General features: G+C 47.4%; 1 long non-coding RNA gene across 1 annotated transcript; it reads right to left on the bottom strand.

Moving 5' to 3' along the window:
* Positions 1 to 44,694: 44,694 nt before the first annotated feature.
* LOC120992471 lies at positions 44,695 to 126,833 on the bottom strand. Its single transcript, XR_005776981.1, has 3 exons — positions 126,756 to 126,833; positions 66,050 to 66,166; positions 44,695 to 44,718 (listed from the first exon to the last, which is right to left on the bottom strand). It is a non-coding gene; the product is annotated as an uncharacterized LOC120992471 (long non-coding RNA).
* Between the last annotated feature and the right edge of the window lie 17,346 nt (positions 126,834 to 144,179).

Here is a 144,179-nt window from a genome sequence, read left to right as displayed (position 1 = left end):
ATTTTATATAGAATATGGTCCCTAAGTGTTCTGTTTAGAAACAAAGAAAGTGCATGATAACACTAGGGATACAAAGATAGATTTGTGCATGACGGCACCTTAGATGCAAAAGAGGTATGTGCGCGGCGGCACCTTGAAAAACCAGTGGTCCTACCGTACAGGCCAGGATCCTCCGGTCACCGTAGATGTTCAGTGATGGGTGGTGGTCCGATCCTTCTCAAGAAGCGCAGCGGTGTCCCCAGAGGCCGTGATGGCGGATAAAAAGTAGAATTCCATACCTCTTACATCCTAAGACACAAACTAAAATGTACTCCCCATTGGATATAGCAGAGGGTTTTCAGATATATTACCACGACTTATATAACTTAAAGGATTCAATACCAACTCCCCCAAACTTGACCGATATGATATGTAATTACCTCCGCCCTCTAAACTTACCTACTCTAACAAATGCACAACTCCAAACCCTTAATGCCCAAATAACAACTGAAGAAGTTGAGAAATTAATAGCTTCATTACCCCGGGACAAGGCACCTGGCCCAGACGGACTTGCTAGTCATTACTATAAACGGTTTTCACATATTTTAAGCCTCTTCTTACGGGACTTTTGTCAGTCCGCCTTGTCCTCTGGAGTCTTTCCTAAAGAAAACTTACAAGCCATTTTTATCACTCTACCTAAACGGGGTAAGCCATCTGATAGACCCCAAAATTTTAGGCCCATATCTTTATTGAACCAGGATATCAAAATATACGCCAAACTTCTAGCTCTTCTGTTAGCTACAATACTCCCATCTATAATCCATACAGACCAGACTGGTTTTGTCCCAACCCGCCAGTCTTATTTTAATACCAGAAGAATGTTGGGCATTTTTCATCAGGCTAAACAACAGAAAAGCCCCTTGTTGGTCCTGGCTCTGGACGCCGAGAAGGCGTTCAATAGGATAAGATGGTTGTTGGCCTTCTCGGTGCTCTCTGTTATGGGATTTAGTGGTCCTATCATGCTCGCAATAGAGGCTCTATAAAGCAACCCCACAGCTAGTGTATATGTCAATGGGGCCCTGTCGGGGACGTTTGATCTGACGAACGGCACCAGACAGGGTTGTCCATTGTCCCCATTAATTTTTATTATAGCCATGAAACCACTGGCTCAAGCTATAAGGCTGGATCCCCTCATCTCTGGAGTTAGAATTGGAGGGCAGATACATGTAATCTCACTATACGCAGATGACGTTCTACTCTCATTAACAAATCTGGAAACATCCCTGGCAGCGGTCATGAACCAAATAGAATCGTACGGAAACATCTCATATTACCATCTTAATTCCTCCAAGACACAAGCATTGCCAATCCACATCCCGGGGGCCCTAACACTGTCCTTTCGGGAAAAATGGGACTTTGATTAGTGTACTGATAGCATCAAATACCTGGGTACTAACATGACCCCCTCATTGTCAAAATTATATGGCCTTAACTATATGAATCCCTGTTAATAGCGATTGGTAGAGATCTGGACAACTTCCACAAACATGAAACATCATGGTTAGGCAGAATTTGAGCTTTTAAAATGTTTATTCTCCCTCGTTTCCTCTATCTGTACCGCACAGTTCCGATCTTGTTACCAAATAGGTTTTTCAGTAAGGTGCAGCATATATTGTCCAAATATATCTGGCAAAAAAGAAACCGAGGGTGGCTAGAAACATTATTCAAAAAAACTCGAGGAATGGGAGGTCTTGCAGTATTGGACATGAAATTATATTATATAGCCTCTTTAGTATCCATGCTCAGAAATTGGAAGCAAGAAAAAATGGGGATCCCCTGGGTACAGGTAGAACAGGCACAAGCAGCGCCTTTTAATTTGCCAGACCTATTACATCTGCCTTTCTGGGACATCCCAGTCCCAAATAACCTAAATCCAACAATACTGGCTTCCATTACAGCATGGAAACCATTTCATAGCACAGAAAATGGGGGGAGTCCGCCAACACAGGTCTCATTGCCATTTTCTTTTACTCCCGCAGACAGATTTATCTGGGTGGCACTCAGAGACTAAGTGCACAGTGGAATCGTTGTATGAGAGTGGGATGCTGAACAATTGAAGCTACCTAAGTCAGAATTTTTTAAATACCTACTAATCCAGCATCTGCTACAAACATTACCCTCTGCAAAATTAAGTTGTAACCAAATGGGTATGATCTACCTTTCTGGTAACTCTAAAGGGATAAAAACACTACATGAAGCACTGCTCCAACCAACCCAATTTAAGAAATCGCATCCCATGCGTAAATGGGAAAGATCACTGAATATTTCTATAACTGACAGTGATTGGCAGAGAACAATCAAGATGATCCACTCTCATCTACAATGTTCCACTCACATGGAGTCGGCTCTAAAAACAATTTTGCACTGGTATTATACACCTGAAACGTTACAATGTATGTACAAGGGAGTGTCTGGCGAATGTTGGAGGGGTTGTGGCGGTAGGGGAACACTTCTTCACTAGTGTTGAGCGCGAATATTCGAATATCAAATTTTTTTAGCGAATATCGGCACTTCGATAATTTGCGAATATTTCAAATATAGTGCTATAAATTCGAAATTTCGAATATTCTTTTTTTTTTTTTTATTGTTATATTTTTTTTCTTTCCCACTTCCCAAAAGTAGTTCTTACCTGTCCTTAGGATTCCTAGCTTCCTGGCTGCTCCAGTCAGTGCCCGTTGCCGCTTCTGACGACTTCCGTGCTCATGGAGCGCCCCCATCACCATGGGAACGTCTCCATACTAGAATGTACTGTCGAATTTGAGAATTACGTTGAAATCGCAATTTGATTAATTCAAGTTATAATAATCGAATTTCGATTTCAACTTAGCACTGCTATATTCCATATTCGTTAATTCTAGCCTAATATGGAATATAGCAGTGCTAAGTTGAAATCGAAATTCGATTATTATAACTTGAATTAATTGCATTGCAATTTCAACTTGGACCTGGTTTACTATGGTTGGCTTGGTAGAATTTTACCACATGACAGGAGGCTTCCTATTTTGCATATAACTCTCTTTACTAACTCCACATAGCAGTAAAGAAAAGAGAAAAAACGATGACCAATCAAAATGCAATAGGAGGTATATAATGCACAGCGGTGAAACTCCTCCCCCTCTTTCTTTACTGCTCCATCAAGCAGACAGGTCAGAGTTTCAGCTCTTCCATTTATTACTTGTTTATCGCATAGTATTGACTTTTTTATGTTTCTAGAGGGGTTTTTCGTTACTAGAAGGGTTTGTTCCCTGTGTGGTATTATTTTGGTGCGGCAGGTTTTATTCCCTATCCCGGCTTACCGCGCGTCGGTGATTTTTTTCCCGGCCGGTCCGCCGTCTATACCATCGGCGGATCGCTCACCCCTCTCCCCCCTGGGGTAACGCTCACCCCATTTACCAAGCAGGGGCAACCCCCAGAGGCCCTACCTTATCACTCGTTCTCCCGGCGCTCGCGGGGTTTTTTCCGCCCGACGTCTGCGGCGGCCATCTTGGCTCTCGTATCGCGAGATCTGAGGCCGCCATCTTAGGTACCGCTGTGCTCCGCTCGTTCGGTGCTCGGCTACAACTAGTACCCGGTTACATCTACAGCTTGTCAGGCTCCTACCCAAGTGTGGTCAAGGCGGGGGTCGCCAGGTCAGTTACCGGAGTCTGTACTCCAGCACTATAGGGCTCACTACCCTGTGCTTCGGGGTGAGGCCCTGATTTCCTGCTGCTGCCGTGGTGTGCTTCATACATCCACTATTACCTGGGTGTAGCCCAGAGAGCAAAACCCAATTATACCCTGCTGGGGTTATAGGTACTGCGGGTACCAGCTCCATACAGACTGACCCCTAGCCCACCCTGCCCTGTGCCGTGTGTATTATTATTGAACGCCATAGCTACCATGGATCAGAGCGCGGCAAGTTTTCAGGCCATGATAAATGAGGCCGTGGCGGCCTCAATGGAAAAGGCTCTCTCCAGGGTTATGACGGCCTCTGACGATCAGCGGAAGAACCCCACGGTAGCCCAAGCCCAGGACTACGACAGGCTTGTGCCGAAGTCCGACCACCTTAATGCCACTGGAAAGGCGATAAGGGGACCAGCAACTCAGACAGGGGCAAGGCCCCCAAACATAGCAAACCTGCTCCCTCCGCCCCCTCTCCAAGACACCATTACTCCTCGGACGAGGCGGATAAGCTTTCACCCTCCATGAATAGTGTGGATTTGTGGCAAGCCGCGGACTCCGACTCTCCTGAAGACATTTGGGGATCGGATGACGGTTCACAAACTGGATTTCGACAGGGCACCTTTCCCGACAACATACATCTTCCGGACGACCCAGTACCAACTCTGGACGAGGAGGAAGCCATCTTGGACCCCTCGGGCCAACGTCTTTTCGACCCAAGAAACATTCGCCACCCGCGTTCAGGGGACTGGACACCTCCTGATCACTTAGCGAAGTTCATGCATCTGTGGCTGCGCAAGCCCATGGACAAGACGGTGCGCAACCGTTTACGTTCCGAGTGTCCTCGTCCTTCGCTACCCGATCAGGTGGCACAGACACCGGAATTCGATCAGGTCATGACCACCTTTATGTCTAGAGGAGGTCACGATCCCCGTAAAGGGGTGGAGAAGGCATTCCATGGCGCACAAGACAAATTGCTGGACTCCATCGGCCCACTCTCCCGCATCTTATACTTGGCAGATGACGCCCTCACGCGAGCTGACCAGTTCAATACCAATATGGTTCGTGAATGGGCGCACGATATTCGAGAATGGGCACAACGATGCTTCTGTTTTGTGGGCAACGCCAACGTATCCCTCTCCGCTGAGAGGAGGAAAGCAGCATTACTCCGTTTGGACGGAAAGTTGGTGGAATTGGGCACCAAGGAACTAGGGCCACTGGCACAGGGCAAGCTCTTCGGTGACGCCTTTTTGAAGGAACTCAACAGGCATGTGAATGTTTTCACGTCACTCAACAAAGCACAGACCTCTATGAAACGGGTCTTCAGGGGCAACCCCCAGACGGGTGTTTTTGGCAGGGCTGGCCGCTACAGGGGCCGTGCAGCCAGCCGCTTCTGGCCTTCAGGCCCCCGGTCACAGAGACCTCAACCGTTTTACCCAGAAGTGGGCTACAGGCAGCCTTTCTCCTTCACCAGAGGAGCCGACAGAGGTCGTGGATCGAGTTCCCGCGGCAGAGCACGTTTCAACCCCACAGGTAAGTCTTTTGTCTCAGGTACCCCTTGCCAATCTTACTGCAGGTCGTATTACTCTTTATTTTCAGAACTGGGCGGCTATCTCGACAGACGCTTGGATCCTTCAAACGGTGCACGGCTACGTCATAGACTTGGTGGGCCTCCCGGAACAGACGGTCCCGCCACGTCCTTTGAACTGCTCCACGGAAGACGGCCAGCTCATCGAGTACGAGTTGCAGGAGCTCCGCTCGAAGGGAGCAATAGAACCCGCTCACGACAAGGGGGGGTTTTCAGCAATATCTTCATGGTAAAGAAGAAGACCGGGGATTTCAGGCCAGTCATAAATTTAAGGAGGCTCAACGCCTTCGTTCTGTACAGGCACTTCAAAATGGAAGGCATTCACCTCCTGAGGGACCTTCTCCAAGACGGAGATTGGTTCACAAGACTGGACCTCAAGGACGCGTATCTGTCAGTGCCTGTCCACATGGCCTGCCGACGTTTCCTCAGGTTCCTGTGGCAGGACCTTCCCTGGCAGTTCACTTGCCTTCCATTCGGCCTCAGTTCAGCCCCGTGGTGTTTCACCAAGTTGCTGAAGCCAGTGGTCGCTCATCTACGCGCACAAGGAATTCGGTGCATTATTTACCTGGATGACCTGCTTCTGTTTTGCTCCGACAAATCCTGACTGGCTCAACAAACACGCTTTACCGTAGATTTCCTGACATCTCTAGGTTTCGTGGTGAACTTCCTGAAGTCGGAGTTATACCCAAGTCAGACGGTGCAATTTTTGGGCTTCGTGATAGACTCCAGGTCCAGCACGTTAAGTTTGCCAGCGTCAAAGATCACGGCCATCAAAAAGGAGCTGCGCAGAGTCATTCATTACCACTCCATCCCACTTCGTATTCTGGCTCGGATTGTAGGACTACTATCCGCTTCCATCCAGGCCATATTCCCAGGACCGCTCCACTACAGGGCGATGCAACGTCTGAAGACCTCCTTTCTCTACCAGAATCCTTCCTACGATCAAACGATCCCGATAACGGAAGAGGTCAGGGAGGAATTCAGAAGGTGGCTCGACAGCATGGAGGCATGGAACGGCCGGGTCATCTTTGGGAACTCGCCCGACATCGTTCTGGAATCGGATGCCAGCCTTTGGGGCTGGGGCGCGACGGGCGAAGGCAAGTCGACAGGAGGCGCCTGGACCTCTCAAGAGACCTTTCTCCACATCAATTGCCTGGAACTCCTCGAGGGGTCATTTGTAATCCGCGGTATGGCAAAGGGCAGATCGAACTGTTGTATTCTTCTCCGGATGGACAACATCTCGGCGGTTCGTTATATCAACCGCCTGGGCGGAGCCCGGTCTCGACTCCTATCCAAAATAACGAAGGAGATCTTCGATTTCTGCCTTCCCCGCAATATCTCGCTCAAAGCGGAATACCTCCCGGGGGAAACGAATCTGACAGCAGACTGGTTTTCACGTCATTGGCGGGACAACAGCGACTGGAGACTGGATCCTCGGATCTTCCAAAGGCTCTCAACCGGGAGGGGCCCCTTCCGACTGGATCTGTTTGCTTCCCGCAACAACAGACAGACACACGACTATTTCAGCTGGCTTCCGGACCCGGAGAGCATGGCAGTGGATGCGTTTCTCCAGCAATGGCCAACCGAAGGGGCGTACGCTTTTCCCCCATTCTCCATGATAGCGAGGACAATTCAGTACCTGAGGAATCAACGTGTTTCTCTTCTACTCATCACTCCCCTTTGGCGGAGTCAACCATGGTTCCCGGACCTCTTGCCGCTGTCCTACACCGATCCACTGCTCCTGCCATCGTATCCGATGCTCCTCATGGATCCGAAAGGGAATCCCCATCCCCTGGTGCTCGAGGACCGTCTCATCCTGGTGGCTTGGACTCTTTCAGGGGAGCCTGGCAGACCAGCGACTTATCGCAGACGGCTAGAGACCTCATATGGGACTCCTGGGCACCCGGAACCAGAAGATGTTACCTATCAGCTTGGGATTCCTGGTCCTCTTGGTGCGGTGAACGGGACTTCGATCCATTTACTGCACCTGTGACTGCCATCCTTAATTTTCTTTCGCACCTTTTCTCTATGGGTCGCTCCTATCGTTCACTCAATGTAGTTCGTTCCGCGATTTCAGCGGCGCACGTCCCCGCCTCGGGGATCCCGGTTGGAAGGGACCCGCTGGTATGCCGTCTACTAAGGGGTATACGATTACAGAGGCCCCCGGGACCTAAATACTCTCACCTGTGGGACGTAGAGTTGGTCCTGCAGTTCCTAAGGGATTGGCCGACAAATGATAAATTGTCCCTCAGACAATTATCGGCCAAATTAACTCTATTGCTTTGCCTTGTTTCTTTCAGACGGGTTTCTGATGTACGAGCTTTTGACATTGACGCTTTTTCGGTTTCTCCTGAAGGAGTTACCTTTAGAGTGTCTCGACGTACCAAATCAGACTCTTCGTCAGTGTTTTATCCTTTCTTTGCCTCTGAACCACAATTATGTGTCGTTTCTACTCTACACCGGTACGTGGAGTTCACGTCCGCCCTTCGGGTCTCTGCATCGGGACAGCTGCTTGTGTCCTATGTTAGACCTCACGTTCCCGTCTCGACTACCACGCTCGCCAGGTGGATACGATGGATCCTATCTCTGGCGGGAGTGGACCCCTCTTTTGGGGCACATTCGGTACGCGGGGCAGCTGCCTCGTCGGCCTTATTAGCGGGCGCTTCTCTTTCGGACATCCTTCGCTCGGCGAACTGGTCAAGAAAATCTACTTTCCGGACATTCTACTTTCGCCCGAGCTCGGGTGCGGCTATGTGTCTTCTAAATCAGTGTTAAAAAATGCTAAATAGGAAGCCTCCTGTCATGTGGTAAAATTGAAGATTATGCTAGCGTTAGTGTACTTAGAATCTTAATTTTAATAATGACAGGAGGCGAGTATTTTCCCACCCTTTTTTCCCGCCCTCAGGTCAGGGGTCTCACGTAAGTACACTTATAGCTTGGTTTACTCACCATTCTTGTTTCGTTCCTCTTCAGTTTGGAAGTTTGTTCTATTTTATGTGCAATATTCATTACACTGATAAGATGTTTGCGGTAATTATATGTCGGGTCATTGCTCCATCGAGGTTCAAATCGGTTCCTAACCCATTTCATGTTCTCTTTTCAGTGTAAATCCGCAATGTTAGCAGTCTCGTCTTAGGATGGACGCATTTGGGTCGACCTTCAGCTTCTGAGGATCTTCGTTCAAGCAAGTTGCCCTTTGGTGCTGGTTTCAGGTTTTCGGGATCAGCCTTCTTTCCGCGAGGTTCCTCTTGTTGGGATTCTTCCGGTGATACGTGTTATACACTGTTGGACTTTATAGTTTAAGTTACCTGATGTCGCTTACGAAAGAGGGGGAGGAGTTTCACCGCTGTGCATTATATACCTCCTATTGAATTTTGATTGGTCATCGTTTTTTCTCTTTTCTTTACTGCTATGTGGAGTTAGTAAAGAGAGTTATATGCAAAATACTCGCCTCCTGTCATTATTAAAATTAAGATTATAAGTACACTAACGCTAGCATAATCTTCAATTAGCGAATATGACGAATGTATTCGTCATATTCCTCAAAACAAAGATAACGAAGTATTCTCCATCTTCGTTTTAGCTCCATATTCGTCAACTTCGCTAATTCTAGCAATCAAATAGGATAGTTGACTATAGAGACAGCTGTGTTTAATTCGCTATGCGATTATATTACTTTGCTTTTTTTATTTTTTATAAATAGAATCATTATAATAATCAAGTATTTAACTATTCAATTTTTAAAAAAAAAAGCAGTAATATAATCGCATAGCGAATTAAACTTAGATGTCTCTATAGTCAACTTTCGTATTTGATTGCTAGAATTAGCGAAGTTGACGAATAGATAGCTAAAACTAAGATGGAGAATACTTAGTTATCTTGGTTTTGAGGAATATGACGAATACATTTGCCATATTCGCTAATTCTATCAAGCTAACCATAGTAAACAAGGTTGAAATCGCAATTTGATTATTATAACTTAAATTAATCGATGTCACGGGGTTCCGAAGGTGCACTCGGTCCCCCATTACCCGCAGACCTGTTGCTTAGCTTTGGGAATGAGGATCTGTGTTTGACCTCATTCCCAGGGCGACTTTACTAGCTGGGTGGCTCCCTGCTCCTAGTCTGCCTTGAGCGCCGAGCTGATCACTCGGTGCTCGACTGGTTGGTCTGTCGGTCATGTGACGCTGGCCACGTCACATGACCCTCACTCCCCACTATAAATACAGGCAGCCTGCTGGCCACAGGTTGCCTGTTAATTTCTAGGTTCCTGGCTATTTGTTGGACTACTGAATACTTACCTGATCTTGTTCCCTGACGATCCTTTGCCTGCTCCTCCTGTACTGTGCTTCCGTCCTGGTATTGTGACCTCGTCTCCCACCTGACAACTCTCTTTGGACTCCTCGTGTACTTCTCTGCTCTCCTGGTATTTGACCCCGGCTTCTCCTGACCATTCTTTGCTTAATCCTTTGTACTGCGTAGCACTCTTGGTTCTGACCCGGTCCGTTCATGTTCCGTATTTTGTCTTGTCTGTCTTCCCTGCACATATCCTAAGCTAGGGACTGCCGTCCAGTTGTCCCCTGTCATCAGGACTCGTGAGGCAAGTAGGCAGGGCCAGGAGTGAGGGTGGAGCGCAGAGGTCACTATCCTTCCCCCTGTGTGTGTGTGGACGTGACCGTTACAGATTAACAGGTCCAATAACCACTGTATCATGTATCCTCTTATTACCCTGACTAACCATGTCTCTAGCTTGACACAGGTGGTGCAGGAGCTAGGAGAGAAACTCAGTTCTTTTGAGTTTGGACAAGGTTCGTCCACTCCTCAGCCCTCCAGTCCACATTTTGAACCCCAGATCAAGCTCCCAGAACCCTTTTCTGGAGACCGGAAGAGGTTTCTCTCCTTTAAGGCTACTTTCACACTGCCGTTTAGAGCGGGTCCGTCTGATGTTTCCTCAGACGGATCCGTCTGATGTTTCCTCAGACGGATCCGCTCCTATAATGCAGACGTTTGTATCCGTTCAGAACGGATCCGTCTGCATTATAACTGTGAAAAATTTCTAAGTGTCAAAGTAGCCTGAACTGATCCGTCCAGACTTTACATTGAAAGTTAATGTGGGACGGATCAGTTTGAAGATTGAGCCATATAGTGTCATCTTCGAACGGATCCGTCCCCATTGACTTACATTGTAAGTCTGGACGGATCCGCTTGCCTCCGCACGGCCAGGCGGACACCCGAACGCTGCAAGCAGCGTTCAGGTGTCCGCTTGCTGAGCGGAGGCTGAACGCCGCCAGACTGATGCATTCTGAGCGGATCCGCGTCCACTCAGAATGCATTAGGGCTGGACGGATGCGTTCGGGGCCGCTTGTGAGCCCCTTCAAACGGAGCTCACGAGCGGACACCAGAACGCAGGTGTGAAAGTAGCCTAAGGAGACTTGCAAACTCTACTTACGTTTACGCCCCGTGTCCTCCGGTCCCGAGAGCCAACGCGTGGGGATTATCATTTCTCTACTACAGGGTGATCCCCAGGACTGGGCATTCTCGTTACCTCCTGGGGCCAGTTGTCTGACTTCAGTGGAGATTTTTTTTTTTTTCAAGCACTGGGTACCCTCTATGACGAACCAGACAGGACCCTGATAGCCGAGACGGCTCTTAGGGCACTGGTTCAGGGCCATCTCCCTGCGGAGCAGTATTGCACCCAATTCAGACGGTGGTGTGTCCCCTCAGGATGGAATGAACCAGCCCTGAAGAGTCAGTTTAGGTCTGGTCTGTCTGATAATTTAAAAGATCTATTAGTCAGTTATCAAATTCCAGAGACCTTAGAGGAGATGATGACCCTAGTTGTCCGACTTGACCGATGAGTTAGAGAGAGACGACAAGAACGACAGTTCTGTTCTCAGATGGTGATCCAGCCAGAGGCCTTTTCCAGGGACAACACTGAGGTCTCCACCGAGGAACCCATGCAGGTTGGCATGACCCGGGGTAATCTTCGACGCAGATGCAGAGAGTGCTTCTACTGTGGAGATCCTGGCCATTGGATCAACAAGTGCCCTAAGAGGGTCCTCTCTGACAAGTCTCCTAAGGCAAGACAACCTAAAGACCAGGTACACCCTGATTTTTCTAAATATAAGCTTTTGGTACCCATAACAATTTCTCTGGGGGTTAATAAGTGGCCGGGTAAGGCCTTTATTGATTCCGGTTCAGCGGCCAGCTTTATTGACTTTGAATTTGCTAGTAAATTGGGTATTCCAATGTTTGCTTTACCTACACCTATCCATGTCATGGCTATTGATGCTACTCCCCTGATGGGTGGTACTGTGAGGTCATGTACCTCTGAAATTTCTCTGACCGTGGGTGTGTGCCACTCTGAGAAATGTTCTCTTTTAGTCCTGGAGAACCTACCGGTTGAGGTGGTACTAGGGTTGCCTTGGCTCCGTTTACATAACCCCACAATTGATTGGTCCAAAGGAGAGTTGGTGAAATGGGGACCTAAGTGTGACTCATGCCTGTCCGTGATCCAGGCTGGGGTTTCAGTAAGGTCTAATACATTACCCTCAGTTATTAAAGAATTTTCTGATGTATTCTCATCCTCTACTCCAGAGGTTCTACCCCCCCATAGACCTTATGATTGCGCCATAGAGCTAATAGAGGGTGCCGAATTTCCTAAAGGGCGAATTTATAATCTTTCAGGGCCCGAACGCAAGGCTATGGAAGATTGTATTAAGGAGAGCCTTGCTAAAGGGCATATTAGACCTTCAGTCTCTCCTATGGGAGCAGGGTTTTTCTTTGTTAAAAAGAAGGATGGTGGTCTTAGGCCTTGTATTGATTACCGGAGATTAAATAAGATCACTGTCCAAAATAGATAATCTCCCATTGATTCCGGATTGATTTAACCAGGTTCTGGGGGCAACCTGGTTTTCCAAGATTGACCTGAAAGGGGCATACAATCTAATCCGAATCAAGGAGGGAGACGAATGGAAGACAGCGTTCAATACTCCGATAGGACACTTTGAATATCAGGTGATGCCTTTTGGACTCGGCAATGCCCCAGCTGTGTTCCAAAACTTAATGAACGATATTCTCAGGGAGTTCTTAGGTAAATTTATTATAGTCTATCTTGACGACATTTTGATATTCTCTCCTGATTTTAAATCTCATGTGTCTCATGTCAAACAAGTATTAGAGGTGTTGAGGGAGAACCAGCTATCCGCTAAGCAAGAGAAATGTGTCTTTGGTGTACAGGAGATACTGTTTCTAGGGCATGTTTTGACTCCTCACGTCTTTAAGATGGATCCTGGTAAGGTTTTAGCAATTAAGGAATGGGTAAGGCCTTCATCCTTAAAGGCTTTACAACGGTTTTTGGGTTTCTCTAATTACTATCGTAAATTTATCATTCATTTTTCTGTAATTGCTAAGCCATTGACCGACCTTACTAAGAAAGGGGCGGATTTGGAGAATTGGTCTACCAAGGCCATCTCTTCATTTGAAACCTTAAAAAAGGCATTTAGTAGTGCTCCCATTCTGATCCAGACTGATCAGGAGAGACCCTTTATTGTGGAGGTGGATGCGTCCGAGGACGGCACAGGAGCAGCCCTTTCACAAGGTCCTGCTAGCCTTACTAACCTGAGACCGTGTGCCTTCTTCTCCAGGAAATTCTCTCCCACGGAGAGAAACTACGACATAGGGAATAGGGAGCTGCTGGCTATTAAATGGGCATTTGAGGAGTGGAGGCATTTTTTGGAGGGGGCAAGGCATCGAGTAACTGTTGTCACTGATCATAAAAACCTTATGTTCCTCGAGTCGGCTAAGAGGTTGAATCCCCGACAAGCCCGATGGGCTCTGTTTTTTGCCCGTTTTGATTTCTCCATTACGTTTAGGCCGGGAAGTAAAAATGTGAAGGCAGACGCATTATCTCGGAGCTTCCATGCTTTTCAACCCACTGAGACGCCGCCTGAATCCATCCTACCAGCAAACATCTTCTTAGTGGCTCTAACCCAGGATATCTCGGCTCGCATTAAGGCTGAACAACATCTGGCACCGGCATCCACCCCAACAGATAAGTTGTTTGTTCCCGTACAATTTGTTTCCAGCTGTTGGGGGAGTGTCACGATTCTGCCTTTTGTGGACATCCGGGTTTTGAGGGCACTAAGGATCTGATTTCTAGATCTTATTGGTGGCCCACTCTGACCAGGGATGTCAAGTCCTACGTGACAGCCTGTGAGGTTTGTGCCAGGTCTAAGACACCTAGGACTCGCCCTGCTGGTAACCTACGACCCCTACCCATTCCCAGTAGACCCTGGTCCCATATCTCGATGGACTTTATAACTGACCTACCGCTGGCGGAGGGTAAGACTGTAGTTTGGGTAGTAGTCGATAGGTTTAGCAAGATGGTTCATTTCATTCCCCTGTCTAAACTTCCGAATGCTAAAACCCTGGCGTCTATTTTTGTGAGAGAGATTGTTTGTTTACATGGCATCCCGGAAAATATTGTTTCTGACAGGGGTGTGCAGTTTGTGTCCAAATTCTGGAGGGCCTTCTGTCAAAGATATAAAATTTCATTGTCTTTTTCTTCCGCCTACCATCCTGAGAGTAATGGGCAGACTGAACGCCTTAATCAGTCTGTGGAACAATTATTGAGGTTGTATGTTGCTGATGACCAGCAATTATGGGTCAAATTCCTTCCGTTGGCTGAATTTGCTTTGAATAACCGTGTCAATTCTTCTGCTGGGGTCTCCCCTTTCTTTTGTAACCATGGTTTTCATCCCCGTTTTCATTCTGGGTCGTCCGTCTCCTCCTCTAACCCTGAAGCATATAAACTCTCCTCCGAACTGTGCACAGTTTGGGCCCGGGTTCAATCGAACCTAGAAAAGGCTCAAAATTCTCAAAAACTCAAGGCCGATAGGAGACGTTCAAGGGGGGTGAACTTTCAAGTTGGGGATAAAGTATGGTTGTCCTCCAAGAATCTATCTCTCAAGGTAGCTTCTAGAAAGTTTGCTCCTCGTTTTATTGGACCATATAAGATCACGGAAGTGATTAACCCAGTATCTTTAAGGTTGGAGCTGCCCGAGTCATTCCACATTCATAATGTGTTCCATAAATCTCTACTTAAAAAGTATTTTGAACCGGTAGTACCATCGAAAGCCTCTCCTCCGCCGGTTCTTGTTAATGATGATGTCGTGTATGTGGTGTCTAAGATAGTGGATGTCAGGAAGGTGCGTAATTCCTTGCAGTACCTGATTCACTGGAAGGGGTATGGTCTTTAAGAGAGATCTTGGGTACCTGCCAGGGAGGTTCATGCTCCTAGACTTGTTCGTAAATTTCATTTGGAACACCCTGAAAAGCCATCGCCTGAAGTCTTGGGTCCGGTGGCCCCTAATAAAAGGGGGGGTACTGTCACGGGTTCCGAAGGTGCACTCGGTCCCCCATTACCCGCAGACCTGTTGCTTAGCTTTGGGAATGAGGATCTGTGTTTGACCTCATTCCCAGGGCGACTTTACTAGCTGGGTGGCTCCCTGCTCCTAGTCTGCCTTGAGCGCCAAGCTGATCAATCGGTGCTCGACTGGTTGGTCTGTCGGTCATGTGACGCTGGCCACGTCACATGACCCTCACTCCCCACTATAAATACAGGCAGCCTGCTGGCCACAGGTTGCCTGTTAATTTCTAGGTTCCTGGCTATTTGTTGGACTACTGAATACTTACATGATCCTGTTCCCTGACGATCCTTTGCCTGCTCCTCCTGTACTGCGCTTCCGTCCTAGTATTGTGACCTCGTCTCCCACCTGACAACTCTCTTTGGACTCCTCGTGTACTTCTCTGCTCTCCTGGTATTTGACCCCGGCTTCTCCTGACCATTCTTTGCTTAATCCTTTGTACTGCGTAGCTCTCTTGGTTCTGACCCGGTCCGTTCATGTTCCGTATTTTGTCTTGTCTGTCTTCCCTGCACATATCCTAAGCTAGGAACTGCCGTCCAGTTGTCCCCTGTCATCAGGACTCGTGAGGCAAGTAGGCAGGGCCAGGGGTGAGGGTGGAGCGCAGTGGTCACTATCCTTCCCCCTGTGTGTTTGTGGACATGACCGTTACAATCGAATTGCGATTTCAACTTAGCACTGCTATATTCCATATTAGGCTAGAATTAACGAATATGGAATATAGCAGTGCTAAGTTGAAATCGAAATTTGATTATTATAACTTGAATTAATCGCATTGCTATTTCAACTTGGACCTGGTTTACTATGGTTTGCTTGGTAGAATTAGCGAATATGACGAATGTATTCGTCATATTCCTCAAAACGAAGATAACAAAGTATTCTCCATCTTCGTTTTAGCTACCTATTCGCCAACTTCGCTAATTCTAGCAATCAAATAGGAAGGTTGACTATAGAGACAGCTGTTTTTAATTCGCTATGCGATTATATTACTTTGCTTTTTTTTATTTATGAATAGAATCATTATAATAATCAAGTATTTAACTATTCAATTTTTTTTTTAAAAAAGCCAAATAATATAATAGCATAGCGAATTAAACTTAGCTGACTCTATAGTCAACTTTCCTATTTGATTGCTAGAATAAGCAAAGTTGACGAATAGGTAGCTAAAACGAAGATGTAGAATACTTTTGATACGTTATCTTCGTTTTGAGGAATATGACGAATACATTTGTCATATTCGCTAATTCTAGATATCAAACCAATAGGAAAGTCGCCTTAAGTTAAAATCGCAATACGCGATTATTTAAATCGCATAATAATCGCGATAACTAGAATAATGACGAATATTCGATTTCAACGAATATGAAATGAATATTCTATCGAATATTCGCGAATTTCGTCGAAATCGAATATGGCACCTGCCGCTCATCACTATTCTTCACATCCTTTGGCAATGCCCATTGATAACAAGTTATTGGAAAGCATGTGGAGAACTGTTGGGCCTATTACTCCCACAGAAGTTTGGGTGGACACCGCAACTTGCCCTACTTTTAGTTGGAGTGGTTGATTTCCCTGTAGAAAGTAGGAAACTGGTATGCATTCTTTGTGTTTTGGCAAAATTGATGCTATTGCGGAGATGGAAATCTCAGGAAGTGCCGCAAATAAGGGACCTAGTGTCCTCTATTAACACCACCTTTGCTTATGAAAAAATCATAGCCTTAGGTAATGGTTCCTACTAGAGTTGAGCGAACACCTGGATGTTCGGGTTCGAGAAGTTCGGCCGAACTTCCCGGAAATGTTCGGGTTCGGGATCCGAACCCGACCCGAACTTCGTCCCGAACCCGAACCCCATTGAAGTCAATGGGGACCCGAACTTTTCGGCACTAAAAATGCTGTAAAACAGCCCAGGAAAGAGCTAGAGGGCTGCAAAAGGCAGCAACATGTAGGTAAATCCCCTGCAAACAAATGTGGATAGGGAAATGAATAAAGAAAATAATAATAAAATAAAAAAATTAACCAATATCAATTGGACAGAGGTCCAAAAGCAGAGAATCTGGCTTCACGTCAGCAGAGAATGAGTCTCTTCATTCCATAGCAGAGAATCTGGCTTCATGTCAGCAGAGAATCAGTCTTCATGTGTTGGCAGAGAATCAGGCTTCACGTCACCCACCACTGGAACAGGCCACTGTCACATATTTAGGCCCCGGCACCCAGACAGAGGAGAGAGGTCCCGTAACAGAGAATCTGGCTTCATGTCAGCACAGAATCAGTCTTCATGTCATAGCAGAGAATCAGGCTTCAGGTCACCCACCACTGGAACAGGCCACTGTCACACATTTAGGCCCCGGCACCCAGACAGAGGAGAGAGGTCCCGTAACAGAGAATCTGGCTTCATATCAGCACAGAATCAGTCTTCATGTCATAGCAGAGAATCAGGCTTCACGTCACCCACCACTGGAACAGGCCACTGTCAAACATTTAGGCCCAGGCACCCAGGCAGAGGAGAGAGGTCACGTAACAGAGAATCTGGCTTCATGTCAGCAGAGAATCAGTCTTCATGTCATAGCAGAGAATCAGGCTTCACGTCACCCACCACTGGAACAGGCCACTGTCAAACATTTAGGCCCCGGCACCCAGACAGAGGAGAGAGGTCCCGTAACAGAGAATCTGGCTTCATGTCAGCACAGAATCAGTCTTCATGTCATAGCAGAGAATCAGGCTTCACGTCACCCACCACTGGAACAGGCCACTGTCAAACATTTAGGCCCAGGCACCCAGGCAAAGGAGAGAGGTCACGTAACAGAGAATCTGGCTTCATGTCAGCAGAGAATCAGTCTTCATGTCATAGCAGAGAATCAGGCTTCACGTCACCCACCACTGGAACAGGCCACTATCACATATTTAGGCCCCGGCACCCAGACAGAGGAGAGAGGTCCCGTAACAGAGAATCTGGCTTCATGCCAGCACAGAATCAGTCTTCATGTCATAGCAGAGAATCAGGCTTCACGTCACCCACCGCTGGAACAGGCCACTGTCACATATTTAGGCCCAGGCACCCAGGCAGATGAGAGAGGTCCCGTAACAGAGAATCTGGCTTCATGTCAGCACAGAATCAGTCTTCATATTATAGCAGAGAATCAGGCTTCACGTCAACCACCACTGGAACAGGCCACTGTCACATATTTAGGCCCAGGCAGAGGAGAGAGGTCGCGTAACAGAGAATCTGGCTTCATGTCAGCAGAGAATCAGTCTTCATGTCATAGCAGAGAATCAGGCTTCACGTCACCCACCACTGGAAAAGGCCACTGTCACATATTTAGGCCCCGGCACCCAGACAGAGGAGAGAGGTCCCGTAACAGAGAATCTGGCTTCATGTCAGCACAGAATCAGTCTTCATGTCATAGCAGAGAATCAGGCTTCACGTCAACCACCACTGGAACAGGCCACTGTCACATATTTAGGCCCAGGCACCCAGGCAGAGGAGAGAGGTCCCGTAACAGAGAATCTGGCTTCATGTCAGCACAGAATCAGTCTTCATATTATAGCAGAGAATCAGGCTTCACGTCACCCACCACTGGAACAGGCCACTGTCACATATTTAGGCCCAGGCACCCAGGCAGAGAAGAGAGGTCCCGTAACAGAGAATCTGGCTTCATGTCAGCAGAGAATCAGTCTTCATGTCATAGCAGAGAATCAGGCTTCACGTCACCCACCACTGGAACAGGCCACTGTCACACATTTAGGCCCCGGCACCCAGACAGAGGAGAGAGGTCCCGTAACAGAGAATCTGGCTTCATGTCAGCACAGAATCAGTCTTCATGTCATAGCAAAGAATCAGGCTTCACGTCACCCACCACTGGAACAGGCCACTGTCACATATTTAGGCCCAGGCACCCAGGCAGAGGAGAGAGGTCCCATAACAGAGAATCTGGCTTCATGTCAGCACAGAATCAGTCTTCATGTCATAGCAGAGAATCAGGCTTCACGTCACCCACCACTGGAACAGGCCACTGTCACATATTTAGGCCCAGGCACCCAGGCAGAGGAGAGAGGTCCCGTAACAGAGAATCTGGCTTCATGTCATCAGAGAATCAGTCTTCATGTCATAGCAGAGAATCAGGCTTCACGTCACCCACCACTGGAACAGGCCACTGTCACATATTTAGGCCCAGGCACCCAGGCAGAGGAGAGAGGTCCCGTAACAGAGAATCTGGCTTCATGTCATCAGAGAATCAGTCTTCATGTCATAGCAGAGAATCAGGCTTCACGTCACCCACCACTGGAACAGGCCACTGTCACATATTTAGGCCTCGGCACACAGACAGAGGAGAGAGGTCCCGTAACAGAGAATCTGGCTTCATGTCAGCAGTGAATCAGTCTTCATGTCATAGCAGAGAATCAGGCTTCACGTCACCCACCACTGGAACAGGCCACTGTCACACATTTACAGGGAGTGCAGAATTATTAGGCAAATGAGTATTTTGACCACATCATCCTCTTTATGCATGTTGTCTTACTCCAAGCTGTATAGGCTCGAAAGCCTACTACCAATTAAGCAAATTAGGTGATGTGCATCTCTGTAATGAGAAGGGGTGTGGTCTAATGACATCAACACCCTATATCAGGTGTGCATAATTATTAGGCAACTTCCTTTCCTTTGGCAAAATGGGTCAAAAGAAGGACTTGACAGGCTCCGAAAAGTCAAAAATAGTGAGATATCTTGCAGAGGGTTGCAGCACTCTTAAAATTGCATAGCTTTTGAAGCGTGATCATCGAACAATCAAGCGTTTCATTCAAAATAGTCAACAGGGTCGCAAGAAGCGTGTGGAAAAACCAAGGCACAAAATAACTGCCCATGAACTGAGAAAAGTCAAGCGTGCAGCTGCCAAGATGCCACTTGCCACCAGTTTGGCCATATTTCAGAGCTGCAACATCACTGGAGTGCCCAAAAGCACAAGGTGTGCAATACTCAGACATGGCCAAGGTAAGAAAGGCTGAAAGACGACCACTACTGAACAAGACACACAAGCTGAAACGTCAAGACTGGGCCAAGAAATATCTCAAGACTGATTTTTCTAAGGTTTTATGGACTGATGTAATGAGAGTGAGTCTTGATGGGCCAGATGGATGGGCCTGTGACTGGATTGGTAAAGGGCAGAGAGCTCCAGTCTGACTCAGACGCCAGCAAGGTGGAGGTGGAGTACTGGTTTGGGCTGGTATCATCAAAGATGAGCTTGTGGGGCCTTTTCGGGTTGAGGATGGAGTCATGCTCAACTCCCAGTCCTACTGCCAGTTTCTGGAAGACACCTTCTTCAATCAGTGGTACAGGAAGAAGTCTGCATCCTTCAAGAAAAACATGATTTTCATGCAGGACAATGCTCCATCACACGCGTCCAAGTACTCCACAGCGTGGCTGGCAAGAAAGGGTATAAAAGAAGAAAATCGAATGACATGGCCTCCTTGTTCACCTGATCTGAACCCCATTGAGAACCTGTGGTCCATCATCATCAAATGTGAGATTTACAAGGAGGGAAAACAGTACACCTCTCTGAACAGTGTCTGGGAGGCTGTGGTTGCTGCTGCACGCAATGTTGATGGTGAACAGATCAAAACACTGACAGAATCCATGGATGGCAGGCTTTTGAGTGTCCTTGCAAAGAAAGGTGGCTATATTGGTCACTGATTTGTTTTTGTTTTGTTTTTGAATGTCAGAAATGTATATTTGTGAATGTTGAGATGTTATATTGGTTTCACTGGTAAAAATAAATAATTGAAATGGGTATATATTTGTTTTTTGGTAAGTTGCCTAATAATTATGCACAGTAATAGTCACCTGCACACACAGATATCCCCCTAAAATAGCTAAAACTAAAAAACAAACTAAAAACTACTTCCAAAAATATTCAGCTTTGATATTAATGAGTTTTTTGGGTTCATTGAGAACATGGTTGTTGTTCAATAATAAAATTAATCCTCAAAAATACAACAGGCCTAATAATTCTGCACTCCCTGTAGGCCCCGGCACCCAGGCAGAGGAGAGAGGTCCCGTAACAGAGAATCTGGCTTCATGTCAGCACAGAATCAGTTTTCATGTCATAGCAGAGAATCAGGCTTCACGTCACCCACCACTGGAACAGGCCACTGTCACACATTTAGGCCCAGGCACCCAGACAGAGGAGAGAGGTCCCGTAACAGAGAATCTGGCTTCATGTCAGCACAGAATCTGTCTTCATGTTATAGCAGAGAATCAGGCTTCACGTCACCCACCACTGGAACAGGCCACTGTCACATATTTAGGCCCAGGCACACAGGCAGAGGAGAGAGGTCCCGTAACAGAGAATCTGGCTTCATGTCAGCACAGAATCAGTCTTCATGTTATAGCAGAGAATCGGGCTTCACGTCACCCACCACTGGAACAGGCCACTGTCACATATTTAGGCCCCGGAACCCAGACAGAGGAGAGGTTCATTCAACTTTGGGTTGCCCCGCAATATAATGGTAAAATGAAAATAAAAATAGGATTGAATGAGGAAGTGCCCTGGAGTACAATTGTAGTGTACGGGAGTTGTAATACCCGTCACTACCAAAGTGTCACTTGGTGTGCTGTCGTCCCTCCTAATTATGGGGAGTTGTTGTATGTCAGTTTTATAAAATGTAATGTAATGTGTGTATTTCCCTGTCATTGAAACTTGCATGTACAGGCCTGCTAGGGGTGTCATTCCTACTTCTGGTCCATAGAGGGAGCTAGGGAGCCCTAGTTTATATAAGGCCAGTCAGGGAAGTGCAAGGCAGACGGAGTCTAGTGTCTGTAATCTACAGTTGGAGATTAGACAATGTCTGAGACAAGTCCAGGCCTGAAGCCTGCTGTTCAGGAGAAGATTCCCTCCTGAATTCCCACATGCAGAAGCAGGAATACCTTAGCCTGAGGAACCATTCAGAAGCTGGGAGAGACTGAGGCAAATATCAGAGGAGCCAGAGGTATTGAGAGAAACAGAGGAGGTACTTATTCAAGCCATAATCAAGGAGATAAAGCCAGACTTAGGTTAATGGGCCTTGGTGAAGAATTGCTACATTCCAGGATCAGACAGAGTTAGAGTGCAAGCTCCTTTGCTGCAAGTCCTGTGTTCAACACTCTGTAATTACCCTGCTGTACTGAATTGCCTGCATCGACCGAATTACCTAATCGACTGTATGCTGAGGAACTGCGTTTCCAATATTGTCTCTGCCTGCAAACTACTAAAGTTCAAGTTCTGTTTTAACACCACGTTTCCTCAAATTATTTCTGCATCCGCAAACGGCGTGCCACCGTTTACTTGGCACTGGCGTCACGAACTATTACTAACCCTATACCTGCCCTTGCAGAGAGTCAGCTGTACCAGGTTAGTGTATATTGCACTACTACACCCAGAAACACCTACTGCACAACTTGAGTACACTGCACCTCTCTTTTGGCGTCACGAACAGGATTCGCACGCTTTCTAGTGCAAGAAGCGTGAACTTTGTGCCTTATACCGTTGCCCTGTGACCAAAGTGACAATTTTCCTGTTTATTAAAGTGAACTTTGTGGACTGAAAATCGTACCCAAAGTGTACCAAAAACCTCTAAAAAGCGCTGTGCAGTGTTGCGCTACCCAGAGGAAGAAAATCGCCGCATTGGAGTGTGGTTTTGTGGACTTTAAACATTCCTGCTTGCTGTCAGTGAATAGACAGCGTTTGTACCTAAAGATGGCCGCTGAGCTTGCTGAATTTACTGCTGCGTCACCTTCATCCCGAAAAGGCGGGAAAAGTTGGCGCCTTTCTGAGGAAAAAGCGGGAAGAAGGTCAAGGGCAGGCGCCACGGCTTATCTGGACATTTGCATGTCTGCCAGCATGGACACCGCCTTCCCTATACTGGAATACCTGGGGGGCGGCTCCCCAGTGCAATGGGAGGAGCTGGCTACTCTAATTGACGCGACCCTATCGCTCTCCTCAGTAGGATCGAGCATGTTGGATTGTGAGCAGAGTGTTGCTGCAGCGTCCGCACCTGTAATTGAAAAGATGACTGACATCGGTGTAGAGCCAGAGGAGGCTGCACCGGCCTACTCTCCGGGACCGGAGCAACCCGCCTGCCGCCCCAGGGAGAAAGAACCCGAGCCCTACTATGGCTCGTGGAGGGACTTTTTCCAGCCATCTTTCAAATGGTCTTCCCTGATGGCGGAGATCCGAGAGGCCGCAATCAAGCGGAATACAAGGACGAAAATCGTCTATGAGGAACTGACCAAGACCATACATGAGAAACATACGCACACCCAACCCCGCCTGGAAAGGAGAAAGGGAGTGGTGCTGTCGTTTGACAAATCCCGTGGCTACGGGTTTATTCAGGACTATCTAACTGGCAGAGACCTCTATGTCAATCGAAGGTCTGTCAAAAGAGACTACCTCCCTTCGTACCAGCACAGCCTCCGCGAGGGAGAGGAAGTGGAGTACACCCCTGCCGAGAGCCTGCGAGGCCCCTATGCGACTGCTGTGACCCGTCCGAAGCGAGGACCTGAGGATTGGGAGGCAGAAGAAGGAGAAGACTACTCTGGCTGCGAGCGAGAACCGGAACGCTCTCCAGAGCCGGCCCATCACGCCTTCCAGGAGCGGAGCTCCTTCATTGGGCCGAACGTCTTCTGGCAGCCAACCGTGTTGGAGAAATGGGTGAGCCCCTATCCTTCCCCCGAGCTGCCTCGTCGGGAGAAGACAATATCTGAGCTGGAACAGCTAAAAGGACTTAGTGCTACCTTCCAGAACATCCGGATGGGACGGAGACCAGACGCATCGCCAGTACCTGCAAAGGCCGAGTCCGCACCATCGGTAACAGTACCTGCGCCGGCGGCGCCAGCAGAGGACAGCGACTCCGACACAGAGAGTATCGGTGAGCAGATCGTCCGGCTGGAGGAGAAGTTGCGGGAGTTGCGCAAGACCTACACCGCCAGGATCCAGACACCGCCGAGGAAGGATGAGGTAAGGGTGCCTGTCACCACCCGCCGACTGCCTTCTGTTGCCACCGTTCCGTCAGTGCCCCAGACCGGACCCGCGATTGCCGTAAATTGCTGCACCCAGAGCACCGGACCGCTTGCTGCGGCGGTGCCAAGCCCGTCACACCCTGCAGTGATCATGCCAGGGCCGGCACGGTCCACCAGAGGGTTCACCCCTAGGCCTATGGGGCCAATACCTATTAGGGGCCCCTTTACCCTACAGCTGCCCCCTGATACAGTTATGTGGGCACACCCTCCTGTAGAAGAATACTACAGACGGTACTTGCCAGCGGAGCCAAGTGATTACAATATGCCACTGTGAATCAGCCTGCTAGGCCTTTGATTTATTTCTTCTGGAGTTTCATGTTAACCCTTCCAGGACAGGAGTCCTATGTTGCTGGTCCTTTGTTGCGGCTGCCAGTTTGTCCACGGCTCAGTGGTAGGTGTTGACCACTGAAATTACAAAGTCAGCAAGGCCAGGCTTGTTTCCAGGATCTCCTGCCTGCTTTGCTATCCCACGCCAAGTTGTGCCTGTTCCTTTGTTGCACCTTTTACCCTTCACCCCCTTTTCAGATTGATCAGGGGTTTTACAGCACTTTTCTTGCTGTCATTTTATTGTGCAACCTGATACTAAGGAAACGTGCCCGGAGACAGACTCAAAAGAACCTGAGCCTCTGAGATTCTTACTCTTTTAAAGTATTGTGCCCAGAGATGGACTCCACCGCATGAGAGCCTCTGTGATTTAATAAGAAATAACCTGGGTACGGACTCATGTTTGTTATTTGAGCCTCCAAGAACTTTTATACCGTTTTCTACTGTCTTATCATGGACTTATTCATTGTCATGGACTATCCTGGTTCTAATGTTACGCTGTGCCAGGTCAGCGCCTCCGTTCCATTCATTATCCTGAGAGAAGAGAACGACGCCCCTTGTCACTGCCCTGCACCTTTGCCAATTGGACCTGATGTAAATGCAGATTAATTACATATATGTATGCCTGCATGTCTCTATTTTCTATTTCAGGTAGAGATTCCAGTTGGGCGACCCATGATGGAGTACGAGGGCGTACTCAGCTTAAAGCAGTGGGGTATGTAGTGTACGGGAGTTGTAATACCCGTCACTACCAAAGTGTCACTTGGTGTGCTGTCGTCCCTCCTAATTATGGGGAGTTGTTGTATGTCAGTTTTATAAAATGTAATGTAATGTGTGTATTTCCCTGTCATTGAAACTTGCATGTACAGGCCTGCTAGGGGTGTCATTCCTACTTCTGGTCCATAGAGGGAGCTAGGGAGCCCTAGTTTATATAAGGCCAGTCAGGGAAGTGCAAGGCAGACGGAGTCTAGTGTCTGTAATCTACAGTTGGAGATTAGACAATGTCTGAGACAAGTCCAGGCCTGAAGCCTGCTGTTCAGGAGAAGATTCCCTCCTGAATTCCCACATGCAGAAGCAGGAATACCTTAGCCTGAGGAACCATTCAGAAGCTGGGAGAGACTGAGGCAAATATCAGAGGAGCCAGAGGTATTGAGAGAAACAGAGGAGGTACTTATTCAAGCCATAATCAAGGAGATAAAGCCAGACTTAGGTTAATGGGCCTTGGTGAAGAATTGCTACATTCCAGGATCAGACAGAGTTAGAGTGCAAGCTCCTTTGCTGCAAGTCCTGTGTTCAACACTCTGTAATTACCCTGCTGTACTGAATTGCCTGCATCGACCGAATTACCTAATCGACTGTATGCTGAGGAACTGCGTTTCCAATATTGTCTCTGCCTGCAAACTACTAAAGTTCAAGTTCTGTTTTAACACCACGTTTCCTCAAATTATTTCTGCATCCGCAAACGGCGTGCCACCGTTTACTTGGCACTGGCGTCACGAACTATTACTAACCCTATACCTGCCCTTGCAGAGAGTCAGCTGTACCAGGTTAGTGTATATTGCACTACTACACCCAGAAACACCTACTGCACAACTTGAGTACACTGCACAATAATATATTGTAAAGAGGAGGTAGTTAATTTTTTAATCTGCACAAGGGATGGACAGGTCCTGTGGGATCCATGCCTGGTTCATTTTTATAAACGTCAGCTTGCCCACATTGGCTGTAGACAGGCGGCTGCGTTTGTCTGTAATGACGCCCCCTGCCGTGCTGAATACACGTTCAGACAAAACGCTGGCCGCCGGGCAGGCCAGCACCTCCAAGGCATAAAAGGCTAGCTCTGGCCACGTGGACAATTTGGAGACCCAGAAGTTGAATGGGGCAGAACCATCAGTCAGTACGTGGAGGGGTGTGCACAGGTACTGTTCCACCATGTTAGTGAAATGTTGCCTCCTGCTAACACGTTCCGTATCAGGTGGTGGTGCAGTTAGCTGTGGCGTGGTGACAAAACTTTTCCACATCTCTGCCATGCTAACCCTGCCCTCAGAGGAGCTGGCCGTGACACAGCTGCGTTGGCGACCTCTTGCTCCTCCTCTGCCTTCGCCTTGGGCTTCCACTGGTTCCTCTGTGACATTTGGGAATGCTCTCAGTAGCGCGTCTACCAACGTGCGCTTGTACTCGCGCATCTTCCTATCACGCTCCAGTGTAGGAAGTAAGGTGGGCACATTGTCTTTGTACCGGGGATCCAGCAGGGTGGCAACCCAGTAGTCTGCACACGTTAAAATGTGGGCAACTCTGCTGTCGTTGCGCAGGCACTGCAGCATGTAGTCGCTCATGTTTGCCAGGCTGCCCAGAGGTAAGGACAAGCTGTCCTCTGTGGGAGGCGTATCGTCATCGTCCTGTGTTTCCCCCCAGCCACGCACCAGTGATGGGCCCGAGCTGCTTTGGGTGCCACCCCGCTGTGAACATGCTTCATCCTCATCCTCCTCCACCTCCTCCTCATCCTCGTCCTCCTCGTCCTCCAGTAGTGAGCCCTGTCTGGCCACATTTGTACCTGGCCTCTGCTGTTGCAAAAAAACCTCCCTCTGAGTCACTTCGAAGAGACTGGCCTGAAAGTGCTAAAAATGACCCCTCTTCCTCCTCGGCCACCTCCTCTTCCATCATCGCCCTAAGTGTTTTTTCAAGGAGACATAGAAGTGGTATTGTAACGCTGATAACGGCGTCATCGCCACTGGCCATGTTGGTGGAGTACTCGAAACAGCGCAACAGGGCACACAGGTCTCGCATGGAGGCCCAGTCATTGGTGGTGAAGTGGTGCTGTTCCGCAGTGCGACTGACCCGTGCGTGCTGCAGCTGAAACTCCACTATGGCCTGCTGCTGCTCGCACAGTCTGTCCAGCATGTGCAAGGTGGAGTTCCACCTGGTGGGCACGTCGCATATGAGGCGGTGAGCGGGAAGGCCAAAGTTACGCTGTAGCGCAGACAGGCGAGCGGCAGGGTGTGAACGCCGGAAGCGTGAACAGACGGCCCGCACTTTATGCAGCAGCTCTGACATGTCGGGGTAGTTGCGAATGAACTTCTGCACCACCAAATTCAGCACATGCGCCAGGCAAGGGATGTGCGTCAAACCGGCTAGTCCCAGAGCTGCAACGAGATTTCGCCCATTATCGCACACCACCAGGCCGGGCTTGAGGCTCACCGGCAGCAACCACTCGTCGGTCTGTTGTTCTATACCCCGCCACAACTCCTGTGCGGTGTGGGGCCTGTCCCCCAAACATATGAGTTTTAGAACGGCCTGCTGACGTTTACCCCGGGCTGTGCTGAAGTTGGTGGTGAAGGTGTGTGGCTGACTGGATGAGCAGGTGGAAGAAGAGGAGGAGGAAGCTGAGTAGGAGGAGGAGGAGACAGGAGGCAAAGAATGTTGCCCTGCGATCCTTGGCGGCGGAAGGACGTGCGCCAAACAGCTCTCCGCCTGGGGCCCAGCCGCCACTACATTTACCCAGTGTGCAGTTAGGGAGATATAGCATCCCTGGCCGTGCTTACTGGTCCACGTATCTGTGGTTAGGTGGACCTTGCCACAGATGGCGTTGCGCAGTGCACACTTGATTTTATCGGATACTTGGTTGTGCACGGAAGGCACGGCTCTCTTGGAGAAGTAGTGCCGGCTGGGAACAACATACTGTGGGACTGCAAGCGACATGAGCTGTTTGAAGCTGTCTGTGTCCACCAGCCTAAATGACAGCATTTCATAGGCCAGTAGTTTAGAAATGCTGGCATTCAGGGCCAGGGATCGAGGGTGGCTAGGTGGGAATTTACGCTTTCTCTCAAATGTTTGTGAGATGGAGAGCTGAACACTGCCGTGTGACATGGTTGAGATGCTTGGTGACGCAGGTGGTGGTGTTGGTGGTACATCCCATGTTTGCTGGGCGGCAAGTGCCAACGTTCCTCCAGAGGCGGAGGAAGAGGCCGAGGCGGCGGCAGCAGCAGAAGAGGCCGAGGCGGCAACAGCAGAAGAGGTAGCAGGGGGAGCCTGAGTGACTTCCTTGTTTTTAAGGTGTTTACTCCACTGCAGTTCATGCTTTGCATGCAGGTGCCTGGTCATGCAGGTTGTGCTAAGGTTCAGAACGTTAATGCCTCGCTTCAGGCTCTGATGGCACAGCGTGCAAACCACTCGGGTCTTGTCGTCAGCACATTGTTTGAAGAAGTGCCATGCCAGGGAACTCCTTGAAGCTGCCTTTGGGGTGCTCGGTCCCAGATGGCGGCGGTCAGTAGCAGGCGGAGTCTCTTGGCGGCAGGTGTTCTGATTTTGCCCACTGCTCCCTCTTTTGCTACGCTGTTGGCTCGGTCTCACCACTGCTTCTTCCTCTGAACTGTGAAAGTCAGTGGCACGACCTTCATTCCATGTGGGGTCTAGGATCTCATCGTCCCCTGCATCGTCTTCCACCCAGTCTTGATCCCTGACCTCCTGTTCAGTCTGCACACTGCAGAAAGACGCAGCAGTTGGCACCTGTGTTTCGTCATCATCAGAGACGTGCTGAGGTGGTATTCCCATGTCCTCATCATCAGGAAACATAAGTGGTTGTGCGTTAGTGCATTCTATCTCTTCCACCCCTGGGGAAGGGCTAGGTGGATGCCCTTGGGAAACCCTGCCAGCAGAGTCTTCAAACAGCATAAGAGACTGCTGCATAACTTGAGGCTCAGACAGTTTCCCTGATATGCATGGGGGTGATGTGACAGACTGATGGGCTTGGTTTTCATGCGCCATCTGTGCGCTTTCTGCAGAAGACTGGGTGGGAGATAATGTGAACGTGCTGGATGCACTGTCAGCCACCCAATTGACTAATGCCTGTACCTGCTCAGGCCTTACCATCCTTAGAACGGCATTGGGCCCCACCAAATATCCCTGTAAATTATGGCGACTACTGGGACCTGAGGTAGTTGGTACACTAGGACGTGTGGCTGTGGCAGAACGGCCACGTCCTCTCCCAGCACCAGAGGGTCCACTAACACCACCACGACCATGTCCACGTCCGCGTCCCTTACTAGATGTTTTCCTCATTGTTACCGTTCACCACAATAAGAAAAATATTATTCGGGCCAATGTATTGAATTAAAATTCAGGCCTTTTTTTACAGACACCTAACACTGTCTGGCTATCTATTTAGGTACCGTATTACACTAATACAGGCACAGCAGTAATGACAGATTTAGCTGAATATAAATGTGAGGCCTATTTTTTAGGCGCTGTGTGACAGATATACGTTTAATCACCGAATTAGACTTGTATCTGCACTGTAGCGTGTGTGTTAAGTTTTTCAGAATGACCCTATTGTCATGGTCTTACCTTCTTGCTGTTCTCCTTCGTTTGACATGTGCTGGCGGCCATCTTGGTTTCTGGGTTTCTTGTAGCCTTCCACCCTGCGGCTCCTCCTTCCCACTGGGAGGAGCTGGATGCCTAGCTCATATATATAGGAGGTCTGTGGCTTCAGTTCCTTGCTTGGTCCTCTTGTGTTCACATGCTTCTAAGACTGCTGCTGCTTCTGGTTCCTGATCCTGGCTTCGTCTGACTACCCTGCTGGTTCCTGATCCTGGCTTCGTCTGACTACCCTGCTGGTTCCTGATCCTGGCTTCGTCTGACTACCCTTCTGGTTCCTGACCTCTGGCTTCGCAAAGACTCTGCTCGGTTTCACCATCCGTTTGGACTTTTGCTTTACAGCTTTATTTTCAATAAAGCCTTCTTATTTTCTCTTATCTCTTGTTGTACGTCTGGTTCATGGTTCCGTGACATTAGGACCAAGCCATGAATTCTGACGGTACAGGGCCATCCTCGCTACCCACGCTGGTTGCCAGACTTGATCAGCAGGATCACCTGTTGGGTCGGTTCGCTGTGGCGTTGCAAACCCTGCTTGAACGCACGGCTCATTTCGCTCCCGTTGCTGATGGGTCGGTTGTCGCTCCTGGGCTCGCTCCTACTGCCGCTCCGGTTGTTGCGCCAGAGTCTACCCCGACACCTGTTGTTGCGCCTGCGGTGTTTCGGGGTATGACCGGTTCTGCCCCTCTTCCACAGCGCTTTGGGGGAGAGCCAACTCAGTGCCGAGGTTTCCTTAACCAGGTGGGCATTTATTTCGAGTTGCTGCCACATGCCTTTCCTACTGAGAGATCAAAGGTGGGCTTCTTGATCTCGCTGCTCTCGGACAAGGCCTTGGCCTGGGCCAGCCCTTTATGGGAGAACAACAATCCGGTGGTTGCCGAGTTTTCCGGTTTTGTTGCTTCTCTTCGGAAGGTATTCGATGTGTCGGCTCGTGCTGCCTCTGCTGCGAAGCTCCTTATGTCCATCAGACAGGGTTCACGATCCGTAGCTGAATACGCCATTGAGTTTCGTACCCTGGCAGCAGAGGTGGGCTGGAATAATGAGGCTCTGGTCGCTGCTTTCTCTCATGGTCTCTCGGATGCCTTGAAGGATGAGGTTGCAGCTAAGGACCTACCAGTTGAGCTCGAGTCTCTTATTTCTTTCCTGATTTTGATTGACACCAGACTCAGGGAGAGACCTTCCTTTAAGGAGAACCTGCGGAGGTCTTCTAACAGATTGGTGCCTACGTTTGCTGTCCCACCCGTGCCTCCCTCTCCTCCCACGCCTCCTGGGGATGACTTGTCTGGGGGTGAACCCATGCAGCTGGGGTTTGCTCGCCTGTCCGAGGGGGAGAGGGCACTCCGGAGACGCGAGGGCCGATGCATGTACTGTGGTCTCGGTGGGCATTTTCGGTTGGCATGTCCGAACCGTCCGGGAAAACGCTCGTACCTGAGATCCTGTCGGGGGCAGATCTTGGGTGGAGTCTCCTCGTCCCCGGTTTCCCGTGTTGACAAACCACTGATCACTGTTGTCCTCTCCTGGGTCGGGGGCTCGGTGACGACCCAGGCGTTGGTGGACTCTGGTGCTGGTGGTTTGTTCATTGATAGTGTGTTCGCTGCCGCCAATTCCATTCCTCTGCAGGCTCGAGGTTCCCCACTGGCTCTTGAGGCGATAGACGGCAGACCCCTTCTGCCGCCACACGTGACTCATGAGACCCTTCCAGTGGGGATAGCCATTGGTGCCGTTCACAGAGAGTCGGTCTGCCTCCAGGTTATTTCGTCTCCACACTACTCGGTGGTCTTGGGGTACCCCTGGCTCCAGAAGCATAATCCGACTTTCGATTGGAGATCGGTCGAGATCCTCTCGTGGTCACCGCAGTGTGGGGCTAGTTGCATCCATGGGCCTGTCAAGTTGCTGTGTACTTCCTCGGACTCTCTGTTGCCTCCTGAATACGAGGAGTACCGGGATGTATTCGATAAGGTGCGCGCGGTTGCCCTACCTCCGCACCGCCCATACGATTGTGCCATAGAGTTACAACCTGGTGCCGTTCCTCCTCGTGGCAAAGTCTATCCACTGTCGGTAGCGGAGAATGAGGCCATGGAGGAGTACGTGAGGGAGGCGCTTTCACGCGGACACATTCGCAAATCTTCGTCCCCGGCAGGGGCTGGATTTTTCTTTGTGAAAAAGAAGGGCGGTGAGTTGAGGCCTTGCATCGATTACAGGGGTCTCAATCGCATCACGATCAAGAACGCTTACCCGATACCCTTGATTTCCGAGCTGTTCGATCGCCTTAAAGGGGCCACGGTCTTTACCAAACTCGACCTGAGGGCGGCACATAACCTGGTAAGGATCAAGGCGGGCGATGAGTGGAAGACCGCGTTTAACACCAGGACCGGTCATTATGAATCCTTGGTTATGCCCTTTGGGTTGTGCAATGCGCCCGCAGTCTTTCAGGAATTCATCAACGATGTTTTCCGTGACCTGTTGCAGCAGTGTGTGGTGGTCTATTTGGATGACATCTTGGTATATTCTGAATCCATGGAGGCCCACATTCTGGATGTCAGACGAGTGTTGCAACGGTTACGAGAGAACAAGCTGTTCGGTAAGCTTGAGAAATGCGAATTTCACCGATCCCAGGTAACCTTCTTAGGTTACATAATTTCCGCTGAGGGGTTCTCGATGGATCCTGAGAAGGTTTCGGCTGTCTTACAGTGGCCCCAGCCCAGTGGTCTTCGTTCCCTGCAGCGCTTTTTGGGCTTCGCCAATTATTATCGGAAGTTTATCAGGGACTTTTCCATGCTGGCCAAGCCTCTCACGGATCTGACCAGGAAGGGCAGTAATTCCCAGGTCTGGCCGCTCGAGGCCATCCGAGCTTTTGAGGCCCTAAAGTCCGCCTTTGGGTCGGCTCCGATTCTGTCGCATCCCAACCCTGGGTTGCCCTTTGTCCTCGAGGTGGACGCGTCTGAGACGGGAGTAGGCGCCCTTCTGTCTCAGCGTAGAACACCAGAGGGTCCTCTGCTTCCTTGTGGGTTTTACTCCCGGAAACTGTCTTCCGCGGAGTGCAACTATCAGATTGGTGACAGGGAGTTATTGGCCATCGTGCAGGCCCTTAAAGAATGGAGGCACTTGCTCGAGGGTTCGGTGGTTCCGGTTCTCATCCTGACGGACCACAAGAATCTGACCTACCTTTCTGAGGCCAAGAGATTGACACCACGTCAGGCCAGATGGGCTCTGTTCTTGTCACGTTTTAATTACGTGGTCTCCTACCTACCCGGTTCCAAGAACATCAGGGCGGATGCCTTATCACGGCAGTACTCCGAGCTGTCCAGGGAGGAGTCGATTCCGACTTCGGTCATACCTCCGAATCAGATCCTGGCCGCCATTCGCACCAGCCTGACCTCTCCCCTGGGTGAGCAGATTTTGGCGGCTCAATCTGTTGCTCCCTCTGGGAGACCCAACGGCAGATGTTTTGTGCCTGAGGAGTTGCGCACTCGGTTGTTGCGAACCTACCATAACTCCAAGACCGCGGGGCATCCTGGAAAGAATCAGCTGTCCTGGGCTGTTTCACGTCTGTTCTGGTGGCCTTCCCTACGTTCCGACATCGCCGCATATGTAGCGGCATGCTCCGTTTGTGCCCAGAGTAAGTCCCCTCGGCACCTTCCGTTGGGCCTTCTGCAACCCATAGCCACCGGGGAGCGCCCATGGTCACACCTGGGGATGGATTTCATTGTGGACCTCCCTGCATCCCGAGGCCATACGGTCATTCTCATGATTGTGGATCGGTTTTCCAAAATGTGCCACTGTGTTCCTCTCAAGAAGTTACCCTCTGCACGAGAGTTGGCCACGATTTTTGCCAGGGAGGTCTTCCGGTTGCACGGTTTGCCCAAGGAGATTGTGTCGGATCGGGGGAGTCAGTTTGTGTCCAGGTTCTGGCGCGCCTTTTGCTCCCAGTTGGGGATTCATCTCTCCTTCTCCTCGGCCTACCACCCTCAGTCCAATGGGGCCGCAGAACGATCCAATCAGGCCTTGGAGCAATTCCTTCGTTGCTATGTCTCCGACCACCAAGACAATTGGGTTGACCTCCTGCCTTGGGCTGAGTTTGCCAGGAACACGGCGGTGAACTCTTCCTCTGGGACGTCTCCCTTCATGGCCAATTATGGGTTCCAACCTGCCGTGTTACCGGAGGTATTCTCTCCCCAGGATATTCCGGCTGTGGAGGATCACCTTTCCGTCCTACGTGCTTCTTGGGTACAGATCCAGAAGTCCCTTGAGGTCTCTGCGCAGCGCCAGAGACTCCAGGCTGATCGCAGACGAGCGCCTGCTCCTTCCTACCAGGTCGGAGACCGTGTATGGTTGTCCACCCGCAACCTCAACCTTCGAGTGCCCACTCCCAAGCTGGCGCCTCGCTTTGTTGGTCCCTTCCGAGTGCTTCGCAGGGTAAACCCGGTAGCCTATGCCCTTGCGCTTCCTCCTGGCATGCAGATCTCCAACGTGTTTCATGTCTCCCTGTTGAAGCCACTGGTGTGTAATCGTTTCACTTCCTCGGTTCCTCGGCCTCGTCCGGTCCAAGTGGGCAATCGTGAGGAATATGAATTGAGCAATATCCTGGACTCACGCCTGGTCCGCGGTCGGTTGCAGTTTTTGGTCCATTGGCGTGGTTATGGTCCAGAGGAGCGTTCCTGGGTTCCCTCCGCAGATGTCCATGCTCCTGCCTTGCTCCGAGCCTTCCACGCACGCTTCCCTCAGAAACCGTTTTGTGCTCCGCGGAGGAGGGGCCCTTGAGGGGGAGGTACTGTCATGGTCTTACCTTCTTGCTGTTCTCCTTCGTTTGACATGTGCTGGCGGCCATCTTGGTTTCTGGGTTTCTTGTAGCCTTCCACCCTGCGGCTCCTCCTTCCCACTGGGAGGAGCTGGATGCCTAGCTCATATATATAGGAGGTCTGTGGCTTCAGTTCCTTGCTTGGTCCTCTTGTGTTCACATGCTTCTAAGACTGCTGCTGCTTCTGGTTCCTGATCCTGGCTTCGTCTGACTACCCTTCTGGTTCCTGACCTCTGGCTTCGCAAAGACTCTGCTCGGTTTCACCATCCGTTTGGACTTTTGCTTTACAGCTTTATTTTCAATAAAGCCTTCTTATTTTCTCTTATCTCTTGTTGTACGTCTGGTTCATGGTTCCGTGACACCTATCAGCACCTTGAATCTAATATACCCTTTTAGGGATAGATTTAAAGTAGGCCTGATACAGCAGAAACCACTAATTTTGAGAATGGCAAATTTGGGAATTGTTTTTCAACCCAGAACAAAAACTGTGCTTTTATGGTCACTAAAAATAACTTGACCAGCTAAAACAGTACTGATTTGGAGGAATATAAATGTCAGGCCTATTTTTTAGGCGCTGGGTGACAGGCTCAACTTGCCCCTGATGTAGTATATGGCCAAAAAATAACCACACTATTGATGGTTAAATGCACTTGATGAAAGCTTGACCCTGATGTAGGATATAGCAAAAAATAACCACACTATTGATGGTTAAAATGCACTTGGGTGACACAGGCTCAGCCTGCACCTGATGTAGTATATGGCCAAAAAATAACCACACTATTGATGGTTAAATGCACTTCGGTGACACAGGCTCAGCCTGCAGCTGATGTAGGATATAACTGTAACGACCGACGACACGCACAGGGAGGAAAACAGGGAAAGCCCTGCCCAAGGGAGAGGGAAAGGTGGTGACCCCTAACTCACCTTGCGGCTGGCACCTGACTGCCCTGACGTCCCTAGACGGGTTCCTCACCCGTGCGGCGATCGCGTGCCTAAACCCTGGCTTTCCCTAATATGAGCCCTGGATAGTGAACAGGCCGGTGGGATCGCTAGTCCACACCACTATCACTAAGAGGGAAACACCAGGGAGAGGACAGACAAAACAGACAAACACATACACCCAGGTGGGTGACCACAATAGACCAAAAAGGTCCAACAGGGATCCGGAGGGTAGCGTTCTGGACCAACTACCAGCGAACGCAGCAACACAGCTCCAGAAGGTCAGAATAGATGTCCAGGCAGGAAGCTCTGTCTCTGGCAACCAGAGAAGTGTGAGAGAGAAATATAAGGAGGTCTGGGAGTGCTGGACAAGGAACAGCTGAGGAGAAGGAGCTACGGATCCCTGAGTGAGCCAAAAGGGTTTGCTAAGCAAACCCAGAAAGCTACCATAAGGAAAACAGCCCTATCTTAAATAGAGCGTGCAGCCAACCGCTGCGACTTCCTGACCCCGGGTATAACGGAGTCAGGCGTGGTCCTCGACACCCTCGTGACAGTACCCCCCTCTCTACGAGGGGCCTCCGGACACTCAGGACCAGGTCTCCCAGGATGAGAGGCATGAAAAACCCGAACTAACCTGTCGGCGTTTACCTCAGACGCAGGAACCCACATTCTTTCCTCGGGACCGTAACCTCTCCAATGCACCAGATATTGAAGAGAGCGGCGGACCCGACGAGAATTAACAATTTTGGATATCTGAAATTCTAGGTTACCATCCACGACAACAGGATGGGGTGGCAGCGGTGATGGTTCTAGAGGTGGAACATATTTTTTGAGTAACGACTTATGAAAAACATTATGAATTTTAAAAGTCTGAGGTAACTCCAGGCGAAAAGCCACGGGGTTGATGATGGCTACAATTTTGTAAGGGCCAATAAACCTAGGACCCAGTTTCCAAGAGGGAACCTTCAATTTAATATTCCTAGTAGACAACCACACCTAGTCATTCACTCCTAGGTCCGGACCTGGCGACCGTCTCTTATCAGCCATGCATTTGTATTTACCTCCCATATTTTTCAAGTTAGCTTGCACCTTCTGCCATACCGATGAAAGAGATGACGAAAACCGTTCCTCTTCGGGAACCCCAGAAGACCCCCCCTCTTTGAAAGTACAGAATTGGGGATGAAAACCATATGCACCAAGAAATGGTGACTTGCCAGTGGATTCCTGACGACGATTATTTATGGCAAACTCAGCTAACGGTAAATATGATGACCACAACTCTTGGTTTTCAGACACAAAACATCTTAGATATGTCTCAAGGTTTTGGTTGGTACGCTCAGTCTGTCCATTCGACTGAGGATGGAAAGCAGAGGAAAAGGACAAGTGTACCCCCAAACGAGAACAAAAAGCTTTCCAAAATTTAGAAATAAACTGGGTACCCCGATCCGAAACAACATCGGAGGGGACCCCGTGAAGCTTCACGATTTCACTGACGAATACCTGAGCAAGAGTCTTAGCATTAGGTAGTGCGGGTAACGCAATGAAGTGTACCATTTTGCTAAACCTGTCTACTACTACCAAAATAACTGTTTTACCCGCAGACAAAGGTAAGTCAGTGATAAAATCCATTGACAGATGTGTCCACGGTCTATTGGGAATGACGAGTGGTAATAGAGACCCTGCAGGACGTGTATGTGAAACTTTTGCGCGCGCACAGGTAGAACAAGAAGACCCAAAATCCAATACATCCTGACGCAACCTTGGCCACCAAAAACGACGAGACAATAGTTCCAAGGTTGCTTTACTACCCGGGTGCCCAGCAAGTGCCGAATTATGATGTTCCTTTAATAATTCGAAACGTAAGTTCAACGGTACAAACAATTTCTCTGAGGGGCAAGAGACCGGGGCGTCCCCCTGGGCCTCTAACACCTTCCCCTCCAAAACAGAGTGTACCGCAGAAACAACCACTCCTCTTTGAAGAATGGGTACCGGATCACTCACATTACCCCCTCCAGGGAAACAACGAGATAGTGCATCAGCCTTGGTGTTCTTTTCCCCAGGACGATAGGTAATCACAAAGTTAAACCTGGTAAAAAATAGTGACCACCTAGCCTGTCTAGGGGTGAGACGCTTAGCTGATTCGAGGTACAGAAGATTTTTGTGGTCCGTAATTACAGTGACGGGGTGGACTGCCCCCTCTAAGAAATGACGCCACTCCTCAAACGCAAGTTTAATAGCTAATAGTTCCCTATTGCCAATATCGTAGTTCTTTTCTGCTGCAGATAGTTTTTTAGAAAAGAAAGCACAAGGACGCCATTTGCCAGGAGACGGACCCTGAGACAGCACCGCCCCCACTCCCACCTCTGACGCATCGACTTCAACAATAAAAGGCTGAGAGACATCAGGTTGGACCAGTACAGGTGCTGAGGTAAACCTCTCTTTTAGAGAGGAAAAAGCAACTTTAGCGGCATCAGACCATTTAGAAAAATCAGTCCCCTTCCTAGTCATGTCAGTAAGCGGTTTTACAATAAGTGAATAATTTTTAATGAATTTCCTATAGAAATTCGCGAAGCCCAAGAACCGTTGTAGTGCTTTGAGGTTCTCAGGAAGATCCCAATCTAAAATTGCCTGGACCTTCCTAGGATCCATACGGAAACCTGACGCAGATAAGAAATAACCCAGGAATTGTATCTCCTGAACGGCGAAGACACATTTTTCAATTTTAGCATATAATTCATTCGTCCGTAGGACCTGCAGTACTTGTCTGACATGCACCTCATGTGTTTTCAGATCGGACGAATAAATTAAAATATCATCTAGGTATATCACCACAAACCTGCCGATTAGATGACTAAAAATGTCATTAACGAAATGTTGAAAGACGGCAGGAGCATTGGTCAGACCGAAAGGCATAACTAGATTTTCATAATGCCCCTCAGGGGTGTTAAACGCTGTCTTCCACTCATCCCCCTCCTTAATACGAATCAGATTGTAGGCACCCCTAAGATCAAGTTTGGAGAACCACCTAGCACCCGCAATCTGATTAAACAGGTCAGGAATGAGAGGAAGAGGGTATGGGTCTCAGATGGTTATCTGATTTAATTCGCGAAAATCTAAGCAAGGACGCAGGCCCCCATCTTTCTTTTTAACGAAGAAAAACCCTGCAGCCACGGGTGAAGAAGAGGGTCTGATGTGTCCCTTAGCCAAGCTCTCGGAGATATAATCTTTCATGGCTTGTCTCTCTGGACCCGAAAGATTATATAACCTGGTCTTGGGTAATTTTGCGCCGGGAATAAGGTTAACCGGGCAATCATAAGGACGATGAGGTGGTAACTTCTGACAACCTTTTTCAGAAAAAACATCCTCAAAGTCTGAAATAAATGTAGGTAGGGTAGTTATGGAGGCGACTAAGCAATTGCTATTTAAGCAATTTTCTCTGCACTGCTCACTCCACTCCAATATCTCCCTGGCCTGCCAATCCACCACTGGATTGTGCGCTACCAACCAGGGAAGACCCAGCACTACCGGAGTGGGAAGCCCCTCCAGAACATAACCTGAAAGCATCTCGTTATGGTGGTCCCCTACCCGAAGGTGTAAATTATGAACCATGTGCGTGAGGTTTCTCTGAGACAGGGGAGCAGAATCAATAGCGAATATGGGAATGGGTCTCTGTAGCGTACAGAGAGACAAACCCATAGTGCGGGCAAAATGGGCATCTATCAAATTTACCCCTGCTCCACTGTCTAGAAAGAAAGAAATAGTCTCCGTCTTATCACCAAAAATAATAACCGCTGGCAACACAAATTGCGATGTACGTATGGAGGAAACGTATACCCCCCGGCTGACATCCTCCACACAGCCTGGGGTTAGTAGTTTTTCCGACGGTCTTTTGTTTCTGAGGAAAGAAGGACAGACATTAATGAAATGACCCCTCTCCCCACAAAAAAAACAAACCCCACGCCTACGGCGAGCCTCAGGAGGACGGACCTGACGAGTAGTTCCTCCTAGCTGCATAGGCTCATCTAAGTCTGTACAGACTAACTGCTGCTTGGGAGGGGTTACCAATTGCTCCGGTTTTTTCAACCTGACCCTAAGGCGTCTATCTATTCGGATAGAAAGGGACATAACCGCATCAAGGGAAAAGGGGGTCTCATATAATGCAAGCGCATCCTTAACCCTTTCGGATAACCCAGAGCAGAACTGACTCCTGAGAGCCGGGTCGTTCCATTGGGTATCCGTAGCCCACCTACGGAATTCAGAGCAATACTCCTCTACCGGCCGCTCTCCTTGTAAGAGTCTCCGTAATCTTGATTCAGCCAGGGCGACTCGGTCAGGATCATCATATATGAGACCCAAGGCCCCAAAAAACTCATCCACTGACCGAAGAGCCTGGGAATCAGTAGGTAAAGAGAACGCCCAGGACTGCGGATCCCCCTGCAGCAGGGAAATAACAACCCCCACCCGCTGATCTTCATTACCAGAGGAGTAAGGGCGCAGTTTAAAATATAACTTACAGGCCTCACGGAATGTCAAAAACTTGTCCCTTCCCCCAGAAAATCTGTCAGGGAGAGGGACCTTGGGTTCCGCAACAACCTGGTTACCAGTAGCAACCGCTGGGCTTGCAGTCAGTTGTAATTGCTGCTGTTGCTGGAGGACCGACGCCTTCAATCCTACCACCTCCAAAGACAGGCCATGAAATTGTTTGGATAGAGCAGCAATTTGATCCATACTGGATTCTAAGTAGGTAAAAAAAAAAAAAAAAAATTATTTTTTTTTTTTTTACCTACACAAAAATAATTGGCCAGAGATAATGTAACGACCGACGACACGCACAGGGAGGAAAACAGGGAAAGCCCTGCCCAAGGGAGAGGGAAAGGTGGTGACCCCTAACTCACCTTGCGGCTGGCACCTGACTGCCCTGACGTCCCTAGACGGGTTCCTCACCCGTGCGGCGATCGCGTGCCTAAACCCTGGCTTTCCCTAATATGAGCCCTGGATAGTGAACAGGCCGGTGGGATCGCTAGTCCACACCACTATCACTAAGAGGGAAACACCAGGGAGAGGACAGACAAAACAGACAAACACATACACCCAGGTGGGTGACCACAATAGACCAAAAAGGTCCAACAGGGATCCGGAGGGTAGCGTTCTGGACCAACTACCAGCGAACGCAGCAACACAGCTCCAGAAGGTCAGAATAGATGTCCAGGCAGGAAGCTCTGTCTCTGGCAACCAGAGAAGTGTGAGAGAGAAATATAAGGAGGTCTGGGAGTGCTGGACAAGGAACAGCTGAGGAGAAGGAGCTACGGATCCCTGAGTGAGCCAAAAGGGTTTGCTAAGCAAACCCAGAAAGCTACCATAAGGAAAACAGCCCTATCTTAAATAGAGCGTGCAGCCAACCGCTGCGACTTCCTGACCCCGGGTATAACGGAGTCAGGCGTGGTCCTCGACACCCTCGTGACAATAACAAAAAATAACCACACTATTGATGGTTAAATGCACTTGGTGGCAGCTTGTGCTGGCGCACCACAAGCCACAAAATGGCCGCCGATCACCCCAGAAAAAAGTGACTGAAAAACGCTCTGGGCAGCCTAAAAAAAGTGAGCAATTGAATAGCAGCAGTTCAATGATCCACAGCTGCAGATCGATCAATGAATGAAGTCTTTTGGAGGAGTTAATCTGCCTAATCTCGCCCTAACGTCGCAGCTGCAACCTCTCCCTACGCTTGTATCAGCAGAGTGACGTGCAGCGCTACGTGACCCAAGCTTATATAGAGGCTGGGTCACATGCTGCACTGGCCAATCACAGCCATGCCAAAAGTAGGCAAGGCTGTGATGGCCTCTTGGGGCAAGTAGTATGACGCTTGTTGATTGGCTGCTTTGCAGCCTTTCAAAAAGCGCCAAGAAAGCGCCGAACACCAAACCCGAACCCAGACTTTTACGAAAATGTTCGGGTTCGGGTCCGTGTCACGGACACCCCAAAATTCGGTACGAACCCGAACTATACAGTTCGGGTTCGCTCATCCCCAGTTCCTACCAAAAATTTACGAAACAGTGGCAATTTTGTATGACATTTCCACATTGTAAAATGGGATGAGGATGAAGTAAGAAGGGTCATATATGTGATTATTCTTTATCTAGTTATATTCACACATGCGCTTTGGATTACCAATAAATATACGTTACAAAATGTTTGTTAGAAATAAGGTGGAGGGGGTGGGCATCTAATTACTAATTTTCCAGAGATATAAGGCTTTATTCTTGGAAAGCTTAAAATAATCCATATATATTAAAATTGCGCTCCAGCCGTGGATAATGTTCATAGAAATCAGTGGCGTTACTCTTTGACAATAGTTATGTCATTGTAATGTTATTTTTTTGTTATGAATAACTCAACTGCCATAGAGGTGATTGAAATGCATCTTTATTGTAATATGTCTTAAATTGAAATGCCAATAAAATCGATTGAAACAAAAACATATTTTTTGTGGGAATTTTTGTCATTGATCCCCCTCTGGTATGTCACTGTCCATGTTGTGGGACTATTTGTGCACTCATAGTTTGTATTTGGTGGCTGCAAAGTTATTAAAGTCAATGGGGCCCGCCGCGAACTTGCGGTTCGCGAACATTTGTCCCGGCCAAATTTTTTCCATCACTACTTAGCTGTAGCTATAGGGCAGGCATGCTCAACCTGCGGCCCTCCAGCTGTTGTAAAACTACAACTGCCACAATGCCCTGCTGTAGCCTGATAGCTGTAGGCTGTTCGGGCATGCTGGGAGTTGTAGTTTTGCAGCAGCTGGAGGGCCGCAGGTTGAGCACGCCTGCTATAGGGTGTGCAACGTCTATAGGAGAGCACTTAGTAGACACAGATCATATGTTCCATTCAAAAAGAAAAAAATATATATCAATTTTCTACTGTACATGAAGGAACATTTGTGAAATCTTATATAGATACCGTATGTTCTGCCTTACCTTTTCTCTTGGCTCATCATATCCCAATGTTTATCTCACATGTGTCTATGTCTGACCAACCAATAGTTGTGAGGAACTGCAGCCCTTAAAGGGGTTATGCAAGAATGTTTTTTGTTTTTAGCAACACCCCCCCCCCCCCCAACCACTCCCCCACCCTCTCTTGGCCAGACCTGTAAAGGGAAGTCTACTTACCTGCTTTCTGGTGCCGACTTCCTGCTCCTCCTCCTTACGGACAGTGATGCTCCGCATTGCAGGCCGGGAGGAGAAGGAGCAGGGAGTCAGCGTTGAGAGGCAGGTAAGTAAGTTTCCCTTTATAGCGTTTTGCTAGCATGTTGTGATTTTGTGTTGAATTTATTTTGTGAGAAATTGGAATCTTTAACAAAAACGTAGACTCATCTGTAGTAGCAAGATTCTGATTTATTGATGGGATTATTCACCGGCTACAGCAAGAATGATTCCAAGAGAACAAAGCATCAAACCCCTTTGTAAACGAATAGCCAACTTACAACTTGTATGTATTGCATCTTCATGGCTTCGACATTTGGATTTTAAAATTTTATAGTAAAACAATCTGGACATATCTGACAATGACAGGAACGTCAGCATCGGCCACATGGACCTGTAAATCTTCTAGAAAAGCCATTTCAGCAGTAGAAGACACACAACGGCCGGAGTCAGGACAATTTTCTGGACACTTATGTCTCAATTGAAGCAGATTGTATTAACAGTTGTAGTCTGGACACGAGTTGGAGTAGCGGCTGTAGTCTGGACACGAGTTGGAGTAGCGGCTGTAGTCTGGACACGAGTTGGAGTAGCGGCTGTAGTCTGGTCACTGGAGCAGACTGTGGTAATGTTGGTTGTTGAACTAAAAATAGTATAGGAGTGGTTCCCAAGGACACAGTAGCTTTCTGTTGCACATCCCTTAGTGACTGATAACTCTGAGCCTTCTCCTACTGAAATATTAACATTATAGTTTTTGTTTAGAATTTTTGTTGATATTTTTTAATTTTTCATGTCACTGTCTATATTTAAAAAATCCTATAACTCATACAATTTTCACACTGGCCATTAGGCTTAAAATATATCAATACTTCTTCTTCTTTGACAGCAGCCACATGGGCCAAAGACTGGAGCTGACCTCATAGACTACTATGGGAGATTTGTGTAGGCTTGCTCTATGACCTGTGCAGGTAGGTGGAGTAGATAGACGGTGTCTATAACCTATTGTGATGTTATCTATACAAAGGTGATATCTGTCATTGTAATCCGTACTTTCATGCTATGAGATGGCTACTGAAGAGTAAATCTATGAATAGCAACATGGGGAAAAAAATCCAAAATTCTAAAAAAATTATTTAACATAATGCATGGTTTAAACAATAAGTAATTTTATGGTCACACATTTAATTTAAATAGGTTTTCCGGTATTTGAACATCGGTGAACCTATCCTCACGATAGGTCATCAATATCTGATCAATGGGGGGTCCACCTTCCTTCCTCCTGCCAATGTACTCTTTGAAGGGATTCCAGTGCTATCACAAGGTCTCTGGCATCTGAGTATACCAAGCCCAGTGTCATGCTTTGTATAGTGGCTGAGCTTCATATTGCATCTCAACCCTATTGACTTCACCAACAGGTGATGTGACTGATGGACATGACATCTCAGGCCAAGGAAGAGGTTGAGCACTGTGGCCCCTTCCCACAGCCAGGGGCGGATTGGCTATAGACCTTACAGGGAAATTTCCCAGTGAGCTGTCAGCGTTAATTAATGCTGTGAGAATGAGGTACTCATGTACCCAGGCAGCGACCACACATGCCCTCCTGAATTCAACTGCTGTAACCCCCCCCATCTCCCCTCCTAAGCACCCTGCTCCATATCTTAATCTGAAAAAACTTCAGGAGTAGGATAGAAAATGTCATCTACTGATGTTCATCACAGTGGTTCAGATTTCGGCGCAATAAATTGTGTTGCACTGTGGTATATAATGGGATGGTATTTTGTACTGTGGTATTGCTGACCTTGCCTACTTGTGTTGCCCGCCTACAACATGGGTCCACTCTTACGTTTTTTTTTCTGGGGCTACTTTAAGTACCCATTCCGCCCATGCCCAAAGCTGATAAGTGGGGGTGCCAGTAAACCTCACCAATCTGATGTTGATGACCTATTTTGCGGATAGGATGTCAATAGTTAACTCCCAGAAACCCCTTTATAAAAAATAAAAATAAAATCAGTGAGCTCCCCCTAGTGGTGGCTGCAGGCAAACAGTATGTCTATACAGAGGATTTGGATCTCTGTATCTGAAAAAAACTAGATGGAGAAATAATGAAATTAATTTAAATTTTGGATCTATACAAACAAGAAAATAAAAGACATAATAATGATTAATCCTAAAATTTTAGATTCAAGAAGACTTACCTGTTTTATCTGTTGTCATGAAAAGACATTTGTTATTATTACCAGTACAAGTTACGGTTACTGAAGAGTCACAAGCGGAGACTGAATCAGACTGGCATGACGGACACACCAGGCCATTGGTCTCAGAACTGCTGGATAATACTGTTGTGGAAAAGAGTAGTAAATAGTAATATATAATGGCTGCAGTACATAAAGTATCATATATAATATTCTAATCATGGATTAGAATCAGGATGTTATAGTCATCTCTGATATTAAATACAACGGAAACAGAAATGCCAAACCATGTTGGCCTGGTCTAGTTGAAAAAAAGTTTGATTGGACAATATCTGTGGCGTGACTTATAGGTGTTGTAGCAGTCGCAGTTGTGATCATGCTCACAAGCCAGGACAACCAACAGGCTCCTTTGTGATTTTCTTTGATGTCTTGCATTCAAAAGCTGTTAAGTGGGATATACCGGAGTGAAGGAGACGGGGAAAGAAGATTTATGATGTTGGACATTCCCCAGCATCAGAAAGAAGATCATTAACCTTTTGATGTCAAAAGTAACAGTTGGTCAGTATACAGTCAAAGAATGGAAGCTGTGGAGAAGAATGCAGACGGCTGGCTGCAAGAGTTACAGTAAGAGATGAGCGAATTTCATATTTTGAAATTCGTTCATGCTTTGTTTACCGGTAAAAGGTGAATTGCTTTATGGATTCCGTTACCACGGACCATAACGCAATTGTATGACGGAATGCCTTTAGAGGCATTCCGTTATTCAAGTCTATGGGCTGCAAAACAGATCCGTTCCGTTTCCGTTATTCAGGGGAGTCCAGCTGAGCTGGGCTGGAGATTATACTCTACCACTACTGCTACTTACAGTGGTGGTGGTGGTGGTGTGGCGGGGTATATGTGACTAATGTCTCACTCATGTCAGGATCTACAGCCCAAGTAAATTAAAGTTGGATATTCATGCACATGTACATACATAGAACTGCAAAAAAAAGGTAAATGTGAGGTGAGAGCCCCCTTCTTCTATCATACACCTTATATACTGTGATCTCTATTTGAGAAGCAGACAACTCCATTCAGAGAAGATTCAAGTGCACTGCAATCACTGTCTGCTAGTGCTGCATTGATGGATCAGCAAAAGGGTTACACCAACTCATATACTGATTGCATATTTCTAGGATATGCCATCAATATCAAATAGGTGCTTGTCCCACCTCTGGGACACTATCCTTTCTCCATAACTGGGCCCTGAAGTGAAGGAGAATGTGCTACATGTTTTCCATTCATTTCCATGGAATTTCTTAAAATAGCCAAGCAAGTGAGCTCAGCTATTTTCAGAAATTCTATAGCAGTGAATGGAGAGCCCACCACGCATGGACGGCCACCTCTCCATTCACCATTGTGGAACTGCCAGAAATAGCCAAGCCAGCACTTCCATAAAGGTGAATGGAGACCATGCTTGTAGAGTTGAGTGAACCCGAACTGTAAAGTTCAGGTTCGTACCAAACTTTAGGTTTTTCGGCACCCAGACCCGAACCCGAACATTTACGTAAAAGTTCGGGATCGTTGCTTTCTTGGCGCTTTTTGAAAGGCTGCACATACTACTTGCCCCAAAAGGCCATCACAGCCATGCCTACTATTGGCATGGCTGTGATTGGCCTACTGCAGCATGTGACCCAGCCTCTATTTAAGCTGGAGTCACGTAGCGCCGCCGTTACTCTGCTCGGATTAGTGTAGGGAGAGGCTGCAGCTGCTGTGAGGGAGAGATCAGGGAGAAATCTTATCAACAACTGTTTTATGTACTCAGCGATCTACAGCAAATGTGTTTTGTGGGTGCAGTGCACAATTTTTTAAGCCTGCCCTGAGCCAACTACTGCTGAAAACAATTTTTTTTTACTTAACTTAGTCAATATCAATACATAATCGGCAGCCATTTTATGCAACGATAGTGCACCAGCACAGGCTATTTGCATGTCTGCAAGTCCAGAAATACAGCTTTTTGCTTACTGGGGTTAAAAAAATACATCTGTTAAATATAGTGCACATCTGGGATTACACGTGCATAAGTGATTGTCACATTTAGGACAGAAATACAGCTTTTTGGTTACTGGGGTGAAAAAACCCTCTAATATACTGCAAATCTGGGATTACACGTGCATAAGTGAGTGTCACATTTAGGCCACAAATACCGCTGTCATATAGAGTTAAATATGAAAATATAATTGTGTTACTTACTTTGATCCAGCAGTTTATAAAAAAAACGAAGTTTTATCATATGCAAATTCGGTCTCTACCAGCAAGTAGGGCGGCTACTTGCTGGTAGCTGCTGCAGAAATCCGCCCCCTCCTCTTGTTGATTGACAGGGTCAGCCGGGATCTCCTCCTCCGGCCAGCCCTGTCGGCATTTCAAAAATCGCGCGCCTGTGTTGATTCGGCGCAGGCGCTCTGAGATGAGGAGGCTCGTCTCCTCAGAACTCCCTCAGTGCGCCTGCGCCGATGACATCACCGAAATAGAAGACGTCATCGGCGCAGGCGCACTGAGGGAGTTCTGAGGAGACGAGCCTCCTCATCTCAGAGCGCCTGCGCCGAATCAACACAGGCGCGCGATTTTTGAAATGCCGACAGGGCTGGCCGGAGGAGGAGATCCCGGCTGGCCCTGTCAATCAACAAGAGGAGGGGGCGGATTTCTGCAGCAGCTACCAGCAAGTAGCCGCCCTACTTGCTGGTAGAGACCGAATTTGCATATGATAAAACTTCGCTTTTTTAATAAACTGCTGGATCAAAGTAAGTAACACAATAATATTTTCATATATCGCTATATAACTAATTTAACTAGCCCCAAAAAAAAAATCACTTTAGTGGGGTGACAGAAGCCCTTTAAAAAAAAAATGTTTAAATGCAATACCCTACATCAGGGTTTTTATTGGCGGTTAATTATTTTTAACAGACTTAACCACTTTTTACTTTGCTTTGTAAACGCTAACTATGAGGAAAACATCTAATTAGGGACACGGTCATGGTCGTGGTGGTGGTGTTGGTGGAGCCTCTGGTGCAGGGAGAGGACGTGGCCGTTCTGCCACAGCTACACGTCCTACTGAACCTACTACCTCAGGTCCCAGTAGACGCCAGAATCTACAGCGATATTTGGTCGGGCCTAATGCGGTTCTAAGGATGGTAAGGCCTGAGCAAGTACAGGCGCTAGTCAATTGGGTGGCCGACAGTGGATCCAGCACGTTCACATTATCTCCCACCCAGTTTTCTGCAGAAAGCGCACAGGTGGCGCCTAAAAACCAATGCCCATCAGTCTGTCACATCACCCCCGTGCATATTGTGGAACCTGTCTGAGCCTCAAGTCGTGCAGCAGTCTCTTATGCTGTTTGAAGACTCTGCTGACAGGGTTTCCCAAGGGCATCCACCTAGCCCTTCCCCAGGGGTGAAAGACATAGAATGCACTGACGCACAACCACTCATGTTTTCTGATGAGGACATGGGAATACCACCTCAGCACGTCTCTGATGATGACGAAACACAGGTGCCAATTGCTGCGTCTTTCTGCAGTGTGCAGACCGAAAAGGAGGTCAGGGAGGAAGACTGGGTGGAAGACGATGCAGGGGACGATGAGGTCCTAGACCCCACATGGAATGAAGGTCGTACCACTGACTTTCAGAGTTTGGAGGAAGAGGCAGTGGTGAGACCGAGCCAACAGCGTAGAAAAAGCGGGAGCAGGGTGCAAAAGCAGAGCAGCCGTCGCCAAAACAGTTTGCCTGCTACTGGCCACCGTCACCAGGGACCGAGCACACCAAAGGCAGCTTCAAGGAGTTCCCTGGCATGGCATTTCTTCACACAATGTGCTGACGACAAGACCTGAGTGGTTTGCACGCTGTGCTATCAGAGCCTGAAGCGAGGCATTAACGTTCTGAACCTTAGCACAACCTGCATGACCAGGCATCTACATGCGAGACACGGGCTGCAGTGGAGTAAGCACCTTCAAGACCAAGAAAGTGCTCAGGCCCCTCATGCTCCCTCTTCTGCTGCTGCCTCGGCCTCTTCCTCCACCTCTGGAGGAACGTTGGCACCTGCCGCTTAGCAAACAGAGGATGTGCCACCAATAACACCACCTCCGTCACCAAGCATCTTCACCATGTCACACGGAAGCGTTCAGCTCTCCATCTCACAAACCTTTGATAGAAAGCGTAAATTCCCACCTAGCCACCCTCGATCCCTGGCCCTGAATGCCAGCATTTCTAAACTACTGGCCTTTGAAATGCTGTCATTCAGGCTGGTGGAGATGGACAGCTTCAAACAGCTCATGTCGCTTGCTGTCCCACAGTACGTCGTTCCCAGGCGCCACTACTTCTGCCCTCCCTGCACAACCAAGTATCGGATAAAATCAAGTGTGCACTGGTCAACGCCATCTGTGGCAAGGTCCACCTAACCACAGATACGTGGACCAGTAAGCACGGCCAGGGACGCTATATCTCCCTAACTGCACATTGGGTAAATGTAGTGGCGGCTGGGCCCCAGACGGAGAGCTGTTTGGCGCACGTCCTTCCGCCGCCAAGGATCACAGGGCATCATTCTTTGCCTCCTGTTGCCTCCTCTTCCTAGTCGGCTTCCTCCTCCTCTTTTACCACCTCCTCATCCGGTCAGCGACAGACATTCACCACCAACTTCAGCACAGCCAGGGGTAAACGTCAGCAGGCCGTTCTGAAACTGATGTGTTTGGGGGACAGGCCCCACACCGCGCAGGAGTTGTGTATAGAACAACAGACCGACAAGTGGTTGCTGCCAGTGAGCCTCAAGCTCGGCCTGGTGGTGTGCGATAATGGGCAAAATCTCGAAATCTCGTTGCAGCTCTAGGACTAGCCGGTTTGACGCACATCCCTTGCATGGCGCACATGCTGAATTTGGTGGTGCAGAAATTCATTCACAACTACCCCGACATGTCAGAGCTGCTGCGTAAAGTGCAGGCCATCTGTGCGCGCTTCCGGCGTTCTCATCCTGCCGGCACTTGGCTGTCTGCTCTACAGCGTAACTTCGGCCTTCCCGCTCACCGCCTCATATGCAACGTGCCCACCAGCACGCACGGGTCAGTCGCACTGCGGAACAGCACCACCTCACCACCAATAACTGGGCCTCCATGCGAGACCTGTGTGCCCTGTTGCACTGTTTCAAGTACTCCACCAACATGGCCAGTGGCGATGACGCTGTTATCAACGCTACAATACCACTTCTATGTCGCCTTGAGAAAAAACTTAGGGTGATGATGGAAGAGGATGTGACCCAGGACGAGGAGGAGGAAGAGGGGTCATCCCTAACACTTTCAGGCCAGTCTTTTAGAAGTGGCTCAGAAAGAGGATTTTTGCAACAGCAGAGGCCAGGTACAAATTTGGCCAGCCAGGGCCCATTACTGGAAGAGGAGGAGGAGGATGAGGAGGAGGATGGGGATGAAGCAGGTTCACAGCGGGGTGGCACCCAACGCAGCTCGGGCCCTTCACTGGTGCGTGGCTGGGGGATACGGAGGACGCAGACGATACGCCTCCCACAGAGGACAGCTTGTCCTTACCTCTGGGCAGCCTGGCACACATGAGCGACTACATGCTGCAGTGCCTGCGCAACGACAGCAGAGTTGCCCACATTTTAACGTGTGCTGACTACTGGGTGGCCACCCTGCTGGATCCACGGTACAAAGACAATGTGCCGTCCTTAATTCCCTCACTGGAGCATGATCGGAAGATGCGCGACTACAGGCGTAAGCTGGTAGTCGCTCTTCTGAGAGCATTCCCGACTGACGCCGGGGGACAAGTGGAAGCACAAGGCGAAGGCAGGGGAGGAGGAAGAGGTCGCCAACGCAGCTGTGTCAGCGCCAGCACCTCAGAAGGCAGGGTTAGCATGGCCGACATGTGGAAAAGCTTTGTCACCTCGCAGCAACAACCGACCCCAACTGCTGATATGGAGCGTGTTAGCCGGAGGCAGCATTTGAGCAACATGATTGAACAGTACCTGTGCACACGCCTACACGTACTGACTGATGGTTCTGCCCCATTCAACTTCTGGGTCTCCAAATTGTCCACATGGCCAGAGCTTGCCCTGTATGCCTTGGAGGTGCTGGCCTGCCCTGCAGCCAGTGTACTTTCTGAACGTGTATTTAGCACGGCAGGAGGCGTCATTACAGACAGACGCAGCCGCCTGTCCACAGCCAACGTGGACAAGCTCACGTTCATTAAAATGAACCAGGCTTGGATCCCACAAGACTTGTCCGTACCTTGTGCCCTTGTGCAGAATAGACATTTATACCACCATCAATTATACATTCTTGTAAGTCAAGTGCAATGATTCTTTGTTTTATTTTTTATTTTTTATTTGTCCCAATATTTTAAGGGCTACCTACCCCAATAAAAAATATTAAAAAATATTGTTGGCCACCTCCTCCTCCTCCATTGCTGCCTCCACCTACAACACCACATTCACCGCCTTCTCAACCTCCGACTCCATATCCACCTCCTTCTCTGAGTTGCAGGTTAATAATTTGTAATTTTTAGTTATTTTATTTCATTTTAAGTTATTTCTCTATCCACATTTGTTTGCAGAGCAGTTGCCATGCTCTTAAGCACATTTTACTGCCTTTTACATCCCTCTAGCCTTTTCAAGGACTATTTTAGAGCCATTTTAATGCAAAAAAGTGCCCTAAATTGAAAATAAATCTTATTTTCAATTGTCGGGTGACATTTTACCATTTTTGGCGTATACAAACCCCTGCTGTGCCTGGGTGACAAGAACCTCTGTTCTATTGCTGGGTGACATGAACCCCCTTTTGCCGTGAATGAACCCCTGCTCTGCATTGCTGACAGGGAACTAAATTTAGTGAAAACATCTGTTACTGATTGGAAGATGCGCGACTACAAGCGCACGCTGATGATGGCATTCCCACCTGACAGCGGGGGCACAGTGGAAGCACAAGGCGAAGGCAGAGGAGGAGGAAGAGGTCGCCAACGCAGCTGGGGCACCGCCAGCACCTGAGAAGGCAGGGTTAGCATGGCCCAAATGTGGAAAAGCTTTGTCAGCCTTGGAGGTGCTGACCTGCCCTGCAGCCAGTGTATAGTGTGAACGTGTGTTTAGCACGGCAGAGAGCATTATCACAGGCCGCAGCCAATGTGGACAAGCTTACGTTTATTAAAATGAACCAGGCATGGATCCCACAGGACTTGTCCGTACCTTGTGCAGAATAGACATTTATACCAGCCTCAACCATCCATTCTTGTACTCAAGTGCACTTATTCTTTGTTTTATTTTGTTATATGTCCCAATATTTTGGGGGATACCCCAATAAAAATAAAAAAAAATAACACAAATCAGTGTTGGCTACCGATTCCTCCTTCACCGCCGCTTCCACCTACACCGCCACGTCAACCCACACCGCCACATCCACCCATCCACCGCCTCCTCAACCTCCTACTCCTAGATCCAGATTGTTATTTTTAATTTTTCGGTATTTTATGTTATTTTAAGTCATTTCTCTATCCACATTTTTTGGCAGAACGGTTGCCATGCTCTTAAGCAAATTTTGATGCCTTTTGCAGCCCTCTAGTCCTTTCCAGGACTATTTTAGAGCCATTTTAGTGCCCAAAAGTTCGGGTCCCCATTGACTTCAATGAAGTTCGGGTTCAAGTTCGGGTCAAGTTCGGGTCCCAAACCCGAACTTTTTTTTTGAAGTTCGGCCGAACCTGCCGAGCCCGAACATCCAGGTGTCCGCTCAACTCTACATGCTTGCACTGTGTGCTCTACTTCACTTCAGAGGGTGTGTTCTAGAGATGGGAGTGGGTCTAAAAGGTGAGACCCACACCTATCTATGATTGATAGTATATGTTAGTGCTGTGCCTAATATCTATTTCAAAGACCCAGCAATGCTGCTATAAAGGTACAGATGAGCTGCAGCCGGCAAGCACAAGGAGAAGTTGTGCTGGGTGATCAAACTGAACTAATGCACTGTATGGATGCAACTAGTGTTGAGCGAATCAGGGTGCACGAAGTGGACTTCGAGCCAAATTTCTGTGAAAATTTGATTCACTGCGAAGCTGAATTTCCTCGTGGTAAGTGGTACCGAATCGATTTTCCCTGAAATTGGGTAAAAAAAAAAAAAAATCATACTGTACTTACCTCATCATTTTGAGCATGAAGAGCCCACCACTGCCATCGTGATTGACGATCCCACAAAATCCCACATGTGGCGACGTATGATGTGGATGATCTTCAATCAAGATGGCGGTGGTGGTATGATTTTATTTATTTCAATTATAGACTTAAATATTAAAGTCAAATGCCGCGATCAGCGCTGAACATTGCATCTGACGGGTACAATGACGGGGAACGATGCAATCGCCGCTCCATGACATTGCACTCACTAATTACAAAGAAATGCGCTTCATGATGAAGTAATTCGTCACGTAGCTAATTTTTTTTTTAAATTTGTTAAAGCAGCCAAATCAAATTTTAGAGAACTTTGCGCAACACTATACAACATGTGAATAAACCAGGGGTAGTGTGTAACGTCGGCATGTAATGCAATGTCAGGTTCATTTATTCTAACAGCTCAAGCAGGAACGTCTCTCTTCCAGGAAAGCAAGAGTCAGGCAGGTTTGGCCCATCTGATTTTTGTTTCCTTTGGGAGCCCTTTATGTTTCTCACCTCCTTGGCCAGTTTGAGTAGGCATTGTTATAAGGACACTGAGAAAGTAGGTGGAAGTGATCTTTTTGAATATGGGCAATCACCATTATCTATATCCCCTTTGAGGGTATGTGGATATTAGATGATGGGGGGGGGGGGGTGTTTCACTTATTTACTTGGAGGAGAAGCTTTTGCTTTGGCAGAACCGATACAATAACATATTACATGGCTAACCATGTGCATGTCCTATGTATGTCTTACTTCTTGCAATGATAACAGATGATCACTGAGAGTCCCCATAGTCAGACCTTCTGTGATCTGGTCATTATTGGAGGATCTACCGCATAGTGTTCTACAATTTGAGAGCACCATAGTATGGGGACAGATCCAACCTACTATTAATGTAATATCAATCTACTAGAAGAGCTCTTCTCTCACTTCCAACAGTCAGCCGCCATGAATGACCAAGTATCATCTGCGTAATGTCATCAACACAAAGTGACCGACTTACATATAGGAACAGGAGGAGTGCAGTCGTCAGTAGAGCAGCAAGTATAGGCCGACCTTAATTTAACTCCATTCATGTCGACATTTCCCTGGAAGTTACATTGAGATTCAGGACCACATTCCCTGATGAAAGATGTAAAAGATTCTCCACCTGCAAATGTACATAAAGGAGGTTTTAAAGAAGGAAAGAGACTGCAGTGTGGAGATAAAGAATACATGTGAGCACCATTACAATCAGTTGATCACTCCTGTTCTGGCTTCTATAAAAGACTTGTCCTTTTCTTAAAATCTGATGCTCAGTCCTTAGGATAGTCCATCAATAATATGTCTGTGGGGACAAAGATGCAATACCAAGACGCTGCTAAATGTACAGCATTGTACACTGTGGACGAGTGTAATCAATGAAGAGGACATTGGGTTTGCAAGAGCGCCACAGCCCGCTCAATCAGCTGATTGGTGGCCGCGTCCAGAGTAGGACCCTAATAAAAGATATCAGTTTTCAGAGTAAAATCCACAGGATCTGCCATAGATGTCTGACAGATGTGGCCCTCAAACCTTCTCCTGTTTGGTGAGATGACCAGAGGCTGCCACATCCATGCAGAGAGGATGGAGAGGGGTGAGAGGTGGGCGCCGCTCTCTCAGTCTGGTCTATGGGAGTTAAAGGGAATGTATCACCTACATGTATTTTCCCAATTAAACCAGATAGTAATAAAATATTTTTTTCAAATCTATTTTATTTTCTTATTGTAATTTTTTCTGAACATGTTTATGGGAGCGGCCATTTTGCCTGAGTTGCTGTTAGCAGCATTTACAGATATGCTTTACAGCAGCCACATAGCTCATTAGTCCGATAGACATGAGATGCTTGATGGCTTCTATAGGAGAGTATTGTGGGCATGCTCCTTGACCTTTGCAGAGGTCACTCTGCAGGTAGGGGGAGTATATAAGCTCTGAGTGTCACCTACTGTTAATGACAGGTCCTGAGTTATCTATATAGAGGTGTTATCTGTCATTGTAACCCTGTCTGCAATGATAATGAGATGACTGCTGAACAGTGATCTGTTCAGAACAGTGTCAGTGGTTTCTGTGTGATATTTCATCTCAGTCAAATTCACTTTAGTGGAACTGAGCTGCAATAACAGACACAACCTGTGGATAAATGTGGCACTGTTTCTGGAAGAAGGCAGCAATGTTTTTCTAATCCTGGTCAATCCCTTTAAGCCAGGGATCAGCAGCCTTTGGCTCTCCAGCTGCTGTGAATCTACAACTCCCAGCATGCAAACATACTCGGCTGTTCTTCTAACTCCCACAGCAGTGAATGGAGCACTCAGGGAGTTATAGTTTCAGACCAGCTGGAGTGCCGGAGGTTTCTGATCTCTGCTTTAAACAGTAGGCCGTTTTCTGACTACGTGTTCCCTTTAAAGGGATTATCCTATGACTTATATAAAAAATGAAAATCAGACATCATATACCGTATTTTTCACCCTATAAGAAGCACCTAGGTTTTTGAGGAGGAAAATAAGAAAAAAAAATGTTTTAACCAAAAGGTGTGCTTTTGTTGGGTTTTGAACTAATGCTGGTCTGTGCATGACACTACTATGGGGGATCTGTGGATGGCCCTGGTATGGGGGGGATATGTGGATGGCACTGTTATGGGGGGATCTGTGGATGCACTGTTATGGGGGGATCTGTGGATGGCACTGTTATGGGGGGATCTGTGGATGGCACTGTTATGGGGGGATCTGTGGATGGCACTGTTATGGGGGGATCTGTGGATGGCACTGTTATGGGGGATCTGTGGATGGCACTGTTATGGGGGAATCTGTGGATGGCACTGTTATGGGGGATCTGTGGATAGCACTGTTATGGGGGATCTGTGTATGGCACTGTTATGGGGGATCTGTGGATGGCTCTGTTATGGGGGATCTGTGGATGGCACTGTTATGGGGGGGAGATCTGTGGATGGCACTGTTATGGGGGGAGATCTGTGGATGCCACTGCTATATATGTGTCACCCACAGATCCCCCACCCCATAACAGTGCCATCCACGTATCCCCCACCCCATAATAGTCACATCCCCCACCCCATAACAGTGCCATCCACGTATCCCCCACCCCATAATAGTCACATCCACAGATGCCCTAATATACCGGAGCTAAACCTGTGGGACGGGGGAGGGAGGAGGTACCGGTGTCATGCAAATGCGGCGGGGCCGGTGCTGTCACTGTACTCCAGCCCCGCCGCTCACTCACTGCTTTATTGCCTAAACCTTTTATAATAACTTTAATTGAAGTTCCGATCCCCAGCCCCATCTGTGCTACTTACTAAATGCCCTCTGTAGCAGGCAGAGCAGGGCGGGCGGCCGTAACTCACTGACGTCACGTGCCTGCGCCGCCTACTTAATTTATAAAGTAGGCGGCGCAGGCACGTGACGTCAGTGAGTTACGGCCGGCCGCCCACCCTGCTCTGCCTGCTACAGAGGACATTTAGTAAGTAGCACAGATGGGGCTGGGGATCGGAAATTCAATTAAAGTTATTATTATAAAAGGTTTAGGCATTAAGGAAGTGAGTGAGCGGAGGGGCCGGAGTACAGTGAACACACCGGCCCCGCTGCATTTGCATGCCTCCCTCCCCCTCCAGATGATACATCGCAGTCTGCGATGTAAAATGGCAGCATTCGCCCCATAAGATGCAGGGGCATTTCCCCCCCACTTTTGGGGGGGGTGCATCTTATGGGACGAAAAATACGGTAGTACATGACAATATATTTCTAACAAAGCTAGAACCAGCCCTGTACCTCACATGGATCCAGAGATCTCCCCATTCATTGCTCTGCTAGATTTATATCAAGCTGACAGCTCAGGGGGCGTGTCTTTTCTGTTCCAGCTAAGGGGGCGTGTCCATCTTCTCCCTATCACAACTCAGGAGGCAGTTAAAGGATGAAACTGAGCATGTGCGGCCATATCAGTGAGCAGGGCAAAGAAATAATTAAAAAAAACAGCAGGTGGTGCTATAAAGATGCATTATATTGAATTACTCATTGGCTTCCAGGAGAAGTATATAGTGGGCTCAGCATGCATGTTGGTACTTGCATCCCTGGATCCGATGAAAGCTGTAATGGCACCGGACGGGTGAGTGGCTTGTTACGCTTTGGCCAAAATGTACACCAATGCCTCATCCAGCATAGAGGCAGGGCAGAATGCTGGTTGCAGAGTGCTATTGCATTTGTATTTTGTGTTTGTATATGCTAAATATTTAATTACATGGAATTACAAAAGTAATCAGATCCAGGTGCTGGTTTGAAAACTGTAGAATATTTTTCATGGGACAACCCCTTTAAGGAAATGACTGTTTGTATAACAGCAGCAGAAGTTGTATTATAAAGTGTTACTGTCTCATGGAGGTAAACCCTTTTTTTTGTATTTGGGCAGCTGTCTCACTAAGAGAGATGGGGGCCAGGGCCACTTGTTCCAGAGTGGAGCACCCCCCCCCCCCCTCAATGGTGAATGATTACTGGCTGCCTACATTGACATCAGCCAGACGATGAATGTGGGACTTACCCAGCTACATGGTCTCTGCTCTCTCCTATAGCGGATTTAATTTCACTCACACCCCCCGCCCCGTCTTCAAACATGGTGGAGAAGTTGGTCTTCTCCTATCAGACAACTGCTCCTACAGCCAAACTCCTCTGCCACCCTCCATTAAGCTCACTTCATTTGAAGTACACTCTGTTTGCATCTACTGTCCATCCAACCTCCAAGTAGCTGTCATTTACTGCCCCCCAGGCCCAGCCACCATTTTTCTTGACCACTTCAACACCTGGCTCCTACACTTTCTTTCTGCTGACATCCTCACTATCATCATGGGTGACTTCAACATCCCCATTGAGACTTGCCATTCCGACGCCTCCAAGCTTCTAGCACTCTCCTCCTCCTTCGGCCTCTCGCAGTGATCCTCTTCTCCCACCCACAGAGATGGTCACACTCTGGATCTTATTTTTACCCACCTCTGCTCCCTATCTAACCTTTCTAATTCGCCTCTCCCCCTATCCGACCACAACCTACTCACCTTCTCCTCACTGGTCTCTTCTTCTGCTCCCCCGGTCCACACACTAGCACACCCCGCAGGAACTTTAAACATCTTGACTTTCACTTGCTTTCTGACTCTCTTCTACCTCTCTCTACCATTTGTTCCCTCCAGGACGCAGATGCTGCCACCACTCTGTATAACACCACAATAAGTACAGGTCTGGATTCTGTTGCCTCCCTCACACACACAACAAAACCCGGAAAATCAACAGACAACCCTGGCACCAGCCTGACCAAAAAGCTCAGACAAGCTTCCACTGCTGCTGAGCGGCGATGAAAGAAATCCCATTCTAAGGATCACTTCACCACATATAAGCAATACCTTCTCATTTTCAAATTCTCACTCGCTGATGCAAAATAGGCCTACTTCTCATCTCTCATAACTTCCCTCTCCCACAACCCTAAACTACTTTTTAACACTTTTAACTCTCTTCTCCATCCCCCAACTCCCCCAACTTCACCTCTTATCTCAGCTGAGGACTTCCACATATTTCAAACAAAAGATCATCAACATTAGAAAAAGCTTCAGTGCAGAGTCCCCACAGACCCTCTACACAACTACTCAGTCCTCTTCTCCCAAAACCTGCTTCTCCACCATCACAGAAGAACAAATTTCCACCCTACTCTCTAGTTCACATTTCACCACCTGTGTACTTGAACCAATCCTATCCCACCTCAACCCCACCACTCAACTGAAACTGGCCTTACCAAGGTCACCAACGACCTGCTAACAGCCAAAACCAAAAAACATTACTCTATCCTCCTCCTCCTTGACCTGTCCTCTGCCTTTGACACGGTTGACCACTCCCTTTTGTTAAGAGAATTTTTATCTCTTGGCATCACCGACCTGGCCCTCTCCTGGATCACCTCATACCTCACAGACCAGACATTTAGCGTCTCCCACTCTCACACCACTTCGTCTCATTTCCTCTCTGTCGGTGTCCCGCAAGGCTCTGTCCTAGGACCACTGTTCTTCTCTTCTCTATCTTTCTTATCATAGAGTCCCATGGCTTTCAGTATAACTTTTAAGCTGATGACACACAAATCTACCTCTCTGGTCCAGACATCACCACCATACTATCCAGAATCCCACAATGCCCATGTTCCATATCCTCCTTCTCCTTTCGCTTTCTAAAACGTAACATGGATAAAACACAATTTATCATCTTTCCCCCATCTTTTTCAACCCCCCCAACAGACCTAACTATCACGATCAATGGCTGCACACTCTGCCCAGTCAACCAAGTCCACTGACTTGGAGTGACCTTGGATTTTTCCCTCTCCTTCAGACCGCACATTCAAAAGCTTTCCACCACCTGCCGCCTCCAACTCAAAAACATCTCCCGCATTTGCGCTTTCCTCAACTTTGAGTCTGCGAAAATGCTTGTACATGCCCTCAACATTTCCCTCCTAGACTACTGCAACATTTTCCTCTGTGGCCTTCCATCTAGCACTCTCGCACCCCTCCAATCTATCCTCAACTCTGCAGCACAACTTATCCACCTCTCACCTTGTTAATCCTCTGCCAATCACTTCACTGGCTCCCCATTGCCCATAAAATTCAGTTTAAAATTCTAACAAATATGTAAGCCGTCAACAACCTGTCCCCTCCATGTATCTCTGAGCTACTTTCCCGATACATCCCCACACATAATCTCCAATCCCCAAAAGACCTCTTTCTCTCCTTTCCTCTTATCACCTCTTCCCACAATCGCCTCCAAGGTTTCTTCCGTGCTTCCCCCATACATTGGAACTCTCTACCCCAATATATCAGACTCTCACCTACAGTGAAATCCCTCAAAAGAAACCTAAAAACCCACCTCTTCAGACAAGCCTACAACCAGTTGCCCTGCTGCTATACCTCCATGACCATCTTTACCCTCACCTACTGTGTCCTTCCTCCATACCTCGTAGATTGTAAGCCTTCGCAGACAGGGTCCTCTCTTCTTTTGTACCAGTTTGTAACTTGTCTTGTTCATGCTCAATGCAATTGTCTGCATTATGTATGTGTACACCTTTTCAGGGCCATGAAATGAATGGCGCTTTAATAATAAATAATAATATTACTTATTACTTTATTTCACTCACTAATATAACCACCTAATATACCAGAGTCCACACAAAATCTACTACTAAACGAGATAGACAAGGCAGCAAATCATAATAAGGTATTTATTATGGGGGACTTCAACTACCCAGATATAGACTGGGAAACTGAAAGCTGTACATCCCATAAAGGAAACAGGTTCTTGGCAAGGTTCAGGACTCGACTAGAGGGACGGCAATACTGGACTTGGTATTAAAACCAATAAGATAATGGGTTGCATCAAAAGGGACATAGATGACCGTGATAAGAACATAGTCCTAACACTTTACAAATCGCTAGTAAGACCACACATGGAGTACTGTCTACAGTTTTGGGCTCCTGTGAACAAGGCAGACATAGCAGAGCTGGAGAGGGTCCAGAGGAGGGTAACTAAAGTAATAAATTGAATGGGGCAACTACAGTAACCTGAAAGATTATCAAAATTAGGATTATTCACTTTAGAAAAAAGACAACTGAGGGGAGATCTAATTACTATGTATAAATATTAGTGATGAGCGAGCACCAAAGTGTTCGTGTGTTCGGTCCGAACATATCGCGATATTCGTGCGCTCGGCCGAGCACCCGAGTATAATGGAAGTCAATGGGAGGCAACCAGGCACCCCCTGCTCGGATGAGGGGAGGGTGCCTGATTCATAAGAAAAGGTCTGAAAGTGATGGAAACACCTCTGAAATCGATCAGGGACAGCAGGGGGACCATGTCTGGATGCATCTTGGACATCAATGTCGCTGCTGGGAACCATGTTGTCCGAGTTGTACTCCACTTTTACAAACTGACAAAAAAAACGCCCAAAACCACGCCCCGACAAAAAAATTAATATCCTTTTTAGAGGAAAAATTGTTAGGAAACATTATTTCGTGTAGATTCAATTGTATATACAGTGTAAGTGCTGTCAAAAAATTACAAGGAAAAAGAGATACAGCCTCTATATCACATAAAGGAGGGCCTCATTCGCATGGTGCTACAATTGTTCAGGTAGTAGGACTCCTACACTCATACAGCCTATGCACTAAGTAAAAGGCCTGCCAAAAATTACAAGGAACAGGCACTCCAATGCACCTTTTATTACACATAAAGGAGGGCATCATAAACACCCTTTAAGAAATATTAATAATAGCCTGCTGCTGACCCTCAAAAAACATTAGGAGCAAGAGCCTGCTGGTTACCCTCTAAAACATTAAAGGTGAGGGCCTGCTGCTCAGCTGACCATCTTAAACATTAGGGTTGAGGGCCTGAAGGTTAGCAAACCTCAAAACATTGCAGTGGGGGCCTACAGCTGAGCAAACCATATGAAACATTGGAGGTGAGGGCTTACAGCTGAGCAGACCATATGAAACATTGGAGGTGAGGGCCTGAAGGTGAGCAAACCCCATAAAACAATGGAGGTGAGGGCCTACAGCTGAGCAGACATATGAAACATTGGAAGTGAGGGCCTACAGCTGAACAGACGTATGAAACAGTGGAGGTGAGGGCCTACAGCTGAGCAAACCGTATGAAACATTGGAGGTGAGGGCCTGAAGGTGAGCAAACCCAATAAAACATTGTAGTGAGGGCCTACAGATGAGCAGACGTATGAAACAGTGGAGGTGAGGAGCTACAGCTGAGCAGACCGTATGAAACATTGGAAGTGAGGGCCTACAGCTGTGCAGACGTATGAAACAGTGGAGGTGAGGGCCTACAGCTGAGCAAACCGTATGAAACATTAGAGGTGAGGGCCTGAAGGTGAGCGAACCAAATAAAACATTGTAGTGAGGGCCTACAGCTGAGCAGACGTATGAAACAGTGGAGGTGAGGGCCTACAGCTGAGCAAACCGTATGAAACATTGAAGGTGAGGGCCTGAAGGTGAGCGAACCCAATAAAACATTGTAATGAGGGGCTACAGCTAAGCAGACGTATGAAACAGTGGAGGTGAGAGCCTACAGCTGAGCAGACGTATAAAACATTGGCGGTGAGGGCCTTATGGTGAGCAAACCCCATAAAACTTTGTAGTGAGGGCCTACAGCTGAGCATACCATATGAAACATTGGAGGTGAGGGCCTACAGCTGAGCAGACCGTACGAAACATTGGAGGTGCGGGCCTACAGGTGAGCAAACACCATAAAACTTTGTAGTGAGGGCCTACAGCAGAGCAGACGTATGAAACATTGGAGGTGAGGGCCTTATGGTGAGCAAACCCCATAAAACATAGTAGTGAGGGCCTTATGTTGAGCAAACCCCATAAAACATTGTAGTTAGGGCCTACAGCTGAGCATACCGTATGAAACATTGGAGGTGAGGGCCTGAAGGTAAGCAAACCCCATTAAACATTGAAGTGAGGGCCTACAGCTGAGCAGACGTATAATACAGTGGAGGTGAGGGCCTACACCTGAGCAGACCGTATGAAACATTAAAGGTGAGGGCCTACAGATGAGCGAACCCCATAAAACATTGTAGTGCGGGCCTACATCTGAGCATACCGTATGAAACATTGGAGGTGAGGGCCTACAGCTGAACAGACAGTATGAAACATTATAGTGAGGGCTTACAGCTGAGCAGACCGTATGAAACATTGGAGTGAGGGCCTACAGCTGAGCAGACCATATGAAACATTGGAGATGCGGGCCTACAGGTGAGTGAAACCCATAAAACATTGTAGTGAGGGCCTAATGGTGAGCAAACCCAAAAAAACATTGTAGTGAGGGCCTATAGCTGAGCAGACGTATAAAACATTGGAGGTGAGGGCCTTATGGTGAGCAAACCCCATAAAACATTGTAGTGAGGGCATACAGCTGAGCAGACCGTATGAAACATTGAAAGTGAGGGCCTACAGCTCAGCAGACCATAGGAAACATTGTAGGTGAGGACCTGAAGGTGAGCAAACCCCAAAAAACATTGTAGTGAGGGCATACAGCTGAGCAGACGCATGAAACATTGGAGGTAAGGGCCTGAAGGTGAGCGAACCCCATAAAACATTGTAGTGAGGGCCTTATGTTGAGCAAACCCCATAAAACATTGTAATGAGGGCCTACAGCTGAGCATACCGTATGAAACATTGGAGTGAGGGCCTGAAGGTAAGCAAACCCCATAAAACATTATAGTGAGGGCCTACAGCTGAGCAGACCTATGAAACAGTGGAGGTGAGGGCCTACAGCTGAGCAGACCGTATGAAACATTGAAAGTGAGGGCCTACAGCTCAGCAGACGCATGACACATTGGAGGTAAGCTGAATGTGGAGTGAGGGCCTGAAGGTGAGCAAACCCCATAAAACATTGTAGTGAGGGCATACAGCTGAGCAGACGCATGAAACATTGGAGGTAAGGGCCTACAGCTGAGAAGACCGTATGAAACATTGGAGTGAGGGCCTACAGCTGAGCAAACCGTATGAAACATTGGAGGTGAGGGCCTACAGGTGAGCAAACCCCATAAAACATTGTAGTAAAGGCCTTATGGTGAGCAAACCCTTACAGAACATTGTAGCGAGGGCCTACAGCTGAGCAGACATATAAAACATTAAAGGTGAGAGCCTGAAGGTTAGAAAACCCCATAAAACATTGTAGTGAGGGCCTAAAGCTGACAAGACCGTATGAAACATTGAAATGAGGGCCTACAGCTGAGCAGACCGTATGAAACATTGGAGTGAGGGCCTACAGGTGAGCAAACCGTACAAAACAGTGGAGGTGAGAGCCTGAAGGTGAGCAAACCCCATAAAACATTGTAGTGAGGGCCTACAGCTGAGCAGACCGTATGAAACATTGGAGTAAGGGGGCTACAGCTAAGCAGACCTTATGAAACATTGTAGGTGCAGGCCTACAGGTGACCAAACCCCATAAAACATTCTAGTGAGGGCCTACAGCTGAGCAGACGTATGAAACATTGGAGGTGAGGCCCTTATGGTGAGCAAACCACATAAAACATTGTAGGGAGGGCCTACAGCTGAGCAGACCATAGGAAACATTGGAGGTGAGGGACTACTGCTCAGCAGACCATATGAAACATTGGAGGTGAGGGCCTGAAGGTGAGAAAACCCAATAAAACATTGTAGTGAGGGACTGCAGCTGAGCAAAAATATGAAACATTGGAGGTGAGGGCCTGAAGGTGAGCGAACCCCATAAAACATTGTAGTGAGGGCCTTATGTTGAGCAAACCCCATAAAACATTGTAATGAGGGCCTACAGCTGAGCATACCATATGAAACATTGGAGTGAGGGCCTTATGGTGAGCCAACCCCATAAAACATTATAGTGAGGGCCTACAGCTGAGCAGACCATAGGAAACATTGGAGGTGAGGGACTACTGCTCAGCAGACCATATGAAACATTGGAGGTGAGGGCCTGAAGGTGAGAAAACCCAATAAAACATTGTAGTGAGGGCCTGCAGCTGAGCAAACATATGAAACATTGGAGGTGAGGGCCTGAAGGTGAGCGAACCCCATAAAACATTGTAGTGAGGGCCTTATGTTGAGCAAACCCCATAAAACATTGTAATGAGGGCCTACAGCTGAGCATACCGTATGAAACAGTGGAGGTGAGGGCCTACAGCTGAGCAGACCGTATGAAACATTAAAGATGAGGGCTTACAGATGAGCAAACCCCATAAAACATTGTACTAAGGGCCTACAGCTGAGCAGACCGTATGAAACATTAAAGATGAGGGCCTACAGATGAGCGAACCCCATAAAACATTGTAGTGAGGGCATACAGCTGAGCAGACGCATGAAACATTTGAGGTAAGGGCCTACAGCAGAAAAGACCGTATGAAACATTGGCGTGAGGGCCTAATGGTGAGCAAACCCCCAAAAACATTGTAGTGAGGGCCTATAGCTGAGCAGATCGTATGAAACATTGGAGGTGAGGGCCTGAAGGTGAGCAAACCCTATAAAACATTGTAGTGAGAGCCTACAGCTGAGCAGACGTATGAAATATTGGAGGTGAGGGCCTATAGCTGAGCAGACCGTATGAAACGATAGAGTGAGGGTCTACAGGTGAGCAGACCGTATGGAACATTGGAGTGAGGGCCTATATATAAGAAGACCGTATGAAACATTGGAGTGAGGGCCTACAGCTGAGCAGACCATATAAAACATTAATCATTTGAATGGCTCCGCAATCCGGGAGATGTTCAAATTTTTTTACGGTGCGGACGGATCACGGACCCATTCAAGTTGAATGGTTCTCGATCCGTCCCGGCCACCGCACGGATGTGGCCTGTGCATTGGGGACAGCAAATTGCGGTCCCCAAAGCACGGAACGGCCGCATAACGGCTGTGTGCATGAGCCCTTAGAGTTACTGCTGGAACATCATTCTGTACGTTATCATTCTATTCTGTCAAGGATTGTTCTGGCATCTCACAATATTGTATGACATTGGTTCATGAGAAATTGGAGTCCTTAACTAAATTTGAAGCAAATGCATAACGTAGGGTTAAAACAGTTGAACCCTTTTAATCTCTCTGGTTCCCATTCTTTATTTCTGTACAATGGCAGTAAGTGTCTTGGACTAGCCTACGCACATTGGGGGAGATTTATCAAACTGGTGTAAAGTAGAACTGTCTGAGTCACCCATAGCAACCAATCAGATTCCACTTTTCATTTTTCACAGCTCCTTTGGAAAATGAAAGGTGGAATGTGATTGGTTGCTAGGGGGGGGCAGTTCTACTTTACACCAGTTTGATAAATATCCCTCATTGTGCATTGGTAGTCAGAGACAATCCTCCCTGCTCTTGGATGGTCCACCTGAGTCTAAAATACACCTGTTCTCACAAAAATGCCCCCCTGCTCTGCTCTGTGCTCATTCACTTGAATTGGGTCCTCGATCCGCATATGTCGGTCCGCACCGCAAAAAAGTAGTGCATGCACCACTTTTTTGCAGTGCAGAAGCACAGACAGAAAACCCACGGAAGCACTGCGCGGTGCTTCCGTGGGGTTCCGTGCCTCCGTTCCGCATTCACCTTCTGGATTGAGGACCTATTCAAGTGATTGGGTCCGCATCCATGATGCAGGGGGCACATGGCCGGTGTCCATGTATTGCGGACCCGTGTGCATGAGGCCTTATTCTGCAACAAGAATTTCCTGTAAAAGAACAGAAAATAAATGTAATAAAAAAAGGACAAATTATTAAATTTAATCATAACTCACCAATGATGGACTCTTCATATGTCGATCCACACTGAAAACCAGAAGGGCAAGTCACGATATCACCTGAGCATGTAGTGGAAGAAGCAGAATAACAACTTGTGCACGAGAGAGCGTAACCTGAAAATATATAAATGATCTCTTATTACAATCAATACTCGGGGTTGGATGGCTCTGAAAACTGTACTGTATCAATGGAATAGCTCCACATGAAGGACGGGATGGTAGCTTTGTGGTTAGTACGGTTGCTTTGCAGTGCTGTAGTCTTAGAAGCCACTCCACCTGACACAGAGATAGACTCTGCTGTTGACTTCTGTTCAATTTGGCTTCCCCAATATTAAGCAAAAGATCCCGTTATAACCCTCACCGTTCCCTCTGGACTTAACAATGGCCCCTAAAGCTGTGTTCACATCTCCTGTGAATGTTTATAGCAGGGTCTTCTGGCAGAGAACGACCTGCCGGTGTTCACCGGATATGGCATTACTGGTTTCAACAGATCACCGCTGGAACCCTATTGGCTATAATCGGCTCCGGCGAACACCTGCTGTTTTCCAGCATAAATGCCGAATTTCATCTGAACAAATTCCACCTCATGCAATGGTTTTTGTCCGGCTGAAAGGTGGTATTTATGCCGGATCAGGCTGCCGGATCATCTCTAATTCAGATGTGAACACAACCTTAATTTGCCATTTTAGCCCTCCTATTACGCCCTGCTTAATAGCATTATATCAGTTATCTGAAGAAGCACTTGAGTGGGACAAGTAAAAAGCTTAATAGAATGTTACTTTAAACAAATATATATATTTAGGCAAAGTATGAAATAATGTATTTCCCTTCTGACATTATACACTGTACTTCACCTAGATTTACATAGGGTTATATAATAGTCAGAGCTTTACTAACCCCTTAAGCAGGGGCTTAGCTAGAGGCTCATGGGCCCAGGTGCAAGAGTTCAGCTTGGGTCCCCCTTCCCTCAGAGCTTTGTGGCAAGGGTAAGGCCACCCATCTTTCTGCTGCCTGAGGCAAAAATTTAAACTGCACCCCCCTATGCCAAATTCTCAACCTAACCCCTTCATTCCATCTGTACTGTTAGGCCAGATGCACACGGGAGAGTTAAATGCGACAAACTCGCAGCGTTTGTCAGTGAGACGTCCATTCTGGCCTCCTTCCGCTCCTCTGGCAGGATTGCACAGCATTATACTTCTGTGAGTGTAATACAAAAGTTTTCAGGACTTTCAGGGTTACACAGCATTATAAATCAGTATAATACTGTCCGATCCTATCAGAGGAGTGTAAGACAGAATGGGAACTCTCACTGACACATGATGCAAGTTTATAGCATTCAACGCACTCATGTGTGTCTGGCCCTCAAGACATACTCTGGCCTAGTCCTGGAGCCTATTAGAGGTAAAATAGGGGCATGTAACCGCGCAGCAGTTTCTGGCTGTATCGCCGTCCTGAGGCTTATTTTTTCAAGACAAGTTGTATTTTTTTAATGGTGTAATTTAATTTACATTCCAAAGTCCACAGTCAGTGTCACTAAATAATTGTTTCTTCAATAAATGGGACATATTTGCATGGTGATTCTACTTATTTATTTTTTATCATTTAGCCTCTTACCTGTACGCCCTGATGTCTAAGTCCTTAAGGACACAGGGCGTACAGGTACGCTCTGTGTATTTCTGATCACTGACTCGAAGCGGGTGGTGGTCGGAAGGGGGTACCTGCTGAAATCATTCAGCAGGCACACTGTGACAATGCCGAGGGGGGTCCTGTGACCCCCTCGTATCGGCGATCGTTGCAGATTAACCCCTTCTATGCCGCGGTCTGCACTGACCGCGACATAGAAGTTGTTTGTGGTTGAGGGAGCCCATCGAGTCCCCGATGGGTGAGAAGGTAGCCTGATGCGGTGCAGAGGCTGCCCAATGCCTTGCACGGCATCGGGACCTGCCCTCTACGGGAGCCGAAGAGATCCATCCTCAGGTTGGGTCTGCTAGGCAACCTGTTAGTGTATGACTCAGTTTCATACACTAACAGGCAATGCATTACAATACAGATGTATTGTAATGCATTGCAGAGGGGACCAGACCCCCAAAAGTTGAAGTCCCAGAGTGGGACAGAAAACAAGTTAAAAAAAAAAAGTTATAAAAAGTGTTTTCAATAAAAGAAAATTAAGTTTCAAGTTAAAAAAAGTAAAAATGCCCCTTTCCCCTAATTTTATAATAAATAAATAAAAAAAAAACACACATTAGATATTGCTGCGTCCGTAATGGCCGGCTATATAAATATATCACATGATCCACCCCAGCTCTCAGACTATTGAGACAAAAAACTATGGCTCTCAGACTATTGAGACACTGTCACGGATGAAGTTAGCAGATAGCTGGAACATATAAATAAACGAGCGACTGGCTTGATCCCAAACTAAGGAGCTTATAGGTGAGCCCTATAAAACCCTAAGAGCTCTCCCTGACTGCTATGCACATGCAAGGGTCTGTATGGTAGACGATTGCATGCCCACGTACTTAAGACTGTGTGACACCTGAAAACCCTATAATAGTAAGGGGACACGACCACCGGCTCCCTGCACTTAATACGGACGGAGTCATGGTCACCTAGAATCAAGCCAGCAAGGAAACACAATAAAGTAAAAGACTTATCTGAACAAACAGCAGAATCAGCCTCCAGCAGTGAACACTTCATCCAGGAAGTAGTATAAACCGCAAAGTGAGGCGGTATGGGAGGGAATATAAAGGAAGACGATTTGTCAAAATAAGTGACACCTGGCAGAAGGAAAGGAGATGAGAAAGTGAAACCAAAACAAAGAACATCATACAAGAGGTAGAGAAGAACGTCTGCCAGACCTTCTCACAGAACTGGCGGTGACAGTACCCCTCCCTCTACGGGTGGACTCCGGACACTCAGAGCCACCTTCTCAGGATGAGACCTATGGAAAGCCCTGATGAGACGAGTGGCCTTAATGTCCGCCACATGGACCCACATCCTCTCCTTAGGACCATAACCCTCCCAATGAACGAGGTACTGAAGAGAACCGCGGATAATGCGAGAATCCATAATCCTAGAGACCTGAAATTCAAGATTACCATCAACAAAAATTGGAGGAGGAGGCAAAGAGGAGGGTACAGTGGGTTGGACATAAGGTTTTAATAGGGACTTGTGAAAAATATTAGGGATCTGCCAAGTCTGAGGAAGATCAAGACGGAAGGCAACGGGATTGATGACGGACAAGATCTTGTAAGGCCCAAGATTTCAGGAGGGAACCTTCAGTTTGATATTCTTTGTAGACAACCACACCAGATCACCAACATTCAGGTCCGGACCAGGCACACGTCTCTTATCCGCCACATGCTTATATCTCTCACTCATCCTCTTCAGATTACCCTGAATCTTTTGCCAAATAAATGACAAAGATGAGGAAAATCTCTCCTCATCAGGTAAACCAGAAGACCCCTCTCCAGAGAATGTCCCAAACTGCAGATGAAACCCATATGCACCAAAAAATGGTGACTTATCAGAGGACTCCTGGCGACGGTTATTTAAAGCAAACTCAGCAAGGGACAAAAAAGAATACCAATCCTCCTGATTCTCCGCCATAAAACAGCGCAGATATGTCTCCAGATACTGATTGACGCGTTCGGTCTGACCATTCGACTGCGAGTGAAAAGCAGAAGAGAACAACAACCGAACTCCCAAGCGAGAACAGAAGGCCTTCCAGAATCTGGAAAAAAATTGCATGCCCCTATCAGAAATTATGTCTGAAGGAATGCCATGCAATTTAACAATATGATCAACAAACGCTTGCACCAGCGTCTTAGCATTGGGTAACCCAGGAAAGGGAATGAAATGTGCCATTTTGCTAAAACGGTCCACTACCACCAGAATCACAGTCTTCCCCGAGGAACGAGGCAGGTCCGTAATGAAGTCCATGGACAGATGCGGGCAAGGAAGGGAAGGAATGGGTAACGAGAGGAGAGAACCCGATGGCCGTGAATGAGGGACCTTGGCACGAGCGCAGGTCTCGCAGGCTGCCACAAAACCCTCAACCGTCTTACGAAGAGCCGGCCACCAGAATCTCCGAGCAATGAGATCCACTGTGGCTCTACTCCCCGGGTGCCCAGCAAAAACAGTATCGTGGTGCTCCTTAAAAACCTTGTGTCGTAAAGCGAGAGGCACAAACAACCTCCGAGGAGGACAAAGATCAGGAGCCTCTGCCTGGGCTGCCTGAACCTCTGCCTCCAAATCAGGATAAAGAGCAGAGACGACTACCCCTTCAGCCAAAATGGGACCTGGGTCTTCAAAGTTCCCCCTCCCGGAAAACAACGTGACAGGGCATCCACCTTCACATTTTTAACCCCAGGGCGGAACGTAACAACAAAATTAAACCTAGAAAAGAACAACAACCATCTGGCCTGTCTCGGATTCAGACGCTTGGCCGATTCCAAGTAGGCCAGATTCTTATGGTCGGTAAACACGGTAATAGGGTGTCTGGCTCCATCTAACCAATGGCGCCATTCCTCAAATCACATTTAGAAGCCCACATTAGGAATCCTGATGAGGCCCTGAACATCAGCATATGTTTAGCTGACAGGAGTGAAACCTGGTGACAGAATCCCTTTAAGACGGTAATGGCGGTTTATAATGTCACGGATGAAGTTGCAGATAGCTGGAAGTAATGAATAAACGTCCGACTGGCTTGATCCCAAACTAAGGAGCATATAGGTGACCCCTATGAAACCCTAAGAGCTCACCCTGACTGCTAAGCACATACAAGGGTCTCAAAGGTAGACGATTGTATGCCCCCGTACCTAAGCATTGAATGAAAGGATGTGGCGCTCATTAATTACTGAATAATATATTAAATTTTATTCCCTGTCACCTATGCATAGCAGGTGCTTATTCACGTCTAAAATTGTATAATGTCAACCCAAGAATGTAACAGAAAAATTATAGAAATTTATTAAGCTGTCAACTAGGTAGAGGAGGGGTATAATACACCCAAAAAATGGTGAATTTTACCAGAAAATGTAACTGACAAATTATTATTTTTTCCAGTCTACTAGGTATAGGAGTGGTATATCACACCCAAAAATTGGTGAATTTCACCAGAATATATAACTGACTATTTTTTTTTTTGTTTAACCTGTCAACTAGGTATAGCAGTGGTACTATACACACCAAAATTGGTGAATTTCACCTTACAATGTAAATGACAATTTTTTGTTTTTCTTTAACCTGTCTACTAGGTATAGCAGTGGTACTATAAACCCAAAAATTAGTTTATTGCAGCAGAAAATGTAAGTGACAATTTTTATATTTTTTTTTACCGGTCTACTAGGTATAGCAGTGGTACTATACACAACAAAATTGGAGAATTTCACCTGAAAATGTAAAGGCAATTTTTTTTTTGTTTGATGTCTACTTGGTATAGCAGTGGTACTTTACACCCAAAAATTAGTTTATTTCACCAGAAAATGTAAGTGACAATTTTTATATTTTTTTTACCGGTCTACTAGGTATAGCAGTGGTACTATACACCCAAAAAGTCAGTGAATTTCACCCGAAAATGTAAATGACAATTTTTATTTTTTTAAACGGCCTACTAGGTATAGCAGTGGTACTATACACCCAAAAATTAGTAAATTTCACCAGAAAATGTAAATGACAAAGTAGTGAAATGATATAAAATAAAATAGGTACAAATAAAAAAAAAAATTTGATTTATGAGGTGGAGTTCCATATGGAGTAGGAGTTTGAGGAGGCGGTGGACGTAGCGGTGTAGGTGGAAGCGGCGGTGGAGGAGGACGAAGTAGCCAAAACAAGTTTTTTGTTTCAATTTTATTTTTTAAAATTAGGGTACACTCCAAAAGAGTGTGAAATATCCAAAATACAAGAATAAGCAATTGCGCTGTAGTATAACAATGGCTGGGTGAGGCTGGTATACTCGTCTATTCTATCCATGCCTGGTTCATTTTAATGAACGTGAGCTTGTCCATATTGGCTGTGGACAGGCGGCTGCGCTTGTCTGTGATGACGCCCCCTGCCGTGCTAAACACACGTTCAGATAATGCACTGGCTGCAGGGCAGGCCAGCACTAGTGTTGATCACGAATATTCGAATTGCGAATTTTAATTGCGAATATCGGCACTTCGAGAATTTGCGAATATTTAGAATATCCCAAAATATATTCGTAATCACGAATATTCTATTTTTTTTTAAATACCAGTTCATGCGAAAATGTTTATGCAAATTTTATGCAAATTTTCGCAATCAAGAAAATAATGCCTGGAGATCACGAATTCGCGAATTCTCGAATATATGGCGAATATTCGCCCAAATATTCGCGAAATATCGCGAATTTGAATATTGCCCCTGCCGCTCATCACTAGCCAGCACCTCCAAGGCGTAAAGGGCAAACTCAGGCCATGTACCCAATTTGGAGACCCAGAAGTTGAAGGGGGCCGACCCGTCATTCAGTACGTGTAGGCGTGTGCACACATACTGCTCCACCATGTTGGTGAAATGCTGCCTCCTGCTAAGACGTTCCATATCAGCTGGTGGTGTTGGTTGTTGTGGCGTGCTGATAAAGCTTTTCCACATTTCGGCCATGCTAACCCTGCCTTCTGAGGTGCTGGCGGTGCGTTGGCGACCTCTTCCTCGTCCTCTGCCTTCGCCTTGTGCTTCCACTGTGCCCCCGCTGTCAGGTGGGAATGCTACCAGTAGCGTGTCTACCAGCATGCGCTTGTACTCGCGCATCTTACGATCACGCTCCAGTGAGGAAATTAGGGGCGGTACGTTGTCCTTGTAACGGGGATCCAGCAGCGTGGCCACCCAGTAATCAGCACAAGTTAGAATGTGGGCAACTCGGCGGTCGTTGCGGAGACACTGCAGCAGGTAATCGCTCATGTGTGCCAGGCTGCCCAGAGGCAACAAAAAGCTGTCCTCTGTGGGAGGTGTATCGTCTGTGTCCTCTGTATCCCCCCATCCACGTTTAGTGTCCCACTAGTAAAGGTGGGCACTACACAAGGTTAACATTGTCTTTTGCATTACTGTGATGTTTAATTATGCATTTCCCTGTGTTATCTGGGTGTCAGGCCTGTTAGGGTGTAGTTTAGCATCCTAGACGTTAGAGGGAGCTAGAGAGCCCTAAGTATATATAGGTAGGCCCAGACAGGGGAGAGTAGTTCATTCCAGGTGGCTAGAAGAGTAATGTAGTCAGCCTGAAGCTCCTGAGTCTAAGCTTAGCTCAGTAGAGTCACCCCAGAAGAAGAATCTACCTCCTGGGAGGAACCTGCAGTTACCCATAAACCAAGCAGCGTCCTTGCATCCAACTAAGATAAGTAACCTGATGAACAGAGGTACTATAAGTTAAAGTCAAGAGCCAATACTGGAGGAAGGATTTATTACCAAGGGTTAAAGCCAGCATTTAGGCATCCGGGCCTTGGGATCCAGCCAGCTAGAATAGCTGAAGGGAATAGTGCAGCATAAGTCTGCTAAGCATTAATTTTATACCCTCCAAGTATCTTGCCAGTATATACCTGCCATACTAAGAAGTAAACCTGCTTGTGGAATATTGCTGTAAGGAACTGCATCATCATTACTAACTGTCTGTATAAAGTTGGGACTGTTTTCCAAGTAAAGCAACGTTTGGTTTACCATACCAGCTGTGTACCTCTATTACTACTCCTACAAATCGGTGTGCCACCGTTACAGGCACTGGCGTCACGATCCTTAAAGGGACCTTGCCTCAGGCACTCAAAACACCTGCAACATCCAGGGCACCTCACCCAGCATCAGGCCAGGTCTCTCCATACAGAGTGTGCCCCAGAGGAACTTGTGTCTACCTCTCCTTCACTGCCGCATGCCTGCCCAGGGTCCTCCAAAAAGTGAGTAACCCTCGATTGCCCATAACCGTAACCTCACTGTCGCAATACCCTGCAGGTCTGGCGTGCTGCACACGCACCAGTGATGGCCATGAGCTGGTCTGGGTGCCACCCTGCTGTGAACATGGTTCCTCCTCCTCCATCTCCTCCTCCTCATCCTCCACCTCCTCATCCTCCAGAACTGTGCCCTGGCTGGATAATTGTGTACCTTGGGTTTGTGGGTGCAGGAACCCACCCTCGGTGCCACTTGTGAATGACTTGCCGGAAACCCTACGAAATGATCCCTCTTCCTCCTCCTCCTCCTGTGCCACATTCTCTTCCATCATCGCCAGGAGCGTTTTTCCAAGGAGGCATAGAAGTGGGATAGTAACGCTGAGAATGGCGTTATCGGCACTGGCCATGTTGGTGGAGTACTCGAAACAGCGCAACAAGGAACACAGGTCTCGCATGGAGGGCCAGTCATTGGTGGTGAAGTGGTGCTGTTCCGCCGAGAGACTCACCCATGCATGCTGCAGCTGATACTCCACTATCGCCTGCTGCTGCTCGCGCAGTCTGGCCAGCATGTGCAAGGTGGAGTTCCACCTTCTTGGCACGTTGCATATGAGGCGGTGAGCGGGAAGGCCAAAGTTACGCTGCAGCGCTGACAGGCGAGCAGCAGCAGGGTGAGAACGCCAAAAGCGTGCACAGACGGCCCGCACTTTACGCAGCAGCTCTGACACATTGGTGTAAGTTTTATGGAATCTCTGCACCACCAAATTCAGCACATGCGCCAGGCAAGGGATGTGCGTCAAACCGGCTAGTCCCAGAGCTGCTACGAGATTTCGCCCATTATCGCACACCACCAGGCCGGGCTTGAGGCTGACTGGCACAAACCACTCATCGGTCTGTTGTTCAAGGCTCGTCCACAGCTCCTGCGCGGTGTGGGGTTTGTCCCCCAAACAGATAAGTTTTAAAACTGCCTGCTGTCATTTACCCCTGGCTGTGTTGGTGGTGAAGGTGTTACGCTGACCGGATTAGGAGCTGGTAGAGGATGCGGAGCAGAGTAGGAGGAGGAAGCAACAGAGGCAACTGAAGCGCCCTGCAATCCTCGGTGGTGGAAGGACATGCGCCAAACTGCTATCCGCCTCAGGCCCAGCTGCCTCTGCATTTACCCAGTGTGCTGTTATGGAGATATAGCGTCCCTGACCGTGCTTACTGGTTCACGTATCCATAGTCAGGTGCACCTTGCACAGATGGCGTTGCGCAGTGCACAACTGATTTTGTCCCCTACTTGGTTGTGCAGGGAAGGGATGGCTCGCCTTGAAAAGTAGTGGCGCTGGGCACGACGTACTGTGGGACAGCCACCGCCATAAGGCCTTTAAAACTATCCGTCTCCACCAGACAGAATGACAGCATTTCAAAGGCCATTAATTTAGAAATTCTGGCATTCAGGGCTAGGGATCGCGGGTGGGTAGGGGGTACTTCCTCTTCCTCTCCAGCGTTTGGGAGCTTGAGAACTGAACGCTTCCTTGGGACATTGTGGAGATGCTTGGTGACCCAGGTGTTGGTGTTGCTGGCAGATCTTCTGTTTGCGGGGGTAGCAGGTGGCACTGTCACTCCAGAGGTGGATGAAGAGGCCGAGACTGCAGCAGAAGAGGAAGCAGGAGGAGCCAGAGACCTTTCTTGGTTTTTGAGGTGTCTACTCCACTGCAGCTTGTGCTTTGCACTTAAATGCCTGGTCATGCAGGTTGTGCCTCGCTTCAGGCTCTGATTGCACAGCGTGCAAACCACTTGTGTCTTGTCGTTAGCACATTGTCTGTAGAACTGCCACGCCAGGGAACGCCTTGGAGCTGGATTTGGTGTGCTCGGTCCCTTGCTGCGGTGGGCAGTAGCAGTCGTACTGTCTAGAGGACGGCTGCTCCGCTTTTGCACCCTGCTCCCTCTTCTGCTGTGCTGGTGGCTCTGTGCGACCACCGCCTCTTCCTCCGAACTACATAGGTCACTCGCATGACCTTGATTCCATGTGGGGTCGAGGACCTCATCGTCCTCCACATCATCATCCACCCAGTCTTTACCCCTGCCTTCCTTGTCGGTCTGCACACTTTCGAAAGACCTAGCAGTTGGCACCTGTGTTTCGTCATCATCTGCTGCGATGGTCCTCCCATGTACTCATCTTGAAAGATAAGTGGTTGGGCATCGGTGCACTCAATCTCTTCCACTTCTGGGGCAGGGTTAGGTGGATGGCCCTGGGAAACCCTGCTAACAGAGTCCTCAAAAAGCAGAAGAGACTGCTGCATGACTTGGGGCTCAGACTGCTTGGCTAATTTGCAAGGGGGTGAGGTGAAAGACTGATGGACATCTGCTGCAGGTGCCAACTGTGGTCTTTCAGCAGGAGACGGGGTGGGAGACAATGTGAAGGAACTGAATCCACTGTCAGCAACCCAATCTACTATCGCCTGTACTTGTTCAGGCCTCACCATTCGTTGAGCAGCATTAGGCCCGACCAAATACCACTGCAGGTTTTGTCGACTACGCCCACCTGAGGAAGGGGTTTCACTTGTGCGTGTAGCTTGCACAGATCGACCACGTCCTCTCCCTGCAACAGGAGCTCCACCAGCAGCACCACGATCTGGGCCACGTCCCTTATTTGACGCTCTCCTCATATTTATCGAATTTAGGATCTTGCCCTAAATGGGTGTTTAAATAATAGTAGAATAGAAAGACAGTATGAAAAGGGTGCATCTCACACGGCATAAACTAGACTAGGCCTCAATTAAAGATTTCTTTGCACAGGGTGTATCTCACACGGCCTGAACCAGTGAAGGCCTGAATTAAAGATTTCTTTGCACAAAATAGCTGTATTTCAAATGGCTGTATTTCAAATGCCTGAATCAAACCCCTGTATGTAGAGGGTGTATCTCAAACGGCATGAACCAGTCTAGGCCTGAATTCAATATTATTGCACCAAATGGCGGTATTTCAAATGCCTGAAACAAACCCCTCTATGTAGAGGTTGTATCTCACACGGCTTGAATCAGTGTATGCCTGAATTAAATATTTATTTGCCCAAAATGGCTGTATTTCAAATGGCTGTATTTCAAATGCCTGAATCAAACCCCTGTATGTAGAGGGTGTATATCACACGGCTTTAATCAGTGTAGGCCTGAATTAAAGATTTATTTGCACAAAATGGCTGTATTTCAAATGCCTGAAAAAAATTCCTGTATGTAGAGGGTGTATCTCACACGGCTTGAATCAGTGTAGGCCTGAATTAAAGATTTCTTTGCACAAAATGGCTGTATTTCAAAAGCCTGAATCAAACCCCTGTATGTAGAGGGGGTATCTCACAGGGCCTGAACCAGTGTAGGCCTAAATTAAAGATTTCTTTGCCTAAAATGGCTGTATTTCAAATGGCTGTATTTCAAATGCCTGAATCAAACCCCTGTATGTAGAGGGTGTATCTCACACGGCCTGAACCAGTGTAGGCTTGAATTCAATATTGGTGCACCAAATGGCGGTATTTCAAATGCCTGAATCAAACCCCTGTATGTAGAGGGTGTATCTCACATGGCTTGAATCAGTGAAGGCCTGAATTAAAGATTTTTTTGCCAAAATGGCTGTATTTCAAATGCCTGCATCAAACCCCTGTATGTAGAGTGTGTATCTCACACGGTCTGAACCAGTGTAGGCCTGAATTCAATATTGGTGCACCAAATGGCGGTATTTCAAATGCCTGAATCAAACCCCTGTATGTAGAGGGTGTATCTCACACGGCTTGAATCAGTGTAGGCCTGAATTAAAGATTTCTTTGCACAAAATGGCTGTATTTCAAATGGCTGTATTTCAAATACCTGAATCAAACCCCTGTATGTAGAGGGTGCATCTCACAGGGCCTGAACCAGTGTAGGCCTAAATTAAAGATTTCTTTGCCCAAAATGGCTGTATTTTAAATGGCTGTATTTCAAATACCTGAATCAAACCCCTTTATGTAGAGGGTGTATCTCAAACGGCCTGAACCAGTGTAGGCCTGAATTCAATATTAGTGCACCAAATGGCGGTATTTCAAATGCCTGAATCAAACCCCTGTATGTAGAGGGTGTATCTCACACGGCTTGAATCAGTGTAGGCCTGAATTAAAGATTTCTTTGCCCAAAATGGCTGTATTTCAAATGCCTGAATCAAACGCCTGTATGTAGAGGGTGTATCTCACAGGGCCTGAACCAGTGTAGGCCTAAATTAAAGATTTCTTTGCCTAAAATGGCTGTATTTCAAATGCCTGAATCAAACCCCTGTATGTAGAGGGTGTATCTCACACGGCCTGAACCAGTGTAGGCCTGAATTCAATATTGGTGCATCAAATGGCGGTATTTAAAATCTCTGAATCTAACCCAAATGTATTAAGGGTGTATCTCACAATGACATCTGCATCAAAGGCTGCCAACTAATATTTTTCTGTTTAACAACTGAGTGTTTGTTTAACAACTGAATTTGACAGCAGTATATAAGCCTGTAATTTCACACGTGCTGATGCTGCAAGGCCTGAAAATAGTGTTTTCTGTCAAAAAGTGTGTTTTTAAAATCCCAGAAAATGATGGATGTATTTCTACCTGAAATTGCACACTGACTAATCCAGATGTTGTAGATTCCTAAAAAAGTGTTTGTTTTTTTAATAACAGAATATGAAAGCTGTATATATTGAACTTTAATTTAACATTTGCATATCAGGGAAAATACAGTTTTTTTGACAAAAAAAAGTGTGTTTTCAAAACCCCAGAAAATGATGGGTGTATTTCTAGCTTAAATTGCACACTGACTAATCCAGATGTTGTAGATTGCCAAAATAAGTGTTTTTTTGGTAACACTTATAAATTAAATATTTATTTGCCCAAAATTTCAAATGCCTGAATCAAACCCCTATATGTAGAGGGTGTATTTCACACGGCCTGAACCAGTGTAGGTCTGAATTCAATATTAGTGCACCAAATGGCGGTATTTAAAATGCCTGAATCAAACCCCTGAATGTAGAGGGTGTATCTCACATGGCTTGAATCAGTGAAGGCCTGAATTAAAGATTTCTTTGCCAAAATGGTGGTATTTCAAATGACTGCATCAAACCCCTGTATGTAGAGTGTGTATCTCACACGGTCTGAACCAGTGTAGGCCTGAATTAAATATTTCTTTGCCCAAAATGGCTGTATTTCAAATGCCTGAATCAAACCCCTGTATGTAGAGGGTGTATCTCACACGGCCTGAACTAGTGTAGAATAAAAATTATATAAAACAGCCGTTAGTACGTTGCCTTTCTTTTGGTGCCTCACGAGTTCCAATTGTGAAATGGGTACTGTAAGTACAATAAAACCTTGCAGTTTAAACTTATGTGATTGTACTTCACTATTTGTGGCAACCTTGATTTCTCACAAAGGTTCCCAAAGGAAAGGTGAATCCAAGTGATCTGACAGCTTTCCCATATCCAAGGAAGTTTGTGTGATCTGGAAGGGAGGATTTTTTTGCTTTGCTCTGGAACAGCGCGGTCCATTTAAAGAAACTGAACCAGTGTAGGCCTGAATTCAATATTGGTGCACCAAATGGCGGTATTTAAAATCTCTGAATGTAACCCAAATGTATTAAGGGTATATCTCAAAATGACATCTGCTTCAAAGGCTGCCAACAATTTTTTTTTTGCCCAAATGAGTGTTTGTTTAACAACTGAATTTGACAGCAGTATATAAGCCTGTCATTTCACACGTGCTGATGCTGCAAGGCCTGAAAATAGTGTTTTTTGTCAAAAAAGTGTGTTTTTAAAACCCCAGAAAATGATGGGTGTATTTCCAGCTTAAATTGCACACTGACTAATCCAGATGTTGTATATTGCCAAAAAAGTGTTTTTTTTTGGTAACAGAATATGAAAGCTGTATATATTAAACTTGAATTTAACACTTGCAGACCAGGAAAATACAGTTTTTTTGCAAAAAAGTGTGTTTTTAAAACCCCAGAAAATGATGTGTGTATTTCTACCTTAACCACCTCAGCTCCCCTAGCTTAAACACCCTTAATGACCAGACCACTTTTTACAATTCTGCACTACACTACTTTCACGGTTTATTGCTCGGTCATGCAACTCACCACCCGAATGAATTTTTCTTCTCACTAATAGAGCTTTCATTTGGTGGTATTTCATTATATGTCTTTGATAAAAAAAAAAAATGTGTGGGTAAAAAAAAATGGTTTGGGTAAAAGTTATTGCGTTTACAAACCGTGGTACAAAAATGTGAATTTCCGCTTTTTGAAGCAGCTCTGACTTTCTGAGCACCTGTCATGTTTCCTGAGGTTCTACAATGTCCAGACAGTAGAAAAACCCCACAAATGACCCCATTTCGGAAAGTAGACACCCTAAAGTATTCGCTGATGGGCATAGTGAGTTCATAGAACTTTTTATTTTTTGTCACAAGTTAGCGGAAAATGATGGTTTTAATTTTTTTTCCTTACAAAGTCTCATATTCCACTAACTTGTGACAAAAAATAAAAACTCACAAGTGACCCCATTTTGGAAAGAAGACACCCCAAGGTATTCCATGAGGGGCATGGCGAGTTCCTTGAATTTTTTATTTTTTGTCACAAGTTAGCGGAAAATGATGATTTTTCTATATTTTTTTTTTCTTACAAAGTCTCATATTCAACTAACTTGTGACAAAAAATAAAAACTTCCATGAACTCACTATGCCCATCACGAAATACCTTGGGGTGTCTTCTTTCCAAAATGGGGACACTTGTGGGGTAGTTATACTGCCCTGACATTTTAGGGGCCCTAATGCGTGAGAAGTAGTTTGAAATCAAAATATGTAAAAAATGCCCTGTGAAATCCTAAAGGTGCTCTTTGGAATGTGGGCCCCTTTGCCCACCTAAGCTGCAAAAAAGTGTCACACATGTGGTATCGCCGTTCTCAGGAGAAGTTGGGCAATGTGTTTTGGGGTGTCTTTTTACATATACCCATGCTGGGTGAGAGAAATATCTCTCTAAAAGACAACTTTTCCCATTTTTTTTATACAAAGTTGCCATTTGACCAAGATATTTATCTCACCCAGCATGGGTATATGTAAAATGACACACATTGCCTAACTTCTCCTGAGTACGGCGATACCACATGTGTGACACTTTTTTGCAGCCTAGATGCGCAAAGGGGCCCAAATTCCTTTTAGGAGGACATTTTCAGACTTCTTCTCACGCTTTAGGGCCCCTAAAATGCCAGGGCAGTATAAATACCCCACATGTGACCCCATTTTGGAAAGAAGACACCCAAGGTATTCAATGAGGGGCATGGCGAGATCATAGAAGATTTTTTTTTTTTGGAAGAAGTTAGCGGAAATTGTTTTTTTTTTTTTCTCACAAAGTCTCCCTTTCCGCTAACTTGGGACAAAAAGTTCAATCTTTCATGGACTCAATATGCCCCTCAGCGAAAACCTTGGGGTGTCTTCTTTCCGAAATGGGGTCACATGTGGGGTATTTATACTGCCCTGGCATTTTAGGGGCCCTAAAGCGTGAGAAGAAGTCTGGAATATAAATGTCTAAAAAAAATTACGCATTTGGATTCCGTGAGGGGCATGGTGAGTTTATGTGAGATTTTATTTTTTGTCACAAGTTAGTGGAATATGAGACTTTGTAAGAAAAATAAAAAAAAACAATTTCCGCTAACTTGTGCCAAAAGAATCTCTGAATGGAGCCTTACAGGGGGGTGATCAATGACAGGGGGATGATAAGGGAGTCTATATGGGGTGATCACCCCCCTGTCATTGATCACCCCCCTGTAAGGCTCCATTCAGACGTCCGTATGCGTTTTGCGGATCCGCGGTGTCTGTGTTTTGCGGATCCACGGATCTGCAAAACACATACGGACGTCTGAATGGAGCCTTACAGGGGGGTGATCAATGACGGGGGGTGATCAATGACAGGGGGGTGATCAGGGAGTCTATATGGGGTGATCACCCCCCTGTCATTGATCACCCCCCTGTAAGGCTCCATTCAGACGTCCGTATGTGTTTTGCGGATCCGATCCATGGATCCGTGGATCCGTAAAACACATACGGACGTCTGAATGGAGCCTTACAGGGGGGTGATCAATGACAGGGTGTCACGGCGGACGTGCGCTCAGTATAAACAATAACACACCAACCAGGCTCTGGACGAGAGACAGGGCAAGGGTCACCTCCTAGTAAATCCCTGACCTCTTTCCCTGCACTGCTTAGCCCACAGGCAGACCTTGAAGGTAGGTGTGCTGTGTCCTCCAGCCTGGACTGACCAAACCCTGAACTCCCTGAGATGGTGAAGTGGGGAGAAAGGAGCAGCCTGCTCGCCCAGAACCTGGATGGGCTAGATGACACAAACAACCAAACTAGAAATGCCACTTATCTCTGAGAGCAGGAACTGACAGCCAACCTTTCCTCCAAACTTCCCAGACCAAAATGATCAGTATAATCCGCTCAGAGCACTTAGCTGGAGGCCATTTAAACTAATGACTTCACCCAGTGCACCTGATGAGAGGCGGATACAGCACGACACAAAAACAAATACTAAACTCGTGCTGCTATCCTGGCCGACCTCCGCACATCGTCAGAGTGGGGCATGACACAGGGGGGTGATCAATGACAGGGGGGTGATCAGGGAGTCTATATGGGGTGATCACCCCCCTGTCATTGATCACCCCCCTGTAAGGCTCCATTCAGACGTCCGTATGTGATTTGCGGATCCGATCCATGGATCCGTTGATCCGTAAAACACATACGGACGTCTGAATGGAGCCTTACATGGGGGTGATCAATGACAGAGGGGTGATCAGGGAGTCTATATGGGGTGATCACCCCCCTGTCATTGATCACCCCACTGTAAGGCTCCATTCAGACGTCCGTATGTGTTTTGCGGATCCGATCCATGGATCCGTGGATCCGTAAAACACATACGGACGTCTGTATGGAGCCTTACAGGGGGGTGATCAATGACAGGGGGGTGATCAATGACAGGGGGGTGATCAGGGAGTCTATATGGGGTGATCACCCCCCTGTCATTGATCACCCCCCTGTAAGGCTCCATTCAGACGTCCGTATGTGTTTTGCGGATCCGATCCATGGATCCGTGGATCCGTAAAACACATACAGACGTCTAAATGGAGCCTTACAGGGGGGTGATCAATGACAGGGAGGTGATCAATGACAGGGGGGTGATCAGGGAGTCTATATGGGGTGATCAGGGTTTAATAAGGGGTTAATAAGTGACAGGGGGGTGTAGTGTAGTGTGGTGCTTGGTGCTACTTATTACAGAGCTGCCTGTGTCCTCTGGTGGTCGATCCAAGCAAAAGGGACCACCAGAGGACCAGGTAGCAGGTATATTAGACGCTGTTATCAAAACAGCGTCTAATATACCTGTTAGGGGTTAAAAAAATCGCATCTACAGCCTGTCAGCGAACGATTGCCGCTGGCAGGCTGCAGATCCACTCGCTTACCTGCAGTTCCTGTGAACGCGCGCGCCTGTGTGCGCGCGTTCACAGGAAATCTCGAGTTTCGCGAGATGACGCGTATATGCGTCTAGGAGGAATGAATCGACTGCCGCCAGGACGCATCCCTGCGTTAGCCGGTCGGGAAGCAGATAAATTGCCCACTGACTAATCTAGATATTGTAGATTGCCAAAAAAATTGTGATTTGCAATGTCCCAAAAGCTCAGATGCAGTGCTGGTGCACTGAGCATGCATAAAATGGCCGCCGCCGCCCACCTAAATAACAGATGGATAAAAGTTGTTTTTTTTGGTCAATGGCCTCAGGGCAGGGTAAAACGATTGTGCCCTGCACCCACACAACTATTTCTATGTAGATCGCTGAGTTAGATTCTCTCCTATTCTCTCCCTGAAATCACAAGTCCAGCAGCATCCTCTCCCTACACTTGTAACAGCAGAGTGACGTGCAGCGCTACGTGACCCAAGCTTATATAGAGGCTGGGTCACATGCTGCACTGGCCAATCACAGCCATGCCATTAGTAGGCATGGCTGTGATGGCTTCTAAGGTCAGACAGTTAACCGCTTGTTGATTGGCTGCTCTGCAGCCTTTCAAAAAGTGCCAAGAAAGCGCCGAACACCGAACCCAAACTTTTACTGAAATGTTCGGGTTTAGGTCCGGGGTCCAAAAATCCTAAAGTTCGGTACGAACCCGAACTTTACAGTTCGGTTTCGCTCATCCCTACTCATAATCTAACCTGTCAGATGAACATTGTAAATAACAAAAAGTAAAAACAGTGCCAAAACTGCTTTTTTACCTAGTGTAATATAGAGCAACCAAAAATCATCTGTACCATAATATAGTACCAACAGAACTGCAAACTTATCCCATAGATTCCAAAATGGGGTCACTTTTTTGAAGTTTCTACTCTAGGGGTGCATCAGGGGGTCTTCAAATGTGACATGGCAAGTTAAAATTATCCCAGTGAAATCTTCCCTCCAAAAACCATATGGTGTTCCATTTCTTTTTGCGCCCTGCCGTGTGCCTGTTAGGGTGACCACGTGTCCCGGTTTGCCCGGGATCGTCCCGTAATTTACGTTTTTGTCCCGTGTCCCGGGAGCCTTCAAACCGGGACAATAGAGAGTCCCGGAATCAACTGCCTGCCAGTCAGTGGCGTCGCCAGGGGGGGGCCAGAGGGGGCCACGGCCCCCCCCTACATCATGCTGTGCCCCCCCATGTGCCCCCCCAACTAAAATGCCCCCCCAAGTGAGCCGCCGCCGCCGGGCACAGGGAGATGAGCGCTTCCATTGCGCTCATCTCCTTAGTAATCTGCCTGTGCCAGCGGAGGTGCAGGGGAGGGAGAGGCGTGTCCCTTCCCCTTCCTCTGATAGGCTGCAGGCACTAGGCCGGCAGCCTATCAGAGGCCGGCGAAGGCGGGGCGATGACGTCATCGCACCGCCCGAGCCTTACAGCGCGGGACACAGGAAGAGTCTGCATCGCATCGCTGACACTGAGGTAAGTATAAGTGTTTTTTTTTTTTTTTGTTTTTTTTTACAATAGTGTTACTGGCATTGGGGGGGATGGGGGGGCTTATTACAATGGGGGGGGCTTATTACAATGAGGGGGGCTTATTACAATGGGGGGGCTTATTACAATGGGGGGGCTTATTACAATGGGGGGGCTTATTACAATGGGGGGACTTATTACAATGAGGGGGGGCTTATTACAATGGGGGGGCTTATTACAATGAGGGGGCTTATTACAATGGGGGGGCTTATTACAATGGGGGGACTTATTACAATGAGGGGGGCTTATTACAATGGGGGGGCTTATTACAATGGGGGGGGCTTATTACAGTGGGGGGACTTATTACAATGAGGGGGGCTTATTACAATGGGGGGGGGCTTATTACAATGGGGGGCTTATTACAATGGGGGGGCTTATTACAATGGGGGGACTTATTACAATGAGGGGGGCTTATTACAATGGGGGGGGCTTATTACAATGGGGGGGGGGGTTATTACAATGAGGGGGGCTTATTACAATGGGGGGGCTTATTACAATGAGGGGGCTTATTACAATGAGGGGGCTTATTACAATGGGGGGGCTTATTACAATGGGGGGATTATTACAATGAGGGGGCTTATTACAATGGGGGGGCTTATTACAATGGAGGGGGCTTATTACAATGGGGGGGCTTATTACAATGAGGGGGCTTATTACAATGGGGGGCTTATTACAATGAGGGGGGCTTATTACAATGGGGGGCTTATTACAATGAGGGGGCTTATTACAATGGGGGGCTTATTACAATGAGGGGGGCTTATTACAATGGGGGGGCTTATTACAATGAGGAGGGCTTATTACAATGGGGGGCTTATTACAATGGGGGGGCTTAATACTGGCACATGATGGGGGGGCTTAATACTGGCACATGATGATGGGGGGACTTAATACTGGCACATGATGGGGGGCTTAATACTGGCAAGTGATGGGGGGGCTTAATACTGGCACGTAATGGGGGGCTTATTACAAGCACGTAATGGGGGCTTATTGCTGGCACGTAATGGGGGGGCTTATTACTGACACGTAATGGGGGGCTTATTACTGGCACGTAATGGGGGGCTTATTACTGGCACGTAATGGGGGGGCTTATTACTGGCACGTAATGGGGGGGCCTATTACTGGCACGTGATGGGGGGCTTATTACTGGCACGTGATGGGGGGCTTATTACTGGCACGTGATGGGGGGCTTATTACTGGCACGTGATGGGGGGCTTATTACTGGCACGTGATGGGGCTCTTGTTACTGGCCCGTGATGGGGGGCTTATTACTGGCACGTGATGGGGGGCTTATTACTGGCACGTGATGGGGGGCTTATTACTGGCACGTGATGGGGGGCTTATTACTGGCACGTGATGGGGGGCTTATTACTGGCACGTGATGGGGCTCTTGTTACTGGCACATTGGGGGGCTCTTGTTACTGGCAGTGGCACGTTATTGAGGGCACTTATTACTGGCACATTATCGGTGGGCACTATAGGGGCATCTACTGAGGCCACAAAGAAGGGGTGTTTTATATGGGGGCTCTGTACAGTAGCATTTTATACTGGGACACATTATGGTGGGTACTATGGAGAAGGGGAGACAGGAGTACTATGGAGTCATCTACGGGGGGCACTAAGAAGGGGTATTTTATACTTGCAAATTATGGGGGACACTGAGGGCATCTACTGGGGCACGATATATGGGGCATTTTATACTGGTACATTATGGGGGCACTAGCAGGAAGGGGGGAGAGGAGCACTATGGAGCCATTTACTGGGGCACTATATAGGGGTATTTTATACTGGCACATTATGGGGGACATTAGCTCAACTGGGGGCATTACAAGTGGGTATGTTTTGCACATTATAAAGAGAATTCTTTCTACTGGGGGGCATTATGGTGGGTTTTATTACTCCCCCATGGTATGACCCCCTAGTAGCAGCACCAGCCTCTCCCTGCTCTGCTATCCCTCTGCCCCTTCTCCAAATCCTTATTATGAAATCTTTCTCATTAGGATAAAACACAACATCAGCTCCGCCGAGCCCCCGGCCAAAGTGTTGAAGTGGCGTCCGAGATCCCCAAGGGCCAAGCCAAGTAACTGTAAGTGTTCATGTGAAATATGCTTTTTTTTTATATATGTACACTCCTGTGAGAGGCGGGGAGGTTATACTGTTATAGGGAGGGAGATCTGTGGATGACACTGTTATAGGGAGGGAGATCTGTGGATGACACTGTTATAGGGAGGGAGATCTGTGGATGACACTGTTATGGAGGGGGAAATGGGGATGACACTGTCATGGGGTGGATCTGGGGATGACACATATAGCATAAGATGCTATATACGGTATGTGGCATCCACAGATCCCCCCCATAGCAGTGTCATCCACAGATCCCCCTCTCTATAAAAGTGTCATCCACAGACAGCTGGACTTTTCTTCCCTGTTGCGGTTTTAGGTATTGGGTAAAGTATTGTAGCATTTCTAAGCGTACTTGTGTAAATGTATCATTGTTATAGCTGCCCCCCCTACTTTTGTCCTGGCCCCCAGTGTGCCCCCCCAAAATTTGAAAGCTAGAGACGCCACTGCTGCCAGTCTGCAACATTCACTGCCGCTGCTGCCGCAGTGCTGTTGTAATTAATTCATCCTAAATCACTGGTTGCTACGGCTGCCCCGCTTGGCGTGTAGCAACCAGTGACGTCACCATGTCCCGCTCTCTCTGCGGCTCCGACTCCACCCCCACCTCCTCCTCCTCCAGCTGCCGCCGCGGTTCTTGCAGCAGAGAGAGCAGCGCAGCAGCATCGATTCGTACAGGGCAGGCAGTGAGTCACTCACCGTCACCTACCAGTACCGCGGCAGTGGCACAGACCAAGACCTCCTCCTCCTCTGAGTCCTCCTGACCTCGGCTCCCGCTAGTAAGTCCCGCCGGCGCCGCGACTCCCGCTGCTCTGCAAGCCTGTGACATCTCTCACAGTGCAGTGCAGTTCTCATTCTCCGCCGGTCTGACCTCCTCTACCGCCCAGCGCCCCCGGCAGGCTCCTCCCGGCTCCCGCCCGAGCGGCCCGACGATTCTCTCTCTGCCAGTGCCTGCCAGACGCCAGTGCCTCCTCGAGTCCTGACTGGAAGAACACCGGCGCAAGACTGCCCTGCCCTGCTCCACCACCACCAGTGACCAGACGAGGAGACAGTCACTCCATCTCCATTATATGACTCCAAAAGGTGAGCAAATAGGGGCAATTGACACTGGGTGGCAGCATCTGATGGGGCACAGTAGCGACAATCTATGGGCACACTGGCATTTGATGGCGCACAGTAGCGACAATTTATGGGCACACTGGCATTTGATGGGGCACAATAGCGACAATTCATGGGCACACTGGCAGCATCTGATGGGGCACAGTAGCGACAATCTATGGGCACACTGGCATTTGATGGCGCACAGTAGCGACAATTTATGGGCACACTGGCATTTGATGGGGCACAATAGCGACAATTCATGGGCACACTGGCAGCATCTGATGGGGGCACAGTAGCGACAATTCATGGGCACACTGGCATTTGATGGACTGTGCCCCATCAAATGCCAGTGTGCCCATGAATTGTCGCTACTGTGCCCCCATCAGATGCTGCCAGTGTGCCCATGAATTGTCGCAAACTGTGCCTCATCAGATGCTGCCAGTGTGCCTATCAATTGCCGCTACTGTGCCCATCAGATCAGATGCTGCCAGTGTGTCAATTAATTGTCACTACTGTGCCCCATCAAATGCTGCCAGTGTGCTAATGAGTTCTTGCTCATTAAAAAAAAAAACAATAAAAAAATCTGTTAATTTATTGCAACTTGTTCTGTTTGTTTTTTCTATTTCTTATTTCTATTTTCTTAAGAGATGTCTAACACATTAAAAATATGACCTGTTTTAGGTAGCCAGTGATTGTGTGCAGGGCACAATCACAAATTACTGAACAATGCACAGGCAGTTATGTTTATAGCAATCTCAAGCATAACTTCGATGCAATGAACTTGCCAGCGTAAGTACAAAGTACGCCGCTGTCACTAAGTGACTTAATTTTTTAAAAAAAGTATCAAAAATCATATTTTTTGGGGAGTGGACATGGGTGCGGGGGGGCCGGGGCGGGTGTCCCTGAATGGCAGTTTGGAAATGTGGTCACCCTAGTGCCTGTACAGAAGTTTAAGACCACATATGGGGTGTTTCTGTAAACTACAGAATCAGGGCCATAAATATTGAGTTTAGTTTGGATTTTCCAGCTAGACTAACTCGCATGTTGCAAATATCAACTACATGGATCAGTGTAATAACTAACAGCAAGGCCATACATGTTTGTTGCACTACTGCAACGATCTTGTTTGTGGACTTTTTGACATGTATTAAGGCATTTGCCTGGATTTGTGGGAGGGGCTGAGGTCCGCCTCCAGCCTATTTAAGGCACCCCCCTTACCTGGCTCCTGCACCGTCTGAGGTCTGAGCTTTGTGAGAGGAAGTCGCTTGTTGGAGTTCTGAGGAATTTACCTGCGAGCCGCTGATTTTCCCAGCTTCTCTCGGTTCACTGTGGGTCGCGTTTGCCCGTCAAACTGTGAGTTATTTCGTACGGGTCAGCAGGGCCTCACGGTTGCCCCAGCACCGGTTCATCTCATTTCATCAAGGCGCACCAATGTCACGGTTTCATACAAGTCACCTTCATTCATTTCTGTCACACCTGTTCATGCGTTCTCATTTACGATCCGCACCACCATTTTGGCCATACACACTGGCAGCATGCGGCATGGTTCCTGGTTCAAACCCCCCCCCCCTTTTTTTTTTTTTTTTTTTTTTTTTTCCTTTCCTTCTGTTGTTTCCACACGCTGCACCCATGTCACGGCTGCCCAGTCACCAGCAGCTCATTTCTCAGGCCCTCAGACGTCTCCACACAGGACCGTCACGCCGGCCAGCAACCTGCTGATCCCAGCCCATTCCCCGGTTTGGTTCACCCCAAACAAAGCATTCATCATTTACAGCACAGGGGCAGCTGCAGGGCACCCCCCCATTCATTTCACTTTTTCACTGGGCTGGCGTTCGTCCCCTCCCTGTCGCCTCCTGCCTGTTGCCGCTCCTCCTGCCGCGCGGCCGATGGCGCCCGACCGCGTCCTGGGGCCTGGTCTGCGCATGCGCGGCCGGGGTTCTGCGCATGCGCGGCATTTTCGTCGGCGCATGCGCAGTGTCCCGACGACTCCGGACGTATGTGTTCAATACACGGATTCTTTCCCAGCCTCCACATGTCACTCCTCAGTCACAAACAGCAAGGTGTTCCTCATGACCAACTTCACGTCACACACTCACGTTCGTGGCCCCCCCCGGTCATTCATGTGCGCAGTCATGCAACCGCACAACCCCCCCCCCCTTCCATTCATTACCTGCACTGGGCTCACCGCGGCCGTCACATCCCCTCACCACCTCCTGACTGGTTACCGCTTCCCCTGCCGCGCGGCCGACGGCCGCGTCCTGGTGCCTGATCTGCGCATGCGCGGCCGGGGTTCTGCGCATGCGCGGCAGCTCGTCGGCGCATGCGCGGTGTCCCGGCGGCCGTGCGCACAGCATCTGTGTTCGGGGGGCCGCCGTCGGACGGCAGGGGAGGCCACAACATGCCCCTCTAGTCATACATTCCCCAGGAGCCCCAATAAAGACAGTGCAACACATCAACACCCATGTAATAAACAGGGAATCATGAGCAGGCCCTCTTGTCCAAATCATGCATGATCTCACCATGCTGCTGGCCGGAGGGGCTAGACTTCCCATCCGCATTCAGCTACAAGTGACTGTCTCGAAAGGGGTCGTCACCTTTTCACAACTATGTTCCACCCTGGGGATAGGTCGTTCAAAAAAAAAAAAAAAAAAAATTTTATTATTTGTTGCATCATATTCAATAAACGGGTGGGAATTGCGGGGGCACGGTCCAGAAATGTTCCAAAAAAAAAAAAAAAAAATTTTTTGCAGGCGCACACTTTCCGCCTGGCCATGGCCACGGCACGCACTGGTCTCGTTCACACCAGGCGCAAGCTATCATTTCATGTGTAACCGCCATGATCCACCCGGTCATGCATATGTACCACATGCATTTACGCTTTTCATCACGCTATGTTATGTTTACCCTCCCCCCTTATTTTTTAGGCGGTCAACCTATACTGTTTTACACTACCGTGTATCCGGAAAATTTTTCTTGGTACCAGGTACGTTCACCTGTTCATTTACCAAAATCTTCCTCACATTTCGGTTGGTCCCGTTAGGGTCAGCGTGCTGGCTTTAGGGGCACGATCATCCCACTAGGTAACCCCCCCCCCCTTTCTTGGCTTCGCCGACAGTTAGTGGTCCCGCGAGGCCGACACCCCGCCTCAAACGTACGGAGGCACCTGCCCAACGCGCCACCTCGTTAGTAAGCCGCCTCGCATGTTGCATAGAGAGGGCCTCACCTGTCACTCCCTTCCCCTAGTCCTGTCTTACAGTCACCGAGAGGCCAACGCTCCTGCCGCTACCACGAGTGGCCTCATTACCCCCTCGCGCCAAATCATAGGTAGAGCCTCTCAAAGCCGCTTGGCAATTAGCAGGGCCTCATCTGTCACCATGCAAGTGTAATTTTTTCGCCATTTGGCCTAGCTAGCCAGCACGATCCTGCGTGGCCTCAAATTAATCAACTTTTTTATTGTAGTATGTCGCTGGATGGGTTGGAAAACTTCTCCCTACCTGGCACCCCTGCTAGATCTGTCACTGCTACTTCGGGAGACGATCTAGCCAGTCCAGCGTCCATCCGGTCCTGGACAATTCCTCGCATCACGGCGGAGTTGAGGAAACGGCATGTTCCCTTCCCCGCCACGGCTAGGAAAGCGGAGCTGTTCCGGCTGCTACGCGCTTCAACCGATACTAGCGATGCGGGGCAAGGACCCAGCCAGTCCGGCACCGGGGACATCCATGCCATGCTGGCCTCTCTGATGACATCCATGTCAACAATCAACGCCAGGCTGGAGAGGCTAGAAACGGTCACCACGACCCTCTCCTTGGCGGGTCCGCCACCGGCGGCATCACCGGCACCGGTCGGTTTGCCGGTGATCACACCATCCACTAGCGTGGAGGACCGGGAAGTCAACCCGGCGCATATGATTCCTGAGCACTTGAAACGGGATATCCTGGAAGGTAAGGATATAAACCTGGCCTCCCTTCTGATTGCCTCCCAGGACGTGGTTGAAAACACGACGTACGCCTATGACGAGGTGTCAGTTGTGGTCAAGTCCAGGGATGCCCGGCTCAATAGGAAATTGACCATTCCCGAATTCGTGTTGGCCTTCGGAATCTACAGAGAGGTCATCTGTGCGGTCTACCCCAACAGAAGGGAGGAATTCGACCTCTACTTACACAAACTGGTGGATTTGGGCAACAAATACGGAGGGTCAGCGTTTTATGACTATCACAGGTCTTTTTCGGCAAAGGTGGCAGGGGCTTTCTCCCAGTACGGAGTCCGCTCCAACTGGGCGAGGATCGACACGGTCATTTTTTGTCGCCACTTCGCAGGCCTTAGGACCCCAGCCTGTGCGCACTGCTCCTCCACGGCCCACACCACCAATTTCTGCCCGAACACGTCGGTCAGACAGGGCCTCTCCCAGGCAGCTGGTCCCTCCGGGGTCCCGGAGAGACTGGCCCGGGACAAACTGGGTCGGCCGATCAAATTTCTAGGCAAATCAATGATTTGCAATAATTTCAATGAGGGGTCCTGTAATTATAACGGATGTAAATTGTTACACATATGCACCAAATGTTTCCGGGCACATGCCAAGTCCATGTGTCCAAATAAAATGTTTACAAAACCGTATCTAACAACCATCAACATGCCTGTTTTTACCGCACTCATGTCGCAACACCCCTCCAGGCATCTTTCAGATTTCCTAGTTTCAGGGTTGACAGAAGGATTTCACACGGGCATCCTGTATATGCCGACAGGCACCCTGGAATGTCCTAATCTTTTATCCGCTCTACGCAACCCCACCGCCATTGACGCCCTCATAGCCCAAGAGGTAACAGAGGGTTTTGTGCTAGGTCCTTTCAAGACTCCCCCATTCGCCACATGGCGCACCAACCCCATTGGCGTCGTCACTGGGAAATCTTCCCAGAAACAGAGGCTCATCATCGACCTATCGGCACCTCACGGGACGGGCAACCCCAGTCTCAACTCCCTCATTCCCTCGGAGGAATTCTCTCTGCAGTATACCACCATAGATCACGCCATCACGGCCATCAGTCAAGCAGGGGTTGGGGCGTGGCTCAGCAAAACCGACATCGCCAACGCCTTCAAATTACTACCGATTCACCCTACACTGTGGCACCTGCATGGCATCAAGTGGTCTGGGGATTATTATTTTTTCTCCCGATTGACCTTCGGGTCCAAAAGCAGCCCGGCCATCTTCGACGTGTTTGCAGAAGCATTATGCTGGTTGCTATTGAATATAGCAAGGTGCCCGCTGGTTTTACATTACCTTGATGACTTCCTATTGGTGGAAGAAAACACTTCCCCTCCTTCCAGCCTCAGAGCCACCATCAAGCTGTTCAAGGAACTGGGGGTCCCCCTCTCCACCAAGAAGACAGAGGGGCCGGACACGATCATCACCTTCCTGGGTATCCAGTTGGATTCAGCTTCAATGCAAGCCAGTTTGCCGTCCGGGAAGATCCAGGAAATCCTCACCCACATAGACGGCTATCTTCAACTCGGCACCTGCAACCGCAGAGAACTACAGTCCCTGCTGGGCTCCCTGAACTTTGCCATGCGCATCATACCCCAGGGTCGCTCATTCATATCACGGCTTCTGCACCTCTTCCCCTTGTTCCTACACGACGCGCACAGGTTGTCCCTGGATGCCCACGCTGCGGCAGATCTGGGTATGTGGAGGAGATTTCTGTCCACCTGGAATGGCAGGAGCTTGTTTCTCCCTCAGCTGTCGGACTCTTCCCCCTCTATCTGGTCAGATGCGGCATCTACCACAGGCTTTGCGGCCATATTTGGGGTCGATTGGCTGTGGGGCAGCTGGCCTCCTGAGGTCCAGGGTCTGGAAGGATTCTCCACTACCTCAGCGCTTTTTGAGATCTATCCCATCGTAGCGGCTGCCGTTGCGTGGGGTCATTTATGGGCAAATCTGGCGGTCCGCTGCTACTCGGACAACCAAGCAACCTGCCAGATCATAAACAAAGGTCGATCTAAATCCCTCACAATCATGAGGTTCATGCGAAGACTTACCTGGCTGGCCGCCAGCAATAATTTTTTCTTGCATTGTTTCCATGTCCCGGGGGTGTGCAATTCGGCTGCTGACAATTTATCTCGCTTCAAATTTCAGGCATTTCATCAGGATCTCCCATCAGCATCACCCACTGCCTCCAGCACCCCAGCTTTTCAGCAACTCATTCTGGACTAGAGGCCATCATGCGGCATAGCCAGTCTTTGTCCCACTTTTCACTATCAGTCAATACACATAGAGCATACAACAGAGCGTTCACACTATTCAACAGATTCCTGATAGAACACAACATCACGCACCCTTTCATCATGACGTCTGTTTTGGGATTTGCTTCTTTCTGCCACCTCAAACTAAAAATGTCATACAACACCATCAAACTATATCTTACTGGCATTCAACATCATATGCTAATCCTGCACCCCAACTACACCAGCTTCATGGCCTCCCACCAAATCAAAACAATACTCAGAGGCATTCAGAAGACGGAACCCGCACGTCCAGCCCAAAGGCTGCCCATCAACAGTCATATTTTCAAGGCATTATCCGACCTGCTGGACGCCACGCCTTTTGATACAAATACCAACGCGGTCATCAAAACTGCTATTTACTTAGCCTTCTACGGGTTCCTGAGGCCCGGGGAATTCACTACCACCTCTACGTCCCAAACCTCATCTTGTCTCCTTGTCTCCCACTTATCTAAACACCTGGATCATTACATCCTGACCTTACCTCACTCCAAGAGTAGTCAGCATTCACCCGTCAACGTCTCATATTACCCCACGCACAACAAATGGTGTCCGGTGAAGGTGCTGGACACCTACCGTCAGCTTCACAGGTTCCTACCCTCTCAACCGCTACTTCAACTTCATGGATCGGTGCTCACCACGACCACCTTCATGATCCATGTCAGATCTTTTCTCACCCAACTGGGCCTTAACGCGGCCAACTACTCGGGGCACTCCTTTCGCATCGGAGCTGCATCCACGGCCTCCAGTGCCAACATTCCTGCTCATGTTATCAAGAAATTGGGACGCTGGAAGTCGTCCGCTTACGCACGATACATTCCTAATCCAGCGCAGGAGTTAAGAGTGGCTTTCCAAAGCATGTCGGGTTGAGCTGTTTACATGTTTTATTGGTTACAAATAAACTGGTTTATTTCCATTTTTGCCCTCTTCTTTCTTAGGCCTACCTCGTCCTCGGTTTCGGCACACCACAACCGACTGCATTTCTTTCCCTGCATTGCAGGGCTCTTCTCTGTACTACCGTAAGCACCTAACACAAGTATTAAGGCATTTGCCTGGATTTGTGGGAGGGGCTGAGGTCCGCCTCCAGCCTATTTAAGGCACCCCCCTTACCTGGCTCCTGCACCGTCTGAGGTCTGAGCTTTGTCCCTCCCACCACTCCACTCATTTACAAACTCATTTCTTTTATGTCTTTTCCTTGGGTGGGCCCTCTTCTTTCTTAGGCCTACCTCGTCCTCGGTTTCGGCACACCACAACCGACTGCATTTCTTTCCCTGCATTGCAGGGCTCTTCTCTGTACTACCGTAAGCACCTAACACAAATAAGTTTTTTAAAGTTTTTTTTAATATATGGGATTGTACCAATGATTATACATTTTTATTTTAGGTCTTAATGATTTTTTTTTGCTTTTGGATCCAGTTAATAAATTGTATTTTAACATTTTACCTCTCACGTGACCCCTGATGTTTGAGTGCCGGTCTATACTGTAGTATACATAAACGTTCTAAACCTGAGCACAACCTGCATGACCAGGCATCTAAGTGCAAAGCACGAGCTGCTGTGGAGTAGACACCTCAAAAACCAAGAAAGGTCTCTGGCTCCTCCTGCTTCCTCTTCTGCTGCAGTCTCGGCCTCTTCATCCCCCTCTGGAGGGACAGTGGCACCTGCCACCCCGCAAACAGAGGTTGTGGCAGCAACGCCACCACCGCAGTAACCAAGCATCTCCACAACGTTCCATGGAAGCGTTCAGCTGTCTATCTCCCAAACACTGGAGCGAAAGTGGAAGTACCCCCCCTATCCACCCACGATCCCTGGCCCTGAATGCCAAATTCCTGGCCTTTGAAATGCTGTCATTCCGTCTGGTGGACACGGACAGTTTTAACCCCTTAAGGACTCAGCCCTATTTCACCTTAAGGACCAGGCCATTTTTTGCAAATCTAACCGGTGTCACTTTAAGGCCTCTTTCACACAGGCGTTGCGGGAAAATGTGCGGGTGCGTTGCGGGAACACCCGCGATTTTTCCGCGCGAGTGCAAAACATTGTAATGCGTTTTGCACTATAAGGGAAAATAATAGCATTCTGAAAACAGAATGCTTAGTAGGGGATCAATTGAGGGTTAAAAAAAAATAAAAAAATTAACTCACCTTCTCCTCTTGTTCGCGTAGTTCCCGGTCTTTTCTTTACGTCTTTAATGATGAGCTGTGGGCTAAAGGACCTTTGGTGACGTCAGATCACATGCTCCAATCACATGGCCCATCACAGTGGTGATGGACCATGTGATTGGAGCATGTGATCTGACGTCACCACAGGTCCTAGCTGATAGTTCATCTTTTAAGAAGTAAAGAAGAGACCGGGAACTATGCGAACAAGAGGAGAAGGTGAGTTAATTTTTTTATTTTTTTTTAACCCTCAATTGATCACCTACTAAGCATTCTGTATTCAGAATGCTATTATTTTCCCTTATAACCATGTTATAAGGGAAAATAATACAGTGAATAGACTGTCACCTAGCAACCATGCGTGAAAATCGCACCGCATCCGCACTTGCTTGTGGATGCTTGCGATTTTCGCGCAACCCCATTCACTTCTATGGGGCCTGCGTTGCGTGAAAAACGCAGAATATTGGGCACGCTGCGATTTTCACGCAACGCACAAGTGATGCGTGAAAATCACCGCTCATGTGAACAGCCCCATAGAAATGAATGGGTCGGTATTCAGTGCGGGTGCAATGCGTTCAACTCACGCATCGCATCCGTGCGGAATACTCGCCTGTGTGAAAGGGGCCTAAGTGGTGATAACTTTAAATTGCTTTGATTTATCCAGGCCATTCTCAGAATGTTTTTTGTCACATATTGTACTTCATGACACTGGTAAAATAAAGTAAAAAAAATCTATTTTTATTTAAGAAAATACCAAATTTACCAAAGATTTGTAAAAAATTGCAAATTTACAAGTTTCGATTTCTCTACTTCTATAATACATAGTAATACCTCCAAAAATAGTTATTACTTTACATTCCCCATATGTTTACTTCATGTTTAGATCATTTTGGGAATGATATTTTATTTTTTGGGGATGTTACAAGGCTTAGAATTTTAGTAGCAAATCTTGAAATTTTTTAGAAATTTTCAAAAACCCAATTTTTAGGGACCTGAAGTCACTTTGCGAGGCTTACATAATAGAAACCACCCAAAAATGACACCATTCTATAAAATACACCCATCAAGGTATTCAAAACTGATTTTACAAACTTTGTTAACCCTTTAGGTGTTCCACAAGAATTAATGGAAAATAGAGATACAATTTCAAAATTTCACTTTTTTGGCAGATTTTCCATTTTAATAATTTTTTTTCCAGTTACAAAGCAAGGGTTAGCAGCCAAACCAAACTTAATAATTATGGCCCTGATTCTGGAGTTTACAGAAACACCCTATATGTGGTCGTAAACCGATGTACGGGCACACGGCAGGGCACAGAAGGAAAGGAATGCCATACGGTTTTTGGAAGGCAGGTTTTGCTGGACTGTTTTTTTTACACCATGTCCCATTTGAAGCCCCCCTGATGCACCCCTAGAGTAGAAACTCCATAAAAGTGACCCCATCTAAGAAACTACACCCCTCAAGGTATTCAAAACTGATTTTACAAACGTCGTTAACCCTTTAGGTGTTCCACAAGAATTAATGGAAAATAGAGATACAATTTCAAAATTTCACTTTTTTGGCAGATTTTCCATTTTAATATTTTTTTTCCAGTTACAAAGCAAGGGTTAACATTCAAACCAAACTCAATATTTATGGCCCTGATTCTTTAGTTTACAGAAACACCCCATATGTGGTCGTAAACTGCTGTACGGGCACACGGCAGGGCGCAGAAGGAAAGGAATGCCATGCGGTTTTTGCTGGACTGTTTTTTTTTTTACATGTCCCATTTGAAGTCATGTGATATGTTTATAGAGCCGGTCGATACAGACACGGCGATACCTAATATGTATACTTTTTTATTTCCCCCTATTTTTTACCAATTTTTTTTAACTTTATTTGGGGAAAATGACGTTTTTGTTTATTTTTACTTGAAACTTTTAATTTTTTTGTGGGAAACTTTTTTTTCACTTTATTTTTTGTCCCACTTTGGGACTTGAACTTTTGGGGGTTTAATCCCCTTTACAATGCATTCCAATACTTCTGTATTGGAATGCATTAGCTGTATGAGTAATACTGTGTGTATTACTCATACAGCTTCCGGCCTGTGAGATCCAGGGGGCTGGATATCACAGGCACGTCACAGGAAGGCAGCGGAGATGCCTCAGGAAGGCATCGCGCTGCCTTCCATGCCATCGGGTATCCCCTACAGCCGCATGGGGACCCGATGGCACCGCCAATCGCCGCCGCAAACCTCAGGTAAAGACGCAAACCGCAGGTCTGAATTGACCTGCGGTTTGCGGCGATCGCCGATACGGGGGGGGGGGTCACATGACCCCCTCGGCGTTGTGACAGGATGCCCGCTGAATGATTTCAGCGGACATCCTGTTCCTATTAACCCCCGCCGCGCCGCAATCTAATTTTAAAGTTATGACGTACCGGTACTTCATGGGTCCTTAAGGACTCAGGAAACATGCCGTACCGGTACGTCATAAATCCTTAAGGGGTTAAGAATCTGATGGCGATGGCTGTCCCACAGTTCGTAATGCCCAGCTGCCTCTACTTTTCCAGGTGAGCCATCCCTTCCCTGCACAACCATGTGGGGGACAAAATCAGGTGTGCACTGCGCAACGCCATCTGTGGCAAGGTCCACCTAACTACGGATACGTGGACCAGTAAGCACAGTCAGGGAATTTATATCTCTCTAACAGCACACTGGGTAAATGCAGTGGCAGCTGGGCCTGAGTTTGGCGCATGTCTTTCCACCACCAAGGATTGCAGGGCGTTTCTCTTTGCCTCCTGTTGCTTACTCCTCCTACTCCTACTCCGCTTCCTTATCCTCTACCGCCTCCTCATCCGGTCAGCGTAACACCTTCACCACCAAATTCAGCACAGCAAGGGGGAAATGACAGCAGGCAGTTTTGAAACTTATCTGTTTGGGGGACAAACCCCACACTGCGCAGGAGCTGTGGACGGGCCTTGAACAACAGACCGATGAGTGGTTGGTGCTAGTGAGCCTCAAGCCCGGCTTGGTGGTGTGCGATAATGGGCGAAATCTCGTAGCAGCTCTGGGCCTAGCCGGTTTGACGCACATCTCTTGCCTGGCGCATGTGCTGAATTTAATTTAATTACTTGTCCCACATTTCCACACGATCAGATTTTAGCCATTGACCTCCCTTGAATGTGGTACCCCTTTCTCAGGTTCCCTCTCCGGCATGGAACACTGATTCCCCGTTACCCGTGATCACCATGGTAGGCGCATAAAGGAACATCGAAAGTTGATAGAGAAAATATCCAATTGGATCGTGGATGTCACAGGGACGTGCGACATGGTGGAGCAGTATGTGTGCACATGCCTACACGTACTGACTGATGGTTCTGCCCCCTTCAACTTTTGGGTCTCCAAATTGGGCACATGGCCTGAGCTTGCCCTTTATGCCTTGGAGGTGCTGGCCTGCCCTGCAGCCAGTGTATTGTCTGAACGTTTGTTTAGCACAGACAAGCGCAGCCGCCTGTCCACAGCCAATGTGGACAAGCTCACGTTCATTAAAATGAACCAGGCAGGGATCCCACAGGACTTGTCCGTACCTTGTGCAGAATAGACATGTATACCCAGCCATTGTTGTACTCCAGCGCACTTTCTCTTTGTTTTTATTTTTTATATTTCCCAATGTTTTGGGGTCTACCCAAATTTAAACAAAAAAATAAATAAAATTAAATAAAAAACAAAACAAAAAAACAATGTTAGCTACATCCTCCTCCACCGCCGCTTCCACCTACACCACCACATCCACCGCCTCCTCAACCTCCTACTCCATATGGACCTCCTCCTCCTAGATCAAGATTATTATTTTTTATTTTTACGTATTTTATGTTATTTTAAGTCATTTCCCTATCCACATTTGTTTGCAGAGCACTTGCCATGCTCTTAACCACATGTTGCTGCCTTTTGCAGACCTCTAACCCTTACAGCCATTTTAGTGCTCCAAAGTTCGGGTCCCTATTGACTTCAATGGGGTTCGGGTTCAAGTTCGAGTCCCGAACTCGAACTTTTTTCTGAAGTTCGGCAGAACCCGGCGAACCCGAACATCCAGGTGTCCGCTCGACTCTAGTGAAGACAGGGGTTAATTCTTTTGGGGGAAAAAAATAATACTCACCTTATCCATTTGAGCTTGAAGTGAATGGGGCTGCGTGAAAATCGCAAGCAAGTGCAGAAGCGGTGCGATTTTCACGCACGGTTGCTAGGAGACGATCGGGATGGAGACCCGATCATTATTATTTTCCCTTATAACATGGTTATAAGGGAAAATAATAGCATTCTTAATACAGAATACATAGTACAATAGGGTTGAAGGGGTTAAAAAAAAAATCAAAAATAATTTAACTCACCTTAATCCACTTGATCGCACAGCCCGGCTTCTCTTCTGTCTTCATCTTTGCTGTGCACAGGAAAAGGACCTTTAATGACGTCACTGTGCTCATCACAAGGTCCATCACACGATCCATTGTGATGAGCGCAGTGACGTTATCAAAGGTCCTATTCCTCAAAGAAGAAGACAGAAGAAAATACGGGCTGCGCGAGCAAGTTGATTGAGGTGAGTTAAATTATTATCATTTTTTTTTAACCCCTCCAGCCCTATTGTACTATGCATTCTGTATTAAGAATGCTATTTTTTTCCCTTACAACCATGTTATAAGGGAAAATAATACAGTCTACACAACACCGAACCCAAAACCGAACTTCTGTGAAGAAGTTCGGGTTTGGGTACCAAACATGCCGATTTTTCTCACACGCGTGCAAAACACATTACAATGTTTTGCACTCACGCGGAAAAATCGTGCATGTTCCCGCAACGCACCTGCATCTTTTTCCGCAACGCCCGTGTGAAACCAGCCTTAGGCCCCTTTCACACTAGCGTTGTTGGATTCCGGCAGGCAGTTCCGCTACCGTAAATCTGTATGCAAAAGGATATCATTTGTTTACAGATCTGGATCCGTCTCTCCGGTGTCATCTGGAAAAATGGATCCGGTATTTATTTTTTTCACATTTTTCAAGGTCTTCGCATGAATCCAGCACTAATACATTTTAATGGAAATTAATGCCGGATCCAGCAATCCGACAAGTTAGGATTAATTTAGGGAATTTTTACCGAAGAAAATACTGCAGCATGCTGCGGTATTTTCTCTGGCCATATACCGTAAAAGGAATGGAACGGAAGCCATCCTGATGCATACTGAACGGATTGCTTTCCATTCAGAATGCATTAGGACTAGAGTTGAGCGAACACCTGGATGTTCGGGTTCGACGAGTTCGGCCGAACTTTCGAAAAATGTTCGGGTTCGGGATCCGAACTCGACCCGAACTTCATCCCGAACCCGAACCCCATAGAAGTCAATGGGGACCTGAACTTTTGGGCACTAAAAAGGCTGTAAAACACACCCGGAAAGGGCTAGAGGGCTGCAAAAGGCAGCAAAATGTAGTTAAATCCCCTGCAAACAAATGTAGATAGGGAAATGATGAGTTAACATAAAATAAATAAAAATTAAACAATATTAATTGGAGTGAGGTCCCATAGCACAGAATCAGGCTTCAAGTCACCCACCAATGGAGAAGGTCACTTACTATTATTTTGACCACAGCACCCAGACAAAGGAGAGAGGTCCCACAGCAGAGAACCAGGCATCATATCACCCACCACAGGAGTAGGCCACCATTTAGTTACTTTGACCCCTACACCCAGACGGAGGAGAGAGGTTACACAGCAGAGAATCAGGCATTTAGATCACCCACCACAGGAGTAGGCCACCATTGAATCAGACCCCGGCAACCATGTCAGATGGCACAAGCATAAGCTTTATATCAATCAGCACAGGAGAAGGCGACTTTGACAGACTTTGACCCCTACACCCGGACGGAGGAGAGAGGTTTCAAAGCAGAGAATCAGGCATTTAGATCACCCACCACAGGAGTAGGCCCCAATTTAATGGGACCCCGGCAACCATGTCAGATGGCACAACCATCAGCTTCATATCAATCAGCACAGGAGAAGGCGACTTTGAAAGACTTTGACCCCTACACCCAGACGGAGGAGAGAGGTTTCACAGCAGAGAATCAGGCATTTAGATCACCCACCACAGGAGTAGGCCCCCATTGAATCAGACCCTGGCAACCATGTCAGATGGCACAACCATCAGCTTTATATCAATCAGCACAGGAGAAGGCGACTTTGAAAGACTTTGACCCCTACACCCAGATGGAGGAGAGAGGTTTCACAGCAGAGAATCAGGCATCATATCAACCACCACAGGAGAAGCCACCATTTAGTTACTTTGACCCCTGCACCCAGGAAGAGGAGAGAGGCACCACAGCACATATTCTGGCATCATATCAGCCACCACAGGAGAAGCCACCATTGAGTTACTTTGACCCCCGCACCCAGGAAGAGGAGAGAGGCACCACAGCACATATTCTGGCATCATATCAGCCACCACAGGAGAAGCCACCATTGAGTTACTTTGACCCCCGCACCCAGGAAGAGGAGAGAGGCACCACAGCACATATTCTGGCATCATATCAGCCACCACAGGAGAAGCCACCATTGAGTTACTTTGACCCCTGCACCCAGGAAGAGGAGAGAGGCCCCACAGCACATATTCTGGCATCATATCAGCCACCACAGGAGAAGCCACCATTTAGTTACTTTGACCCCTTCACCCAAACAGAGGAGAGAGGTTCCACATCAGAGAATCAGGCATCATATCAACCACCACAGGAGTAGGCCACAATTTAATGGGACCCCGGCAACCATGTCAGATGGCACAACCATCAGCTTCATATCAATCAGCACAGGAGAAGGCGACTTTGAAAGACTTTGACCCCTACACCCAGACGGAGGAGAGAGGTTTCACAGCAGAGAATCAGGCATTTAGATCACCCACCACAGGAGTAGGCCCCCATTGAATCAGACCCTGGCAACCATGTCAGATGGCACAACCATCAGCTTTATATCAATCAGCACAGGAGAAGCCACCATTGAGTTACTTTGACCCCTGCACCCAGGAAGAGGAGAGAGGCCCCACAGCACATATTCTGGCATCATATCAGCCACCACAGGAGAAGCCACCATTGAGTTACTTTGACCCCCGCACCCAGGAAGAGGAGAGATGCACCACAGCACATATTCTGGCATCATATCAGCCACCACAGGAGAAGCCACCATTGAGTTACTTTGACCCCTGCACCCAGGAAGAGGAGAGAGGCCCCACAGCACATATTCTGGCATCATACTAACCACCACAGGAGAAGCCACCATTGAGTTACTTTGACCCCTGCACCCAGGAAGAGGAGAGAGGCCCCACAGCACATATTCTGGCATCATATCAGCCACCACAGGAGAAGCCACCATTGAGTTACTTTGACCCCCGCACCCAGGAAGAGGAGAGAGGCACCACAGCACATATTCTGGCATCATATCAGCCACCACAGGAGAAGCCACCATTGAGTTACTTTGACCCCTGCACCCAGGAAGAGGAGAGAGGCCCCACAGCACATATTCTGGCATCATACTAACCACCACAGGAGAAGCCACCATTGAGTTACTTTGACCCCTGCACCCAGGAAGAGGAGAGAGGCCCCACAGCACATATTCTGGCATCATATCAGCCACCACAGGAGAAGCCACCATTGAGTTACTTTGACCCCCGCACCCAGGAAGAGGAGAGAGGCACCACAGCACATATTCTGGCATCATATCAGCCACCACAGGAGAAGCCACCATTGAGTTACTTTGACCCCCGCACCCAGGAAGAGGAGAGAGGCACCACAGCACATATTCAGGCATCATATCACACACCACAGGAGAAGGCCTCTTTCAGTGATTTAGGCCTTTGGACCCAGACAGAGGAGAGAGGCACCACAGCACATATTCTGGCATCATATCAGCCACCACAGGAGAAGCCACCATTGAGTTACTTTGACCCCTGCACCCAGGAAGAGGAGAGAGGCCCCACAGCACATATTCTGGCATCATATCAGCCACCACAGGAGAAGCCACCATTGAGTTACTTTGACCCCCGCACCCAGGAAGAGGAGAGAGGCACCACAGCACATATTCTGGCATCATATCAGCCACCACAGGAGAAGCCACCATTGAGTTACTTTGACCCCCGCACCCAGGAAGAGGAGAGAGGCACCACAGCACATATTCAGGCATCATATCACACACCACAGGAGAAGGCCTCTTTCAGTGATTTAGGCCTTTGGACCCAGACAGAGGAGAGAGGCACCACAGCACATATTCTGGCATCATATCAGCCACCACAGGAGAAGCCACCATTGAGTTACTTTGACCCCTGCACCCAGGAAGAGGAGAGAGGCCCCACAGCACATATTCTGGCATCATATCAGCCACCACAGGAGAAGCCACCATTGAGTTACTTTGACCCCCGCACCCAGGAAGAGGAGAGAGGCACCACAGCACATATTCTGGCATCATATCAGCCACCACAGGAGAAGCCACCATTGAGTTACTTTGACCCCTGCACCCAGGAAGAGGAGAGAGGCCCCACAGCACATATTCTGGCATCATATCAGCCACCACAGGAGAAGCCACCATTGAGTTACTTTGACCCCTGCACCCAGGAAGAGGAGAGAGGCCCCACAGCACATATTCTGGCATCATATCAGCCACCACAGGAGAAGCCACCATTGAGTTACTTTGACCCCCGCACCCAGGAAGAGGAGAGAGGCACCACAGCACATATTCTGGCATCATATCAGCCACCACAGGAGAAGCCACCATTTAGTTACTTTGACCCCTTCACCCAAACAGAGGAGAGAGGTTCCACATCAGAGAATCAGGCATCATATCAACCACCACAGGAGTAGGCCACAATTTAGTTTATTTGACCCCTGCACCCAGGAAGAGGAGAGAGGCCCCACAGCACATATTCTGGCATCATATCACACACCACAGGAGAAGGCCTCTTTCAGTGATTTAGGCCTTTGGACCCAGACAGAGGAGAGAGGTCAGAGATTAGCTTCATATCCCCCAGCACAGCAGAAGACCGCTTTATTTGACTTAGGCCTCAGCACCCAGACAGAAGACAGAGGTAGCATGGCAGAGGTTATGGCTTCATGTCACCCGTTAGTTTAACCGGCCACTTTCATCTGGTTAGGCCCCGGCGCCCAGACAGAGAAGAGTTTCATTCAACTGTGGGTTTCATAAAATTTGTATCAAATAAAGAAGTGGCCCGTAGCACAACAAGACATGTTTTAGGCAGTTAATAAGGACTACTCTGCACAAGGGAGGGACAGGTCCTGTGGGATCCATGCCTGGTTCATCTTTATGAAGGTCAGCTTGTCCACGTTGGCTGTGGACAGGCGGCTGCGCTTGTCAGTAATGACGCCCCCTGCCGTGCTGAATACGCGTTCAGATAAAACGCTGGCCGCCGGGCAGGAAAGCACCTCCAAGGCATAACATGCTAACTCTGGCCACGTGGACAATTTCGAAACCCAGTAGTTGAATGGGGCCGAACCATCCGTCAGGATGTGGAGGGGTGTGCAGACATACTGTTCAACCATGTTAGTGAAATGCTGCCTCCTGCTAACACGTTCCGTATCAGGTGTCGGTGCAGATAGCTGTGGCGTGGAGACAAAACTTTTCCACATTTCTGCCATTCTAACCCTGCCCTCAGATGAGCTGGCCGTGACACAGCTGCGTTGGCGACCTCTTGCCACTCCTCTGCCTTCACCTTCCACCTGTTCCCCTGTGACATGTGGGAATGCTCTCAAGAGCGCCTCTATCAGCGTGCGCTTGTACTCGCGCATCTTACGGTCGCGCTCCAGTTCAGGAATTAAAGTGGGCACATTGTCTTTATACCGGGGATCCAGCAGGGTGGCCACCCAGTAGTCTGCACACGTTAAAACGTGGGCAACTCTGCTGTCGTTGCGCAGGCATTGGAGCATATATTCGCTCATGTGGGCCAGGCTACCCATGGGTAAGGACAAGCTGTCCTCTGTGGGAGGCGTATCGTCATCGTCCACCGTATCCCCCCAGCCACGCACCAGTGATGGGCCTGGGCTGCCACCCCGCTGTGAACTTGCGTCATCCTCGTCCCCCTCCACCTCCTCCTCCTCATCCTCCTCGTCCTCCAGTACAGTGCCTTGGCTGGCGACTTGTGAACCTGTCCTCTGCTGCTTAAACAAACCTCCCTCTGAGCCACTTCGAACAGACTGGCCCGAAAGTGTTAGAAACGAGCCCTCATCCTCCTCCTCCTCCTCCACCTGGGCCACCTCCTCTAACATCATTGCCCTAAGTGTTTTCTCAAGGAGACATAGAAGTGGTATTGTAACGCTGATAACAGTGTCATCGCCACTGGCCATGTTGGTGGAGTACTCGAAACAGCGCAGCAGGGCACACAGGTCTCGCATGGAGGCCCAATCATTGGTGGTGAAGTGGTGCTGTTCGGCAGTACGACTGACGCGAGCGTGCTGCAGCTGAAACTCCACTATGGCCTGCTGCTGCTCGCACAGTCTCTCCAGCATGTGCAAGGTGGAGTTCCACCGGGTGGGCACGTCGCATATGAGGCGGTGAGCGGGAAGGCCGAAGTTCCGCTGTAGCGCAGACAGGCGAGCAGCGGCAGGATGTGAACGGCGGAAGCGCGCACAGACGGCCCGCACTTTATGCAGCAGCTCTGACATGTTGGGGTAGTGGTGAATGAACCTCTGCACCACCAAGTTCAGCACATGCGCCAGGCAAGGGATGTGCGTCAAACCGGCTAGTCCCAGAGCTGCCACGAGATTTCGCCCATTATCGCATACCACCAGGCCTGGCTTGAGGCCCACCGGCAGAAACCACTCGTCGGTCTGTTGTTCAATACCCCGCCACAACTCCTTTGCGCTGTGGGGCCTGTCCCCCAAACATATGAGTTTCAGAATGGCCTGCTGACGTTTACCCCGGGCTGTGCTGAAGTTGGTGGTGAAGGTGTGTGGCTGACCGGATGAGCTGGTGGAAGCAGTGGAGGAGGAAGCCGAGTAGGAGGAGGAGGCTACAGGAGGCAGAGAATGATGCCCTGCGATCCTAGGGGGCGGAAGGACGTGCGCCAAGGAACTGTCCGCCGGGGGCCCAGCCGCCACTACATTCATCCAGTGTGCAGTTAGTGAGATATAGCGTCCCTGGCCGTGCTTACTGGTCCACGTATCTGTGGTTAGGTGGACCTTGCCACAAATGGCGTTGCGCAGTGCACACTTGATTTTATCGGACACTTGCATGTGCAGGGAAGGCACGGCTGTCTTGGAGAAGTAGTGGCGGCTGGGAACCACATACTGCGGGACAGCCATGGCCATCAGCTGTTTGAAGCTGTCTGTGTCCACCAGCCGGAATGACAGCATTTCAAAGGCCAGCAGTTTAGAAATGCTGGCGTTCAGGCCAAGGGCTCGAGGGTGACTCGGGGGGAATTTGCGCTTCCTCTCTAAGGTTTGAGATATTGAGAGCTGAACGCTGCTGTGTGATATAGTGGAGACGCTAGTTGACGGTGGCGGTGGTGGTGGTGTCGGTGGCACATCCTCTGTTTGCTGCTCGGCAGGTGGCAACATTCCTCTCGAGGCGGAAGCCGAGGCAGCAGCGGTAGAGGGAGCAGGGGGAGCCTCAGCGAGTGCCTGGTTTTTAAGGTGTGTACCCCACTGCAGTTCATGCTTTGCATGTAGATGCCTGGTCATGCAGGTTGTGCTGAGGTTCAGAACGTTAATGCCTCGCCTCAGGCTCTGATGGCAGAGCGTGCAAGTCACTCGGGTCTTGTCGGTAGGACATTGTTTAAAGAAGTGCCATGCCAGGGAACTCTTTGAAGCTGCCTTTGTGGGGCTGGGTCCCTGTTGGCGATGTCCAGTAGCAGGCGAACTCTGGGGGCGGCGGCTCGTCTGCTTTGGCCCCCTGCTCCCTCTTTGGCTTCGCTGTTGTCTCGGTCTCACCACTACCTCTTCCTCTGAACTGTGAAAGTCATCGCCACGACCTTCAGTCCATGTGGGGTCTAAGACCTCATCGTCCTCTGCATCGTCTTCCACCCAGTCTCCCTCCCTGACCTCCTCCTGTTCAGTCTGCACACTGCAAAAAGACGCGGCAGTGGGCACCTGTGTTTCGTCATCATCAGAGAGTCGGTGACTCTGCTGTGGTGGTATTCCCATGTCCTCTTCATCTGGAGACATAAGTGGTTGTGCGTCAGTGCATGGTATGTCTTCCTCCACTGGGGAAGGGCTAGGTGGACGCCCCTGGGAAACCCTGGAAGCAGAGTCTTCAAACAGAAGAAGAGACTGCTGCATAACTTGTGGCTCAGACCGTTTCCCTGATATGCTTGGGGGTGATGTGACAGACTGATGGGCTTGGTTTTCAGGTGCCACCTGTGCGCTTTCCGCAGAAGACTGGGTGGAAGACCATGTGGTGAACGTGCTGGAAGCACTGTCGGCCACCCAATCGATTAATGACTGTACCTGCTCAGGCCTTACCATCCTAAGAGCGGCATTGGGCCCCACGAGATATTGCGGTACATTCTGCCGGCTAGTTGAGGGAGTTCGTTCCCTACTGTGTGCGCCTGGGGCCGAACGGCCACGTCCTCTACCAGCAACAGAGGCTCCACGGACACCACCACGACCGCGTCCTCGTCCCTTAATAGTATTTTTCTTCATTGTTGCGATTCAACTCGCACCACAATGAAATATATTATTTTTTATAAGCAAAATTCCCTCACTGGAATACTTTCAGTCTTTTGACTGTATGGATTACAGATGGAATGACTGTTATATGTGAGTACCGCTTTCTTTGACAGATTCTAGTATGGGTACATATATGTTTTCCCAACCCCAGCACATTAGTTTGCTAATTCCAGATGTATGAAACGCAGGCCTAACTGTATCTAGTATATTGAACGCCAGATAAACTAACTTGGCCTTTTTTAAATAAAAAAAAAATTCCCTCACTGGAATACTTTATGGCTTTTCACTGTATGGATTACAGGTGGACTGGTATTAGTAGGGGTGACACAAGCACACCCAAGTCCCTGATGTAGGATTTCTATGGCACAGACCACTATTACAAGTGATTAATGGACGTTGGGAGAGATTGTGCTGCAGCACTAGTCCCAAGATGGCCGCCGCCTATCAGCCCAGTAACATGTGCCACAAAATGGTCTGCACAACCTTTAAAAAAAATAGCCTTGGACTGTGCTGCTAAATCGCTATTGGTCTGAATCCCAGGTGTAGATGTCTGACTTGTTTGGAGCTTTGGAATGCACACTGTGGCAGCTTCTGCTGCAGCACTACAAGTCGCAAAATGGCGGCCGGCGGTCAGCCCGGGTACATGTGGATGGAAAAATCACTCTGGCCACTCTAAAAATAGCCAATCCCTATCAAAAAAGCAGCTCAGCTGCAGTTGTTCAGATGAATCACAGGTGGAGGAGAGAAATTTGCTTCCAGTTATTCAATTATCCCTGCCTATTCTCGCCCTAGCATCAGCTGCGTCTAACCCTGTTCTATTCACATCGGGAGTGAGCACGTCCCGACGTGCGCACAAGCTTATAAAGAGGCTGAGTCACATGCTGCACTTGGCCAATCACAGCCTTGCCAATAGTAGGCATGGCTGCGATGGCATCTTAGGGCAAGTAGTATGATGCATGTTGATTGGCTGCTTTGCAGCCTTTCAAAATGCGCCAAAATACATGCCGAACGACGAACCCGAACCCGAACTTTTACGAAAAAGTTCGGGTTCGGGTCCGTGTCACAAACACCCCAAAATTCGGTACGGACCCGAACTATGCTCGAACTGTTCGCTCAACACTAATTAGGACCAAACTGATCCATTTTTTCCCGGTATTGAGCCCCTAGGATGGAACTCAATACCTGAAAACTAGTGTGAAAGTACCCTTAGGGCTCTTGCACACAAACATATGTTCTTTCCGTGTCTGTTCAGTTTTTTTTCAGACCGTGAAAGGAACCATTTATTTCAATGGGTCCACAAAAAAAAAAAAACGGAAGGTACTCGTTTACGTGTGCATTCCATTTCCGTATGTCCATATTTCCATTCCGCAAAAAAATAGAACATGTCCTATTATTGTCTGCATTACGGACAAGGATAGGACTGTTCTATTAGGGGTCAGCTGTTCCGTTCCGCAAAATACGGAATGCATACGGACCTCATCCATATTTTTTTCCTGATCCGTTTTTTGAGGATCGCAAAATACATACAGTCGTGTGAACAAGCCCTTATGGGGGATGTGCGGCTCTACCGTCTGACTCTGGCAGCACTGATTGTATAGTGTCAGACTGTGCAGGGACACCCCCCAACTGGTATCACTCAGCTGGACCTTCATTGCAGACTGTAAATCATACATAACTTCAAGAATGCAAAAAGAGAGGAGATTGTGGCTTCCATAAAAACAGCATATTGTTTATTAGCGCCAGTAACACGTATACACAGCTGATGCATTTCGGGCTATACACTAGCCCTTAGTCATTGTTAACTCTTAGAGCACCCTGAGATTTTCCTATTTTGGCGTTTTCGTTTTTCACTCCTTGCCTTCCTATAGTCCTAACTTTTTTATTTTACCGTTCACATAGCCTTCTGAGGGCTTATTTTTTTGCGGGTCAAGTTGTAGTTTCTAATGGCGCCATTTATGGTTGCATACATTGTAGTGGGAAGCAGAAAAAAAAACAAATGGGGTAGAATTGTGAAAAAACGCAATTCTCACAAAGGTTTTTATTTTATTTTATTTTTTTACACTGTACACTATGCAGTAAAATTGACCTGTTATCTTCATTCTCCAGGTCAGTATGGTTACATCGATACCACATTTGTATCATTTTTCTTGTGTTTTAATATCGGAAAAAAAGTTAAAATCTTTGAGGGAAAAAAAATGATCACCATATTCTGACCCCTATAATGTTTTTGTAGTTGTGTACAGGGCTGTGTGAGGGTTCAGTTTTTTGCAGGACGATCTATCCTTTTCAGTGATATCAATTTGAATCATGTGCGACTTTTTCATCACTTTTTATAAAAAAAATATTGGAAAGTTAAAGTGACAGAAAATGGCAAATTGGCTGTTTTTTTTTCTTTTTCTGTTAAGCCATTTGCAGTATGCCATTAATATTGTTATGTTTTAATTGTATGGGCATTTTCGCACGCGGCGATGCCCATGATGTTTATTTTTTTCCTTGTTTAAGTATTTTTATTTTTATTTTAAGGAAAAGAGGGTGATTTGAACTGCGTGACTATAACTGGCATTGCCCACTGTGTTCCTTAAGGCTGGGTTCAGACCTGAGCATATTTGATATGCACGTTTAACACGCGTTTGTGTCGCGCGTTTTTGTCGCGCGTTTTTGTCCATAGTCAACGAGCGTATTACGCGCGTTTGTGTGATTAACAGCAGTGTCCTATAGCTGCAAACGCACGACAAAACGCCCCAAAGAAGCTCAAGAACTTGTTTGAGCGTAGGGCGTTTTTCAGTGCGTTCAAACGCGCTGTAAAACGCTCAAGTGAGAACCAGGGCCATAGGGAAGCATTGGTTTTCATGTGTTGAGCGTTTTACAGCGCGTTTGAACGTGCTGTAAAACGCTCAAGTGTGAACCCAGACTAATGGCATCATGGAAAACTTAATTTTCAATATAACAATGCAGTGCTGCCACCTAGTGGCCTGTATTAGTATATTCCTCTAATAGACTCTGAAGCCTGCTTGAGGCTTCGGTCTATTAGCGCAATGTAACAGGTTCCCCCATCTCAGCCGGGGAACGCTGTTACCCGAGCGGAAGCGCATGGCTTTCGCATCCGGACTGCTCTGATGCCGCGGTCACATTTGACCACAGCATCTGAAAGGGAAAATGTATGCGATCAGCCTTATGGCCGCGGCTGTCTGCTATTTAAAAGACTGTTTAAAGACCAGACTTCCGCAGTACATGTACGGGGGGTTATAAAGGGGTTAAAAGGGGTAGAGCACAGCCTGAAATGGGACGATGTGTATACATGTTTGTACTGTTGGAGCCAATAAAGAATACGCTGTTTTTATGGAGGCTGCAATCATCTCTCTTTTTGTATACTGACATTGCTGCAGGCAGGGGTGTTGCTCAGTGATTTGTGGCCAGGGGCAGGGGAGCCCATAGCCTTCCTTCTATCTGAGCCAAAAATTCAAATGCCAAATTCCTGACCTAACCCCTTCCCTCCAGCAAAGGAGACAGAAGGAGATGCCGGCATCGCGATCAAGTGGACTAAGGTGAGTTTAAAAAAAATATAAATTAACCCCTCCAGCGCTATTTTACTATGTATTCTGTATTCAGAATGCTATTATTTTCCCTTATAACCATGTTATAAGGGACAATAATAATGATCGGGTCTCCATCCCGATCGTCTCCTAGCAACCGTACGTGAAAATCGCACCGCATCCGCACTTGCTTGCGGATGCTTGCGATTTTCACGCAACCCCATTCACTTCTATGGGGCCTGCGTTACGTGAAAAACGCAGAATATAGAGAATGCTGCGATTTTCACGCAACGCACAAGTGATGCGTGAAAATCACCGCTCATGTGAACAGCCCCATAGAAATGAATGGTTCGGTATTCAGTGCGGGTGCAATGCGTTCAACTCACGCATCGCATCCGCGCGGAATACTCGCCCTTGTGAAAGGGGCCTAAAGCAGACAGTTGCATTTACACAAATGTTATTGTAAAGCCTCATTCACACATCCTCGTTTAAATCCGTTAAGGCGGTCAGTGACGCCTCCGTGAAAATGTCCATGATGGATCCGTGTTGGGTCCGTGTGTACGTTTTTTGCGGTCGGTGTGTCATCCGGCTGAATTTTTTTTCCCAAGCATCTCTTCCTAATGACCCGTGAAACATGGATGACATCCATGTTGCATCTGTGGTTTTCACGGACCCATTGACTATAAAGGGCGTGATGGATCCATGAACATGGAATAAATAGAGCATGTTTCCTTGCTAAAAACACGGACCGTGGTAAAAAACTGATGTGTGTTGTGGGGGTCAGCTCAGTAGTGATGAGCGGCATAGGCAATATTAGTTTGCGCTATATTTTGCGAATTTTTCGCTTAATATTCACAATAAATTTGCGATCTCCAGTCATTATTTTCACGATAGCACAAATCGGCACTAATGATGCGCATATTTTTTGGTGCAATACATGCAACTTCACATTTTATCAGGTCTGAGTAGATATCACTGATTGGTGACATCACAGCACTATGTCTGTAGCATGTATGTATGGACAGCAGAGAAACAGTAATCCCTATCACACTGCCTAACACCCTGCACTGGAACCTATCAGCTACACTGTATCACTATCTAATCTACACTGACTATATGTAATATATATATATAAGCTAACTAACTATCTAATGTAATTGGATAAGGAATAGGATCCAGATGAAAGCACAGAGCACAGCAATGTCACTGCTCTCTCTCTCAGAACTGCAAAAAACAGCAGAAAATGGCTGCTGGGGAGGTTCTTATATAGTAAGGGGGAAGCAACTTTCCTATTGGTTGCTTGGGATGTTGCTAAGCCCTGACAAATATATTGCAGCCTTCTCATTGGCCAACAAGCTAGAAGGGAGGTTACAGTTGAATAGAAAATCTAGAATATTCACAATTACAAATCTATAGCACTATATTCTACATCTTCACAAATTCTCGAAGTGCCGATCGACACTACAGCTCAGTAGTGGTAGGCACAGCAGTCAGAGACAGTGACACAATGGCACAGTTCACACAGGGATTTGCCCGTTTTCTTTATTTTCATCCACAAGCAAAAATCTAAGGCCTTTACATTCAGGCAAAAACAGAAAATAAATTCCTGCTCGGCTGAGCACTAACTAAACACAAGATCACCCTTTCTATACAGGCGGCCTACTACCAGCCACACGACACAACACAGAGTAAACTTACAGTGTCCTTTTTGTCATTTTAGCAGACTTCAGCGGTAAGGGTGATAGAAAGTCTATTCAACCAGTCCCCCCCCACACACACGCTCATAGTGCAGATCGTTATAGCCCAGAAATGAGCTGAGCTCCATCACCTGGCTGAGAGCTACGTATATAGGAAACCTGTTCTGGACAGGAAGGGAATGAGGAGCCCCACTACCAACCTGCTCATCATTCCATAAAAATCCAGGCCCGACAACACCATTAACCCAAGTGCTCAGCAAACAATGTTTTGCTAAGGCCTCTTGCACACGAACATTTTTTTTTTTCGTTTACGGGACGTTTTTTGCTTTCCGTATACGAAAACATTCATTTTAATGGTTCCACAAAAAAAATGGAATGTACTCCGTATGCATTCTATTTTCATATTTCCGTTTTTTCCGTTCCGTTGAAAGATAGAACATGTCCTATTATTGCCCGCAAATCACTTTCTGTGGCTCCATTCAAGTCAATGGGTCCGTAAAAAAACCAGAATGCATATGGAATGCATCCGTATGTCTTCCGTATCCGTTCCGTTTTTGCGGAACCATCTATTGAACATTTTATGCCCAGCCCAATTTTTCTATGTAATTACTGTATACTGTATATGCTATGCTTCGGTTGCCATTTGCGATCCGCAAAAAAACCGGAAACCAAACGGAAAAAGGGAACGGAACTGGAAATACTACTGAAACAAAAAAACTGAAAAACGGATCTGTTAAAAACGGACCGCAAACACTGAAAAAGCCATATGGTCGTATGAAAGAGGCCTAAGGCAACCCATCTTTCCTGGATTTCTGATATCTCACCCAGCTTTCCTAGGTGAGATATCCACTTCCTGTAGCCTAGTACATTGTAACAGGGGCGTAGCTAAAGGCTCATGGGCCCTGGTGCAGGAATTCAGCTTGGGCCCCCCTGCCCTTAGTACTTTGTGGCCAGACGCAGGGAAGGATATTACCTTCGTGCTGCCTGAGGCAAAAATTGAAAAATGACACCCCCCCCCCCAATGCCAAATTCTTGACCTACCCCTTCCCTCCAGCTAGAAGTGTAACTTGACCAGCCTGCACTTTCTATAATACCAGTATCTTCTTATGTGCCACAAGGGCCTTTGGGCCCCCTCAGGCTCCTGGGCCCGGTAGCGACTGCTACCTCTGCACCCCCTATAGCTATGCCCCTGATTGTATATGAAAGAAACGATTTTCTACTACTTTTCCAGGCACTGTCTCACAGTGTATACACACATTAAAATGAATGGGAACGTGTGCTGTCCGTGGAGGACTGACGTGTGAATGAGGCTTTATCCAGCGTGCAGAATGATTCCTGTTTACACGTATGAAATCGTTAACGTCCAACAATGATTTTTGTGCCGACGTCAATTATCGAACCAGTGAGAAATTTACCGATTGTTGTTCCGTCGTTCATTGCTTTTACACTGCTCGATAAATTTGCAGTTTCGCTCGATAATTTACACGATAATCGCCTCGTGTAAAGGTACCTTCAGTAAGCAACGCTCCCTTCATCTTATCACAATGAACTTCTGAGAGATCATTAAAGTGTAACTGCCGCTTCATTTTCTAATGGTACAGTCCACCCTGCTGTATAAATGATTTTGTGCTTTATTAGGGCACTTTCACACTTGCGGCAGAGGATTCCGACTGGCAGTTCCGTCGCCAAAACTGCCTGCCGGATCCGTCAAACCGCATGTAAACTGATGGCATTTGTCAGACGGATCAGGATCCTGATCCGTATGACAAATGCATTGAAATTCCGGGTCCTTCGCTCCGGTGTCATCCAGAAAAATGGACATTTTTAAAGGTCTGCGCAGACCGGAAAAACGGATCCGGCATTGTGGTATTTTTAATGCTGGATCCGGCACTAATACATTTCAATGTAAATTAATGCCGGAACTGGCATTCGGCAACTGATCCGGAATTTTGGACGGAGATAAAACCGCAGCATGCTGCTGAATTATCTTTGTCCTGATCAGTCAAAAAGACTGAACTGAAGACATCCTGATGCGTCCTGAGCGGATTGCTCTCCATTCAGAATGCATGGGGATATAAGGCCTCTTTCACACGGGCGTTGCGGAAAAATGTGCGGGTGCGTTGCGGGAACACCCGCGATTTTTCCGCGCGAGTGCAAAACATTGTAATGCGTTTTGCACTCGCGTGAGAAAAATCGCGCGTGTTTGGTACCCAAACCCGAACTTCTTCACAGAAGTTCGGGCTTGCGATCGGTGTTCTGTAAATAGTATTATTTTCGCTTTTAACATGGTTATAAGGGAAAATAACAGCATTCTGAATACAGAATGCTAAGTAAAACAGGGCTGGAGGGGTTAAAAAAAATAAAAATCATTTAACTATAGTTTAAGGACCTGGGATGACGTCACTCTGGTCATCACATGGTACGTCACATGATCTTTTACCATGGTGAATCACCATGGTAAAAGATCATGTGACGTACCATGTGATGACCGGAGTGAAGTCATCCCAGGTCCTTAAACTATAGTTAATGCTCTCCACAGGTCCTAGACAGTAAAAGAGTCAGACGGAGATGCCGGGCATCGCGAGCAAGTGGATTAAGGTGAGTTAAATTATTTTTATTTTTTTTTAACCCCTCCAGCCCTGTTTTACTTAGCATTCTGTATTCAGAATGCTGTTATTTTCCCTTATAACCATGTTATAAGGGAAAATAATAAGGTTCGGGTCTCCATCCCGATCGTCACCTAGCAACCGTGCGTGAAAATCGCACCGCATCCGCACTTGCTTGCGGATGCTTGCGATTTTCACGCAACCCCATTCATTTCTATGGGGCCTGCGTTACGTGAAAAACGCACAAAGAGGAGCATGCTGCGATTTTCACGCAACGCAAAAGTGATGCGTGAAAATCACCGCTCGTGTGCACAGCCCCATAGAAATGAATGGGTCAGTATTCAGTGCGGGTGCAATGCGTTCACCTCCCGCATCGCATCCACGCGGAATACTCGCTCGTGTGAAAGGGGCCTAACTGATCAGTTCTTTTCCGGAATTGAGCCCCTATGACAGAACTCATTGCCGGAAAAGAAAAACTCTAATTGTGAAAGTGCCCTAATTTAGTCTTTTTTAGTTTCATCTCATAATAACACCCAGAAATGTGTCACTTTCACATCGAGCAGCCTCTCCTCACAGCGTTGTCACGTGCAGCCATCTCCTCTCTGATGTAAACATGAGACGGGGAGACAGGCTTGGACTGACCACAGGGGTACAAGGGATTCCCCCGGTGGGCCCCTGGGCAAAGTGGGCCCCTAGTCTCCCACCCCCTGCACAAGTGGCACATTGCACATTAGACTTACTGCACTACATACATATATTCAATGTACAGCTCCTCCACCAGCCTATGTATCCGTACGGTGGGCCCTAAAATACATCTTACTGGTGGGCCCTAGGTACCCCAGTCCGACACTGCGGGGAGAGCACTGGGAGGAGGAGCACAGCCTTGAGTACCGGGCAGAAAGTGGAGGGGGAAGGGCTGCTTTAGATGCTGCTTTCTCGTGGATGGCAGCAGCTAGAAACATGCAACTGGTCTTGTTTGAAAGTTCTAGGCTTTCATACAAGACCAGAATGACAGCTAAAGTCCAAGCAACAGAGGAGAAATCACTGAGTCGGGAATAATGGCGGGTAAAGCCTGCTTTTACTTTCACTTTCAGCGTCATTCACAGCATCCTGATTTCTCTCAGTGATATCTTCCTCTGTACTGAACATATTGCTGTCATTCTGGTATTGTCAGAAAGCTTGGAATGTCAGCTTTCAGCCAATACAAATCTTTAGCTGGTACCAAACCAGAGATATGAGCAGCTAAAGCAGCTCCTCCCCCCTGTCAGTGTGGAGGAGAAGGAGGGAGCAGCTGCAGATCTGACAGGCCGCCGGAGGAGAGAAAATATAAGGAAATGTCTGTGCCATTATCATCAATATAGTGACCAGAGATGGCCTTGCGGTTCGCCCGGCGATCGTTTTGTGGCGAACTTTGCTCGTTCGCGATTCGTCGAACATGCGAACACAATTTTTTTGCATTGCGCCGAACTTTGACCCATGACACATCGATCAGGTGGGACAGGACAGCTAATTGAGACATTTCAGCACATGGACACACCACCAACCTATAAAAAGAACCCGATCTGGCAGCCATTTTACATTCTGTCTTTTGCCAGTGTAGGGAGAGGTTGCTTTGTGGAGCAGGGACAGGCTGTTAGGGACACCAAACACTAGCTAATAGGGCCACAAAAGTCCTTTTAACCACTTCCCATCTGGGCCATTTGCCCCCTTCCTGACCAGGCCAAATTTAGCAAAACAGACATATCTCACTTTATGTGGTAATAACTTTGGAACGCCTTTACTTATCCAAGTCATTCAGAGATTGTTTTCTCGTGACACATTGTACTTCATGATAGTCATCAATTTGAGTCAATATATTTCAACTTTATTTATGAAAAAATCCAAAATTTACCAAAAATTTTAAAAAATTTGCAATTTTCTAAATTTCAATTTCTCTGCTTTTAAAACAGAAAGGGATACCTCATAAAATAATTATTACTTAACATTCCCCATATGTCTACTTTATGTTGGCATCATTTTGGAAATGTCATTTTATTTTTTTAGGACGTTAGAAGGTAGATAGTGGATACCCCCATAAATGACCCCATTGTAGAAACTACACCCCTAAAGTTACTTAAAACCGATTTTACAAACTTTGTTAACCCTTTAGGTGTTCCACAAGAATTAAAGGAAAATGGAGATCAAATTTTTAAATTTCACTTTTTTGGCAGATTTTCCATTTTAATCCAATTTTTTCTATAACACATCGATGGTTAACAGCCAAACAAAACTCAATATTTATTACCCAGATTCTGCGGTTTACAGAAACACCCCACATGTGGTCATAAACTGCTGTATGGGCACACGGCAGGGCGCAGAATAAAAGGAACTCCACATGGTTTTTAGATGCCATGTCCCATTTGAAGCCCCCCTGATGCACCCTTACAGTAGAAACTCCCAAGAAGTGATCCCATTTTGGAAACTAGGGGATAAGGTGCCAGTTTTATTGGTACTATTTTTGTGTACATATGATTTTTTTTATCATTCATTATAACACTTTATGGGGAAAGGTGACCAAAAATTTGGTTGTTTTAGCACAGTTTTTATTTATTTATTTTTACAGCGTTCACCTGAGGGGTTCGGTCAAGTGAGATTTTTATAGAGAAGATTGTTACGAACGTGGCGATACCTAATATGTATACTTTTTCTTATTTATTTAAGTTTTACACAATAATAGCATTTTTTAAACAAAAAAATTATGTTTTAATGTGTCCATGTTCTGAGAGCTATATTTTTTTTTTTTTTTTTGAGATTTTCTTATGTAGGGGCTCATTTTTTGTGGGATGAGGTGACGGTTTTATTGGTACCATTTTGTGGGACATACGCCTTTTTGATCACTTGGTGTTGCACTTTTTGTGATGTAAGGTGACAAAAATGGCCTGTTTTGACACCGTTTTTTTCTTTTCTTTTTATGGTGTTCACCCGAGGGGTTAGGTCATGTGATATTTTTATAGATCTGGTTTTTACGGACGCGGCAATACCCAATATGTATACCTTTTTTATTTATTTAACTTTAACACAATAATAGCATTTTTTAAACCAAAAAAATTATGTTTTAGTGTCTCCATGTTCTAAGAGCTATATTTTTTTTTATTTTTTTTGAGATTTTTTTATGTAGGGGCTCATTTTTTGTGGGATGAGGTGACGGTTTTATTGGTACCATTTTGTTGGACATACGCCTTTATGATCACTTGGTGTTGCACTTTTTGTGGTGTAAGGTGACAAAAATGGCTTTTTTTGCCAGTTATTTTTTTTTTTTACTGTGTTTATCGGACTGGGTCGATTATGTGATATATTTATAGAGCCGACCATCACGGACGCGGCAATACCAAATATGTCTATTTTATTAATTTTTTTTCTATTTTTAACATTCTTTTCTTTATTCCTTACTTGGGGAATTTTTTTTTTTACATGTGAAACCTTTTTATTTATTTTTTTATTTTTTTACACTTTTCGTCCCCCATAAGGTCATACAAGACCTCTGGGGGACATTTACTTCACTTTTTCTTTTTTTTTTCACTGTTGATTTCTCCTGTAACTGGGGCTGACATAGTAGCCCCAGTTACAGGAGAAATACACCCCCCCAGAGAGGCTGTACAGCGCAATACAGCGCTGTACAGCCTCAGTGCAGGGCTGATCGAGGTCTGTGAAAGACCTCACACAGCTCCTGCACTCTCCGGTCCCGGCGGTCACATGACCGCCGGGCCGGAACAGGAAGTGCTGTGTATGAGCGCTGTGTATGCAGCGATCCAGAAGGCAGGGACACCTGGGCCCTGTCCCTGCCTTCTCTCTGGGTTGCCCTGCTGTCTGATCGCATCCAACTTCGGTCTGGTGGAAACCAGTTGCTTTAGTAGGCCACCCCTATTTTGCGCATGCGCGAAATTACATTGCCAATATTTTGCTATGAAAAAAATAATCAAAAATAATGAATGGAGATAGCAAATTCACATAATACTTCTGGTTTGTCACTGTCCATGTTGTGGGACTATTTGTGCTCTTCTAGTAATTATTTGGTGGCTGCAAATATGACCTGAAGGTTTTTCAGGTTCGCCTGCCATTCAAGTCTATGGGGCCCGCCGTAAACACACGGTTCGCAAACCGTCCCGGCCGATGTTCGTCCATCACTAATAGTGACCCACATGATAAAATTATGTTATTTTTACCACATAGTAAATGACCGCGGCATGTGTGGTATCTTGACGGGTCCCGGGTGTCCATCGGGTACCTGCGCTGCGGTGACAAGGACCCGATGGCTGGGAGGGCAGCCCGATGCTTTCCTTAGACATCGTGGCTGCCTTACTTGTTAGCCTGTGAGATCCAGCCCCCTGGGTCTCACAGGCAGGGCCGTCTTTGCCGCAGGGCTAAAGGGGCATCTGCCCCGGGCCCAGTTGCTCCTGGGGGCCCAAGGGAGCTCCGTTTCCCGACTCCCATTCACTAGGTTAAAACATTCGAAGCCTGGGCCCCTGATGTTTTGTCCCAGGCCCCGAATGTCCTGCCTGCCTGCTAGATACAACTGTATTGCCGTACACAGAACGGCAATACAATTGAATCTAATATACACTGTCGGGAAGAGGTGAAGGACCTGTGGTGACATCACAGGTCATGTGATCAGCAAAACAGGCTGTGATAGGATGACCTGGATGATGTCACCATCATGTGACCAGTGCAGGATTAGACCGGAGTGAAAAGGAGAAGGAGCCTAATGGTGATGTCTGTACATGAGGAGAGGTAAGTTAAGGGAGAGGCAGAGCAATGCTGGGAGTTGTAGTTATTTAACTAGGATGTATGTTAGGGCTGAAGGGAGGGATGTTATTGACATGGAACTGTGTGCTTGAGGTGGCTGGGGGAGGGACTGATGTTATTTACATGGGACTGTATGTTGAATGTGGATGGTGGGGGGGAATGATGTTTATGTACATGGGACTTAATGTTTAGGCTACGTTCACACTGTTTCAAGGCTCTCACAAGCAGCCCCAAATGCATCAGTTTAACCCCAATGCATTCTGATGCGGATCCATTCAGAATGCATTAGTTCGGCTCCGTACGGCCCCCCGTTCCATTTTGGAGGCGGACCCCAAAATGCTGCAAGCATCCGCATGGCCTTGCGCAGCCAAACGGATCCGTCCTGACTTACAATGTAAGTAAATGGGGACGGATCCCTTTGCATTGACACAAAATGGTGCAATTGTAAACGGATCCGTCCCCCATTGACTTTCAATGTAAGTCAGGACGGATCCGTATTGGGACTTAGAAATTCAAATCTAATACAAACGAATCGGTCCTGAACGGATGCATTCGTTTGTATTATCGGTGCGGATCCGTCCTGTACAAGTACAGGACAGATCCGCACGAACGCAAGTGTGAAAGTAGCCTTAGGGGGTGATGTTTACATGGGACTGTGCGTTGGAGGCAGCTGGGGAGGAGGTGATGTTATTTACATGGGACTGTATGGTGGATGGAGGATTAGACTGCAGGGGGCACTACAGATCCAGGGACATTATAGGTGGTCTTATTACTACCGGGGGCTCTATAGGAGGGTCTTATAGATCCGCCTTTTTTCTACTAAGCGCACTATGGGGGCCTTATTACTACTGAGGGGTCTGTAGGGAGCTTTATTACCACTGGGGGAACAATAGGGGGCCTTATTTCTACTGGGGGACTCTGTGAGGGTATTATTAATATGGGAGGGCTCTTCTAATAATGGGGGCATTGTTGAGGAGCATTATCACGGTTGGGGCAGTGTTACTAATGAGGGCATTCTAGAAGGGAATTACTATTGGTGGGACTATGAGGAGCACTATTACTATGGGGGGCAGTAATGTTTCTTCAGGATAGTATTTGGGGGTATTGGGGGGGGGGGGCAGGGGCGTAACTAAAGGCTCGTGGGCTCCGGTGCAAGAGTTCAGCTTGGGCCCCCCTTCCCTCAGTGCTTTGTGTGTCTTCTTATGCGGCACAAGTGTCTTTGGTCCCCTTCATGCTCCTGGGCCCGATAGCGACTGCTACCTCTGCACTCCCTATAGCTACACCCCTGGGAAGGGGGGGGGGGGGGTACATCAAGCAGCAGGATAACACTGCGGGGACTCCAGTTGGGGGATAATGATAGAATGTGAGGAAGCTAAGATGTCTGTGTGTCACACTCTGCAGAGACGAGGCGGCTGAGAGAAGTTGTCCAGACCGAGTGGAGAAGATCTACAGAGAAGATGATGACAGAGAGGAGACGTCACCTGGAGGCCCTGGACGTGACAGGTAAGTGCTGCTGTATAGCTAGTACAGCAAAGTGCGGGGGTGGGGGGGGGGGCGGGATCCAGGGGGCCCAAGTAAATTCTTGCCCAGGGTCCAATCAATATTAAAGACGGCCCTGCTCACAGACAAGCAGGCTGAAGGCTATTACACTGTGTAATACACTTACTGCCAAGCATTACAATACAGATGTATTGTAGTATTGGCTCCATCAGATCCTCCTTCATAGATGACCTCAAATCTGGTCGAATTATTTTATAAGGATAACTGTCACATTTAAACCCTAATTTCAATTTTCATATATGTAGTTACTAATAACATGATATTCCAGAATCAGTTACTATTAGACTGACTTGCCCCATATTTAATAAGATTCAGCCCTTAGCAACCAGTCTGCATAAAAATGTAATTTCACTATTCAGTTAAGATGGCCGCCACTGCCCTCACCATGAGGCTAATCCCGCCTGCCCTCACGAGCCAGTAACAATAGCCCCCCAAAAGTGTCAGGAACCAGAGCCCTCCCCCCCTAAAGGGTTAATCTCCTGCAGCACAGAGGGGTCCTCTTACCACATGTTGCTCTCATTTATACACTGAGCAGACGGCAGATCTCCCTTCCCTGGTCTGCGCTGCTCCGACTCTGCATCCTCCAGCTCTGCTGAGTGAGGGAGCGTCTGCCAAGCGCAGGGACAGGGAGAAGTGCACACAGCCCAGGCACTGTTATCAGCTGCTGGGGAGGACCTGGCTTTAATCATTTACCTACAGTCAGGGGCGTAGCTAAAGGCTCATGGGCCCTGGTGCAAGAGTTTATCTTGGGCCCCCTTACCTCATTGCTTTGTGGGCAGGGGCAGGGAAGTACATTGCCTTCCTGCTGCCTGAGGCAAAAATTGCACCCCCCACCATGCCAAATTCTTGACCTAAACCCTTTCCTCCAGCCAGAGGTGTAACTTGACCAGCATGCATTTTCTATAAAACAGGTGCCTTCTCATGTGGTTCAAGGGTCTTTGGGGCCCCCCAGGCTCTTGGGCCCGGTAGCGACTGCTACCTCTGCACCCCCTATAGCTACACCCCTGCCTACAGTCCCTGGCTGTCAGTAATCTGACCTTGCAGGCTGCGTGCTTCTGCGTCCTCCGTCCTTCAACACAGAGGACGGACCCTGCATAGCAACCTGATTTTAAGCAGAGGTAAAAGTAGGCAGTAGAGGGAACTAAACTGTGGAATTAGGGGTAATTGAATACACAGTGAAAAGTTTAAATAGGGCCACAAAGGAGATATTAATCACCACAATCCAATACTCAAAAAAAAATAAAAAATGACAGTTATCCTTTTAAGGCTGGAGAACAGCCTCTCTACACCAACTTGGGTTGGTGGCAAAGCGGTGACCACATGGACAACATCTCTAACAATCTCAGGGTATGAAGGAATTGCCTCCTGCACAGTCAGTTTTGATGATCGGTTGAACTCTTCTACTTCTGTGAGAGCAAGTGAAAAAAAATACCGAAATACGGTCAATCTGTTTGCTTTGGGAGCGGAATCTTTTCCCCTGTGGCAACGCTTTGCCTGCTCCATGTCATCCAAATACTTGTCAAGGTAAACTCCTCATCTGATGAGGCTAACGATATGGCAGCAGTAGCACTGTCCAGACCCCATTCCTCTTGCTCTTGGCCGTCCTGTAGCCCACTCATCCTAATTGCTACCTCAGTCAGAGCTGTATTTAGAAAATGTCTTCTTTTAACTTTAAGTTGAAAGCTAATCTTTGTAACTAGTGAGAAAACCTCTTTAAGGCTACTTTCACACTAGCGTCGGGGCTCCGCTTGTGAGCTCCGTTTGAAGGGTCTCACAAGCGGCCCCGAACGCATCCGTACTGCCCCAATGCATTCTGAGTGGACGCGGATCCGCTCAGAATGCATCAGTCTGGCGGCGTTCAGCCTCCGCTCCGCTCAGCAGGCGGACACCTGAACGCTGCTTGCAGCGTTCGGGTGTCCGCCTGGCCGTGCGGAGGCAAGCGGATCCGTCCAGACTTACAATGTAAGTCAATGGGGACGGATCCGTTTGAAGATGACACTATATGGCTCAATCTTCAAACGGATCCGTCCCCCATTGACTTTCAATGTAAAGTCTGGACGGATCCGTTTAGGCTACTTTCACACTTAGAATTTTTTTTAAACTATAATGCAGACGGATCCGTTCTGAACGGATACAAACGTCTGCATTATAGGAGCGGATCCGTCTGTGCAGACATCAGACGGACCCGCTCTGAACGCTAGTGTGAAAGTAGCCTAAAGGGAACCTGTCACCTCCCAAAATTCAGCATATACTGCATTGAACTAACTCTACCAATTTATTATATATTTTTGGAGTCTGGGTTGGTACATTTTATAACAACTCCACCAAAATGGACACCGACTCCGACTCCACAGCCCTGGTTCCATTGGTTGTATTAAATCAAAACGGAACAAACCGGATCCATCATGAAAATAATTGTAAGTCAATGGGTGACAGATCAGTTTTTTTTTAGTAATGGTTCACCACTACTACAAAACGGAACTGATGCATACCGATCAGTCTTGTCCTCTTTGGCAATGAATGGGGACAAAACGATCCCTTCTGGGTCAGTTTTGAGATCCTCTGCCCAATCTAAATATCGGATTGCCAAAACGCTGATGTGAAAGTATCCGAAGGCTACATTCACACAACCGTATGTGTTTTGTGACCCGCAAATTTCGGGTCAGCAAAAAAAAAAAAACAGGTGACGTCCGTATGATGATTCATTGTAACAATGCCTACAATGCCTAAACCAACAAGAATAGGACATTTATTTATTTTTGCAGGGCTACGGAACGGACATACAGATGCGGATAACACGAGGTGTGCTGTCCGCATTTTTTGTGGACCCATTGAAATTAATGGATCCACATCCTATCCGCAAAAAAAAGGGAACAGACACGGAAACAAAATACCTTCCTGTGAATGTAGCCTTAGAGTTATTTTATAATTTGCCTCAATCATGCTACTGCATTCTATATATACCCGACCTGTAAAATACAGTATGTACCCCAAAGTGGTGCCATTAAAAAAAATACAAATCATCCAAAAAAAACGCCCTCCTACAGCTACATATAGGAAAAATAATGTTATGGATCTAGAGATGCAATGGTTAAAAAAAACTAAAAAATGTTGGGCTTTCTTGGCCCTTTAGCGGTTACAGGTGAAATGGTTGATTGGACCCACTTTCTTCTTCTATATCAATGGAATTTATGGGTTCTCAATAAAAGTTATGCTATAAGGCCGGTCCAGCCCTCTGATCGTTCTTCACAACTAGAAAGCAAAGAAAAAGACTTACTTTTCGCTGCAAGAACTGAAAAGAGGATCAGAAATCCAAGAGGAGAGACCATGATGAACTCTTCACAGTCGTCTTCTGTGATGAAGCACTTGGTTGGGGGGTATTTAAGTATACAGGTTTCAATAAGGTGGGACGTAGGAGGATAGGCGTCATTTTCCAATTTTTTTTTTTTTTGGGTGTGTTCAACAGGTAAACTCATAATAAAATGAAACATTCCTTCACAAATTATAACACGTTTTTCTAGTAAACCTAGATTTCTGAGGCTTGGTATGTGGTCCGCTTACATATTTATCAGATATTTCTGAGAATAGTCAATCTGTGTCCTGTGTCAGCAATTACATCTATATTTGAGCATACCTGCAGGTGTGGGGTGGGGGCCGAGAAATTAATTAACTTAACTATGTAGCAAAGAACGTCTGGCCCCACACCTTCTTTATAACATAGGTAAAGGGTTTCTGTCACCAGATTTAACCCTATTAAGCGATGTGCTAATGTCAGCTAAACCTAACTAGCCTATTCCTACTTTTATCAGTGCCCTCGTTAATGCAGAACGTTTATAATATGCTAATTAGCCTCTAGGATCGCGGGGGGGGGGGCGTTGTTCCTGCTCCTAGAGGCTCCGTTCTCCCACCTCTGTCACCTCCTTCCATGTCCTGATTGACAGGGCCAGGCAGCGCTCGCATCCGTCTGCCAGCCCTGTGCTCTGGTGAATTCTCACACCGTTCAGTATTCAGCGCAGGCGCGGTGAGGGAAAGACGCTCGCCGGCTGCCAGCTTCCTCACCGCGCCTGCGCCGAATACTGAACGGTGTGAGAATTCACCAGAGCACAGGGCTGGCAGACGTATGCGAGCGCTGCCTGGCCCTGTCAATCAGGACATGGAAGGAGGTGACAGAGGTGGGAGAACGGAGCCTCTAGGAGCAGGAACAACGCCCCCCCCCCCCGATCCTAGAGGCTAATTAGCATATTCTAAAAGTTCGATTTCTGGCTTAACGGGGGCACTGATAAAAGTAGGAATAGGCTAGTTAGGTTTAGCTGACATTAGCACATCGCTTAATAGGGTTAAATCTGGTGACAGAAACCCTTTAAAGGGAACCTGTCACCGGGATTTGGGGTATAGAGCTGAGGACATGGGCTGCTAGATCGCCGCTAGCACATCCACAATACCCAGTCCCCATAGCTCTGTGTGCTTTTATTGTGTAAAAAAACAACGATTTGATACAAATGCAAATTACCTGAGATGAGTCCTGTCCCTGACTCATCTCATGTCCTCAGCTCTATACCCAAAATCCCGGTGACAGGTTCCCTTTAAGTTAATTTATTTCTCCAGAATAATAACGTATGTAGTACTATCGACTGTACTAGTATAGAATTAATATGATATTTATGGGGGAATAACATATATACCATATTTAAAAGACATACAGTGATAGATATATGGATATTATGGATAATACATTGAAATCGCATCTAAATCGCACCACAAACGCATATGCGTTTTTATATGATCTGATGCATTCTTTTCGTGATCTGATGCGTCTTTTTGCCTGTATACTTATGACCTTAAATGGGTATTGCTCAATAAGACAATATTCAATTAGGCATTAAGGAAATCTGTATATTATATGTGTAACACCCCAGAGTTGTGTTACTAAACTCTTTTACCCCGCTACAATCTGTTAAGAGCCTTTACATTGTCATCTGATGTAATTTTACATTATACCCTCACAAATGTGCATTGAAAACCTTGTTAATTGTATATTGCTGTAATTTCCATGTTCACCAGCAGGCAGCAATGTGTTAGCAAGGACTTAGGTTTAGTTTAGTATTTCTAAGCTGGAATAGTTTGTTCCAGTTTAGCTCCCCCCTCTGTGAGCAGAGTGGGCTGCGCCCACATCCTGCCTCATGGGGAAGGAAGTTATGTCAGTGTGCCAGCCACCCCTGCTAGGGGAAGTCTGTGCGTGTAGGAGCTCCCAGATATAGAGAATCAAGCCAGGATCTTGTCTCGGCTGAGACATTGATCATAATCCCCAGCCTGAGCCCTTCAGCCTCAGCTGGAAGAAGCAAGCAGACAACTCCAGTTCCAGGAAGAAGCATACCCTGTGAAGATAGCTGTGAGTAAAGTCCAGAGACCCAAGAGAAGCCATATACCTCCTCAGCTAGTCAGTAGAGATGTCCCGAACTATTCGTCGGCAAACAGTTCCCGGCGAACATCGCTTGTTCACGTTCGCTGCGGTGGGCGAACATATGCGATGTTCGGTCCGCCCCCTATACGTCATCATTGAGCAAACTTTGACCCTGTACCTCACAGTCAGCAGACACATTCCAGCCAATCAGCATACCCTCCCCCCCAGACACTCCCACCTCCTAAAAAAAAAGCAAGGACGGCAGCCCTCTTGGATTCATTCTGAAGCTGCAGTGATAATTAGAGCAGGGAGAGTGCTGCTGCTGCTGCTGAATTAATAGGGAAATCGTTAGCTAGGCCAGTGATCTGTGTCCACTCCAGTCCTCAAAGACTCATCTGCTGTAAGGACAGCGTCCTGACAGCACCCCAAAAAGCCCTTATTAGGGCTGGTACATCAGTCTGCTTTTATTTATTTTTTCTATATATATATTGCAGTTGCCTGCCTGTGTGTGAGAGGCCACAGGCCCACAGACTGTACTGTGTGCACACCACTCATATAGGGTGGCACAGTATCTTGCAGATAAAAAAGTCATTTAATTTGTTCTCTGTAATATAATTGCAGTTGCCTGCCAGTGAGTTTCAGGCCCACTGACTGTACTGTGCCCAATGCCCACCACTCATATAGCGTGGCACAGCACCTTGCTGTTAAAAAAATTCATTAAATTTTTCCTCTGTAATATAATTGCAGTTGCCTGCCAGTGAGTGTCATGCCCACAGACTGTACTGTGCCCACTGCCCACCACTCATATAGGGTGTCACAGTACCTTGCACGCATAGTACCACTAATCTAAAAAAAATGACAGGCAGAGGCAGGCCACCCCGCAGGGGCCGTCGTGGTCGTGGTACTGTGATTTCCTTTGGCCCTAGAATAATGCCCAGTGTTCAGAGGCCACGTACCCTGAACTTGAAAAATTTGGAGAACATAGTTGACTGGCTTACACAAGACACCCAATCTTCTACAGCTTCCGCTCGGAACCTTGACGCACCATCCTCCTCCAGCTCAGCTTCGGGCACCTCTCAAGTTACCACTCGCCCGCCCGCCGCCACCACCAACACTAGCACCACAGCCGCTTCACCTGATCTGTCAGAGGAGTTATTTACACATCAGTTGGAAGGAATAAGTGATGAGCAACCATTATTGCCAGAGGATGTAGATAACAGGGATATGTCTCAGTCAGGCAGCATTACACACATGGACGTACAGTGTGATGATGATGATGATGATGATGATGTTGTACCCGCTGCTGCTTCCTTTGCTGAGTTGTCAGATACAAGTGAAGCGGTTGATGATGACGATGTGTCCGTGGATATCGGGTGGGTGCCCGCTCAAAGAGAGGAAGAACAGGGGGAAATTTCAGATGGGGAGACAGAGAGGAGGAGGAGACGAGTTGGAAGCAGGGGGAGGTCGTCGCAAGGAGCTAGTGGCACAGTCAGTCAGCAAAAAAGGGGGTTAGTCAGCACCTCCCAGTGCGCAGGTGCACGCTGCCATGGCAAAGACCTAGAGGAAAAAAAGAGACAATGCAGCAGCACTCTGCAAATCAGACAAAGTACAACAATGCTTACAAAAATTATGGTGCTAATACTACGCTTATTTATAAAAGCTAGATGCTTGGACAATGCATTTTGTACAAAACCATCTAAGCCCGTCTGCCGAACGTCAAGGCGATCTCTGTTAGACGGGTCCTAACACTAAATACTACCTGTTATTAGAGATGGCCCGAACTATCCGACGGCGAACAGTTCCCGGCGAACATAGCTTGTTCGCGTTCGCCTCTGCCGGGCGAACACATGCGATGTTCGGTCCGCCCCCTATACATCATCATTGAGCAAACTTTGACCCTGTACCTCACAGTCAGCAGACACATTCCAGCCAATCAGCAGCATACCCTCCCTCCCAGACCCTCCCACCTCCTGCACAGCATCCATTTTAGATTCATTCTGAAGCTGCAGTCTTAGTGAGAGGAGGGAGACTGTAACTGCTGCTGATTTAATTGGGAAATCGATAGCTAGGCTAGTGAATTCAGTGTCCACTCCAGTCCTGAAAGACTCATCTGATCTCTGCTGTAAGGACAGCGTCCTGACAGCACCCCAAAAAGCCCTTTTTAGGGCTGCAACATTAGTCTGCTTTTTTTTTTTCCTTTATATACATATTGCAGTTGCCTGGCCTGCCTGTGTGTGAGGAGCTGCAGGCCCACAGACTGTAGTGTGCCCACTGCCAGTGCTCACCCCTGTCATTCCGTGTGGCACAGGACTTTGCTTAAAAAAAGGCACTTAATTTTTACACTTTAATCTAAGGTTAGTTGCCTGCCAGTGTGTGTCAGGCTGACTTCCACTGACTGTAGTGTGCCCACTGCCAGTGCCCACCACTCATACCGGCTGGCACAGGACTTTGCATAAAAAAGGCATTTAATTTTTACACTTTAGTGTAATTTCAGCTGCTTGCCTGCTGCTAGTGTGTGTCAGGCCGACTTCAACTGACTGTAGTGTGCCCACTGCCAGTGCCCACCCCTGTCATCCCGTGTGGCACAGGACTTTGCTTAAAAAAAAGGCACTTCATTTTTACACTTTAATCTAAGGTTAGTTGCCTGCCAGTGTGTGTCAGGCCGACTTCAACTGACTGTAGTGTGCCCACTGCCAGTGCCCACCCCTGTCATCCCGAGTGGCACAGGACTTTGCTTAAAAAATAGGCACTTAATTTTTACACTTTAATCTAAGGTTAGTTGCCTGCCAGTGTGTGTCAGGCTGACTTCCACTGACTGTAGTGTGCCCACTGCCAGTGCCCACCACTCATACCGGCTGGCACAGGACTTTGCTTAAAAAAGGCATTTAATTTTTACACTTTAATGTAATTTCAGCTGCTTGCCTGCTGCTAGTGTGTGTCAGGCCGACTTCAACTGACTGTAGTGTGCCCACTGCCAGTGCCCACCCCTGTCATACCGAGTGGCACAGGACTTTGCTTAAAAAATAGGCACTTAATTTTTACACTTTAATCTAAGGTTAGTTGCCTGCCAGTGTGTGTCAGGCTGACTTCCACTGACTGTAGTGTGCCCACTGCCAGTGCCCACCACTCATACCGGCTGGCACAGGACTTTGCTTAAAAAAGGCATTTAATTTTTACACTTTAATGTAATTTCAGCTGCTTGCCTGCTGCTAGTGTGTGTCAGGCCGACTTCAACTGACTGTAGTGTGCCCACTGCCAGTGCCCACCCCTGTCATACCGAGTGGCACAGGACTTTGCTTAAAAAATAGGCACTTAATTTTTACACTTTAATCTAAGGTTAGTTGCCTGCCAGTGTGTGTCAGGCTGACTTCCACTGACTGTAGTGTGCCCACTGCCAGTGCCCACCACTCATACCGGCTGGCACAGGACTTTGCTTAAAAAAGGCATTTAATTTTTACACTTTAATGTAATTTCAGCTGCTTGCCTGCTGCTAGTGTGTGTCAGGCCGACTTCAACTGACTGTAGTGTGCCCACTGCCAGTGCCCACCCCTGTCATACCGAGTGGCACAGGACTTTGCTTAAAAAATAGGCACTTAATTTTTACACTTTAATCTAAGGTTAGTTGCCTGCCAGTGTGTGTCAGGCTGACTTCCACTGACTGTAGTGTGCCCACTGCCAGTGCCCACCACTCATACCGGCTGGCACAGGACTTTGCATAAAAAAGGCATTTAATTTTTACACTTTAGTGTAATTTCAGCTGCTTGCCTGCTGCTAGTGTGTGTCAGGCCGACTTCAACTGACTGTAGTGTGCCCACTGCCAGTGCCAACCACTGATACCGGGTGGCACAGTAGCTTGCCGATAAATAAGGCATTTAATTTTTAGACAGTAGTCTAAATTCAGTTGCTTGCCTGCTGCCAGTGTGTGTCAGGCCCTCTTCCACTGACTGTAGTGTGCCCACTGCCAGTGCCAACCACTGATACCGGGTGGCACAGTAGCTTGCCGATAAATAAGGCATTTAATTTTTACACTTTAGTGTAATTTCAGTTGCTTGCCTGCTGCCAGTGTGTGTCAGGCCCGCTTCCACTGACTGTAGTGTGCCCACTGCCAGTGCCAACCACTGATACCGGGTGGCACAGTAGCTTGCCGATAAATAAGGCATTTAATTTTTAGACAGTAGTCTAAATTCAGTTGCTTGCCTGCTGCCAGTCAGTGTGTCAGGCCCTCTTCCACTGACTGTAGTGTGCCCACTGCCAGTGCCAACCACTCATACCGGGTGGCACAGTAGCTTGCCGATAAATAAGGCATTTAATTTTTACACTTTAGTGTAATTTCAGTTGCTTGCCTGCTGCCAGTGTGTGTCAGGCCCGCTTCTACTGACTGTAGTGTGCCCACTGCCAGTGCCAACCACTCATACCGGGTGGCACAGTAGCTTGCCGATAAATAAGGCATTTAATTTTTACACTTTAGTGTAATTTCAGTTGCTTGCCTGCTGCCAGTGTGTGTCAGGCCCGCTTCCACTGACTGTTTTTCATAAAAGGCAATTCCTGATATGGGACGTAACAGGGATTAAACTGATGAGAATAATACTACAGAAAATACCACTCATATCGGTGGAGGGAGCCAGCGTTTTTTTAACCATCTCCCCGTTCAAAAAATCTATTTAATAAATGGCCCCCAGATTGGGGATGTTAGAGGGATTAAACTGATGAGAATAGTACTACAGAAAATACCACTCATATCGGGTGTGACAGTAAATTGCACGGCGCAGATGCAGTCACCGTGGTTTAAAACAGAGTGGAGGGAGCCAGCGTTTTTTTAACCATCTCCCCGTTCGAAAAATCTATTCAATAAATGGCACCCAGATTGGGGACGTTAGAGGGATTAAACTGATGAGAATAGTACTACAGAAAATACCACTCATATCGGGTGTGACAGTAAATTGCACGGCGCAGACGCAGTCACCGTGGTTTAAAACAGAGTGGAGGGAGCCAGGTTTTTTTTAACCATCTCCCCGTTCGAAAAATCTATTCAATAAATGGCACCCAGATTGGGGACGTTAGAGGGATTAAACTGATGAGAATAGTACTACAGAAAATACCACTCATATCGGGTGTGACAGTAAATTGCACGGCGCAGACGCAGTCACCGTGGATTAAAACAGAGTGGAGGGAGCCAGCGTTTTTTTAACCATCTCCCCGTCCGAAAAATCTGTTTAATAAATGGCCCCCAGATTGGGGAGTCGGGGACGTTAGAGGGATTAAACTGATGAGAATAGTACTACAGAAAATACCACTCATATCGGGTGTGACAGTAAATTGCACGGCGCAGACGCAGTCACCGTGGATAAAAACAAAGGGGAGGGAGCCAGCGTTTTTTTAACCATCTCCCCGTTCGAAAAATCAATTCAATTGACCTTTCGGGGACCCTTGGTGTTGTACGTGGCTGGGTGGAGGAAGAAACCTTCAATGACATCACCGGGACGTGGCTAGCTTGGTATCCAACCTTGTGCAAATGGGGAGTTTGCGGTTGTGCAAATGAACTGTTTGCGGTGCATTAAAAGGGGAGTTTGGTCTGTCAATGTCTGTGATGCGGGCGTAACCCTTACACTACCTGATCGATACAACATCATACCTGATCGTATACACACACTGGATGTTTTAAAGCACGTTATTCCAAACAATTTAGGAATGTTAGTTGATTTATGCCCTTTATGGATTAAAACCCGACTCTGCGTCCACTACGTAATTTTCCATGGGAGTTTTGCCATAGATCCCCCTCCGGCATGCCACAGTCCAGGTGTTAGACCCCTTGAAACAACTTTCTCATCACTATTGTGGCCAGAAAGAGTCCCTGTGGGTTTTAAAATTCGCCTGTCTATTGAAGTCTATGGCGGTTCGCCCGGTTCGCCAGTTCGCGAACATTTGCGGAAGTTCGCGTTCGCTGTTCGCGAACTGAAAATTTTATGTTCGCGACATCACTACCTGTTATGCGCCATAATGACCGCCATAAAATTCAGGGAGTGTTGGACCCACATGCATGTTGGATCCACTCTGCCTTTTTCTATTTTTTGTGCCAAAATGGCCTCCATTACAAGGGATGCAGGTACCAACATGCATGCTGAGCCCACTGTATACCCTTCCTGGTGCTAGACAGCTTCCAATGAATGTAGTGAGAGCAGGCTACAGCTTTATACTGAAAGTAATTAAAATCAGCCTATGGGGCAGACAGGCTAATCAGGAGTGCACGACTCGCTGGAGTGCCACATCTCCAGCATTGTAAATCTGCAAAAAAGGGGGTTAGTCAGCACCTCACAGTGCGCAGGTGCACGCTGCCATGGCAAAGACCTAAAGGAAAAAAAGAGACAATGCAGCAGCACTCTGCAAATCAGACAAAGTACAACAATGCTTACAGTCAGACAGCATGCATCGGCATCCGGGGTCAGCCAGACAGCACGCCAATCAACGCATGCTGTTGCCACCACCAGAATGACGTCATTGCAGAGATCAGCAGTGTGGCATTTTTTTTTGTGTGTCTGCCTCGGACACCAGCGATGCCTTTTGCAACCTGTGCCAAAAGAAGTCCAACACCCACCTAGGTACAACTGCTTTGTGAAGGCACATGATCTCAAATCACAAACGCATATGAGATCAACACATGAGTACAAGCAGCACACAAACTCAAAGCCGCCATCCTCCTCCTGGTCCAGCATCTTCAGCCACGTCAACCACTGCTGTTCTCATTGCCCCCTCTCAACCATCCGCCACTCCTTCTCTCGCCTTCAGCAGTTCCTGCTCATCTGCCCACAGTCAGGTGTCTGTCAAGGACATGTTTGAGCGTAAGAAGCCAATGTCACAAAGTCACCCCCTTGCCCGGCGTCTGACAGCTGGCTTATCGGAACTCTTAGCCCGCCAGCTTTTACCATACAAGCTGATGGAGTCTGAGGCCTTCCAAAAATTTGTAGCTATTGGGACACCGCAGTGGAAGGTACCTGGCCGAAATTTCTTTTCACAAAAGGCAATCCCCAACCTGTACTCTATTGTGGAAAAGGAAGTAATGGCATGTCTGGCACACAGTGTTGGGGCAAGGGTCCAGCTGACCACTGATACCTGGTCTGCAAAGCACGGTCAGGGCAGGTATATCACCTACAATGCGCATTGGGTAAACCTGCTGACGGCTGCCAAGCATGTAATGCGTGGCTCTGCAGAGGAGTTGGTGACACCGCCACGACTTGCAGGCAGGCCTGCTGCCACCTACTCTACTCCTCCTACTCCATCCTCTTCCATAACCTCCTCGGCTGAGTCCTCTTCTGCTGCTGCGTCTTGCTCTACATCAACGGCACCCCCTCAGCTCCCCAGGGGGTATTCCACATCACGGATACCACAGTGTCATGCTGTCTTGGGGTTGACTTGCCTGAAAGCAGAGAGTCACACCGGACCAGCACTCCTGTACGCCCTGAACGCACAGGTGGATCAGTGGCTGACTCCGCACCAACTGGAGATCGGCAAAGTGGTGTGTGACAACGGAAGCAATTTGTTGGCGGCATTGAATTTGGGCAAGTTGACACATGTGCCGTGCATGGCACATGTGTTGAATCTGATTGTACAACGCTTTGTGCATAAGTACCCAGGCTTACAGGACGTCCTCAAGCAGGCCAGAAAGGTGTGTGGCCATTTCAGGTTTTCCTACACGGCCATGGCGCACTTTTCAGATATCCAGCGGCGAAACAACATGCTACAACTTGATTTGCGACAGCCCGACACGTTGGAATTCAACACTCCTAATGTTCGACCGCCTGCTCCAACAAGAAAAAGCCGTCAACGAGTATTTGTATGACCGGGGTGCTAGGACAGCCTCTGCGGAGCTGGGAATTTTTTTGCCACGTTCCTGGACGCTCATGCGCAATGCCTGTAGGCTCATGCGTCCTTTTGAGGAGGTGACAAACCTAGTCAGTCGCACCGAAGGCACCATCAGCGACATCATCCGATTTGTTTTCTTCCTGGAGCGTGCCCTGCGAAGAGTACTGGATCAGGCCGTAGATGAGCGTGAAGAGGAAGAGTTGTGGTCACCATCACCACCAGAAACAGCCTTATCAGCATCACTTGCTGGACCTGCGGCAACGCTGGAAGAGGAGTGTGAGGAAGAGGAGTCAGAGGAGGAATGTGGCTTTGAGGAGGAGGAGGAAGACCAACCACAGCAGGCATCCCAGGGTGCTCGTTGTCACCTATCTGGTACCCGTGGTGTTGTATGTGGCAGGGAGGAAGAACAGACTTTCAGTGAGATCACTGAGGATGAGGAACGGGACATGAGTAGCTCGGCATCCAACCTTGTGCAAATGGGGTCTTACATGCTGTTGTGCCTGTTGAGGGACCCTTGTATAAAAAGGCTGAAGGAGAACGACCTGTACTGGGTGGCCACGCTACTAGACCCCCGGTATAAGCAGAAAGTGCCTGAAATGTTACTGAATTACCGCAAGTCGGAAAGGATGCAGCAGTTCCAAAATAAATTAAAAAGTATGCTTTACACAGCGTATAAGGGTGATGTCACAGCACAACGGGAATCTAACAGGGGAAGAGGGGAAAGTAATCCTCCGACCACGCCGGCAAGGACAGGACGCTTTACAGACGTGTTGTTGATCGAGGACATGCAGAGCTTTTTAAGTCCTACGCATCGCCACAGCCCTTCGGGGTCCATCCTCAGAGAACGACTCGACCGACAGGTAGCAGAATACTTCGCCTTAACTGCAGATATCGACACTCTGAGGAGCGATCGATGAACCCCTTGACTACTGGGTGTGCAGGCTTGACCTGTGGCCTAAGCTATCCAAATTTGCGATAGAACTTCTGGCCTGCCCCGCTTCAAGTGTCCTGTCAGAAAGGACCTTCAGTGCAGCAGGAGGTATTGTCACTGAGAAGAGAAGTCGCCTAGGTCAAAAAAGTCTAGATTACCTCACCTTTATTAAGATGAATGAGGCATGGATCCCGAAGGGACTGACAGTGGATGATACATTTGACTAATAAAGGCCTGGTGATGATGAGATGAGCTGCCTTGGGCTAAAAATGGTCCACACGCTGCTGTAATTTATCTCTGCATGCCGGATGACTTGCGTGACTTATCTGCCACCAACTAGGGTTCAAGCCAAAATGTTTTAGTGCACTTTCTGCCTGGAAAACATCAATTTTTCTGGCCTCTGGTGCTGCACTGTGGCTGCAAAAAAAAAAAAAAAAAGGCACATACAAGTGTCAATTCCCCTTCGTGATCGTTACCTTGTTGTGGTGAAGGGGCTTGCATATCACAATGAAGCGGCCACCTCTATGAGTGTGTTGGCAATGGCAATGTTGGCACACCCCAGATGATAAGGTCGTTGCTTCATTGTGAACAGACCAAAAGCGATCGGCTGGATAATTTTGCATAGAAAAAACATTAATTTTCTTTGTGATCATCTAAGGTGATCATTAAAGCCTACTAGGCCAACAATGGGCCCCTCACTGCAGAATCATTGTTTTCTGGGTCACTTAACTGTCACTGAACTACCTCAGCACGACCATAGGCTTTAAAAAACCCCCATCGCCTGCAATCTCCCAAACGTGCGCACAAGCACAGTCATCACTACACCAAGATTGACGCATAAAGGAATAAAATTTATGTCATGAGTGTGTCTTTTTTTTTTTTTTAAGCTTTTTATTTTTCCATTTAAACATATCAACTCAACAATCATATTTTGGTATCCACAGGAAATAGTTACATTTTCATTTTCTCCAGAACCAACTAATTTTTCTATACATACAAAATTGTTTTTACTCCCCTTTTATCCACCCACCACCCTTGTGGGGGGAGGGAGAGGGGCGGGACGTGAAAAAAAAAATAAAAAAAATAATATATTAAGTTTTCCAACAATCCAGCCCTAAAGTATCCAGTTTTTCCAAACCTCATCAATACTTTTAACTTTTTTAATATGGCCCTCCATCGCCCGTTCTTCCTTAATCAGATTATCAACTGCTTTTCTCCACTGTCCCACTGTCGGAGGATCTACCCCTATCCATTTCTTAAGTATAAGGAGTCTAGCTTGAAACAACACCTTACAGAGAACCGTTCGTGTATCTCTATTTAAATTCAGATGTTCGGTTGCCCCTAGTATGCAAATCACAGGATCTTCAGATATTTGGACCTTCAAAATTAAATTAACAGTCTCTACTATTTCTGTCCAATATCTGAACAATCTTGGGCATCTCCAAAAACAATGTATTAAATCAGCACTCTCTCTCCCACATTTTGAACATTTAGCCGAGGCTCTTACACCCATTTTTTTCAGTATCCATGGGGATCGATGCAACCTAGGTTGCGTCATGAGTGTGTCAACTATTGACAACTCTTTGCGGTTGTCTAAAATCTATTCCATACACGTCCCCTGATAGGGGACGTAACAGGGATTGAACTGATAGGAATAGTACTACTTAACACACCACTCATATCTGGTGGCACAGTACAGTGCACGGCGCACGCGCAGTGCCCCAAATTGGAAGTAGGAGGACCAACCAAGCATCTTTTTCCATCTCCCGTGTCCTAAAATCTATTTTATACACCGGCCCCTGATAGGGGACGTAACAGGGATTAAACTAATAGGAATAGTACTACTTAACACATCTAATTATGATAATAATAATAATAATAGGGGACATAACAGGGATTAGGAATGTTAGGTGATTTATGCCCTTTATGGATTAAAACCCAACTCTGCGTCAACTACGTAATTTTCCATGAGAGTTTTGCCATGGATCCCCCTCCGGCATGTCACAGTCCAGGTGTTAGTCCCCTTGAAACAACTTTTCCATCACTATTGTGGCCAGAAAGAGTCCCTGTGGGTTTTAAAATTCGCCTGCCTATTGAAGTCTATGGAGGTTTGACCGGTTCGCCCGTTCGCGAACATTTGTGAAAATTCATGTTCGCTGTTCCCGAATGGAAAATTTTATGTTCGTGACATCTCTAATAAAGGGGTCCTGTGTAGGGTTGAGCGAAAGTTTGGGTTCGGTGTTTTCTTAGCGCTTTTTGAAAGGCTGCACAGCAGCCAATCAACAAGCGTCATACTACTTGCCCCAAGAAGCCATCACAGCCATGCCTACTAATGGCATGGCTGTGATTGGCCAGAGCAGCATGTGACCCAGCCTCTATATAAGCTTGGGTCACGTAGCGCTGCACGTCACTCTGCTGTTACAAGTGTAGGGAGAGGATGCTGCTGGACTTGTGATTTCAGGGAGAGAATAGGAGAGAATCTAACTCAGCGATCTACAGAGAAATAGTTGTGTGGGTGCAGGGCACTATCGTTTTACCTTGCCCTGAGCTAATTGACCAAAAAAAAAAAAATTTAGAATTCTGTTAGTTAGGTGGGTGGCGGCGGCCATTTTATGCAAGCTCAGTGCACCAGCACTGCATCTGAGGTTTTGGGACATTGCAAATCACCATTTTTTTGGGCAAACTACAACATCTGGATTAGTCAGTGTGCAATTTAAGGTAGAAATACACCCATAATTTTCTGGGGTTTGAAAAACACACATATTTTTTTCAAAAAACAGTATTTTCCTGTCATGCAAGTGTTAAATTCAAGTTTAATCAGCCACCAGTAACCTGTCCCATTATCTGGATCTCTTCCTGCAACCATATGTCCGTGCACTCCCCAGCTATTTACACGACTCCTGTCAACTCATCCGTGAACTAAGTGAGCTCCCATACAAAGACACATATACTCTGTTCACCATGGACGTCACCGCTTTATATTCAAACATACAACATGAGCTAGGGATAAAATGCATAAATAGAGTACTGTCAAACGATAAAACATTAAAACCCCAACAGATAACCTTCCTTTTAGAAAGCCTCAAATTCATTCTAGAGAACAACTTCTTTATTTCTAATCACATCACATATCACCAGTGCAGGGGGACCGCGATGGGGACGAAAGTGGCACCGGCGTTCGCAAATCTCTTCATGGGCGAATTCGAGAAGGAACACATTTTAAACACGTCAAAACCAAATAAACATATCATATATTACAGGAGATATATAGATGACCTGTTCATCATCTGGGATGGCAGCGAAAAACAAGCCTTTGATTTCTGCACCCAGCTAAATGCCACAGACTGGGGAATCTCCTTCACCCCAAGCTTCAACAAGACAACAATAGATTTTCTCGACATCACAATCACCAATACCAACAACCATCTGACAACAAAAACATATTTCAAAACAGTAGACACGAACAGTTACATACATTTCACAAGCTTTCATCACAAAAAATGGCTCAAAAATATTCCTTACAGCCAATATAAACGTATCAGACGCAACTGCACAAAAGGGGAGGACTTCATTTCACAAGCAAAAATTATACAAAAAAGATTCAATGAAAAAGGATACCCGAAAAAATTAGTAAAGGACGCATATGAGAAAACCGCACAAATAACGCAAAAAACCTGTTTAGAGAAAAGCACTAATAATGAACAAAAATCGGAGATGCACCTAAGCCTAATTACCCAGTATAATACATCCAATAAAACCATACGTTCAATACTAGCCAAACACTGGCATATTTTACAACAAGATCCCTACTGTACCTCAAAAAATACCTGTCATTACAACCAAGAGTCATCCACAGAAGAGCTCCCACAGTGAAAAACATGCTAGCCCCCAGCAAACCAAGACAACACGAAAAAACCACAGATAGAGATAGGCCAGACAAGAAGGGCAGTTTCAAATGTGGAGTAAAAACCTGCCTATGCTGTAAGGTTATTACCCACAACCGCACACAATTCTCCTCAAACAAAAATGGATCCACGTTTATGATCAAACACCACATGACATGTCAAACCTGCTACGTGATATATCTGATTGAATGTAAATGCGGCCTCCAGTATGTGGGACGCACAACCCAGGCCCTACATAACCGTGTAAACCAACACAGGTATAACATACGCAGACAATACCTAAAACATAGCCTTTCCAGACACTGTGCATCAACACCCGACAAAGAAAAACACCCCCTAACCATCACCCCAATCGACTTCATAGCAGAAAACCCCTTTAACAGATTCAACACTCTACAAAAGAGAGAAGTGTACTGGATATACCAGCTAGACACCCTTGCACCATATGGGCTCAACGCAATTTCAGAAACCATCCTATAACCAGACACTCTCAAACTCACCCCCCCCCCAAAGGAAAAATATCCTTCAAAACAATAATAAAAATAAAAATACATGATGCCGCTCTCCATGTCCGCCATCCGACCCCCCAAAAAAAAAAAAAAAATACAACCAACAAGATATCCATCCCGGTTTCCAATTAATAAATATAGAAACATCCTGATGGAAATGGTGTCATATGGAAACATATGAACAAAAATACAACACCTCCGCCAAAACCCCCCCCCTCTTTTCCCCCCCTTTTTTTCTTTTTTTCCTTCTTTCTTTTTTTCTTTTACAAAACTCTGCGCTATAAAACAAATGACAAACAAAGTGATACTACCTGCGGACGGTGTGACAGCCTCCAGCCTGGAATCCCAGCAAACAGCGCATTCTACAAAAATGAAAACGAAAATATTAACAAACAAACATAATCCATGTACAAACAGTACACACAAACATAATAATCGTAGCGACAGCAATTTCATTACACATGACAGTATAGACACCTGGGCCTCTATATATATACAGTCATACCGAAAATACAATAACAATAAAGACAAAAATACAATACAATCCCCAACTAAGAGGAATCACCGTACTACTTTCGTTCTACATAATCGAAATGCCAGATAACAACTCCAAAAGAAATACCTTCACACCATAAGAGACCAAATACAGGAACCCTGCCGCACGCATATGCACAAGAATGCGGCCCATCTACAAGGCGCCTCTCTCTGGCAGCCTTCCAATGAAACATCCCCGTATCCATGGGAACACTTAACAGTAGACCACAGTCCGCTCCCAACACAAATTCAAAAATCATAGCGCCAACCTAGTCCGCCACCCTGCAGCACTCGGAAAAGCCATCTGAGACGGAACACCGCTCCCCCTCTCTCCCCTTCTCTCATGCTGTCATTACAGCAAACCGTTAGTGCTACCAAAGCCTGACATTTACAGGCACCTGGAGCCCTACCGAGGCACTTATCCCCCTTACTTTACAGTGCCAGTAGCAGCCCAAAACATACAAGAACCATCAGATCAGGGTACCGAAACTTGCGGCACACCATTGCAATATAAAAATGAGCGGCCAGCAAACAATAACACTCACAGAGCAATATTAGAAAAAAGACACAAAGACTCCCAAAAACGGCAATTAGGCGCACTATATACAAATACATATACACAAAAAAGCAACCACCGTACCTTCAGCATCAGCCAGATAGTATAGGACGTCCCCCCCAATGACGCCACGAATGACGTCATACACACCAGCTCCCTGCTCAACGAACCACCGACCTGCGCGCCAAAAATAACCCTTTTAAAAGACGATGTTTTAACTTTATACAACATATGCTTTTATTGTCCTGACGAAGAGGGCTGTGCGCCCTTGAAACGCGTTGACAAAAGAATAAATAAGCTATTCAAATTTTTAAAATATACAGGGAGTGCAGAATTATTAGGCAAGTTGTATTTTTGAGGATAAATTTTATTATTGAACAACAACCATGTTCTCAATGAACCCAAAAAACTCATTAATATCAAAGCTGAATATTTTTGGAAGTAGTTTTTAGTTTGTTTTTAGTTTTAGCTATTTTAGAGGGATATCTGTGTGTGCAGGTGACTATTACTGTGCATAATTATTAGGCAACTTAACAAAAAACAAATATATACCCATTTCAATTATTTATTTTTACCAGTGAAACCAATATAACATCTCAACATTCACAAATATACATTTCTGACATTCAAAAACAAAACAAAAACAAATCAGTGACCAATATAGCCACCTTTCTTTGCAAGGACACTCAAAAGCCTGCCATCCATGGATTCTGTCAGTGTTTTGATCTGTTCACCATCAACATTGCGTGCAGCAGCAACCACAGCCTCCCAGACACTGTTCAGAGAGGTGTACTGTTTTCCCTCCTTGTAAATCTCACATTTGATGATGGACCACAGGTTCTCAATGGGGTTCAGATCAGGTGAACAAGGAGGCCATGTCATTAGATTTTCTTCTTTTATACCCTTTCTTGCCAGCCACGCTGTGGAGTACTTGGACGCGTGTGATGGAGCATTGTCCTGCATGAAAATCATGTTTTTCTTGAAGGATGCAGACTTCTTCCTGTACCA

Source organism: Bufo bufo, chromosome 1 (genome assembly GCF_905171765.1).
Source record: "Bufo bufo chromosome 1, aBufBuf1.1, whole genome shotgun sequence".
NCBI classification, from domain to species: Eukaryota; Metazoa; Chordata; class Amphibia; order Anura; family Bufonidae; genus Bufo; species Bufo bufo.
This window is presented reverse-complemented; position numbering and strand designations above follow the sequence as displayed.